Below are 138360 nucleotides of genomic sequence, written 5' to 3'. Positions count from 1 at the left end.
GGGCTGGTGTGGGGGCAGGGCCTGGGGCAGACGGGGGCAGGGGTGTTGAGCGCCGCCCCGGCTAGAGGGAAAGTTGGCACCTATGCTGAGGCAGACCCCTTGCATGGGAAACTTGAGCCCAAACGCTTAAAGTTTGGCAAAGTTATAAGCTACTGAAAACTGTATCTCATCATGGGAAGTATCAGGATAGCTCAGTGGTTTGAGCATTGGCCAGCTAAATGCAGCGATGTGAGCTCAATTCTTGAGGGGTCCATCTAGAGAACTGGGGTAAAAATCTGCTTGGGGATTGGTCCTGCTTTGAGTGGGTGGGGGGACTAGATGACCTTCTCAGGTCCCTTCCAACCCTGAGATTCTATTTTGGGCACTACTGCAATATAGTCAGACACTGAAAACAATAGTAACTCTCAAGCAAATCGCCACTTCCCAATGCTATTCCTATTGCAGCCGTCAGAATCCAATTAAGAACAGCACCGCAATCCTACCAGGTTCCTATCCCCAGTGGTTTGACATAGGCTGACCTATAAAGACAATAACAGCTCAGACGTCTTAGGGCATGAAGATCAAGACCAGAGAATGAGCGTTTTCCTATATAGACCCACACAAAAATAGGAGTGAAACTGCCAGCTGGGAGCGTTTATATTTGGTGAAACAATAGACCAGGCTCTGTGCCAGTTTACTAGAGTTGCTATTTTTGTGCATGTTCAATTTGTTTTACTAAAAGCTCAGTAGTGGTTCCAAGTTCTTTTGAATGTCTTTAGTGTGAGAGACAAGATTGGAGGTCCGATAGCACGTAGATAAGGGGCGATGACATGCTGGTGGCTAGTATACAGTACACTGTGTTGTTAGTTACCATGCATTGGGTTAGTATTTTTTATTATTAGTATTTTCAATCTTTCTTATTCACCCGTTGGTATGTGTGTAGAATCATAGAATCCCAGGGTTGGAAGGGACCTCGGGAGGTATCTAGTTCCACCCCTGCTCAAAGCAGGACCAATCCCAACTAAATCATCCCAGCCAGGGCTTTGTCAAGCCTGACCTTGCAATAGTACTGGGCCATAGCGCGTCAGTTTATCAGCACAAGTCCACACTGACCGCTTTGCTTCAAAGTCCCTGCTTAAAACTGAAAACACTAGAGGTTGTGTTTACATGTGGAAGGACTGGATTTTTATCAGTAAACATCGATTCCACTGTGCACCCCAAAAAGCGATTCACCCCCAAAAAATAATTTCTAGATATAAGAACTGAAATGTACGGAGAGGCGAAGAAAGAAAATGCTACTTGAGAACTTATTACCGTTTGGTTTAAGGATATGTATTGTGTATATTTTGACCTGTGATGTTGACAGTTTGTGGTGGAACGGCTGAAAAGCTTTAACTCTGTGAATCTCAATGCCTACCATCATTAAATACTTATTGGCCGACACCTGCCACCCCCACCCCCACCCCGCCATAATGTCACACAACTGTGAATCAAAAGCTAAAAAAAAACCGCTTAAAAATAAACATCGATGTTATCCACTGAAATTATAAAAAACTAAAAATTGAATTCTACCAAGCTCAGTCACATTGTATTATGCACCTCACGTAATATTTGCAGCACAGATCTAGCCAGTCTCCTCTCTTTCGCAGGAAGGCAGCGTTGTCTAGTGGATAGGACAGTGGAGAGCGAGTCAGGAGACCTGTTTTTACTCCTGGCTGTGGCAATGAGCCGCAATGGGCTAGTCATTTCCCCGTCCCCTCTCACCCGTTGTGTGACTTTTCTATTATATGCTTTTCAGGGCAGGGGCTGCTTCTTACTATGTGTTTGTACAGCACCTAACACAACAGAGCCTGTTGGAGTCTCTCGGTGCTAGCAAAATAATGTAATTAACAATAGGGACTAATGGGGCTCCCCTCCCTACAGTACCTCCGGGGCACTGATAGTGTGATGTCCTGTTGCATAAGAAGTGGGAAGCCGTGTTTCTCTCCACAAGCCTGTGGCTTTGGTTTGGAGGGCAGGTATGAAATCGGAAATGCAGACCGCTGATTTGCAAACCAGATGTTCAGCAAAGCGGGAGTCATTTCAAGTCTCCATGTGCGTTTCCTGATCCCGAGCAGGGCTCTCCCATCCCTGTCCAGAACATCTGCGATAGGAAGTCGCTAACAAGATACAGTGTGGCCCCAGAGGAAACTTCATACAACTTTTCTCTGTATTTCCAGATCCCCTTTCCCTTTCCTTGAGGAGAACGCAGGTTTGGCACGCTGAAGAGAATTGACACTACGGTGTGTGCCGGTTGCTATAATATAACTGCTGGTTTGGGGGGGTTAACGTTTTTCATTTCTGCTCCAGTGCATTTGCATGTATTTCTAAAAGCATTAAATACGTATGCTCCAGAACGGTCATGCTGGCTCTCAAAGACTCTTACATTCATGTGCACGCCATAGCATCTGATGCTATAAACTACCCTGTATGAGGAGGCAGGACAGCGTGTGAAAAGTGGTTGCTCCGAAGCCCACTGGCGCTAATGGGAATCTTTCCGCTGATTTCAATGGGCTTTGGATCAGTCCCAAAGTCCGCCATGTGTCACAGCAGATAATTGAAGGCTTTGGTTAGACTGTGGGTCATGACTGAGGCTGAAAGGTGCATACGAGCTGCAGATATGAGGCCGGAGTCTGCTTGCGTTTGTACCAGTCACTTAGTCCCAATGACTTTAGTTGAGCTGTATCTGATTTACACCTTGGTTGTTTCATAGCGGGTGCACACGCTGTCTGTTTGAAGAGCCAGCGGCTGCTGCTTAGGGGGAGTGAGGGCTGGAAAGTGTGTATCAGATTGACTGGCTAGATCCGAATTCTAACTAACTAGTGGCAGTGGTGGTACTGACATACAGCCTGGGCCCTTTGCGTGGGAGGATATTAGAACGGGCAGGGTGTCTAACCAGTCAGTTTGGGCACTGATTTGAAGCAGGAACAACCACCCTTGGGCCCAGGATTAGACTATGAGGATCAAGGTGCATTGGCAGAGCAGAGGTCGTGCAGATTCAGAGCGTCCTGCATCGGCAGAGCTGTACAGGACATAGCAGGTGTGTAGCGCAGGCTGTTGTAGGTCAGGACTGGGATGGATTTGCAGCGCTATAGGGCAGGAAGGGGCTCAGAATGCAGAAAACCTTCTGCTTCATACCAGCTTCACCTAAGGATTTTAGTGCTTATACTTTCCAGAGCACCAAGGTCAGAAACTAAAAAAGAAATCATGTTAGAGAGGTGAGGGCAGTTGCTGTACAAAGTAACTTAATTAGGCATATATTGTTCCTTTGTATATTAACGAGGACGCGCTGTTCAGCAAGAGGCACCCAGGATGCCTGGGTTCCATTTCACAGCGCTACCACTGATTTCACTGTGTGGTTTTGGGCACATAACTTCACTGTGACACAAGCTAGCCACCTTTAAATCAAGTCTGACCAGTAACAACACAAAAAGAAGGTCGACATGTGGCCATGCCAAGATGCGTCTTGAGAAGACTCAACTAAACAGACAAGCTGGTTTGAGATGATGTTTTAAAGAGAAATGTTAGCCCTGTGGTTAAAGTACTGGCCTGAGACTAAAGGCACATGGGTCTAATTCCTGGCTCTACCACAAAATGTCCTTTATGACCTTGAGCAAGTCACTTAATCCATCAGTGCCTCATTTTCTCCATCTGTAAAATGGGATTAATAATCCCTGCTTTGACTTGTCTCTAGATTGTAAGATCTTTAAGGCAGACGCTGTCTCGTGCTATGTGCCTGGCCTCTAGTCACTACTGCAATACAAGTAATAACAAAGCATCTTCAGTAGCTGTGGCCTGGGAAACCTTCAATGACATGAGTAGTGTCATGATTTCAATGGGACAACCCATGAGTATGCCTCATCAGTGGGAGTGAGGGTCTGCAGGACGTGCCCTTCGTGTGCTGGGAGTGACAATCCCTGCCACTAAGAATCAGCAGACCTCGCCACTGCAAGACCAGCAATTTCACAGCACCCCATCTAGACAAATCTCCCACAGACAGATCAGAGTGCCCAGACACTTCTCACAGAGCTGCAGCCACTCCCTCCTTTAACTGCTAGATTCCCAAGGGATTCCCTTTCCCCATATCAGCAAAACAGAGCGTAAAAATAGAGGCAAGTCTGCACAAAAACAATGGCAAATTGTTCCCCGGAAAGGTCACGGTGGCTTCTTAGAACAACTCTCCATAACTGGCTCTGCAAGAAGCTTAAAAAAAATAAACCCAACAAAAAACCAGCGACAAACTTGAAAACGATTCTATCAAGGCATCTATGTCTGTATTTTCCTTCCCTAAGTCAAAGGGAGCATTATGAACCTTTGGTTACATTTGATAATAAGGTTCCATTTCTAAATGGCTTACAGAGACTTTACAGGCATGAGTAGCCTGTGTCTGCTACTCTGTGGTTGTACTATGCCTCGCACGATGGGGCCGTAATCTGGGCTGGTCGCTAGGCACTACCATAATAAACATGATTAATTGTTACCAATGGTTAGAAGCATATCAGTGCGAGGTGTTAAGGATCATTATACTCTGCGGTCATAAGCAACTGTTGGACTCCATAAGTACCTGTAGCAATTGTTGAACCATTTATCATTATATATTGGGGACAGGGGAATAAGGAAATGAAGGAAGCAGAGGAGACCCGGTGAAGATCCAGGGAGACGGCCCAATCCTGCATTCCAAGCGCAATTTTGAGGGGCTCGAGGAACGTAGACTGTTGGGACCTGAATCAAGAAAACAGCCCAGTCCTGCGTCTCTAATTCATGCAAGAAGGCCCGTCGAGGTCAGGGGGACACTCATGGGAGCCAGAACAAATGAGGTAAAAGTTGTAGGATTGGCCCAGGGTTTTGGCAGTCTCTGTTAGCATTTTGCAGTAGTGTCTACATTAGATCGGTGGTTCTCAACCAGGGGTCCAGGGACCCCTAGGGGACCACGAGCAGGTTTCAGGGAGTCCACCAAGCAGGGCCAGAATTAGACATGCTGGGGCCCAGGGCAGAAAGCTGAAGCCCCACCCAGGGGGGCTGAGCCCTGAGCCCCACCACCCAGGGCTGAAGCCAAAGCCCAAGCAACTTAGCTACACAGGGGCCTGCTTGCTGCCCCCTAATGCCAGCCCTGGCTTGTATATGCAGCAAAACATTTGTGGCACGGGGGGTGGGGGGGGCCGTGGAGTTTTTATAGCATGTTGGGGGAGCCTCAGAAAGAAAAAGGTTGAGAAGCCCTGCATTAGATCATGGGCTTGAGTCTCAGTTAGGGGATGTCTACACAGCAAAGGAAAGGTGCAACTGTAGCACAGATAGGAATACCCATGCCCACTTTAATCTAGCTAGCACCCATCACAATCGTGGTGACAACATGGCCAGAAGCCCACGCTGCCACATCTTACTGCTATTGTTACCCGTGGTAGCTAGATTAAAGCTGGAACATTTCAATCTGCCCATACTACAATCACACCTTGTGACGGGGTGTACAAACCCCACACCAGGCAACAAGGGGTGGAGGGATTGTTCTGGGCTCAGCCAGCCCCGCCCTGCCACACCTGCAGCAAATGCTCCATCTACCAGAGGAATTAAAAGGCAGGGGATTAGCTCATTGGGTGGCAGAGTTGGAAGTGAGCAGACCTGCAGCTCACAGCTCCAGCAGAGCAGAGCAGAGCAGGGCAGGGCAGGGCAGGGCAGGGCAGAGGGCAGCCGGCAGCCGAAGACTCTGACACAGCTGCCCAAGAGGGCCCTCCCTGAGGGAAGGAAGGACCCACGCTGGAGACAACGAGAGCGGGAAGTATCCTGTGGACCTTAGACATTGATAACCCCCTCTTACTTATTGTGGTTTGGGTTTCCCCACCAGGGAAAGGGAGTGGAAGGGCCCGGGCTCCCCTCCCTACAACCTCCCCGGCAGTGAGGAGTTACAGCTGTGACCACTAGGCCATGCTCAGGTGAGGACTGTTACACACTTTCACTTGCAGGGCAGATATACCCTCAGTTATAACCATTTTAACTGAGAATCAATGAGAAAAGGCTCAAAAAATCTTTTTTTTTTAACTTGCATTTCCCTCACCAGCTGCCACATGCCAGTTAGCCATGCTGCAGTTCTTGAATGAGAGCTGATAGGATACTGATCTCTGCTTACTCTGGGCTCATCTAGTAAATACATCTGATATGGCCACTTTTTCTCCCCTGGGTCCAGTTAGTTTGATCCAGCTTTTGTCCTGCAGCAGGAACATTGAGGCAAGGCAGATAACTAGCTGAGCTCTGTCAAGCACATGGGAAAAGGGACATATTGAATCATTTCAGAGAGCAATAAATTACTCGTTCCCATTGCTGATTCTGTATAATAATGAGGAGGTGAAGCTTTCTCATCACTCTCGAGGCTGGGAATGTTTGGATCCTGTGTTTCAGCATATTTTAATTTATGACTGTGGGAATCCCATTAACAATACAGGTACATGAAAAAAGCACTGAATGGCAGTTTAGACTGTCTCGTAACATGCTCATTCCAGAAAGACTGTCTTTTTTTTCTAATTATATGCAGATAATCAAGCTTAAAGATGAAATCTTCAAAAGTCAGGGTGACCTTATTGTGTTTTTGGTTTTCTTTGGTCTGAACTAAGTATATTTACCAGCTTCTCCTTTTTATGTATTTATTTTTTAATCTAATCCCCATCCCAGTTTCTTTGATGGTTGCAAGCACTACATAAGAACAGGCCCTGGGGATTAAATTGACAAAAACAATGGATTGTGAGGAAGGACTTGAAATTACGCTGAGTATTCTGGTGCAACGTGAGATCTTTCTGAAAACGCCCAGCTGGAATTCTATCACTGAGCTTTTAGGGCATTACATGGTAGACACTTGAATGAACAAACAAAAACAGAATGCATTTTTCGTGCCTTTGAATTTTTGGGCTTAGAGTTTATGAAACAAGAGGAGAACCACTGTTTGCCAAGACATTTCCCATGGTGAAAGCATGCCAAAATGCTGATCACCTTTGGAAAGGATGCACGTAGCCAATTAATTTGTCCTGACACTGTTATTTGTGAAGGCTCATCTCACAGCTCTTTTCAGAGAGGTCCCTCCCTCCCCATTGGAAGCATTTACTCTACCAGTTGAAACTCAATGTTTCCACACTGCTGTGTGGTTTATTCCCTTGTAGGAGAAAATGATGCCCTAAGATTCTACCTACACGTCTCTAATCTGTTTCCCGTAAGTAAGCATCAAAAAGAACAGTGATGTACATTGAGCCTGTGAATATATTTCAATTCTCCAAGCCCTGTAGTTCAAAAACCAAACAAATACATCTGGTCAAAAGCTGAATTATTTCCAGTGGGAAATTTTGAAGTATTTGGATGGGGTTTTTTCAGAATTCCCTGTGAAAATGTTTTGCAAAACCCCCCCAAAAACAAACCGGGGAGGGGGGAGAGACACAACACCCTGCACACTTTTTGGTGTTCTAAATATCAAAAAACAACTGGTAAAAAAACATTGGGGATTTTATTTTTCATCAAAATGCAGAAAATTTTGGCCACTATGACCATTTCCCATGAAGGTTTCCATTGAGCTGTTTTGAGTGAAAAATGTCGCCGCTCTCCAACACTAGACAAAGGTTTGTCAGTAGCCAGTGGCTGGAAGTTGAAATGGACAAATTCAAGCTGGCAATAAGGCCTACGTTTCTAGCAGTGAGGCCAATTAATCACTGAAGCCGTTTACCAAGGGTTGTGGTGAATTCTTTATCACTGGCAATGTTTAAATCAAGATTGGATGTTTTTTCTAAAAGATCTGCTGTCGTTCCAACAGGAAATAGGTCAGGGAAGTTTCGATCGCCTGTGTTATATGGGAAGTCAGATAATATGAAACTCATAGGCCAAGCTCACATCTTAGGGACCAGGGTGATCAAAATGGGCAGTTGACAGCAAGCACCTGCACTCACCACAAGCCCCACCTCTGTAGTAAAGATGTGGACAGCTGCAATCTGTTCTTCTTTGTACAAATAATAGGACTGAGCCCGCGTTCTCTGTGCATCCAGATTTCACATGGATTCCCACTGGGAGATCTGGGTGTGTTCAGAATGTCAGACTGGAGGCTTTAGAGCGTTTGGTAAGCAGCCAACCCAGCCCTCCATAAGGGCCTGACCCTTGATTTCAGTGGGCTTTGGATCAGGACCTACGGAACCATTTGGAGGGGCTCACTCATTTTCCACAGGGGTTATTTCCAGCAGAGTGGGCTCTTAAGGCATTCAAGAATGTAGCACCATCAGCCAAGGCCCAGTAAAGTCCTGCTGCCCCAGGGCAGACCTGGCCACCCACTCTGACAATACTCAGTGGTTCTATAAGGCTGAACTCTTCCACTATTGAGTAAACAGCTGCTGGCAGACGATTTGGGCCACCTCTACCTTGCAGGTGATTGGATTAAAGTAAAATCTGAATGATTCCTCAGTGTCCTATTTTTAAACATGGCTTCACTCAGCAATGCCACTCTGAACCACAGCTGGGAAACCATCGCAAATAAGAACATCTTTGATTCTTTTTATAACATGGCACTTGTTTATGAGGAACAGGGATCCAACTTAGATGGGCCTGAACCGGTACCCAGGATTGAAAACTACCCCCCTTCCTTTGGGAAAATTCAGATACAAGCATGGAGCTGAATGTTGCTTCTCTGCCTTTCTCTAGATTTGCGGGGAGGATTTGGACTGGCCCCGTATAAACATTCTGGATCTGAATTTTGCAGCTAGCCTCAATAGAGCTGGAGCCCAATCATCCTCTAGCCTGGATTGGATCCTGTTATTCTAGATTCATAGATTTTAAGGCCAGAAGGAAGCACTAGGCTCATTTAATGTCTCATACTAAGCCGCCTGCATAACACAGGCCACAGAATTTCACGCAGTCCTAAAGTGCGGGGAATTATTCTCCCCTAGTATTTCTTCATTTCTATTCACACTCCAGTCATTGGCTATCAGTGGGCCGGATGTGTCTCCTGGATGCACTCAGGATAAGATTCTGCAGAAGGGCAGCACAGGGTCTATGCAGGCACTACCTAAGCAGACAACTCCCATTAAAGTCCAGGAGAGCCTCATAGGCAGGATTTCTTCCCATATATTTATGTTTCTTCTTTATACACTCATTTTATGCACATATCCTGGCACTCTCTTATTTTCACATGTTCACCTGAGGTAGATACTTGTTCTCTTTAATGCAGTATTGCATCTGTAGCCTGGATGTATATGAATTAAGATCTACTGCACTGGCATTTGTAGATTTGATCCAATCCTTTTTAAGGTCCCAATCCAGCAAAGCACTTAGGCACACACCTAGCTTTAAGCTTGTGAGTAGCTGATTTGAAAAATATCAAACTACTCGCATGCGTAAAGTGAAACACTTTAAAGTGGTATGGGGCTTTTCTGCATCGGGCTCTGTCCTGGTCTGACTATCCCAGAGCACCCTCTCATGGCATGACACAGCATTTCACGTTGCTAATCGTACCAGGAGATCAACATGTCTATGTCCACTGGCCTTCTGATGACATTCGTTGGGTTAGTCAATAACACACCACAGGAGCACCATGTGAATGTTGTTGTCTTGTCCCCATGTCTGAAATCTCGCAAGCCTTTTGGGGGTTAGGCCAGTGCTCTGAACGTGGTCTCATGAAATCCTGACTCACCCTGGAAGGAATTCTGGGAGAAGGCGAATGTCCCAAACATGCACCTGATTGCTGACCCCACAAAACAACATACAGGCTTCACCCTTCCCTGGAAAAACGGTACACACTGAGCCATTTTAGAACATTGCAAGGGGGCCGCTGTCACCTCCCTTGCACCTTTGGAAGATGAGAGACCACGCACAATGGGACTGTGGCTGCCGGTCGCATACTATGGAGCACATTGTAAATCAGTGCCCACTTCGATCGTTTGCCAGAGTTCCAGCAAGCCATGCCCAAAGCTACCCACCAACTCACTGATCTGGACTTCTCTTGCCCTACAAACGAAGGACAGCACATCGAGCCTCTGCCTCCCTCTCTCCAGGACTTCAATGGTCTGCAGGGGTGGTGACTCGGCCCTCCAGCCAGGTCACCCTTTAGTTCCATCCCTTCCAGGGTGTCAATGTCCCAAACAAATAATGGCCCACAAAACAATGGCAAACACCACTTCTTCAATGCCTCCTTTTCAGCCCCACTCTTCTTCCAGAGCAGCAGCTCCCAGGGCTGCCCCTGGAGTCCCTCAGCAACTCTCAAAAAACAGACACAGAAACAAGCTACGCAACTTCCACCTAACCTGGGCTTGACCTTTGAGGCCACCTTAGGTTCTCCCTCCACCCAGGTTCTGTCAAGCCCTTTTCACAGAGCAAGAACTCCAGTGTCCCTGACTCCTGGATCTCCTTCCTTTGCACCCCTCCCTAAGCCTGCAGATGTAAGGCGGTGAGGCCAATTAGAGCTCTAGAGATCTAGTTAATCCCTTCTTGGTTGGTGTGGGTTTTATACATGCCACCACGGGGTGTTCAATTCAGATCCTCACAGGTGGCCAACTCTCATTGATTTCAATGGGAGTTGGGCACCTAAACAACTCGGAGGATCTGGACCTTAGTCTGTTCATGGACTATTTTGTATGGTTTGAACTTAAACTGCTTTGCGAGGGGCTTGATCCCAACCTCAGTGAAATCACTGGGAGTCTTTCCATTGGCATCAGTGGGTTTGGGGTCAGGCCCTTTGTCCCAGTGTTATGATGATGTTTTGCTGGTGCTTTTAATTCCTCCGTCTGATTATTTGCAAAACCAACAGCCCGTTCTCGAGCCCACGCAGAACAGAATGAGCAAAGGAGAGCGGGATTCTGAAGGCAGTTAAGTTTAAAAGAAATACACCGGGGAGGGTGACGTTTTCCTGGCGAGGAAGAGGCATGGGGTGAGGTGTCAGGGAGAGATAAAGGACATGCAAGCTATCAGCTCTGTTCCCCGCCTGGTGTGGGATGACAGTGTCCGAAAGGGCAGGGTGAAAAGCAGCTGTCAGGCAGCGATCAACCAGGCTACCGATAAACACGCAATGGGTGTTTGCACCACATGGCTCACAGGCCAACGTCTGATCCGCAGGCCAGTGGGCTCTCAGAATAAAAAAACCAACAGCTTGGACAACTGTTTAAAGTGAAGAGTAGAACATGAACGATGTCTGACCCTGCTCCTCAGGGTGTTGCCAGCCAATCTCAGACGGGGCAGATCAGCGCATGCAGAGTGCTGTGCTCTGTTTCAGGCCCATCTGTGCCCTATTTTGGAAGCTTAAGTGGTGCATGGACCTCTTGCTGCTAAACGGTGAATTTCACCGAGAGAAACTAAAAGCGGGTGCTTGGGGGTTTTTTTAAATGAACTTTCTCGAAACTCTATACAAATCCAGGGAGCATGTTTAGATAATTTGCTGCAAATGGTTAATAGAAGAATGCTATTTTTATCCAAACAAATTATTATAGGATCACAGAAATTAGAAGTGGGAAAGACATCTAGCTAGTCCAGTCCATGTCGCGGCAAGACTGCACCACGTAATGCATGTGATCCTAGCCCTTATAAAATGAGCTGTGCAGTAAATGCAACAAAAATGATTAGGGGTATGGAGCGGCTTCAATACGAGGAAAGACTGGGACTGTTCAGTTTAAGAAAGAGACACATAAGGGGAATATGATCGAGGTCTACAAAAGTGTGACTGGTGTGGAGAATGTGTATAAGAAAATGTTATTGATCCCTTCCTATAACACAAGAACCAGGGGTCACCCCATGAAATTAATCGGCAGCAGGTTTAAAACAAACAAAAGGAAGTATTTCTTCACACAATGGACAGTCAACCTGTGGAACTCCTCGCCAGGGGATGGTGTGAAGCCAAAAGAATTAGATACGTCCGTGGAGGACAGGTCCATCAGTGGCTATGCTAAGACGGTCAGGGACATAACTCCGTGATCCGGGTGTTCTTAAGTCTCCACCTGCCAGAAGCTGGGACTGGATGACAGAGGTGGATCACTCTAAATTCCCCTGTTCTGTTCATTGCCTGCGAAGCACTGGCCACGCTTAGACAACAGGATACTGGGCTAGAAGGATCATTGATCTGACCCAATATAGCTATTTACACACACACACAGACTCAATAATTGTATGTAACTTAGTTTGTAAGTAAGTGCTGTAGGGTCACTCATTTAAAAAGTATTTTATTTCTACACATCTCTTGATAATGATCTATTTTAAAAAGCAATTACCCTCCTCATGTATTAAAGCATTTCTAAACGTTGACTTTGTTTAAATGGAAGCTCAGCTCATTATGCAAAATAATGCACATTGGAAAACATAATCCCAACTATACATATACAATTATGGGGTCTAAATTAGCTGTTACCACTCAAGAAAGAGACCTTGGAGTCACTGTGGATAGTTCTCTGAAATCATCCACTCAATGTGCAGCGGCAGTCAAAAAGGAGAACAGAAAGTTGGGAATCATTAAGAAAGGAATAGATAATAGGACAGAAAATATCATGTTGCCGCTATCTAAAGCCATACTCCCACACCTTGAATACTGTGTGCAAATGTGGTCACCCCATCTCAAAAAAAGATATATTGGAATTGAAAAAGGTACAGAGAAGGGCAACAAAAATGATTAGGGGTATGGAACAGCTTCCATTTGAGGAGAGATTAATAAGACTGGGACTTTTCAGCTTGGAAAAGAGACGACTGAAGGAGGATATGATTGAGGTCTATAAAATCATGACTGGTGAGGATAAAGTACATAAGGAAATGTTATTTACTCCTTCTCATAACACAAGAACTAGGGGTAACCAAATGAAATTAATAGGCAGCAGGTTTAAAACAAACAAAAGGAAGTATCTTTTCACACAACACACAGTCAGTCTTTGGAACTCCTTGCCAGAGGATGTTGTGAAGGCCAAAACTATAACAGGGTTTAAAAAAGAACTAGATACATTCCTGGAGGATAGGTCCATCAATGGCTATTAGCCAGGATGGCCAGGGATGGTGTCTATTTGCCAGAAGCTGGGAATGGGCGACAGGGGATGGATCACTTGAGGATGACCTGTTCTGTTCATTCCTTCTGGGGCACCTGGAATTAGCCACTGTCGGAAGACAGGATACTGGGCTAGATGGACCTGTGGTCTGACCCAGTATGACCATTCTTATGTTCTCTCCACTGAGCCCTCATCTCAGAGACTTGAGTATAGGATGGCAACACCATTTTCTCCATTGTAAAAATGATGTCAGTTTGTTTCATAAATAAGAAGTGAGGCCAGATGCAAAGGGGGAATTTTTTCCCCCCATGGGAACATTTAGCAGTCAAGCAACACAGCTAATTTGCTCTCGATCACAATGGCCATGTTTGAAATGAGCACATAGGGAGGAGGGCTCCCTTAACACCTTCCCCTTTCCTATTATCTTTATTTCTTTCGCTTTTAATTTAATTCTTTCTCTATGTGTAGGATTTCTCCCCTTCTCTGCTCCTGCTAAGAGACACAAAATATTTATCATTGGAGTTGGCTGAATCATGGAAGTTAGAAATAGTACAATAATACCTACCACTTATATAGCACTTTTCAACTTCAGATATCAAAGCACAGTACAAAGAAAGTCAGTATTATTAGTTCCTGGTGGGGAAACTGAGGCACAAGAGGCACATGACAGAGCTGGGATTGGAACCCAAGTCTCCTCAAGCCCAGATCAGTGTCCGAGTCACTTGTGTCCAGTGTGTTGCACTTAAATGTAGCATGATGACCACCACAACTAATCGCATGAGTCTCCATGTTGCCAACTTTCGTGTGTCTCACGATGTTTGGCATTTTTCTTAAATCCCCAGCTCTTGGAATCAAGAGGCGGCAAGAGAATCTCAGCTTTTATTTTTGAAAATAAGTGAAATTTCTAGCCCTGATGGTTGCAGAGAAGAGTGGGAAAAGGCAGAGAAAAGGAACATGTTTTATTATTGTTAAAAGGATCTCATGATTTTTAAGTCCATCTTGCCTTTTATTTTTTTAAAGCTACACTCATGCTTGAGGTTGGCAATATTGGACTCCCTCCTTCTTGAACTAAAGAGACTGCAGTTGACTCCCACCTTCTGTTATAACACCCACTGACATCCAGTTGCAGTTACAGCTCATGAAAATGGAGGAAAAGAATACTGAATGACAAGCATTAAAAAAAAGAGCAGAGGCTGATTTGTAAAACTTTATTTAGAAATATTCTCGATATATTCATTATATATATATATTTATATATACACACACATTACAACAAATGTGTTTTCTAAATAGCACATCCACAGTAGGTTGCCTAATCGGCTTTACAAAGATAATAAGGGTACCAGGTCTGGTTACTTAACTTCTGCAGAAAAATGCAGAAACCAAAGGAATTTTAAAAAAGAAAAGGAAAGAATTCGTCACAGAGTACAACATTGACTGAAAGTGCTGGGAATGCCTCTACCCAACGATTCCAAACATAAATGGGATGATGTTATATACACCAAGACACAGAGCAGGCAGAAGAAGAGACGGAGAAATAGGAGATGTACCATTCAAATCACAATTAAAGTACAACTATACATACCTCAGATATACTTAAGTTGTATTCTGCTAAGAGGCTACAAATACGTGTGTTTTGTAAAAGGGTTATCAGTTGTACCATTTTTGTCTTCCTTTCAGATACAGAAAAATGGGGGGGGGGGGGGAAGAGGAGATTTCTAACATTTGAAATGACTTGTCTTGGAATAGCCATCCAAAAAGGGGTAAAATGTCATTATTATTTCAATCCCTTAAAAAAAAGTAATAAACCTTCATCTTCGTAACAAAATTTCTCTCCCTTCTCCCCCAGAAACTACTGAGCCCCTGATCTTGCAAAGTGATGAGCGCCCCCTGCAGGAGCTAAGAGTCCTCAGCATCTCTCAGGCTCAGGTTCCAATTTCTGACCCCACTATATAGTTTTCCCCCATCACAGAAAGGGTCCCCGACCAGTGTCTGAGATGAAATCAGTGACAACTCCCTTTGGAGCAAGGTCTGGCCTTTAGATAAGACCAGGCGGTGAAACTGACCCTGACTAATGCCCACGTAATGTAAGTCTCACCTGAGCCCCGTTTGAGGATTTTATATGTGCGATGTACTGGCCCTCTCATAGGGGTGAATTCTGAGACCATTTACGGGATTGGGATCACCCTAAAATATCAGTGGGGAACTCAGAGCATCCTCCTAAATATACCCACACACGACACCAAGAGAACCCAGCTTCGCTCATATTACTTCCAAGATAGTATCGACCCATTTTCATAAACGGGCATTAAACAAAGGAAGTGACTGTACCCTGAACTAAAATTGGGACAACTTGGCTTTCCAATAGGCAAACTAATGGCTCTAAATGCTCACACGTGGAAATATCTGCATCGCTTTGTACCTCAACACCTACGATAAATAAGAGATAGGGTTGTATGAAGTGTACTCATTCTAGTGATTTTCCCTTACGAAGAAGGGGGCTTTCCAGCGTCGTGTGGATTTTTCTGAATCTCTGTCGAGCAAGTGGATAATGAGATTGTTTGTTTCTGGTGTGATTGCTCCGTCGAGCATTAGCAAGTGGGAAAAAGAGAGAGTCCTATGTAGGTTCTGCTGTTCATGGGATATGCAGTGTCTAGCTCCTCAGCCTGTGTAAACTGGCTTAGTATGGGAGTCAATGGAATGATCTTGCACTAGCTGAGAATCTAGGCCACATTTTTTAAGTCCTTCAATGGACGTCTCCAGTTGGAGGATAATTTCTGTTTTAAAGTGATCTGGTTGTATGTGGCCACCAACTTACAGTACATCTGCATGCCTGGGAATTGCTGTATGTGTCACTAATAGCACTGAATATCAGGCTACATCTACACTACCCGCCGGATCAGCGGGTAGCGATCGATCTATTGGGGATCGATTTATTGCATGTAGTGTAGATGTGATAAATCGATCCCCGATCGCTCTCCCGTCGACTGCTGTATTCCAGCTCGGCGAGAGGCAGAAGCAAAGTCGACGGGGGAGCCACAGCTGTCGATCCTGCGCCATGAGGACGGGAGGTAAGTCGAACTAAGATACGTTGACTTCAGCTACGCTATTCTCGTAGCTGAAGTTGCGTATCTTAGGTCGATCCCCCCCTCCAAGTGTAGACCAGGCCTTAGTGTAAATCTACACAGCAAGAACAAATCTGTGGCTGTGAGTCTCAGAGTCCAGGTCAACTGCTTTGCTTCTGAGAACTCTAGAGATGGCCACATCCTTGTGTAGACAAGGCTCCGGTGGAAGTCTTAAGTAGACAAAGTGGCAGGATCAAACCGGGGGACTAATCAACAGACTGTGGGGGAGGGAGGAGAGAGTAAGTGAAATAACCATCCTTTCCAAATGGGTAAAACCCAACAATTCAAAGCACATAATTAAATCGCTTTTATATCCCTTCCACACACACACAATTTGTTATTCCACCCCTGCCTTTGTCTTAAACTAAAATACCAGGATGACAATTGCAAGGAAAATTCCCGCTCACCCATACTGAAATGTGTAATCCTTGGGTGACGTCATGTGCCCACTGAAGCCAATGATGAGATTCCCGTAGACTTCAACAGGGCCAGGATTTCAGCCATTGCGCAATAGTTGGGAGGGGAGAGAGAAGGAAACATCTATGTACCTTTTCTTTCAATGGATACTGCATGACGGTTATTAAACAGAAGTAATTCCACATCATAAATACAACACCTCAAACAATCCAAAGTTAGGCTAAGGTTTGGAGGTTTTTGGGGAAAAAAAAAGTCTCATTCCTTGTAATAGTTCTTTAGTGGGAGGCATTTTTCAGCTCTTTAAAAAGGTAAAGTCAAAAGCTCTTGGACAACAAGAAGGCATTGTCCTAGCTTCCACACCGACAAGTTGCATATACGTCATTAGAATAGTTTGGAGAGATGCTGCAGAACTGTTAGAGATTTTGGTAGTTTCCAAGTGCCACACGCAAATGGAAGGGACATGTAGTTTCCATTGGCAGCAAAAGAGGGAGTTGCTGCCTGTTTCTGAGCCATGATTATTCTTTTTCAAGAGACCATCATCAAATCACTTGATATTGAAGAGGCGTCAGCAATGTTCCCTCCCCCCATCCAGTATTACATCCATGAACAATATGTACAATAAGATGACTTTCGTCTCCGTCCGATCAAGTACCTAAATGTTGAATGTCCACTTGATTTGGTCTTGTTCTCCATCAACTCGCTGTCCTTTTAGTTCAGGGATTGTGACCTTTAGAAATATTCTTTCTGGAGATGTAGAGTTGGGAAAATAGAGTGTAATTCCAAGACCCAGAGACTTAGGGTTTACTTTTCCCCTGTGTGTTTTAGGAGGGATCTGTAAGGTCGTCATCGCTGGGCATTGCCTTCTACAGGAAGAATGGAGTGATGAAGACTCCTCGTATGCTTTGAATCTAATGTTTCATGTTCTTCTGTGAAGCTGTCTGGGCTCCCTGCTCCATCTAAAGAGCTTCCACAGCTAGAATTTGGAGACAACATGTCCTGCAGGAGATCCTCTTGGACTATCCCAGTGTCTTTGTTCACTTTGCCCCTTTGGTTTCCTTCTTCTTCCTGGTCATTAAGCAGTTTGGCCAGGAAGTTGATGTATTTCATAGCCAGACGTAAAATTTCATTCTTGCTCAGTTTTTTGTCAGGTGGGTGGGTCGGAATGAGTTTACGAAGCTCTGCGAATGCACCGTTGACATTCTGTTGTCTCCACCTTTCCCGGCTATTGGTAAAAATACGGCGGACTACTTTTGTATGGGGACCTGAAATTACAATAGTGCATGATTAGGGGAGCCATTAAACAGATTATTTATCATTTCACTTAATGGTCAAAATTTCCCAATGTGACTGACTAACTTTAGGCACCTACTTCCCTAGGTAGGCATCTCAACAGAAGTGGTCTGTTTTTTTAGAATTGCCACAACTTCCGTTCAAGCCAATGGGAACTGAAAATTTTGATACAAACCCAAAGCTGGTAGGGAGCTTAAAGCTGTTACGTGTCCATACGTGAAATGAGTTGCTGGTACTCAGACCAATTCCTTGGGAACAGGTAGCCACATTACAAAACCAGCCTCCCTCCCCCACAAAAAGAAAACCCAACATCAAAGCCAAACAAACTGAAATTAGTGCCTCTGTTGGCATTCTGAATGGAGACCAGGAACCAAATCATCCTGGAACTGCCCTCCCAGTTTTAGAAGCTTTCTCTTCAGGTCAGCATTGTGGAGCATTGGCAAAGCAGCTGGAGCGCCTTACAATGACGCGGTCGCTGACCATGCTTTCCCTGTCCTGTAGATACCCTCAACCTGATTCTATTTTGGTAAAAATACAGAGGACCACTTTGTATGGGGACCTGAAATTACAATAGTGCATGATTAGGGGAGCCATTAAACCGATTATTTATCATTTCACTTAATGGTCAAAATTTCCCAATGTGACTGACTAACTTTAGGCACCTACTTCCCTAGGTAGGCATCTCAACAGAAGTGGTCTGTTTTTTTAGAATTGCCACAACTTCCGTTCAAGCCAATGGGAACTGAAAATTTTGATACAAACCCAAAGCTGGTAGGGAGCTTAAAGCTGTTACGTGTCCATACGTGAAATGAGTTGCTGGTACTCAGATCAATTCCTTGGGAACAGGTAGCCACATTACAAAACCAGCCTCCTCCCCACAAAGATTAAACCCAACACTGCAAATTTGACACCAACCAAACAAAAATTAGTGCCTCTGTTGGTTTTCTGAACTGCTAGAACAGGAACCTCATCCTCCTGATTGAACAACCTCTAAAACTGGTAGGCATTCTGCTTCTTAGGTAAGCATTGCCCTGGAAATTTCCACTACTTGCATCCGAAGAAGTGGGCATTCACCCACGAAAGCTCATGCTGCAAAATGTCTGTTAGTCTATAAGGTGCCACAGGATTCTTTGCTGCTTTTGTAGGAGAGGAAACAACAATAACATACTGCTGTTAATTTAGCCTGGCCAGCAGTGACTCCATTTAAAATTGCTTGTTTTACCCGATGGCCAGTTTTAGAATGAGTGTGTTAACCTAAAACAGTTAACATCCCGGAAGACCCCATAGATAGCAACATTGACTGTGTGTTCTCCTTTCAATGGGTGATCATAACGCCTACTGCCACTGGTAGGGGGTTGTATGCATGGAGGGGAAAGATTTATCAGTGGGTCCTGCCATGCATAAGATCCAGGTTGGAGTGCAGTCTCAGCATCCCATTTCCCTGGACCAGTGGAAGCATGTACAAGTGGGCACTCATTCCAACTACTGGACAGTGCAAATTCTATCCAAATAGTACCCACAGAGTGTATTATTATTACTACGTATTTTGCTTTCCATACATTGTTATTGAAGGGGCCTAGCAGGAGACCCCATGAGCCTCTGGAAGGGTTGCCATGGCAAAAACCACTCTAAAGATGAGAGACATGCCTGAAAAAGCACAACACCAAGGACAAATGTATGTATAATATCTATGGGGGTGACACTGAATGACAGATCACATGACCTTATGCAGCACATGACCGCATGCTATACTCTTGAAATCCCTTGTCTGATTACTGCATCATGGTGGGAATAAGTCACTGACCAATATGCACCTGCCTGTGGTCAGGTGTTTAGACTGCCCAGTGTTCCATCATCACCCAATGCTTGTGCCCACCAGTGGGATGCGTTGGCGCTAGCCATATGCCTACTGCACTGTGCGTGTTTTGGTTGTTAACATGCACTTGGACTCCTGGGGTGGGGAGTTCAGCTATTGCAAATGGATAATAGACCATGTGCTCTGAAGCTCACTTATAATATTGTCGCAACATGCTAGTAAAATGTGGCTGCCTCCTGATAAATCCACCCTCAAGATCCGAGAAGACAGAAATCCCAAACGCTAGGGAATGAAATGCTGGCTGGGGAAAAGAAAACACTGACACATGATGCGTTGCGAGAAAAATCCATTCCATGGGCTTTGCAACTGGAAACACTTCTAAGCAACCGCAGTCATTGCTGCGACGGATTCAAGCTACTGGCCCCTCCAAACCAAATCAGCCACTTATAAGCAAACAGACACATCTCAGTCACATTACCAGGAGCTGCATAGTTGAAATGCACAATAGTCCCTTTCCCCTCCCCACTGTTAAAAATAAATCCACCCAAATAACAACAAGAAAAAGCACAGAAAATGGGAAGGACTGAGGTCCATCACTGCCCACTCCAGATTCCCCCCTCCCCTGCATACACAGGAAATGGGGGGAGGGATAGCTCAGTGGTTTGAGCATTGGCCTGCTACACCCAGGCTTGTGAGTTCAATCCTTGAGGGGGCCACTTAAGGATCTGGGGCAAAAATCAGTATGTGGTCCTGCTAGTGAAGGCAGGGGGCTGGACTTGATGACTTTTCAAGGTTCCTTCCAGTTCTAGGAGATTGGTATATCTCCTATAAAAAAAAAAGAAATTGATCATGTGGGATACACCCCCCTGATCCTAACAGATACTCAATGCTCCAGAGGAAGGTGAAAAAGCCAAGGTGTCTGCCAATGCACCATGGCAGGAAAATGTCCTTCCAAATCTGGTGATCAGTTCAACCCTGTGCATGGGAGCAAGAATCACCGTGATTAAGTAAAAATTTAATTCTGCATCTTTCAAGTTTCCTTACGGGGAATCTAGTTATCTGGGCACTTATTGGGCCTCTATCCCTGTAGCATCTAAGCACTTCACAAGCATGAATGAATTTAGCCTCCTGATTGCCCTGGGAGGTCACAAGCACTCTCATCCCCATTGTACAGATGGGAAGGAGAAGCTCAGAGAGATCAAAGTGACCTGCCCAAGGTCACAATGGAGTTGCTGGCAGAGCCAGGACTAAAACCCACATCTCCACAATCCCAGTCAAGCACCTAAGCCATGAGCAGGGCCAGCTCCAGACCCCAGCACGTCATGCGCGCGCTTGGGGCGGCATTTTGCCGGCAGGGCGGCAGGCAGCTCCGGCGGACCTTCCGCAGTCATGCCTGACAGGTGGACCTGCCGCAGGCATGACTGCGGAGGGTCCGCTCGTCCCACGGCTCCGGTGGACCTCCCGCAGACGTGCCTGCGGAGGGTCCGCTGCTGGTGCGGCTCCGGTGGACGTCCTGCAGGCATGACTGCGGAGGGTCCCCTGGTCCCGCGGCTCTGGTGGACCCGGCATGCTTGGGGCAGCCAAATTCCTAGAGCCGCCCCTGGCCATGAGATCATTCTTCCACTCCCAAAGAGCACCATAACTGAGCATTTAAATGCAGCTGTAAGATCTTAACGACAAGGACTGGTTCTTACTCTGGATTTGTACAGCACCCTGAACACAGGTCCCCAATGCCAGGTGGGGCGTCCAGGCAATACCATGACCCAAATAATAACAATAGTCGGGCTATTTGCACTGCTAGCCTATCATTAAAGATCTATCAGGGTATGTTTATGCTGCACATTAAGCCCAGGGTCTGACCCAGGTTTGAGCCCACGGCCCTTTTCAATCCACATGCAAATCAGTCTGACTCGGGTCAGCAAGCACTCAGGAGCTGTGTCCTCCTAGGACCCTGCTAGGGGGTGGATCAGAGCCCGATTCCTGCTGGGACTCAGGTCCAAGCCTTGTCATTTTGCACTGTGGACACAGCTCAAGCTGCAGACCTTGCAGAATGCGTGTACTGGCAGCACAGCTGTGAGGCCCAGGTCCAGCAATTGCAAACCCAGGTTTACACTGCAGTGTGGACACTCAAGCATGAGCATGAGTGTGGAAACACCAAGTGCAGGTCCCAGAGACCTAGGTTCACAACACAGTGTAGACATAACCTCAGCGTTCCTGTTACAAAGCCCAATTCCAAGACTCAAACAGATTCCCCTGAGCTTAAAAAAATATATCAAGAAACATGGAAATCAGATTCCCATGCAGAGAGGGTTTTTGTTTAATATTACAAAATCTCTTTTGCTGCTTTTGAATTTGAGTGGGAAAATATTAGAGATCACTACCCTAACAAAAAATTTAAAATAACCAAGGGTCCAATCTTGCATGCACAGAATACCCATTGAGTTCGCTGGTGCCCCTAAGGAATTCATTCATAAATTTTTTTAAATGCTGTGATTATCTAAGATGACATCAGGCATAATGCAGACCATAGAATTTCACCCCGATTCCTGCGTTGACATCAGACACAATGCAGGTGTAGAATTTCATCTCCGGATTCCTGCATTGAACCCAGTAACTATGGTTGAACTGAAGCATATCTTTTAGAAAAACAGTCATCCTTTCTTGATTTAAAGATTTTAAGTGATGGATAACACAGGATGCTTTGTGGATAGGTCGTGAAAAACGGAGGTGTTCTTCTAAATGAAATTTGTCCGGTAAGTAATTCGGAAGATTGAATAGGGCTTTCTCCATAATTTATTAAATATAATAAAAATCAAAAGGAAAAGCGGAAGACATTTTTCAAAATCCCAACAGAATTTTTTTGCAAACAGTTTTCAAAACTTTTTGTGAACTTTATGTATTTATTTGTTTTGCAGCTGACTTGGAGAGCGGTCAAAACATTTTAACACTTCGACAAAACGTTTTCACAAAAAGGGATTTTGATTGGAGTTACTTTTGGGGCTTCACAACTCTTCCTCTCTGAAGCAGTTCAGCTTGTGCAGTTCAGGGCTGAGCCCTGTGGGGGTGAACATGAAGGTTGGGAGAAAGCCAGGAAGCCAGGTGGTTTGTTACTCATGATCCAATAAGCTGAGAGGAGCAGGCGCTGCAGGCGGGGGAGCCAGTGAAGACTCTGCCCAGCTGACATCAGGAGCTCTGAGACTCTGCTTGCAATTTGTCTTAGAATCTTCAGACATATTTCTGGGTCAGTGACTGGCCTGTCTGCTATCAGTTTCTTCTAAGTGCAGGTTTTAAACAGGCCAGATTAAGCCACTATCCTGGTTGGCAGAGGAAGCAACTGAAAGGCCTAAAAATGGCCACCATACTCCCATTTCTGTACCTCACTTATGCGCTGTCCAGTCCCCTGCCCCTGTGAATGCCAATTCTCCACCTGCTCATTCTGGTTTGATCATAAATCAAACTGACTTTCAAAGCTTGAGAGCTGCCATTGATCCAAAAACTGAAATTTGCATACCTACATTGCCCCTATTTTAGGAGAAACAGTCCAGGCCTATTTTGCCATTCTATCTCCCAAAGACCGCTCCTAGTGTAATGTCTCTGTTTCTTCCCCCAAATGCCCCATGTTGCAAATCTTGTCAGATATGAAATACTCCTTGACAGACAAACCACAACCGTTCTGAAGACATTACACTTTCTTGTATCAGCTGCAGCCCATTGATGTCAGTGGAAGTTGCATGGTCATGTTTAGGGGCACAATTTTGCCCTATTTACTTGACTTGCTAAATATAAATTTGATCCAAAACCCCTTGGAATCTTTCCACTGACTTCAGTGGGCTTTGGATCAGGCCCTCTGGGCCTGCAAATGCTCACTCATGTAACTTTAAGGTTATTCACATGCATAAGTGTTTGCAGGCTCAGGGTCCCAGTCTGCTCCCTGAGATACACCCCCCAAAATTATCCTAGTTCAAAGGCCTGATCCGGCAAATACTTAATCAACCAATTTGGGATGCACAGGATCAGGCCCAATGATTATACCTAATACATTATCTAGTAAATACATATTCAGTTTTCTTTCAAATACGTTTATATGTGTACTGCTCATCTAAACAGTTATTGAGTGTATTATATATAAGTAAAACTTCACATCTAAGCTAAACTCAGCGGTAAGGTTAAAACTCTTGCTCAGACTCTGATGACATTGATACACACTTGTGTTTTTATTTGTCAGCCTTAATTATTATTTATATAATGGTAGAACCTAAAGACCCCAACCAAGATACGGACCCTATTCTGCTAGGTGCTGTGCAGAAACATGGCGAGAGACAGTACCTGCCCCAACCAGCTTACAATATAAATGGACAAACAGACAGAGGATGGAGGGAAAGGGAATAACATCAATGCAGTGAGCCTGGAGTGATGATTTGCAAGCATTATGTTAGCCTCACAATTTTCTTTTGAAATGTGGAGGACTGGGGTTTTATTTGGATAGGTTAGCTAAAAAGAAAGACAAATGAAGGTAACTGAATTTCCAGGCTTTTATGGATTTCAATGTTTTCTCATTTAAAATGCGTTTTCTTTTTATCTTTCATCTCATTTATATAGACATCTGTCACTGTGGAGAGCTTTAGGCTTTGATTTAAAAACTAAGGACCTTTAACTGGAAACATACACACATAGGAGTGTCAGAGGGGTAGCCGTGTTAGTCTGGTTCTGTAGAAGCAGCAAAGAATCCTGTGGCACCTTATAGACTAACAGACGTTTTGCAGCATGAGCTTTCATGGGTGAATACCCACTTGCATCCGAAGAAGTGGGTATTCACCCACGAAAGCTCATGCTGCAAAACCTCTGTTAGTCTATAAGGTGCCACAGGACACATAGGAGTATTTACTCACATAGCCATTCCCACTGAAACCAATAGGACTGTGCAGGGGCAGGTAGTGAGGTACTATCCTAGGCTTTCTAATTCCTTCTGTACTTTGAAAGATTTTTAAAAATATGTTATGAACTCTGGGCCATCAGTCTGGAAGCAGAACTGGTCAATTTCAAAGGAGAATTCTGCTTGAGAGCTTCTGGCACAAGACAAGCCTCTATATATGGTGACTTGCTGACGTGTCTTTGCAATTACTGCACCTCGGAAGAATGGCCCCAGTTCAGCAAAGCACTCAAGCATGTATACAAGTCTCTCTCACTACAATGGGACTTAGGCCTGGTCTCCCCTTAAACCTTATACTGGCATAGCTATGTCAGTCAGGGAGTGAAAAACCCACATTCCCTAGACAATGTAGCTATGCTGATAAAACACCCCCGTGCGGCTGCAGCTATGCTGACAGAGGACCACTTCGGTCAGCTGTTCAGGGAGGTGGCGTTCCTGCACTGGCAGAAAAACCCCTTCTGTCTTGTACACTTTATCTACACTAGGGGGCTAGGCCAGCATGGGCTCTGTAGACATAGCCTTAAACAAGAGCTAAGTGGTTTGCAGAACAGGGATGGAATTGAACACTTGCTAGAGTGCATTGCTGAACTGGGGCAATATTATTAAGTCCTTCATCATCAGACTGGTTACCAGATGGAGCGGGAAATATTGGCTCCATTATCCAGGAGTCAAGACCAGGGCAGGAGCAAGCTATCAGACAGTAGGAGTGATGCCATCCTCTCCCTCATCCTTTTAGTGCTTTCTATTTTATCCCAACACATGTTGGTCTAAGCAACCTTCCCATGGGAGGGATGGGATAGAATAGGACAGCTCAGTGGTTTGAGCATTAGCCTGCTAAACCCAGGGTTATGAGCCCAATCCTTGGGGAGACCATTTAGGGATCTAGGGCATTAATCTATCCGGGGGTTGGACTAGATAGATGACCTCCTGAGGTCCCTTCCAACCTTGATATTCTATGTCACCAACATTAAGCACCATCTACATCCCTTTGCACTTGATATACACCATCAGGGGCAGAATAAAAGATTCTCACCATCACTGATCTCCACTTCATAAGGAGATGGTCTTCTTTTCATTCTGTTGTTGTTGTTGTACATTGAGAAGCTGTCTGGCTCTCCAAAAAACCCACTGCAAACAAGGTACAAAGAACAAGTCAGAAAAAAAAATGAGGAAAACACACAGACAAAGTTCATGAAGGGTTCTCCCATGTCGCCAGGGTTCTTCGAGATGGACTCTGCACATTTCCACTCATGGGAAGCACCATGGGCATCTGTGCAGCAGCCACTTGAAGAAGAACTATTAGATATTATAGGCCAGATTTTCAGCTGGTGTAAATCAGCATAGCTCCACTGACATCAAAGGGACTTTCAAATCTATCGAGCTATGCCAGTTGAGGATATATGTATGCATGTATGTGTACAGATATATGTACACATACACACATTATACATACACTTACATCTGCAGCATAACAGACATTGTCTTAAGTGACCAGGATAAAAAATTGTAGGTCTTCCAATCAATGTGATAGAATTCTAATACATTTATGTGCTCTTTCTGGCACATCTTTTAAGACAGGAGGGTACCTGATCTCTGGAACAGGTTTCTCTAGATGATATATAACACACATATGCTGAACTACTATTAATTTGTATTGACTGAGAGAAAATGGAATTGAATTGTATTATATAACTGCATTGTAGGGTGTATGCATATTCATTTACACACACTACATACAATGCATATTTCTGAAGCAATCACTTCCCACTATCATGATTATTTGCAGGGTCACACACATCTCACCACCCGGTGCAAAGAGCTGAGAGATTTCTTCAAGGAACCAAAAAAATTGCCCATTAGATAAATATAGCACTGGCTACATTTACACCTTTGCATTTAAAATATTACATTTTAATATGATTTTAACGTATGCAATATATATATTAAAATTATCCTTGTTCCAAGGGCTACAACAGATGTTTTGCTTTGCAAAATTACATACATACAAACTCTCCCACAATTATCCACACACAAATATTGCATGCCCAGATAGAGAAAGGTTCCTTTGCCAGACAACCTCCTGTCCTTATGAACTTCGGGTTTTATGAGATAGATAGATAGATAGATAGATAGATAGATAGACAGACAGACAGACAGACACGTGCAGGACAGGAGGACAGAGAGCGGTTGGAAATACAGAAGAACAGAAACAATCCTTCAGGTTTCCAAAGAAACGGTACTAAAGACTTCATCTCAGGCTAGGACAGGGCGCGGATGCTGCTGTAGGACGCTAGTGGGGAGACAGCCGGAGCGAGGGGCAGCCAGGCAGACAGCCGGAGCGAGGGGCAGGCAGGCAGACAGCCGGAGCGAGGGGCAGACAGACAGCCGGAGCGAGGGGCAGGCAGGCAGACAGCCGGAGCGAGGGGCAGGCAGGCAGACAGCAGGAGCGAGGGGCAGCCAGGCAGGCAGACAGCCGGAGCGAGGGGCAGGCAGACAGCCGGAGCGAGGGGCAGGCAGGCAGACAGACGGAGCGAGGGGCAGACAGGCAGACAGACGGAGCGAGGGGCAGGCAGGCAGACAGCCGGAGCTAGGGGCAGACAGGCAGACAGCCGGAGCGAGGGGCAGGCAGACAGCAGGAGCTAGAGGCAGACAGACAGCCGGAGCGAGGGGCAGGCAGGCAGACCGGACGGACGGACCGGGAGAGCGGGCAGGCACGGACCTGTTGATGGCGGCCAGCGGCTGGCCGATGTTGTAGAGCATGGCTCTGCCGGCCGCCGGCAGGGGAAGCGGCGGGGGGCTGAGCTGCACCATGCGGGCGTCGCAGGCGGCCTCGGCCGGGGCTCTGCACGGCTCGGCGCCCGGCGCTCTCTGCATCGCCTCACCGGGCGCCTCGCGGCCTTTTATGTCCCTGCGCACCAGCTCGATCACCGGCACGGCGGCGGCGGCGGCGGGGGGCCCGGGGGAGGGCCGGCCCGTCTCCTTGGAAACCCCATTGAGCAGCAGCTGGGGCTCTCCTGGGACCTCCATCCCCCCGCGGCTGCTCTCCGGCTCGCTCGTGCCTTCCGCTCCCGGATCGTGCTGCTGGGGGGGCCGGGCATCCCGCGGGTCACTGGGGGGCAGCTCCGCCGGCAGCCGCTCCATCGTCCTGGGGGAGAGAGGAGAGGAGGTGAGGGGGTGGGGGAGCCCAGGACACCCCTGCGAGGCGGACAGACCGCCCCGCCGAGAGGGGGGAGAAAGAAAGAAAGAAAGAAAGAAAGAAAGAAAGAAAGAAAGAAAGAAAGAAAGAAAGAAAGAAAGTGAGGAGGGACGGAGAGAAAGAAAGAAAAAGATTGGGAGAGGGGTGGAAAAAAAGAATAAAAGTGGAAGGGAAAAAGAAAAAGAAAGAAAGGGATAAAAAGAGGGGAAAGGGGGGGAAGGGGGTGAAGGAAAAAAGGAACAGGGAAGAGGTGACGGTGACAGATGTTGCCAGTTTGACAGCAGCGTCCAGGCAAACACACCTCGGCCGCGGAGGAGCCCATTGTTCCGGCCTGGGAGCCAGGCTCCTGCCGCAATGATTTCGTAGCAGGAGAATTAGCCAAACGATTCTTTGGCTCAGAAGACGGGCGCGCTTAGCTCTCTGTACCGAAGCGCTGGGGCAGCTTCTCCGCCAGTGCAGGACGAGAGATGAAATCCCGGCCCCATTCAAGTCAATGGCAAAAGGCCCCTGGACCTCCGTGAGGCCAGGATTTCACCCAGTCCTTAAAAAGATGAGGGTTCACCGGAGCCAGGGGCGGCCAAGAGATGGGCTGGGTGCAATCCCCCAAAGCCCGGGGATCACTATTCCTTCCACCGTTAGCCTTAATATATCTGGGCTGCCTGTTTAAGCCTCACATGTAATCTTTATCTTGAGCCAACATTTGTTGTTGCACTGGCAGGTGACTCAGCCACCGCTGGAATCGGTTTCTTTTCTATTAATTTTTTTGCAGTCCAGAGAGAGAGAGAGAATAAACTCCAGGGTCTGAAGATGTGGACGTGATGGTGTTTAAAGAACAGCACATTTTTTTCGAAGGGTAAACCGAGAGCTTCGGATCTTTCGTTTGATTTCAGTTAATGCTGACAAAAGGACAGGGCTAAATAGGCGTTTGTTGGCGAGATTTCCAATGGAAACCCCGTTTTGCTGCTACCGCAGGTTACACTTTTGAACTCAACCAACCTTCGTGGAAACTATTGATTTGAAGATGGATGTATCGTGGTTACAAGCTCTAAAGAGAATGAAAGAACGTGTCTATTTCTAATTCGAGAACTGTTTAAAGGGGGATTATATTTCTGTCTGGACACATACACACACTGGATAGCAGTATTTACATATATGTGTGTATCCTATATTATATGTTATAGTGTATGTGTGTGTGTATATATATATATATATATATACATACATACACACACACTATAACATGCAGGGCCATTGTGGCGATTATATTGCATCACAATAATTTTATATACAAATATATAGCATTATATTATAATCCTTCGCTATAAACATAGTATTACGTTTGATTGCTTTAACACTGAACCATTGCATTCTAATACACACACACATAATGTATATATTTCTCAGCAAAGTAATTGTGATAATTATGTTGTTATACAGGGAGATATAGTTGAAGTATGAAATTCTACTCATGCAACATAGTGATCACAATGGCTTTGCTGAGAAATATATACGGTGTGTGTATATTTGTATACACACTATCTATATATATAACTATAACTATATATATATAACCATATATATATATATATTATATAATCCCCTCTTATGCGTAAATTGAGCTTGCAATTTGGATATATAAAACTATATATATATATAAAATCTTGCATAAGGAGAATGTAATACTTAATCTGTATACAATGACTTCAATGTTTTGCTGAGAAATATAAGAATGTAGTATTTCCGTAGTAGAATATTATACGATAGATAGATAGATAGTCAGGCTGTATGTGGATTGAAAGATAGACAGACAGACTTCCCATTCATTTCAAACGACTAGCTTTGTCTATAACCAAGACGTGGAGTCTGATCAAATATGACAGCAATGGAAAATAGTTATATGGTTCCAAAACAAATGTCTATTAGGGGCCTATTCTTGAGTAAGAAGAGCAGCATCGGGTTCATTTGATGTTTCCTATTTGGGGGACATATTACACCGTGGATTTTTGTTTTAAGCAGAACGGCCCGTGGCTTTGGGCCGAAAGACTCCAATCCTGCGCCTGTCCTACCTGATCGTATCCAAAATGTGTTAGGTACATTTGAAGTCAAGTTGTTTAAGAAACAATCTATAGGCGCCTTCTCTATCCATTAGCCAAGGCAGGCAGGAGACAGGACCCATCAGCTGGGCAAGGAGCTGATTAGTGGCTCATCTGCCATCAGATAAACACATGGATGTATTGTTACACAAAACGCATTTAACGCTGAGAAATTATTTCCTCCTGAAGTTTGGTTTGTTCATTTCAGGGCTGGGGTGAATAAAGGGGACCCGGTGCTTTGCCGAAAATAGAAGTCTGATCTGATCCCAGACTCGGCCTTTCTAACCTTAATGTCCTTGGCTTCTGCGGGGCTCAGTGAACCAGGTCGTTTGTAGAGAAGACCTGAAAAAATCCCAGGGCGCTGGCCCCTTTCCCAGCCACCTCTCCAGAAAGGGTCTGTGGGGATATGGCATCGTGTGAGCCATGAGGCACATCTGTCCTAGTGAAGTAGGAACCCCTCGAGTGGCCTGTGGCTCAGGGCTGCTTTCTCCCCTCTCACCTCAAGGATACTCACGACTTGACAAGGAGAAAGGGGACCCATATCGGAACAATGCAGCGAATTCCCGGGGGCGGGGGGAGATCTCTTGCCCCAGTTCCTTTAGATCAACTGCACATTAAAACCCTGGAGCCGACGAGATCGACATCAAGATAGCAAACGCCGATAGAAAGGTGTGTGGCTACAGATGCCGGCCGTACACCCACCGTAGCCAATCAGAACTAACGGACTGGGGGACTGGACCCGAATATAACCCCCCCGTTGTGCGTCAATTGGGCTTGGAATTTGGATATCACATTAAAAAATATTTACTTTCAATGTATATAGGGATGTTTATATTATTCATAGGGTATATAGACAGAAGCACACCCTATCTATGCACACTATATTTATTCTCTTTAATTATAATTATATATACACATATATATACATTTATAATTATATATAATTAAAACACGTTTATAAATATTTATTTGTTTTAATTATATATATAACAAATGTATAATACATGTAATATATGTAAATATCTTGTTTTTCATATTCATATATTTCTATTAATAAAGGGGTTTAACATGGATGCAACCCCCTTACTAATATAGACATATAACGTAAAGATTTCTCTCTACATATATCCCATCACACACATAGGTCGAAATAAAACAAACGATGTATTTGTATTACCGGACTAGAGCTGAAAACAGGATGTTTGTCTTCAGCTGGCGTTTCTCAAACCGATGCCTGCAGATTTGCACACAGGCTATTAAAAGTGCAGGGCCTAGAAATTAAACTTAAAAGCCAGTCGGGGATGAATAGGCAGGTTGAAGATTTCTCACTGAAAGTTTGAGATGGGATCCAATCCTGAATATCGGTTATTTTCAGTCCCACCCACACAATAGAAATGTTTCCCTCCTGTCGATTCCTTTAGCATGAAATTAATTATGAATCAGGACGATTTTTTAAAAAATTCGGTATTTGTGCCTGCTTAAGGGATGTAATCCTAAAGGATACATAAACTCCCTGGGTCGATAGCTCTGCCTAATATGTCTGTCTAGTCCACCTCTCTCTCTATAAAATTGCGATGTGGAAATATTTCATTTTGGGATCTCTTTCAACGAGTTAAACCAGAGTACAATAAAACAAGAAAGAATCAGCAATTTTAAACACATCCTTCCTTTTCCCTTCACAACTATACAAGGCGAAATAACAGCGAAACACACAGACAATTACCAACAAGCCATTAGCCAAAGCACTTTCTTTTCTGATCATTTCACAGAGCATTTCCCGAACCTGTTCAAATGCAATAGCACAAAATAATAATCCTTTCATTTTCCGTAGGAAGATAAATAAGTAACCCTTTCCAACCGATTTTCCTCTTTGTCTTCATAATATTTCACACTTTTAAAACATCAGCAGAGAACCGGATTGAATTTGTGTCTTTCGGATCGAATTTGTTACTAGAATAACATGGGGGTGGTGAATCCTATAATTTTAATGTCTTAATTTCCATTTCTCCTACGTAATTTGTGCTGGTCGTAACCCCTGTCCTAGATTCTTTGTTTAGAAGTGTGGATCTGACGGGAAATTTGTACCCATTAATCCAAGTATTCGTTCATTTCCCCTCCAGGAGCAACAATAACAACAAAAATAAAACGAAATAAAACATTTTGGAGTTGCTTCTTGCCAGCTAGATTCGAACAGGGCCTTTCCGACGAACTGGCTCCATAGCAAAACCAGATCCCGATGCAAAGGAACAAAACCGACCCTACCCAAACCTATACACCCATATCTATACGGCTCTTCTGCATCTGACCCGAAGAAAGGGTTGTTAATCCTGCCTTCTCTCTGCAGCATCAAATATCCGGCTGCTTTGGGATCAATTTGCTCAACGAAATTTCCCAAAAAGAAAAAAGATCCGTCCCTTCCCCCCTCGCCTCCACCCATTGAACAACTGAGAATTGTTTTTAATTTTTGTTGCGCATTATTACATATTGCGCAACAAACGTGAAAATGCTCGCTTTCTCTCCAAAAGGAAGCCCTGGAAACAATGCGCAAAATACAACGCTGTCGCCTTTATATATACATAGATCTATATACTCACCATTTGCTTTTCATTGGTAAAAGTGAGTGGAGCCATTTTGTGGCCTATTCATTGCAGCTATATCCCCCCACCCCCCACCCCCCGCTCTTACGGTAGTGCTGGGTGGCTTCACTGGAGCAGGATCTAATTCCACATCACGTCCAGTTTCCTATTTAGTATGGAGAACGGAACACTAGAGCAATGTGGCCAACAGAGATAAAGCCCCAGCAATGGCCCGCCTGCCCTGATAAGCTTCTAAACCCATTATTTATGAAATGATTCATTATTATTTGGCAATTTTATCGAAGGAAAGCGGGAACTTCTTGCAGGGATATGCATAGGAATAACTTAGGACTGCCTGCCTTATAGCTTTTTCTGTGTGTATGCTCAGAGGCTCTTAAAAAGACACCGTAGAAAAAGAGTAATAAAAAATGCACCATGACTGCCCACATTTGAATAGCAATTCTTTATTTTAGTCCTCTTGGAGGTTATTATGCCCCTGCATTTTTTTGATTAAATATGGAACACCTACTCGGTTCTTAATTAAATTTAATGAGCCAAAATAAATTGCTGGAGATATTGAGAGGGGGGAGGGCTGTCTGGGACAATAGGGTAAATAAAGCAAATTGACAGGGAACATTTAAGCAAGATTCGCCCCCCCCATATTTCTTCATTGCAAGCATAAATGGGGGGGCTCTAATTTTAATTTAATCTGATCAGGTTTAGGAGGGGGTGGTAAAAGGCTCCGCAATCCATGTGGGGCTCGGGGATTTAAAGTGGGGCGGGGAGTGTGTGAGAAATAAAAGGTAAATCCTGGGAAATAATCAACTTGGAACTGGGAAAACACAAAAGCATCTCGGATCGTGCTCGGTCAATGTAGCTGGGCTGTGAAACGTGTGGTGGAAGGGATTGGGGGAAGAGAATCTGATTCTTTAAAACAATAAGCCATGGCTGGAAGAGAATGATCTGCCAAGATAGCAAGTTAGTGCCATTTACAAAATAGAAGATCAGGTGGAAAATGATCGCTGTCCTTTAAAGCTGGAGGGCAGCAGGGATTTGGGGGGAATTTCCCCCTAATCTTGAGAAATACGTTGGCTTTTTAAATTCTAAAGCATACAATATGCGCTGTATCAAGGGGATTGTCTGGGGATTGAATAGGTCCTGCTTTGAGCAGGGGGTTGGACTAGATGACCTCCTGAGGTCCCTTCCAACGCTGAGATTCTATGATTAACACAAGGTAAAGAATAAATCTGGATCAGTCGTGTGGGGAAGGGTCCACACTAGCTTTTTACAAACGTGCTAACTACCTCGATTGAAATACCAATCTATTCACTTTCAGTATTAAAGTGTAGCCCACAGGCCTAGGTCCCACATACACGCGAATGAACCCTACTAATCAACTAATCACCATTCCAACACCGAGCGTGACACACAAATTAAAAAAAACCCTATTGTCCCAGACAGCCCTCCCCCCTCTCAATATCTCCAGCAATTTATTTTGGCTCATTAAATAACGAAACCAAATATATGATGCCGCCCTGGTTTGCCCAGGATTAGATCGCGATTTGGTTGCCCATGTGCTGCCTTTTACAATTGCGGAATGGCCAAGCAACCTTCAGGGGAATGATTGCGAAACAGAGCGTGTAGTGCTCGGGCACTAAACCCCCAACGTTGATTTATTCCACCCCCCCCCCCTTCCCGGAACAATGTGGTGGCCGCGTGTATCTCAGCGGTTTTCTGTTTGATCAGCAAAGACACGAGGCAGGGGATAAGTTGACGGCTGTGCTGTGGGTGTCTCTGCGCCGGATCACCATCGGTAGAGGCTGCCTGGGTTTTACCAGCAGTCCTGTGAGGAAAAGACATTTCAGAACAAAGGGTCCGGGGCCACGCAAAGCCACCAGAATCCTGGTCCTTTCACCCCCAGCCCGCAGGCGAGGGGTTTGCCTGGGGTGTCACAGGCGCCTTTGCGGCCAGTTCTCCTTCCACCCAAAGGCCGGTGGCTCCACGCGAGCCAGTTCTGAGCATTTCGCGCTCGGGCAGCGGAGACTCCCCCCAAACCCGCAAACTAGAAAGCGGGGGGACGCCGGGCCGTGCAGGTTAGCGGAACCCGACAACGAACAGCGATTGATTCGTTATTAGCATTACCCCCCCCCAGGCGGGGAAGGGAATGGGCGTGAGGGGGGATGTGATCCCCTCTAAGGGAGCCAGGAATCTGCCAGGAAGCAGGTTCCGTCCCCGAGCTTTTCACTCAGCCTCCTGAGACAGGGGTCTCCCGCTCGGCACGACGCCCCCGGGCTCAACCACAAATCTGCCCCCCCCAATCCTCTGCTCTTGTCTCGGCACTGGAGCTTAACTCCCTGAACCCCCGCTCCGGCTCTTGAGCAAGGGGGCTTGCAGGGTGGCACATCGTAAAACACGCGTGGAGCTAAACCAAAGGCTGGTTGTTTTCCCACCGGCCACCCCCTCTCTGGCTAGATCCAGACCGATCTCTGTCTCCCTGGCCAGGGGAAGGATGAGCAGAAATTATGACTCATCTCCCCTCCCCCCTTCCCTTCATTGCCAACTCCAAGCTGCCCTTTGGGGGCTCCCTGCTTGCACTTGAGCTGCGGTCTCTTCGGAACAGCCCCCCCACGCGTGGAAATGTTTACCCACGTACCCCCCCCATCACACCTGTACCAACTGCTGAGAGGGGAAGGGAAAAGGGCCCTTTTCCCTTCCCCTCCTTCGTTTCAACTTCCCTGCAGCGGCTTTTCGAGGCCCCCGTGGGAGAGACGTCCCAGGGCGGGCTGGATTGATGGGTTTCCTGCCCTGCGTTTGATGTGGAGTGTGAATGGGGCGGGGTGGGGGGAGGGAGATATGGGGCAGTCACGACTAGCGGAGTCTTTGCTGTGCGTGTTTCCAGCTACGTCCAGGAAGCACGATCAGTTTCAGCCCGGCTCCTCTCAGCAACAGGAAGCGTTAAAGATAGAACAGGCTGGGCTGGGGAGGGGAGATGAGGAAGTCAAGCCTTGTGTGTGCCTCCCGATCCATACAGCCATGGCCCCACTCTCTATCACACACACTGTGTAGATCAACAGGGGTATCCATCGCCTTACCCCACCTTCACCAGCCCCGTGCCGTGCGAATAGGATCTGCCTTGGAGAGGTTCATACCAACGCCCCTTTTACTTTAGTTATAATGAAGGTATTCTCTGCAGGGATAGACACCGACGGTGAAAACAAGGTGGGCTAATGGGAAAGGACCCACATTTAACAGACCGGGCCTGTATTCTCTATTCTGCCCCAGAGCCAAAGCCCACTGAACTCACTGCGAGCGTTTCCCCTGACTTATAATGGCCCGTGTTCTAGAGACCAGGGCAATTATTTAATCTATCTCCCCCCCTTCCCCTTTTAATACATCTGGCCTCTTTAGAAAATAATCTAAGTGGGGAAAGGACTGTCACTGTGTGTGTCTAGTTAACTTTAGGACATCAGAGTGCTGATCTCAGGGGAGATGCCAAGTGGCTACTGCAGCAGAGAGCAATATTAACACCTCCTACCTTCACCCCATGTAGCACCAGTCTGGATGGATAAAACGATTCCTCACCTCCTTGTAACTCTTGTTCTGAGATGCGTTGTTCATGTCCATTCCAATCAGGTGTGCAGGTGCTGCGTGCATGGCAGCCAGAAGGTTTTGCCCCTAGCAGGATCTGTAGGGTCAGCCTAGGTGTCCCCTGGAGTTGTGCCCTCATGGTGCTCAATGTAGTGCCCTGCCAACCTGACACCCCTTCAGTTCCTTCGTGCTGGCTACTACAACAGGGGTATTGGAATGGACATGAACAACACATCTCACAGAAGAAGTTACAAGAAGGTAAGTAACCGTTTTTTCTTCTTTGAGTGGTTGAAAATGACATGATCAGGTTCCTTATTCAGGGTCCTGTCAACCCCTGCTTCAAGATTGTGGTCTAGCAGTTGAGCTTTTGTTTTAAAAATTACCTTTCTAGAGATCTTAAAAAAAAAAAAGTCTTCAGCATGTTGACAGTCTAAACCAATGCACTTGGCATCTTCTTGAGTTTCCAATGGGAAATACTGAACAAAAAAAAAATAGCTCAGAGGTATGAATGGCCTCATCAATGTTCGTGAGATGTTAACTCTGAAATCGAGTAATGACAGCTTTAGAACATTGCTCAAATAATAAAATGATTTAAACACATCCAAATAGCTAGTGGGCTTATACCTGATTATGAGAGGTTTGTACCGTCAAACATATTCTGAAGGGGCTTCAAAATATGTAGACAATAGGGGAAAAGGGCCTAAGAAGAGCCAACAAATATTCTTGTTGATCATTAAACAATCCACTTTGACAAGATACAACCGGTCATAACATGGACAGAAATATATAGGTTAAAGACCACTGGAGTCTAGATGATGCCATTAAATATTTTGCTTTAAACAGCCAATACCTTACCAATATTTTTATTCTTCCATTAGCACCACTTGGGAGTATAACGGAAGACAAGATTGTAGTTTTATTATAACAAATTGCACAAAAATAACCCTGCTAGCTCTAAAAAATACCAACCACATCCAGCAGGGCCAAAGGTCATGAGATAGGCACTTACCTCTAGAGGACAGAGGCAGAAGGCTACAATTGGAAAGTGCATCTGATCTCTTGGCTGCACACAAGCAGAAATTGAGATAAAACCCATGAGGCCATCTATTCACTGCCCTAGGGCACAATGTAGGACTCATTACAGCATATTCTCAGTACTGTCTCCAGTTCTAATTATCACAGGGTCCCAGAACTTGGGCTCCAGCCAGAGCCCAGAAGTCTACACAGCAATGAAACAGCTCGAGCCAGCTGGCACAGGCCAGATGCAGCTGTCTAGTTGTAGTGTAGATATACCCTCAGTGACAGCTTGATGTTAACAAGCAGACATACTAACCTGTTGAAAGACAGCCCACTCCCACCTACCACCCCAATTCCCCCTTCCTCCCCCCAGCTCTTAGGTTGAGGAAAGTTGGGCTCTGCTGAGAAAGGGACTGGTATTGCAGAGAAATCAGAATGTTCCACTACAGATAGATAAATACTTGGAGAGTAAGTGTGGGGAGGTGTCCAATTCCCTCATTCCAATCACCCTTTCAATTATTTATGCACAGTGGAACAGCTTCAACAGGAGAAAGATCCACACATCTGAATATCCCTTAACTCAGTGGCTAGAGCATGTTCTTGAGAGGTGGGACACTGCTGTCAAATCCTGTCCCCGCTTCTACCAGAGGTGGCAATTTGAAGCTGGTTTGCCACATCTCAGGTGAGTGCTCTAACCACTGGGCTAAAAGTTACAAGGTGGGCACCTCCTCCAGCTCTTTTGTGTAGATCAAGACAGGCACCCAACTTATTCCGGCAAAAAACTGTAGGCTCCTAAGCCCTGGTCTACACACACAGGTTGGTTCGAACTAGAGCGCGCGAATTCAGCTCTCGAATATACGTGGCTGAATTGAGCTACTAGTTTCGATGACCGATCAGGCGCGGCGCGCGAAAGCCCACCTCGCCAACTCCGACTCTCTCAACTCTCCTGTGGGCTGCGAGTTACGGAGTTCGCTTAGTCGCTTCGAGTTAACGCGTCGCGAACTAGCGTCAGCATTGAACTCGTTGAACTCAGAACGTCGACCGGCGGCCGCGCGTCGACCGGCCTAAGATGTCCAACTCCGGGGAGCTGGTTTCTGTTCACAGACCGCTAGCAGTGATAGATGCCTATCTGTGAGAGGAGGCAGGACTTAGCCCACCCCCTTCGAATCAGCATCTCCCATTGGCTAGCTTAGGCAGCTACCCAACTAGCAAGCTGGATCTCATTCTTAGGCATCTAACTCGGCTTTGTGGATCATAGTATTGTTCTTGGATTTTCTAGGCACCATGATGCTCAGTGTTGCAATGCCTAAGTCCTCTGTATGGATCCCACCACTAGTACCTGGCTTCTGTTCTAAAGTATGAGCTTACAATTCTTAAGAATTTTTATTCTAGTTATTGTAACAGAAGATATATTTACTGCCCTGGATTCCAGTTGGGCCAAGTAGAGAGCCAGACTTCCAGAGACGGTTCACATCACATTCAGAGAGGAAGGAGTAAGATTATCTTCTTTACACACTGCAAAAACTTCCAGTGCAAGTGGTGTTGACAAAGCCTGCTCTCCACAACCCCTAGCCAACCCTTGTAGTGCTACTCTGTTCTGTAAAGTCTTTGAGGTCACAGTGGAAGCACAGTGGCAGGGACAAAGCTTGCTGCTTCTACTGTAGCGCCTTTTCACCGCATTAAATCCCTGCTCAGAGTTCAGAGGTAAAGCAATGGCTTGCTTGGTGGTTTAAAGTGAAAGGAGTTCTAGGAAGCAATTTTTTTTGCTCCCTAATTTAGCAGTTGGGAAAGAAGGTAGGGGTTCTTTGCTCCTGAAGCAAGGTGAAATCTGGGTTGATCAACTGCCATACACAGCCTGTCATTGATCCATCTTGCATTAGAACATAAGAATGGACGTACTTGGTCAGACCAAAGGTCCATCGAGCCCCATATCCTGTCTACTGACAGTGGCCGATGCCAGGTTCCCTAGAGGGAGTGAACCTAACAGGTAATGAACAAGTGATCTCTAGGGACACCATTCCTTACCCATCCTGGCTAACAGCCATTAATGGACTTAACATCCATTGAAACAAGTTGTAACTAAATGCTGATTTAGCATAAATATGCTGATTTATCAGCAAGACACTAGATGGCTCTAGTTCCATTAGGGAGGAGTTTATTTTCCCATTTATGACTCACTCCAACTTCCCCTGAATTCAATGGCACTGGACTTCAGCGGGAGCTGGATCAGGCGCTTGGTTCCTATTGACTATGACAATTGATTGCTGTTCTTGGAGTCCTGAGCAGAAGCTAGGCTGCAGGTCAGAATTAACAGAGCTCAGGAAGAATTGTTTTTAACATGGCTGGAGAGCACCTGATAAAAAGTAGGTAGAGAGGGTACCATTAAAGTCAGTACATGAAATGCCATTTTCAGTTATATTTAAGATTGTAAATAACTTAAGTGAAGCTAGTGACAACAGCCAAAATATTGAACCAAAAAAAATCTAAAAGCTCATTACAGAAATGGACCAGTTAAAGTAAGAATGAATAATTTATTAGATTCATGAACTCAACAAATGTAATACATCTTATAGGATTACCAAAAAAAAAGAAAAGGCTATTTCAGTAATGCACTCCAGAGTGTTGCTGACAGGTTAATTTACATATTAACAGAGAAAAACAAAGTAAACCAATTAGTTTGCTTGTCTTTCTTGAACTCAGTTGTTAAAAAGTTTGAAAATCATGTGAAACAGCATACTTGCAATTTTACTTAAGGTTAGTCACTCGTTTAACAGTTAACTGTGATTGCTATATTGTAAGTGTTTTAACAAGGATTAAACACCACATCAAACATAAATAAGCAACAGATCAATAGTTCAGTTTTGTATCATATGGATTTACTTGGCCTTTTATGATTAATGTGTACTTTTCAAATAAATAGACACTCATTCAGTAGAAAAAAACACAAAAAAAGGTATAAACATTAAGTGCTAATTTTACTGACCTTCTTGGGTTTTCATGATAGATTTAATGTCTATTATATGTGCAATTGTGGCTGAACTTTAAATAATTTTATACTAATTAAAGTCAAGGTTATGCTTTTCCACATACAGTAACCCTGCCATATGCTTGGGTGGACTTTCAGTGCGTTCATTCTATTTGAGTTTAAACTCCCACCTACACATTATACCCTATAGCTCAATGTTGGCACAAATGTATAAAAATGTTAATGATGCTTTAAAAAAATGCAATAATTGAAAAGTTAAGAAACAGGCATCATTAAAAATATATCGGACCACAGCTTATGTCCAGACTATTCTGAATTGATTGACCTTTTGGATATTAAAGATGTATCCAAATTGTAAACAAAAGTACATATGTATTTTAAAAATCTGACAGCCAAATCCTTGTCAGCCGAGCATCTGGTGGACCAGCACTGTATGACATACTCAGTTTTGTTAGTCCTTTGTTGCCAAGAAAGCTAAGTAACCTATAAAGGCAACGTAATCATTGGCTTCTTCTAATCTTGTTCAACCTTCAGAAGGCATCAAATCCAAGAAATGCTGGTTGCCAGTCCCCCCCCCCAAAGGAAAAAAAAAGTTCAGAACAATTTTGGCAACTGTCTGAGGTGTTTTACATCGAGAAAGGTACCAACTGAACTCATGCTGTCCGCCTGATTTAATGTCTCAAGGGTGGGAGTTTCTAGATTTTCAGAGAAGATCTGAACATTTCCTAGGTTCTCCCGGTCAGGTTGCTGAGTGAACTCTACTTTCCCAGCTACAAGTTTGGTTTTTGGCTTTAAGTCCTTCAGAATCTGCTGTGAATTCTCATGTGGCTGATGTAGTATTTTTGGAGGAAAGATCTCATTTGTAATATTTCTCAATACAGGACCATTGGATTCTGACAGAGAATAACTTCCAGTTGACTCCTTGTAAGGTTTCAGGTTAATGGATAATCTTTCACAAACTCCTTCAGAAGATTCTTTCCAGAAGTTAAAGCCCTCCAACATGGGCTTAAAGTTACTCTCTAACACATCTTCACTCTTGCTAGTACTAGAGATGCTGCAGTTCTGAGTTTGCAGCTCCTCTTCATCTTCACTATTGTCACTGCTTTGTAGGAGCCCATATCTTTTCATGTACTTCTTGGTTGCAAAGGACATATTGTTTGGTGAAATTAAGCTAAGACTCAACATGCTCTTGTCCATATTTGCATGTAATGGGTTTTGGAAAGATGAATCTTCAGGGTTTTTTTCACTTGTGTGACTGAGAGAAAGCTGCATCAGTTGACTTTCACTTAGATACTTGAGTGCTATTGCATTTGCCTCCATACTCAGATCAACTCCATTGGGAGTTAACCCACTCATGCCGACATTAACAAATGACATGTAGTTTAATCCAGGGACCACTGCTTCAGGATTTATGCAGGCCAATACGCTAAAACACAAAGCACCAAAAATTAAGTTAATTTAGCTTTATACTGTGTGAATGTCATTTCAGAATACCAACACCGTGAAGTGCATTTCCCCCCTCCTAAACTCGCTGAAATATCTGGCTTTTAAGTAGGCTATTTGTTCACATAAATTAACACACACACACACACACACACACACACACACACACACACACACACACACACACACAGTAAAATTGTGTGTCTTACCTAATGGTATCTACATTACAGAAAAAGATCCACTAGTGCAGTGTTTCCCAAACTTGGGATGCCGCTTGTGTAGGGAAAGCCCCCGGCGGGCCAGGCCTGTTTGTTTACCTGCCATGCCTGCAGGTCCGGCCAATCACAGCTCCCACTGGCTGACGTTCGCTGCTCCAGGCCAATGGGGGCTTCTGGAAGCGGCGTGGGCCGAGGGGTGTACTGGCCACCTCTTCCAGCAGCCCCCATTGGCCTGGAGCAGCGAAACGCGGCCAGTGGGAACCCTACACAAGCAGCATCCCAAGTTTGGGAAACACTGCACTAGGGGACTGAGAATAATCATCCCTAATCCAATGCTGATCACAGCTTCAATAGTGTAACATGGTGACAGGAAGCCTTAGGCAGGCTTTAGGGCTTTGTAAGTTAAGACCAACAGTTCAATATGCCACCCAGAAACTAATTAATAGTTAGTTGATCGCTACCGAGAGATGCAATGTGTCCTAGTGGTTAGAGCACTGGCCTGGGACTCGGAAGACCTCGGTTCTATTCCCAGCTTGGTCACTAACCTGCTGGGTGACCTTGGACAAGTTACAGCACTTCTGTCTCAGTTTCCCCACCTATAAAAATGGGAATCATATTGGACTCTTTCGTGATTGCTTTGAGATCTGCTGGTGAAAAGCGCTAATGTGAGAGCTGGCTATTGTTTATATACTGCAATGTAGCCCAATATTTTTATCCAGATGGAAGACAGCCTCTGCTGTAAACCAGTAACTGGTTAAGGATTGCTTTTTTGTCTCTATGGCAAAAAAATGCCAGGACATCTAGAGATTTTTCCAATATACCCATTTCCAAAAGCCTGAAAAGGGAAGTTAAGAGACTTTTATTGTTACTGGGAAGGATATAGTTTTTCAAGAGCTCTTTCAGTATGTGAAGGAAGTTCACTCTTCCCTGTCCTTGCTCCACTAAACTCTTGTAATGTCTAATCCTAAAAATACATGATGAAGACAAGCTCCAAGATACTGGTGCTCATTACTTCATCTATTACAGGCTATGTGCTTCAGATTAATAAATCCAGTTTCCCCAATATAAAAAAATTGAAGGCATCTATGTACTCCAGTGGTATGTGCAGAAAGATGGACTTGTGAGAACAAAAAATAGACCACCAAAAAATAAGCAGGAGCTTGTTCTCAGCTTGTTCCCTACTGTGATGGAGACAATTGTGAAAGAAGATCTCAATCAGCCACGAAGGTGACAGAAGGAGGGAGGTGTTTTTTTTGTTTGTTTGTTTGTTTTTTAAAAAGAGGGATATCAAGAAAAGAGACCTCTAGTTTGTTTGATAGTTTCACACCTATTAGCATGTTAATGGAACTTATTAACAGAATACAAGCTTCAGCGTGATTGTGGGGAAAGTTTGATACAGCCAGTAATACAGGCTGTCTTAAAACTTTGGTAAAAGCACCCGCTGCAATGCAAGTTAGAACAATTCTCAATTTTTTTCCTACTGGGGAGAAGTTCTTGAGACAGACATCTCCCCCCTGCCTGCCTGCCACTATACTTTCTTTGCAGCAGCCAGAACTCTTAGTTTACATGAATAAAGAAACACGGTCACATTAAGGATGCATAAAGATGAAAACAAAGCTTGCTTTAATGCAGCTGGGTTGGCTCCTTGGTAACCTTTATCTGTCCTCTCCATGGGTTCCGGCCTGTACCTCTTCTCATTGACTCCAGTTCCCCACTGCTCTAAGCTCTCCATATTACTTTATTGATTGGTTCTGTCCTCATCTCATGTGTTTGCTGTCCCTCCAGTTTTGGTCTCATGCACAAGTTTGACGACAACTAAAACTTACACCGGTGAAATACAAGACAAGGGAGTGCTTGAAACAGCCACACAGCATACAGAGATTCTTGATTTTACTTTAAAAGTTTCGTTGGTTAAGAAAGCCTCTGGCAATCCTCAGAGTTTTGTACTGGGATATATCTAGCATCAAACACCACTCCTTAAAGAATAATGTGGTCTTTTAACCTGTGATAGCAGGAACACTGTGGCTATGCACTGCCCAACCCAAGTTTGAGAACTACTATTTTTTCTTTTTTTAAAAGAAAAATTAAGGGGCTATCCTGTATCTAGTGCCTGTGTAAATATCTGGATGTCCAGCTTTTCCCACCATTCTCTTCCAACAGCTTTAGTAGTGCCTAGCATGAACTAGGCTGAAAAGGTCAGACTAAGCTTGTGTTCCCTGTACACGAGTATCAAAAACATGGTCCTGGAGGTAATGCATTAGGCCTTTTCTGCATCACTACTTGCTTGCTGGGGCCTCTTGGTCCCTATTTGTCTCTCTCTCTAAAGAGAACGAACAGTGAAGGCTAACACTTTACCTGGCATTCTCTACTTTGTGTGCATTTTTCTTCATTTTGTCAGGTGATTCAATTTTTACGCCAAGGTTCCTTAATTGCTTAAGGGTTGCACTAATCACGCTATCTTTATCCGTCAGGCCTGGATCAGATACTGAACTCCTTTCCTTTGGGTCATTAATATTCCGACATGTGGTACCTTCATTGTCTACCATTGTTTGTTTTGTAGATGGAGGATCACTTTCTTCAGAGGATGACTTTAAGAAGTGGTTTACTTGACCCTACATAGGGGAAAAAGCATAAGCACATGTGGACCAACTAGTCAAGGGCACAGGAACATGACAAAGGAGTTTACTACAGAATCCTGTTTTGTGTTATTTATGGCATATTTACTTCAAATCAAACTACCATACAGCTAGATCTGAAAATAATGTGACTTGTTTGTCAGAATAAGTTAAGTATTGGTATCACTAAATGTTGTGTACTAAGTGGTATGCAAAAATAAAATACAACATTTATGCATAGAAGGGAGCGAAGGGCAGAATGAGTATTTCAATCTCCAAGAAAAGCAATTCACAAGCTTGCCTCTCTTTTGCACTGCAGAAAACATGGAGAAGAGGTGAGATGCATGTGACAACCATACACAGTTTCAGCCATGTGAAAGCCACAGTAGTGTATTGCATGGAGCCTATTCTGGTTATGAGAACACACCATGAAGGACAAGAGGTAAATAATTTTAAGATATGAAAGACTGCCAGATATTAAAGGGTTTGTGTTAAAATACTCTTACCAATATATCCTGGTAAAACTTTTGATCATTGGATGGGTGTCTAGGTAGTGATGGACCAGCATGCTCAGCTTGTGGTTCATTTGGTGCCACCATGTGGTAGTTAGCTCCCTCCGTGGGTCCTGACTGTAAACACATGCTAACACTTTCTTCCAACAGTGAATTCGGAGCACATGATGGGGAAACTAGCTCATTTCTGAAGGAGACAGAACAATGAGTTAATACACCATTGATTTTTTACTTTGTTTGAAAGTAACTTATGAATCTAAATCTTGGAAAATTATCTCTCTCAATTTCTCTTACTGTTCTCCAAGATGTTGAAAAGACTGTAGTGGGTGCAGCAAAGAGCTACAAAAATGATTTAAGGGCTGGAAAAAAAGTGCTTTACTGAGAGGCTGAAGGAGCTCTGATTAACTTATCAAAAAGAAGATCAAGCGTTGACTTGATTACAGTATACAAGTACCTTCATGGGGAGGATATACTGGTTACTAATCTACCAAAAGGAAGGGCACAAGAACCAACAGCTGCATTTTTCTGCAGGGAAGCAAAGTAGTCTGTGGAGGACAAGAATTCTGCGCACGTGCAGTGATGCAGAATTCACCCCAGCAGTAAGTCTTCAAAGCAAGACTGAATGTTTGTCTGATAGATATACTTTCATCATGACGACACTGTGTTGCCTGTGTTACATAGGAGATCAGACTAGATGAACTAATAATCCTCCCTCTGCCTTAATCTGTTTCACCTGCTGCATCCAAGTTTTCAAAATGTCAGCACTTTATTGCTTCTTCAAGCCCATAAGACTCTTTTGTTTGTTTTGCTTTTTAGTTCAAAGTCACTTTAACACAAATATTAGTGACAAGTATTGTTACTGTGTTTCACTGTAAACACACACCGATATTTTCACATACTTTAGTTTTAGAGAAAATATCAACCTGGCTGAAAGGATGGTATGTTCACAGTGCTACGCACCCAATTGGTTTCTACAATAACATAAGTGAAGTCCAGATGAAAAATTTCACTGTTACTGACATGAATAGGAGCTTCAGGGAAGAATCTGATTCCAAGTCTTCACACATCAGAAAGGCAGATATGCCACAGTGAACTATTAGAGGGCATGGGGAAACCACTGTATCTGGGTGTTATCTACAAATGTGCAACAGTTGATGCCAGAAGGAATGATAATGCTGGGGTCCCAGACAGATCTCTGGGTGACCCCCAGAAACAAACATGAACGATAGCGGAAATATCGGAACCCAAACCAATCAACAGTGCATGTTGAAAGAGATAAGATTTAAATCATGTGCTGTGCCAGATAGTCAATGCAGGTTATCAATTACTGTAAGGAGAAGCAATTCATTATCCCCAGCAAAAACAAACAGGTAAAACCCAATGCTACTGTGCATTCTTCCTATGAAGAAATCAAAATACTTCACATGTGTATAAAGCCAAGTTAGAAAACAGTGCTCGAGAGAGTTCTCTCTAAAACCAGCCATGTTAGAAAAGGACTGATTGAGCCAATGCTCACATTAACTAAAACTACATGTGTATGCTTCTTCCCCAATTCTAATTCAGAGCCCCAAGTTAGTTAGCAATCCATAATTTATCAGTTTAATGACTAACCTTTTTCCAGTATGACTATTTTTAGACATCTAATTTAATCTGACCGTAATGGTATGTCTTCACTTAGCTTTTTACACCTGTGAAATGTACTGGATCAGGATTTTATATTTATGTAGCTTCTGAAAATAAAAACACTTGATTCTTTATCACGGGAAAAGATTGAGAATCTCTATGCATGGAAAACTCTAATCTCATTCTAATACCGGAAGTGCTTTGAGTAAAATTTTCTTAACATCATTGTAAAATTATGACTGGAGGTTTAAAAGTAATCAAAATGGCTTATTCTAGTGCCACATTAATAGATTCTATATTTTGACTTAGTACAGTGAGAACACAAGGGGAAAAAAAAGTCAGCGATTAGGTGTGAAACACAGAAGAATCCAGGGAGATAACCAAGTCATATGACCTCCAACCCTCTAGTCCTGGGGATAAATCAGCCCGAGAACCTTAGGCAATTTTAACACTGGCAGTGGAGAACTCATGTAGGAAAATGCTAAGTATAGCAGCGTTTCCCCTTGTGATTTAAGGGGAGGATGAGAATATTGCTTGGAAGATCATTGCATTTAAAAAAAAAAAAAAAAAAGTTACCTAGGGGGGTTTTGCTGCCATCAGCTACAGCTGCCACCAAAGGTGCCTGACTGCCATAGACAACTATATTTGGTACATCTGCACAAGTGATTTCAGAGATGGGATTAAAGGCAAAAGGAATTATACAGAACATTTAGTTAAATCAGATGCCAACCAATGATGTTCTGTAAAAAAAGTCAGTTGCTTCTACATGACATTACTTAAACGGCGAGTGAACTAAACAGTGAACGAGTACTATCAACCCACAAACAAGATTTTTCAAATCAAATATTTACCCGAGTCCATCCTGGTTAGTTCCTTCTTCTGCAACATGGCAACTTTCTACAAAGCTGGGTATGTCAACAGCCTTTAATGAGGAGGCAATACTTGTATTACTTGTATCTTGCTCAGTGTTAATAGAAATGCTTATATCTTCTTTAGATATTTCAGTGTCGTCTTGTTTAACTGGACACACAGAATCTTCTTGCTTTTCACATGGTGCATTCCAAAATAAGCTAGCACCTAGCAGAGGAAAATTAATGCAGTTTGTGATTTTAAGTTTCAAAAAGGTCACTTGTTTTCCAATAAATTTATTCTCTACAGCAGGAGTCAGCAACCTTTCAGAAGTGGTGTGCCGAGTCTTAAATTTATTCACTCTAATTTAACGTTTTGCGTGCCAGTAATACATTTTAACGTTTTTAGAAGGTCTCTTTCTATAAGTCTATAATATACAACTAAACTATTGTTGTATGTAAAGTAAATAAGATTTTTAAAATGTTGAAGAAGCTTCATTTAAAATTAAATTAAAATCCAGAGCCCCCTGGACTAATGGCCAGGACCAGGGCAGTGTGAGTACCACTGAAAAATCAGCTTGCATGCAGCCTTCAGCACGCATGCCATAGGTTGCCTACCCCTACTCTACAGTTATACAGAAATAAAAGCCATTGCTGTGTTTGGTTTTATTTTCACTAGTTTTTTGTTTTTAAATTGACAAGTTGGGGGGAGGGATAGCTCAGTGGTTTGAGCATTGGCCTGCTAAACCCAGGGTTGTGAGTTCAATCCTTGAGGGGACCATTTAGGGATTTGGGGATTGGTCCTGCTTTGAGCAGGGGGTTGGACTAGATGATCTCCTGAGGTCCCTTCCAATCATAATAATCTATGATTCTAAGTCCTAAAACACCATTCAGGGAAAAAAAAATCTGAGGAAGTTGCCCTTTAGTTAATGAAATAATTGCAAAAATTAACATTGTTCTTCAATTTAAAATGTAAAAGCAACAAAGAATCCTGTGGCACCTTTATGAAACAACAGGCGTTTTGCAGCATGCTTTTTGGGTGGGTGAATACCCACTTCTTAATGCAGAGGAAGAGAAAAAGTTTCACCTCAAGCTCATCTGTCTGTTAGTCTATTTGTAATTTAAAAGAAGATTTGTTTTGATGCAGAACAACAACTACTACGGCTCTGATAATTTAAAATGTGTTACTTTATGTACAATAGCAAATAAATGCTGCATTTTATTTAACAAATGAAACGACTAGATAGGAATACAATTAGTTTTGTACCCCTCTAAATTCACTTTTTAAGAACAGGATGTGCCAATCTGTAAGATTGTGGAGTTATCTCCCCATCCAAACCAGCCACAAGCTTGTGAAAAAAGGTTATTAGGACCAGATACATTAGTTCATGGCCTACTGGCTTCAGTTGTGTGACTCACTGACATTCCCCCTGAAGAAGGATATGATATCAATACCTAACATATAGTATTGGGAAAAAATGGAGAACTTTAATGTTGTCCTGGATAAATATTTGATAGTATGCCATAGAGGATTAGAACTATTACACCTAAAGCAAGAATATGTACATCATTTTGCATATAAAGAAAGGGACCAAAAAGTTATTGTGACTGAGTCATGGGTTGAATGCAAAGCCTTCATCTCCTTGTCAAAAAGAACTCCTGTTTGACCTTGCATGACAATTCCCAAAAGACAGGCCTGATTTTCTGAGGTGCTTAGCCCCTAACAATGGACTGAGTATGACTAGAGGGGTAAGTGCTCAGCACTTCTGAAAATCAGGCACAAGTCGAAGCAATATTAAGAACCGGTTTATATCATTATCATTCTGAAAAGGAATAAAAAAAAAGTGTTACCTGTGCTTACAGCAATGCTCACACTTTTTCTCATGTGTAAACCTTGGGAAGATTGTGTTTCCATGGCAACAAATCCCAACTGCTTCTCAGACTGTAGGGCATTGTTACCTATAGTAGTTTTAGTAGAACAAGGTTGAAGAGTTTGTGCTTCCAACAAACGCTGGATCTGGAACAGTTATCAGGAGAGTATCACTTGTACTGCAAGTATAATAAATTCAGGAAGCTAGCTGACAGCAAGTTACCATACCAGACGTTCATTACTGAAGATCTGAATTCAAATTCTGATTATGTTGTAATACAAGACAAGTTTAACGGTATTTTAGTTACCGTCAGAGAGTTTGGCATGATTTATAGGGTCTATTTTCAGCTTGGAATAGCAGGCAAATGAAGGTCATGCTGGCAGAACTACACCAAAAAGCTTTTATGTACCTATTTGCACTATGCCTGTTAGAAGCCCCCCATCTTCCCAACATGTTAAAAAACTTTGTTTAGGTTGCAAAGCTAAGTACATGAAAGCTTGGAAAAGTCAGATTTACTCCTTCTGCATCCATCCTGTTCACTAACGGAGGCTGGGGTACTGTGGAAAAACAGTACATGATCATGTAATTAAATACTGTGTCATAATGCATATGCATAAGGGGGCAGACTTAAGGTTTCACGTGCAACCAAAAATCTAGCATCAACCTTGGAGTGCTTATCTTTGCAACCTAAATAATATTCTTTCAATGTCATTTCCTAGTTTCTTTAAAAAAAAAAACAAAACAAAACAGATAAGTTCTGTTATTACTACAGTCCCTCCACTTTCCTCTTGCATCATCCACTGGGTTTGAACCCTGAACCTTCAACTTGACACTTGAATTACACTAGCTTGCAGAAGGAGAAGGCTATCATCCTGGGGGCCAGGCTGAGGAAGAGAATAGGCCATTGGTACCTCATGCTAAGTCCATGGTGGAGGAAGGGGAGGAAGGGAGTCTGGCTTGGCTCCACCTCCTGTTGCTATAGTTGCTCTGGAAGCAGCCTGGCTCTTTAGAATGTTCTTGTTCACCTACCATTTTGGCAGGCTGACAATTTTCCAGAGGAATGCAAGTGATAAATTAAGTTGCCATTTTTCTTCTATCCTGAATGGAATTCCATGGGACAACCAAAAGAAAAGCATACTTCCAACCCCCGTGCTTTGATCCTGCTCAATTTCAACAGCATGTTGCAAACAATGGAGGGATTTGTGCTTCTCAAAAAAGGTCACACAAGTCTGTTATAAGCTATTAAGTTGCAAATTTGGTTATGGGGGAAGAAACCACATTAGAATGCACTGTGCTTTCACCATATATTAATATTAATTCCAAACTAGTTCATGGCTCATTAAACTGTGCAGCTTACTTTCTGGACGGGTAGAGACAGCTATCTCCTAGTAATACAAAACAGTCGACTGAAAGCAGAGCAAATATTTACCTGTGTTACTTGATTGCAATTCCAAAATAATCTAATTAGAAAAATCAAATGAATTTGCTTTCAATTTGCTTTAACAGAGACCAATCATTAGTAGAGCTGCCTACTGAGACAGTTGGGTCCCAATTTGACAGGATCCCTTATTCCAACCAAAAAAAGATAGCTATAACCAAGTTATTTTCGTTAGTGTTATTTTCAGAACACATTTACCAGAGTGTATCTATGAGTAAGAGGGCAGAGGAGAAAACCTCCCAAACAAACCTGAGCTTGAAGTAATTTCAGCTGCCTGTCTTGTTCTGTAAGAATCCTGTAAGCATCTGGAGATAATCCCATCATTCCATTATCTGACCCCATTTTGGGGACAGGTGCATGTGTGCATTCCGAATGTGCTGCACAAGATTGGAGATGGCAAGGGCTTGGATGTGAAGAAAGTCTTGACCCAGGTGATAAGCTACTACCAAGGGGAGAACAATTCCCCATTTTCCCATTGTACCCATGCGTTACAGAACTACTTGGGGTATGTATTGGACTACAACAAATATTTGGACAAGTGACATTTTGATGGAAAACTGAATATGCGCTCTCTTGAGGAACATCAGATTGTATTTCTGCATGACTGGTGCCCATTTTAACCAGTCCTTGCCAACTATTTGTTGAACTGTATTGGATATGTCCATGAAGTGGACAGCTACATACACTGGCTGGACAGCAAGATGGCACTTGAGGGACAGGCATCTGCAGTTCTGTTGGTCTTCTTGAGTTCTGATGTGAAAAAGCAAAGTTGTACTGGAGAGGCTGTGTGGCACCAGGAGGCTGCTTAGAATTAGATGTTGAGGGTCTCGTTGCTGGAGGTTGCCCTTTTCTTTGTGTGGCTCTATCAGGATTTGATACAAGTCTTTCAGATGGCATCCTGGGTTGATGCACAGATGTATCAGGAGAGGGCCCACTGCGAGGTGTTGAAGGAGAAGGGGATGATGAAGAGGAAGACGACCCAGAACTCTTTCTTGTTTGAAGGCCAACTCTCCTACAATTAGGCTGTTGCTGTAGTGGCAGCTGCTTTCCTCTGCAAGGTTTTAAAGTTGGAGTTATCTGGTTTAATTGGCTCGGTAACCTTCTCAATGAAGAAGGTCTAGCATGGGTGCTGAAACTTTGTTTATTGTTATCAAAGCATTGATTTTGGTATAATGGTCCTGTTGAATAGGTCTTTTTATTAGGCTGAGGTACCAACAGCGGTTGATTTTTGTTATTCATGGTCTCCATATGCTGAGACATTGATTTTGGTTCCATGAAGCTGCCATCAAAGACAAGGGAGAGTTCAGGAACTGAAGGATGGATCTTAGTAACCTGGATAGGAGACAGTTGTAAGAGTGAAGTGAAGCTAGTTTGGAAACCATCATGTCACCTTATCTGATCTACGTTTTTAAAAGCACAACTTCTCTGCAACTCCTAGCCAAAATAAATACGGGACAGATAAAAATGTTGCTTCAGGTCATTAAGCCTTCTTCCCCACACGCTCAAGGGAACAGGGAGCCAAGAGTGGGAAGATAGGAATTCTGTAGAAGCCCTGTTCTGAGGCAAAATTCCTGCCACTAAGGAGGCCCGGATGTTGTGTCTAACAGAGTCAATGTGTTACTCTGGGGGATGGGTGTTTGGGAGAGAAACAGCTGCAAGACTGCTCGAGTAGCGTGGTCCTTCCCTTTCAGGATGGAGTGTGCCCTTCACAGTACTCCCAGCCCAGGCAGCTAAAAAATCCCTAGCGTTGGGATTTTAAGTTAGTGTACTTAAGTCTAGAATGACTAGGTATTTACTGATTTCTGGGTATTTAAGTTTATAAAATGCACCCATTCAAAAGCTTTCGGAGCACAGAATAGAATTTAGAGGGAAAAAAAAACCAACAAAAAAAACAACAGGTGTTCCTGGTAGACTGGGGACCTTCACATCTTCCCACCCAGAAATGTACTGTTTAGTCAGTTTTTCTGCTGCCTCTCCCCTTGCCAAAAGGGAGAAGATACTGCTGTTCCCTAACAACTCTAGTGCAAGTATGGTTCAGCTGGCTTTACCCTGCAGGTTCAAGTCTAACACCAGAGTTTCTATTCACAAGTGCTAATGCACTTTACAGCTTTTCATCAAAGGGAACTATATTACCAGCAATAAGGAACAGACTGAACTTGGAGTCAAGATTCTTGGGTCCTCCAGTTCTGCTGCCAAGTAAATAGCTTAGAAAAGTCATGTCTACCTCCCCCAAGGTGTGGTGAAACTTTGTCGGTCAAAGCACTTTGAGGGTATGTCTACACTACGGGATTATTCCAATTTTACAGAAACCGGTTTTTTAAAACAGATTGTATAAAGTCAAGTGCACGCGGCCACACTAAGCACATTAATTCGGCGGTGTGCGTCTATGTACCGAGGCTAGTGTTGATTTCCGGAGCATTGCACTGTGGGTAGCTATCCCATAGTTCCCGCAGTCTCCCCCGCCCACTGGAATTCTGGGTTGAGATCCGAATGCATGATGGGGCCAAAACAGTGTCATGGGTGATACTGGGTAAATGTCGTCACTCAATCCTTCCTCCGTGAAAGCAACAGCAGACAATCATTTCGTACCCTTTTTCCCTGGATTGCCCTGGCAGATGCCATAGCATGGCAACCATGGAGTCTGTTTAGCTTTTTGTCACTGTCACCGTATGTGTACTGGATGCTGCTGACAGACGCGGTACTACAGTGCTACACAGCAGCATTCATTTGCCTTTGCAAAGTAGCAGAGACGGTTACCAACCCTATATCACCGTCTGCAATTGGAAAATGGTGATGACGGTTATCAATCCTTTTGTACCGTCTGCTGCTGTCATGGGTGCTCCTGGCTGGCCTCGCTGAGGTTGGCCAGGGGCGCATGGACAAAAATGGGAATGTCTCCCCAGGTCATTCCCTTCTTTATGTTTTGTCTAAAAATAGAGTCAGTCCTGCCTAGAATATGGGGCAAGTCTACTAGAGAACCAGAGAGCACAGCCGCTCCGGGTCAGAGCCCCAGATATCCCGCAGAAATGATGATTGCATGCCATTCTAGGGGGTGCTCTGCAACAACCCCATCCGTTGCTTCCCTCCTGCCACACCCCTCCTGGGCTACCGTGGCAGTGTCCCCCCATTTGCGTGAAGTAATAAAGAATGCAGGAATAAGAAACACTGACTTTTTAGTGAGATAAAATGAGGGGAAGGAAGCCTCCAGCTGCTATGATAGTCCAGGCAGTACAGAATCTTCATTAGACATGAGGCGGGTGGGAGGGAAAAAAAGAGAGTGAGTAGCTCAGCCCCCAGTTGCTATGAGGAGGACGGTTTTCAATCCTTTTGCACCATCTGCCGGGAATGACCAGGTGTCATTCCCATTTTTGCCCAGGTGCCCCCAGCCGACCTCACCGAGGCCAGCCAGGAGCACTCATGGGATGATGAGGACGGTTTCCAAGCCTTTTGTACCGTCTACCATCAGGAAAGGAAGGGAACAGGATGCTGCTGTTCAGCACCGCATCTACCAGCAGCACGCAGTAAAAATACGGTGACATTGAAAAACGGTGAGAAACGATTTGTTTCCCTTTTCTTTCACGGGGGGGTGGGGGGGGAGATCAGATACCAAGGGCAGCAGGTATCATTGCGATCACCTAGTCCAGGGGTAGGCAACCTATGGCACACATGCCAAAGTCGGCACACTAGCTGATTTTCAGTGGTCCTCACACTGCCCGGGTCCTGGCTAACGGTCTGAGGGGCTCTGCATTTTAATTTAAATTTTAAATGAAGCTTCCTAAACATTTTAAAAACCTTATTTACTTTACATACAACAATTTAGTTATATATTATAGACTTATAGAAAGAGACCTTTTAAAAACATTAAAATGTATTACTGGCACGCAAAACCTTAAATCAGAGTGAATAAATTTAAGACTCGGCACACCACTTCTGAAAGGTTGCCGACCCCTGACCTAGTCTAATATGTATAACAGGCGATAAAACTTCCCCAAAATAATTCCTAGAGCACATCTGTTTACCCTTTTAAAAAATGGGTACAACATTCACTTTCCTCCAGAACTTCCCCAGTGCTCCAAGACTTATTGAAAAATTAACATTAATGATCCAGTGAGCTCCTCAATTTGCCTCCAACAGTTTTAAAAGAGCGAGTTATCTGGACTTGCTGATTTAAAATATCTAACTTTTGTTTCTTTAGCCTCCACAGATCCTATTGGAATGGAAAGTGTGTTACTACAATACGATGAGACTATATCATCCGTTTTTCCCCCCAAACACAGAACAGAAAGATTTATTGAACACTTCTGCCTTTTTTGCATTGTTATTGATAATTCTACCATTTCTATCTAGTAATGGACCAAATACCATTGTTGGGATTCTTTTTGTTCTGGATATATTAAAAAATAAAAACAAAAAAAAATCCCCACAACCAACCAACACCAACCACCAAACAAAACCACCAACAAAAAAACCTCATTCTTACTATTCTTAACTCTGCTGGCCATAAATTTCTCATCTCCCTTTGCTTCCCTTATTTTCTACAATTCCTAACTTCTGATTTATATTGATAACTATCAACTTCTCCTTCCGTCCATCTTTTTTAGTTATCTTCATTTCTCCTCTAAACCAGGTAGGTTTTTTAAAACAGCATGGTCTTCTTCCTCATTTGTGTGATTGTGGCTTGTAAGATGTTCTTACATGATTCCCAATTATTATTTACATTTTTCTGATTAAGTTATGAGCCAGATCAGCTGGGAAAAATAATTGTTTTCAGCTTTGTGAAACTGTCTCTAGTAAAGTACCAAGTTTATATATCATTGGTCTGGACTTGATAGCATTTGTATTGTACAAACAGAATAAAGTCATGATCACTTAAACCCAAGCTACCATTAATTTTTAGTTCTCAGATCACTTCCTCTTCATCTGTTAGATATATAATATATCGGTCAAATATAAAATTCCTGTGTGTTCCCTGCCACACTTTTTGAGTTAGGAAATAGTCATCTATAATGTTTAGAAATGCCCAGAATCCCTGGAAAAGAGGCAGTATAGAAAAACTGAAGTTACCTGTTGACTCACTGGATGAGGACTTGGAATGGGTCTTGGAGATAAATCTTCATCTTCCACACCTGAGTCATGATCACTTACTGACAATTTGCTGGGGGAAGAGCCTTGAGGAGGACTAAAAAAATTAAAAAAGACCTTTGTGTAACTTCTATTTTAAAGAAGATAGGATTGACAGAGTGCATGAATCCTGACATTATCTATTTCTCACTTGTGGTCCATACCAGGAGATCTACAGAGCAGTACTGTTACCAGTTTGGAAGAACCACTGATAAACATCACTCCTCTGACTGGCTAGGAAGTGTGAGATGGCAAAGAGAGATCTAAGGATCACAAAAAATGTGGAAAAAATAAATATCCCTTTCTGGATTATCATCCAGTTTTTAGTCAAAGAATCTTTGACAGATACAAGTATTTCAGATGACATTTAAAGCCAAGGCACTGATTTATCAGCCCACTGTAAGACACCGATAGGGAAGGAAGAGTTGAGGAAAAAAATATATAATATGGCTTTAAGCAGAATAAAGGCCATCTTATTGTTAGCTACAAGCTTTGATGGCAAGGTAGATTTATAAAAACCAAGATTCCTGCTATGCACATCTCACAGCTTTGACAAATAAGAAGGAAAAAGGCATTTTACGAATACAAGCAGTTCTCTGTTACAGATTCCTCCTTGGACAACTGGAACTCACCAACACTCAGCACACTAGATGAGAGCCATATGTTAGGAAACATCCACTTAAGTGTGTAAAAGCCTTTAATGCCAATAATATATCTAGTATAGGTACATGCAGGAGTTTCTCTAGAAACATATGGTCAACTTGTAGACCTTATTTCATGAAAAGCCATTAAGTTAAGTAAGGTGCAAGTGATCCATAATTAATAGACTTTATGGACAGATAAGACCATTTTATTACCATCTAGCCTGAAATGCATAACACAGGTTAAAGAACTTCACCCAATAACAGATGTTGGAAATAGACTATGTGTAAATATGACAGGAGAGAGATTCTTCACCTTCTAATAGAAAGATTCATGGAAACTTTGCTGAAGAACTCAGTTTCTGCATTTTGTTTTTCTGCATTCAGCTCAAATTGAATAGGGTGCTTGTCTGAAGGTTCAACATTCTGAAATTAAATAATGTGTTGCATTAATGAAATTTGAAGCAAGACAGTGGCATCCAACCGGCTGCCCTGACATGCTATATAATGGCTAACAGAAGAAAGTTTGTATTTGGTTACCAATTAAAAGACAGATTCCCTGTAAAATGCCCTGCAAATCTGCCACTCAGGTGTATGAATCAGGCTCATCACTACAGGGAGTCAGGCTGTGGCTACACTTAGCACTTCAAAGCTGCCGCGTAGCGCGCAGAAGCGCTGTAGTCAGCACCAGGCAGCTGGAGAGCCCTCAGCGCTGTCCCTCCCACACCTCCCTCCGGGGGCGCTGCGGGACAGCGCTGCGGCAGCTGGGCTGGCTGGGCTCTTCTGGCGCTGCACGCGCCTGGCGCCAGCGCTGGAGAGGCTGTGAGTGTGTGTTTTCACACCACTGCGCACTGCAAGCTGTAGCCAAGCCCTCAGTAACGATGCCTCCCACCTGTCTCTCATTGCTTCCCCGGCAGCTCTAGAAGCAGATCTGGTGTGAACCATGAATAGTGAGCAGAGGCTGTCCCTTCCTTGTTGTAGCTGCTCAGCAATTCCCCTCCTGGCAGCCTTCAGCATTGCGGGAGACAGTAACTCAGACTGTTCCTCTACCTACTTCCCTGCCAGGATGTAGGAGCCCTACTTTGAGAAGGCCAGGAGCTTGACTGGCTCTGCCTGAGCCCAGGGAAGAGTTAAGGTATTGACTGTGGCCCCTTAACCTTTCTGGACCTCAGGCTGAAAAGGCTGGATACTACTGATGCAATTTAAATTTCTTTGAAAATAGTACAATGAAGATATACTTATATTGTTGTATGCAGTGTGGGTCCCAGGATATTAGAGAGACAAGGTGGGCGAGGCAATATCTGATTGGATCAGCTTCTGGACCGACCTCAAAAGCTTGTCTCTCTCATTAACAGAAGTTGTCCAACAGAAGATATTAATGCACCCACCTTGTCTCTCATGTACTTATATAGCAGTTGCACTCTTAAAAACAGCAAGAAAGCCACAAACCAGTTATTATTCCTGACATTTTCCCCTTTTTGCTCAGTTCCTAGAAAATGGAAAGGGGTGGGACAACACAATTTACTACTCCTTCCAGAACTATCATGCAGCAGCCAGGATTGTTCTTCCACCTACACAGTGTACATGGGACACACAAACTAGTGGCATAACACTGCTCATATTTCTTCTAAATCTGTTACGTCCCAGAGTTTTGTTGACCATACATAAGGAGGGGCTGTGCCATGACAAGTTTAACTTCTTGGTGTTTGTCCATATGCAGAATGCTTTTTAGCACTTGCTAAGATTAGATAGTTACAAACAATTGCTGACTTTGGAAGACACCTTGGGTTTTAAGTCTCTCATAATTTAGGAAATTAGAATAATTACGGTAATAAACCTAGATTTAGAGCTACACTAACACTATATTTGTGCAAGTCACATTAGTAAATTTCTAACTTTATGCTACAATGTAGCTTTTAATTATCAAAATACAATGTAACCTTGAAGATGTATTAGTCAACCAAGCCACTTACTTTGAAGAGATGTAATGTTTCTTTACTTGTTAGTAGCTGAAATCCTAGTTCAGTTTGCCCACTGTAAGGAAGGCACTCATAAAACTCTGGTTCCTTGTGGGTCAGCGAATAGAGAACAATAAGGAAACTTCCAGACTCTGAAAGAACCCTAGATACAAGAAAAATCATTCATTTAAATTTTTTTTACGTATTTACAAACAGGAAAAATCCACTTGGCCAACTAAACTTCCTGTATGGTTCACTGAAAAATGAGGAACATCTGGCTAATCAAGATGAAACACGTCAATACTAATTTTTAGCTGAGTTCTATGGAACTGCATACAAAAATAGCTAGACCTTTTACTGATGCTTTATATGGAGAGAACAGTAAGGAGACTGTGGGCTTTTTCTTTTTTTTTAAACTATTCTAGATCAAGTATCAGAGGGGTAGCCGTGTTAGTCTGCATCTGTAAAAGCAGCAAAGAGTCCTGTGGCACCTTACAGACTAACAGACGTATTGGAACATGAGCTTTCGTGGGTGAATACTCACTTCGTCGGATCACTTAGCATCCAAAAATGGAGGAACTCATTCACAGAGCAGATGTCAAGACAGAACTGCTGCGCTTTGAGGTCCAATGTTGTAGCATCTTAACTAATCGCTAGGTTGCTTCTAAAAGTTCAAGCAGTGAATCTCCATTTTAAATAAAGTATTTCAATTGTTTCTACACACTCAGTAGAGCTCTTCTATTGAACATACGGAATGAGTGTTTGCGGAGGATGCTAACTTAATCCTAGAATATACTAATATTTTCTACAGCTGAAGAACACTGGATGTGTAAGTCCAGTTCAGCATTTGAAACGAAGAAACCCAAGATCAAGAACAAATGAAAAAGTAATGTAGATTGAAGATAATGGTACAGTTTATTCATAAATTAGTTTTCAAATATTGTGAAAATAATTTAATTTGCAGGTTGCCGATTTCTTTATGTTTGTGAGAAGTGAACAAAGACTATCAAGAGGGAAAGTCAAAAAATTTTGATGTGGCTAATTTCAGAATTCCATTAAGTGATATAGCATCCTTAAACTAGTACATCCTGATTAAAAACAAAAAACAAAAAAGTTATTTTTCTCCCCCATTGAATGTATAAAGGTCTTTTTAGTTAGACAGTTTACCCCCTTGCTAACTTGACTATACAGAGAAAGAATGCACTATATGAAGTGCAGTCAAATACAGAGAAATAGCAAAATCTTCCTCTAAATTTTCAGTTTAAGTAATTATAGATATTACTGTTACAAGTAACACTTGTCATAAATCTGAACTGTCTGAAATGTTGTACCTATTTGTAAGTTGACTGTCCCTTCAGGAGCAGATAATGGCAAACCATCAATTTTAGGGCCAACAACAAATTCTAATTTTAATGAATGGTACAAACAGGTCACAGAACTACATTCTTAGCATTTAATTATGAAGTGCAGTGCATTTTTTAACCCACTGGAACAGAGTGGCACTCTGTCCCATGAGGATTGGGAAAAAAACACTACCAGTGACAAATAGCTAACAGGTATGTATTGCTAGTGTTAAGACTCCAAAACAAGCATTGACTTCTAGTGCTGAAAGTTCTTGGAAGGATTATACGAACAGGAAAGGACAAGATGAGTAAAAAAAAAAAAAGTTAGACAACAGGGGAAGATAAACCAAAAACTGGTACACAAGAAAAGAGTACTAGGAACTGTTAAAATAATGTTTGTTTGCGGAGGGGAGTGGAAATGAGAAGAGATCAGCTGCCTTAAGAGTCAGGAAAATAAGAACTGGGAGGTGTAGTCCTCCATTTTAAAAACTAACACCTATTTTCCCCCCTCCCAAAAGTAATTAGATAGATACTGATCCAACTTGCCAATTTTCTGAAATTAATATTCAGGTACATTAGTAATTTATTTTTATATTAACAGATTTTAAGGCCAAAAGGGACCATTACATCATCTTCTAGTCAGACTTCCTTACTAGCATAAGCCACACAATTTCACCCAGTTACACTTATATAGAGCCAACATTCCATCAAGGGGTGCACACGATCAAACCAAAAGCAAGTTTTCCATAGCATCTGATGTTAAGTAGCTCAAAGAAGACTTTCAAATAAAGTTAAGTCATTTACCTTTCTTGAATTGAAGAACTGAACAAATAACGCAGGCAGCAGGCCCAGACTTGTGGATTGTAGATATGAGTGATGCCGCTCAACCAACTAAAGGGAAAAGGAAAAACCTGCCATTAGAAATGGATTTGTTATATCCTTCACTAAACATTCATCCAAGAAAATGACAAAACTATACTAGTATCAGGAAAAGGCATTATACAAAACTAGCCAAATACTTACATTCCAACCAATGGCAAAGCATAAGCTTTGGGATCAGATTCCAGCACCAGAAGTAGTTTTCGAGTTTGGTCCATTGTAAGGTATCTGGAACATAAACAGGCTAAGTGTTTGTTCTAGGACCGAGGAAGTCCAGAACAACATTTAAAGTAAAAAGAAAATCCTGTGCTGGAAGCGTGTTTTCAGAAGATGCTGTATGAAGGCTTCGGGTGGCAAAAGTACTCATATCTTGGGAAAGAATGGATATTCTCAAGCTTATTTCCTAGCTATCAGCAACTCACCAAGCTGTTACTGAAGCCACTACAGTCAGCTTAATATATTGGTTGCTCTGATGAACCCAGAAAAGAAGTAAGATGTGTCAAATTTTAAGTTATAAAAGAAGGAGGTTGGGGGGAAAAATGTCTACATTTTGAATGGTCAAGGAACCAGGACAAAAATCCTGACAGCACTGAAGGCTCAAAACTACTTTATTTTTGGATGTAGATCATAAATGAAGTTCCCAGTGCACCCTATTAACAATAGAACAATAAGACAAAAATGAAGATTCTCTAATGTTATCTTATTGTGAGTACTTACAAATGCGTTCAAGATTGGTGAGCTTTGACTGAAATGGCCTGATCTTCACTTCTGGGTCTAGCACTGATATTGATACGATAATCTAAACAAAAAAAAATCTACAGACTGTTTTTAAAGCTAATAAAACTATAATTGTTTTTCTTTTTTCCTCCTGTAGACTGATCTTTCCCCTACTAAAGTCAAAAGCAAGAGCTCCAGTTGAATAGAATGGTGCAGAATGTCCCAATTCCTGGTCCAAGAGGACTAGCTTCCTGTGCTCACTGTGTAAGCTTTCTTATTCAAGATACTGAAAGCTAAATCAGAAATAATATTCTTTATACCCTCCTGCTTCCTCCTCATAATGACAGCTGAAGGCTAAGCTACTGACACTAATGGGAGATAATTTCCCTGCACCACCTAACTGATCCTAGGACATTCAACTGACCAGTACTTCATGCCTGAAAGTTTTAACATTGAACTTACCCACATTTATAAGTCCCCTGAATCTGTGCAATATTCATATGACTGCTCAAGTTTCTTGCCAGGGCTGTAGGAATAATTGGGACAGATTTTACAGGAGTGTATTCTAAAGTATTTGTTATAGTAACAGCTGCCCAGTGAAAATCAAAGTTTAGATTGTCCATGTTCTCTGTTGAAGCAATGTGAACTCTTACGGGGAGCAGTTTGGAAAGATCCAAAGAGTCTCTACTGCACAAACTGTGTTGAAGTCCCTAGGAGAGGCAAAAAGTGGTGAGATTAGTCTTTATACACCTCATTTATACATAATAGGTATATTACAGTAATGCCTAGGTGCCTGTGTCATGAATCAGGGCCAACATTGTGCCAGGCATTGTTTAAACACAAAGGATCAGCCCCTTCTTCAAACAGCTCATAACTGTATTGAACATAGTAAATAGTAATATGAAACGCATCCATTATATATATGAAAATGCATAGTTAGCTACGTTAAATTGGAACACACACAAAATCCACAAGGGCAAACGGAGGGTTCAAAAATTAGTTTATCAAAAACCTAGCAATAGGACAATTGCTCGCATCCAAGAAACCCTCATAACACAAATGGATGTGCAATCACAAGGAAATTATTCACTAGAACATAGACTGCTTTTTCAAGATACGAAGAGCCACCCCATAAGTACAGTCACAAGGCAAGGGTAGCAGGAAAAAAAATGTTTAGCTGCCCGAGATTCTCTGCTTCCTTGAACAGCAGCTATACTTGCTGAAGTATCCCCTTTGGGGAAAAACAAATATCCTTCTCTCCCAGAAGAGTTGGCAAGGAAAAGGTTTACTTAAGCTAGGCTTAAAATATTTAAAGATGTACAGCTCCCATTTATACAACTTGTAGAAAAGGAAATTAGTTCAGCTGTTAAGCCTACTAGATTTACATTTGTTATCCTGTTTACACACACACTCTTGATAGTTGACCACATTACTTCACAAGTTATCTATGTAACTTATCTTTTGTTTATGTACCATATCTGTAGTTATTGGTATACTGTTTCTACACACTAACACGTTAAATGTTTTTCATAGTCTAGATAATACACAAAGTATTGAGAGAGTTAAGGGCTGCACAAACAGTACAAGGTGCAACATGCCCTACCAAAGCATTCCTGACATTTGTGTTCTAAATTAACTGGGTCCTAAACCAATCATACAAACTTGTCTTGGGGTCTGATCTTATAAAGACTTAAGCACATGTTCAACTTCAAGCACAGGAATAGTATAATTGATTATTTCTTTCTTTAAAGATGAACATCAGAGAAACTTTTATTACTTATGCCTTTTGATGCAAAAAAGAATGAGGTATTTTTCTGCTTTATTTTTTAACTGAGGGGGTGGAGGGGGGGGGGAAAATCATCATCATCACGGCTTGAAGGACCAACTGGAGAACTAGAGAAGGATAAAAAAAATCCTAACAGATTGAAACCTAAAATTAGCTCTCTGACTTCCGTTGAAATCAGAGTTTGAAATAAAATTCTCAAAACAGCAAAACTAACCAGTGTAACTAGATATCCTGTCCTATTGTAACAGAAGGTTTGGAAAGCTGCAGCTTATCTTGCTGTTTCTTGTGATGTAATTATTTCAGTTTCTCCAGCAACAAAGCGTATGCCTACATGGCAATGAAAAACCCACGGCTGGTCTGTGGCAGCTGACTCAGGCTGCGGGGCTGCTACGTTACAGTGTAGTCTTGAGGGTTCTAGGATCCTGGCAAGGTAGGAGGATACCGGAACTCAGAAGTCTACACTGCAATGAAACAGTCCTGCAGCCTGAATTGGCTGGCAAGGGCCAACCACAGGTGTCTAGCTGCTGTTTAGACATACCCAAAGAGGATTCTTTACTTCTCTGTGGCTTTTGGGGGTCAGGGCTAAAGAACTGATGTTCCTTTTATATAAACAAAAAAATCCACCCAAAATCATGCATTACTTTCTATATACACTGTAAATCAACCAATAAAGAGGGTTTAAGGTTTGGTTTTTTGGCTTTTTTTTCTTTTTTTGCACTTTGCAGATCTTTAGTGTTGAATATTGCCTTGCAGACGGAAATAGTTATTCACAAAAATGATTTGGCACCATCAATAGAGCGAGCTCTTCCCATATTATCCCACCATTCTGGGAGAGAGAGTTTCAGCTAGGAACAAAAAGGAGTTTTGTCTTCATGCTCATCTTATCTTAGGAATTTCTACTGAGACTGCCAAAAAAAGAAGCTTACTGGTGACAATCATGATGTGAACTGAGAACAGCTCTCTTCACATTGGCCATTAAATGGTAACCTTCTGGCCTTTGCTCTTCTAGTTTGGATTTAGATGAATGGCAGGGAGGTGAAAGATACCGAAAGCCATCTAGTCTCCTCTCTGTGTCACTGTTTTAAGAGATCAGAAAGTTGCTAGGAGTGGCTTACCTTAAAAGCTAAGTTGAAATCTTCAGAATTGTGCACTATAATATCTCCAGAGGAAGATCCCCAAGCATTAATTGTACATGGAATCAAAAAGTCTCCAGGAAGAGGTGCTGTGGGGACTTTCCCTGAACCATCAGTTACTTCTCGACCGGGATCAAATCTGTCTATTGTCAGTGATACACCTTCATCGTCTGGGAGGGGAAAAATATGGTAAAAAAGAGTGGATGTGGAGAAGTATACTGCATCTTGCATACCAAACCCACCAAGTTCAGTTCACTGACTGAGGCTTGCTCAATCACCAGAAATGCAGAAAGAAGCAAGCCATTGACAAACGATTTAATAAAACATTCATGTAGGTTAAAAAAAAAAAAAAAAAAAGTTACCTTCATCCACTGCAAGAGTCCCAAGCAAAAAACAGGAAAAGAACTTTCTTTCACTCTGCTTAGCGTGGCGATAGGCAAGACGAAGAGCCTTCTCCATCATCAATAGTTTGGGATTTCTGGGGGGGGAAGGGGAGGGGCACAGGAGGGGGGGAAGGAGAGATAATGAATGTGTTTAATACCAACATTAACAATGGATTTCTATGTATATTATATAAACAAGAATATTTTTGGTATAGTTAGGAAGTTTTAATATATAAAATTTTTGACCTGAATAAACTACTTCAAAGAATAAACCAATATTTTACTACAATGAAACAATCCTATGCCCTAAACAGGAACAGATTTGGATATTAGAGTAACAGGAAGAATAGTAGAATCTAGGTGCAATAAGCCTCTTAGAAATTTTTTAGCTTGAAGCTACATGTCTAGTTTTGATTGTGAGCTGTCTGTGAAGAACATAAGGTCGAGAGATGACTGTAGACTGAAGCGGTCTGTCAGAAAGCTATAATGCGTGGCCCAAATCCTACCTGGTCATGGTTAGGAAAGAGTTAAAATGTAAGTCTTTAACATATTTTTAAACTAATGAATGTCTATTTTAGAACTACCTTGTAAAGGGTTCAGGAATACTGTGAGAAAAAAAAAAATCCATAAACGGCAGAGGTGTAACAAAAGTACAGCCTGCTCAACTGAAAAGGAACATGTCTGAACTACTGCAATGCCCCCTGTACACTATGCCTCACTTTGTTCAACCCTTAATTTCACAGAAGATTTTGTACAAATCTGATTAATCCTCCATTAAAAGCAAAAATTTCTGTCATTGACAGGCAATTATCTAGATTTATTTTTTTGGTGACGCTCCCATAGCATCTCTAGGCTGCCCAGAAGGCAGACATGTTGTCTTCAACTAGTACTCACCCCGGCTGGTAAAAGAGTATTCTCTCTGCTGTTGCACTGCTGTGTTGCAGGATTTTGAATAACCAAACTTTTGACACCCTCTTTACCATCTGACCCTCTTAACTCATGAGGGTCACAGCTTTTATTCTCAAGGGCATGCCAGTGCAAACAGGTTTTCCCACCTCCCCTCCCCCCATCCCAGGTCTGACACATACTGCCCTAGGAACTGATGAAGGCCAGGATTTGCCTTCTGACTTATTTTAAAGAGTATTTGTCAAAACTTTTGACATGTTAACAGGACTGTAAACATTTTACTTAATTAGGATTTCCAGGTGAGTTTTAACTTAGTTCAGCATTTTGGAGTTTGCTTTTATCAGGATCACTCTTTCCTGCAGACATGTAGCGGCAGAGGACAACTGGCCCATAGAAACAAGAGGTTTGCCATTATCATTATACTTTATAGTTTCCTTCCACTTTCTCCCTTGAGGGGCAGGTATTTTTCACAGGGGCTTCTCAATCCTGTTGATTGTGCTGATCCACAAGGAAGGGACTCCCCAATCCTTCAGAAGGAAGAAACCCTCTAGCTAGATATTTATACTGTGCTCACTGTGATTTCCTCCCCATTGGTTTTCTGCCTCCCTGGGAGGACAGTTCCTACTAAAAACATGGAAGCAAAGCAGTGTTAAGCAAACCCCTTTTCTCTCCCCAGAAGCGCTGGCAAAGACGACAAGTATTTACTGCTTCTGACAAAACTAACGAACATGGATATTTGCCATTGGAGAAAGAGATGCTGCCGACAGCTCTTCCTCGCAGTCCCACCCTGAGATGCTGTAGAGTTCCAGCACAGAGTTGCTTTTGCAGGGTGGGGTTGGGGAAATCAAAATCCCATCTGTGGAGGTGTAAGGGATGAATAGATCCCTACAAAGGTTAATCTTCCTCAGCACAGTACAACTCAATAAAGCTTTACAGTACACACGTGATGAACTGATACTGGAATAGTCTTTAACAAGGTTGAAAGAGGAATACACGATATCCAGGATGTAACTTGTAGAACAGTGTTCTGCACATACTCAGAAGAGCCCCTTCTAATTTAATTATTTGTATCTTGAAGAGGAACAAGTCTTACTTATACCTGTAATAACTGATGTGTGCACCAATAACATCTCCCACAGGTGTTGGATCCCAGAGTGCACATTTTGATAGAGGAAAACTGAATGGTACCATCCTGCTTGAAGCAATTCTGCAAAAACAAAAAATAATCAGAAATATACTAAGCCCAATCTTTTAAGCTGCACTTTATTCGGTTTGGGTCGGGGGCCAGAAGATGAAGGAAGAAAAAAAAACAAAAAAACAAAAAAAAACACAAAAACCCACCAACATCTCGTAAGAACGTCAAAATGGCTGAAGAAAAAACTTTTCCTATGAAACGGACAAGGAAGATAATGAAATTTCATTTATTTTGCCATTTTAAATGGCTAATTACTACAGTTCCGTCATATGGTCTTAGGTGTGAATGCCAAGGCACTAATTATTTTTAGATAAAGCTTAGGAAATGAAGCTGTTCTAGATAAAACATTGGAAAGAATAAAACATACCAGGAAATAAGTGATTTTCAGCTCACTTTAAATTCAGATTAAGAAAAAACTTGCCAAAAGCTCATCTTTCCAGTTTCCTTGATAGTATTTGCTCCATTAAAGAGCAGCATATTTTGAAGAATATTTAAAGAAACATAATTATATCTGAAGTCAAACAGCATATTACACAGAAAGAGTATTACTGAGAGCGTTGTGACCACAGAACTCCAAGTTCACAGCCAAACAGGACAAAACGATGTTCAGAAGCTAACATTTGACTAAAGACCAACTCAAGACTCCTTCATTAAAATATTTTACATCATCAAAACAATACATGTAAATCCCCCTCACGCTCTTTTAGCTGCCATAAAGATTTCCTCTATTCTGATGCCCTACCTGAGTCCACTCACTTGTCTCACATGCTGGTTATGATGGAGGATTGGTTCTCATTAAAAGAATGCTGTCAGTCAATTTAAGTCTGCATTTTAGATTCTTTTTTTAAAAAGGTGCAAAGCCCAACAAGCTCATAGAAATTTTTTTTTTTAATTTAACAAAGTCTTGTTGAATTAAGGACCAATACTTCCCTGTATTGTTTACAGCTCAAACACTGCACTTCAGAAAGTGTGTTAGACACATAAGCACCCAGTTTATATTTGCTCACTTTATATTTTTTTTTTTATCACAAATATTTGCACTGTAAAAAACAAAAGAAATAGTATTTTTCGAGTACTGTAAGCAATCTCTTCATCATGAAGTTGAACTTACAAATGTAGAATTATGTACAAAAAATAACTGCATTTAGAGCCTACAAATCCACTCAGTCCTATTTCTTGGTCAGCAAATCAAGCCAATCAAGTTTGGTTACATTTGCAGGAGATAATGCTGCCCACTTCTTGTTCACAATGTCACCTGAAAGTGAGAACAGGCATCTGCATGGCACTTTTGTAGATGGTGTCGCAAGATATTTACGTGCCAGATGCTTTAAAGATTAATATGTTCCTTCATGCTTCAATCGCCATTCCAGAGGACATGCATCCATGCTGATGACACATTCTGCTCAATAACAATCCAAAGCAGTGCAGACAGATGCATGTTCATTTTCATCCTCTGAGTCAGATGCCACCAGGAGAAGGTTGATTTTCTTTTTTGGTGGTTTGGGTTCGGTAGTTTCCGCATTGGAATTTCGCTCTTTTAAGACTTCTGAAAGCATGCTCCACACCTCATCCCTCTCAAATTTTGGAAGTACTTCAGATTCTAAAACCTTGGGTCAAGTGCTGTAGCTATCTTTAGAAATTTCACATTGGTACCTTCTTTGCATTTTGTGAAATCTGCAGCTAAAGTATTCTTAACATGAACATGTGCTGAATCATCATCGGACTACTATAACACAAAACTACTATAACACGAAATATATGGCAGAATTATATATATATATTGGCTGAACAAGAGGTAGGACTGAGTGGACTTGTAGGCTCTAAAGTTTTGCTTTGTTTCATTTGAGTGCAGTTATGTAACAAAGCACCAAAAAAATTACATTTATAATTTGCTTTTTTACGATAGAGATTGCATTACAGTACTTGTATGAGGTGAACTGAAAAATACTATTTTATCATTTTTACAGTTCAAATATTGGTAATAAAAAATATAAAGTGAGCAGTGTACACTTTGTATTCTGTGTTGTAATAGAAATCAATATATTTGAAAATGTAGAGAAACATCCAAAAATATCTAATCAATTGGTATTCTACTGTTTAACAGTGCAATTAAAACTGATCAATTGCGATTTTTTTAAGTTAATCACGTGAGTTAACTGCAATTAATTGACAACCAATTTTTATCCACCCTGACTCGAGCTTAAAGTAAAGCCCGCACATGGATCTTTGCAGAAGTAGGGCTCAATTGTGGAACGTAGGTAGTGTTTTTGATTTAGGGTTTTTGGCAACTACTGAGCCAGATAGAAGTTGGAGCATGCCACAATTAAAAAAAAATTTTAAGTGTAAAATGTACTTCACACTGTACAAGACATAAAATTTAGACATTCCCTAAGCCAAAGAGTTATATGAAGGTAGGATGCACTGGGAAGCCCAGAAGAATTAATAACTGATTTTTAATTATTGTATATATTTTTTGTTAGCTTACAGACCCTGCAGAGATTAATTTTGTCCATAACCATCTGGAATAACATGATTGTGGATTGCTCAACCAATATAGGGAGAACGTTCCATACATAGCAAGAGGTGGAAAAAGAGACAGAAATAGGACAGGCGCCATCCTGGTGAAAGGCAATAGATTGAGACCTCTGGAGACTGAGGTCCTACATTCACCAAAGTAGCAGCACACCACTGCAAAATTCCTTCACCAATGTTTCCCATTGTTTATTTAGAGGTGCTACTTCTACTGGAGGCCACTCACTAACAGCAACTTTAAAATCTTAATGTTTTTTCTTTAGTGGCCCTCTGTAGTATTGAATTATGTTTGTCCAAGTAGTGTCATTTGTCATCTCATCTCCATGTCTTCTCTCCCCTTCTGCCCATTACCTGTCACTATGTATGGAAAGCTTATGCTCAAATAAATTTGTTAATCTCTAAGGTGCCACAAGTACTCCTGTTCTTTTTATGCATGGAAAGTTCTCCCCCCATCTTGGTTTGTCAAGCTCCCAGCCTCTCCACATTCAAGTCTCACTACTTCCATAGCAATCAGAAATAAGCAAACATTTATAACTATAATAAAAAAAATCAGTTTAAACCTTTATTGAATATTTGCTTCACTGTTTAGATGGCTACTAGGATTTCAGTCATGATGGTTTCTATAACATGCACACCTCCATACACAGCTTTCAATGAGTATTTAATAATGGTGGAGCCCAATTCTCCAACTAAGTATTTGTTTAAAAAAAATAAGTTAGTTAGGGGACCAGGCAGTTAAAAAAAAAATGTACACTGTGTGTGTGTGTGAGAGAGAGAGAGTGTGCAGGATGGTTCAGGCACACACCCCCTTCCCCACTCTCTTCATACACTGTTACTAATAGGTCCTGGTCTTTAAGGGCAAAGATAATGGGTCACCAAACTCAGTCATTTTAAACATAAGAACTCTCACTAGTTACAATATTTAGGGCCTGATCGTGAAAGCTGATTTGTAAGGATGAGGCTCTGTGGAGGCACAGGAACCCACCTGCATAGATCAGACTGCAGAACAGGGCATTAAATAGTAACATCGTCAGAAAAAGAGACTACCATTTAAAGTCTATTTGTGCAGCACTCTGTACAAGGGGGCCCCAGTCGTGATTAGGGTCACCGGGCATTACTGCAATACAAATAATGCATGATGGCATATCGTTCATTGCAGAGATAATAAACTGGTGTTATTTGTAGTCCAAAGAAGCACAAATCTCTTGATTTCTTTGAACTCCTTGTAAGGAAAAATATTAAAATCAAAAGCTTTCCGCAAAGTAAAGTAAATTCTCTACAGAGGAGCGGATACCTAGGATCTGTTTGGTGATCTGAAACAGCATAAATAGCCTCCATGACCGCAGCCTTCAATCCCCTGCAAGGAAAACAGAAGAAAGAACATTAAAGTACGGGGCCCTGGCCCATGACTAGGGCTCCTAGGCACTACAGTAACACAAGTCACATCTTCTCAAGTGACTGATTTACATCGGAGCCGATAACCAGCCAGAGGATGTTTGTTGCAAGGTAACTGGTAAGGTTACTAGGGCTGACCACAGCCCGCACCCGCACCCCGCGCGCGGCCCCCACGCAGGACCAGGAGGAGCCAGGCCGGGGGAGAGGACCCCGGACCGGGAGCTAGCTACGGGTGGCGGGTTGGCATCCCCTCACCCCAGCCCGGCGGGAGGCCAGCAGACCCGCAGACCCAGACCCCAGCGCCTGGCGGGAGGAGCCCTCGCGGTCCCCAACCACCAGCCCATCCCCCTCTAGGCGGGGCGCCCCAGCCTCACCCCCGAACGGGGCCCTCTCCCCACTGCCGCCGCAAGCCGGGGCAATGCCGCCGGTCAAGGTGGGGAGCTCAGTAACTGACTCACCTGGGCAGGCCCCTTCCGGGCCCTTCAGCCTGTGGCGGCTCCAACGGCGGCACCGCCAGCCTCCCGCCCCCACGACGCCCTCCAAACAATGAGCGTCCCGCCCCGCCCGGCCCTCTTGGCCAATCAGGAGGCACAGCCTGCGTTCCGCCCACTTCCTTTTTGCGGTCGCTCAATCAGCACGCCGTTTCGACTCGCCCGCTCAACCAATCCGGTGACACCCCGGGCAACCAACCGCCCGGCGCGCGCAAGCGAAGGGGGATTTAAAAAACACTACTGCTTTAAACGGTCACCCAGAGAGCAAGCGCTACTGCGCAGGCGCACTGGTTGGGGACGGGGAGGGAGGCGTGGTTTGGATGCCACAGCAACAGGCGAGTTGGCTGAGGTTAGAGTTTTAAAGAGACACACCCCGAATTATTTTATAAGAAATCCAAACATTCCCATGGCGTTTACATGGGACCCCTCTCATCATAGGAAGGCTACAGTGTGGGGATATTGAGTAGGTGTGCAGGGCAGGACTGGGAGCAGAATGGATTTGGGGGGAAGATACCACTCCGGAACCCATACGGGATGAAGAACAGAAGTAGTTGTGGCACCTTAGAGACTAACAAATTTATTTCAGCATAAGCTTTGGTGAGCTACAGCTCACTTCTTCGGATGCATAGAATGGAACACACAGACAGGGGATATTTATACATACAGAGACCATGAAAAGGTATACATACCCAGAAGCCTCCTACTGCAAGGTCAAGCCCTAAATCTGCCATTATATCATTCTTCCTTTAGATTCCCTGGCACTTATACAGAACTTGTACTGTACTATTATGCAACACCGCTCAGACTTGAAATTCCTGTTAGTTGGGTGCGCCGGAACAGGTGCTCACTGAACAGCCCCCCCCCCCCCCCATTTTTCACACTTGCTGTCTGGTCACCCTACCTCAAAAAAGGGACAATGCTGGCTGGGAACACCTGGGTTGCATGGGGGGGAACCCCCACGTTTCCCTTCTGTGCAGGCAGACTGAACTCCCAGCCTCTGGGGCCCTCGCTCCTTCAGTGCAACGCTGGGGAAATGGGTAGACCAGCAGCCAGACAGCTTGGACTTTCACAGGGGTTCAGGGCGCAGCGGTCCGAGAGCAGGGAAGGGAGCAAGACACCACCCCACCCCCAGTTCAGCAGCGGGCTCCCCGCCCCCCCCGCTCTTGTCTGAACACCCACCAGGATTGGCCTCGCGCCTCCCCCCCGCCTCTGAACGGGCCGCGCTCTCAGCAGGGTGCTGCTGCACTTGGCAGAGCCCCTGCGCCGGCCGCCAGCCAGGTGTCACGTCATCACTTCCCCGCCCCACCCCAGCAGCAGAGAGCGGCCCGCGCGCCTCCGCACCCGGAAGCACTTTCCCTCACACGTCAGCAGCCGGCGTGTGACAGCCGGTGGCGGTTTGGCTGCCTGGGCCTCTCTCCCGGCCCCGCTCCCTCTCCCCCCTCCCGTGCATGTTCTATCGCTCCCTGCTGGTGGTAGCGGCTCGCCTCAGCCCTCGCGCTCGCTGCCTGCGGACCGCCGCCGCTCCTCGCCGCTGCCTCCTCCTCCTCATGAAGCCGCTGGTTGTGTTCGTCCTGGGCGGGCCCGGAGCTGGCAAGGGGACCCAGTGCGCCCGCATCGTGGAGGTGAGAAGCGCAGCGGGGAGGGTCTCAGTGACCCCAGGGAACACCGCCCCCTCCGTGCCACATCCTCAGAGCGCGAGCGGACTACACCTCCCAGCATGCAACGCGGCGAGGGGCTCTTGGTATCTTCCCTGCGAGGCGGCGCGGAGCATGACGGGACGGGTAGTCTTGTGGCTCAGTCTGCGTGGGGTCTCGTTTCCATGGCCCTGCAGGGTTGAGTGGGGGCTTGGACATGGGGACCCCAGGGATGGGGGTGGGAGGCGGCCCGTTATAATTGTCTCCCTGCGGTTCGGTTTCTGTTTCTAGGCGGTTAGGGAAGTTCTAGCTCTCAGTCTTGCTTAAAGGTGCAAGAGGCTGTTTTTGGTGTATTTTAAAAGAAACTCACTTGTTTCTCCAAGTGCACGTTGGAGCCCCCACATTTCCCTTCTGTGCACCCAGACTGAACTCCCAGCCTCTAGGGCCCTCGCTCCTTCAGTGCAAAGCTGGGGAAATGGGCCATCTCTGCAAGGGTTGTGTGTGGTAGAGGCACAGAGGTGCAAACTAGACAGGTCACACACTCTTGTTGTGTATGTAGGCCAAGTTCTGATTGCATGTTATCCACAGTACCCTGGGCAGAGGTAAGATTGGGGGTGCGGGAAGATGTTCATGATTAATATCAATCACAGCCCTAGTTAGAGCTGATGGGTGTGCTTGCCAGAGTCCTGTGTGTCCCATTTCCCCTTACCTTTCTGCCAGGGCCTCTTTGGATACATTTACACTGCAAAACCCACAGCATTGACTCCCAGAGCCTGGGTCAGTTGAGGCCTGGTCTACACTAGGAAATTAGGTCAATATAACTACATGGCTCAAGGGTGTGAAAAACTCTACACCCCTGAGTGATGCAATTAAACTAATCCCTCATCCCCCAGGCATGGACACTGTTAAATCAGTGGGAGAATTCTCCTGTCACCCTAGCTACTGCCTTTCAGGGAGGTGAAGTCCCTACTTCAATGGGAGAACCCCTCCCACTGGAGTAGGTGTCTTCAATGACACACTACAGTGGTGTAGCTGCACTGCTGCAATTTTTTCAGTGTAGACAAGCCCTGACTTGAATTTCAGGGTTAAAATTGCAGTGTGTAGACATTTGGGCCCAGGCTCTGAGACCCATCCCCCTTGCAGGGTTTCAGAGCCCAGGCTTTAGCCCTAGCCCAAGCTCAAGTATCTATATTGCAACTTTTAGTCCCATGAGCCTGAGTCAGCTAACCCAGGCCAGCTGTGGCCATGCTGCAGGTCTTTTATTGCAGTGTAGGCATGCCTTCTGTGTCCCCTGTTTCTTACCCCTTTCCTCAAGGTATCTTTTGTACAGAACCTAACACAACTGTGGTCCCCTCAATGACTTGCCTTAATTACCCCCTACTGTTTGTATTTCCTGGAAAAGTTGTTGATAACCCCTCATCGTGGAGTGGAACACAATCATACATAAACCATTCATAAATTTAAGAGAATGTCCTGCAAAGATACTGCAGGGTGGTTGCAATAGAAGGTACAATTGGTTTATTATTTCAGAGGTATATGATGCGTTCATCATCATCATCATATTCCTATTACACCTCTGGTGTTTAGGGCAGTGATGAAGCTCCTCCACTCCTGTCTGTTTCTAGCAAGTCTTTCAATGGTTCCCCACCTGTGCCCCAGGTTTTTCAGCTCGGCTTCCACAGTTCTTCGCCATGTTGTTTTCGGGCAGCCTCATTTTTGCTTGCCTTCAGGTGTCCATCTTATTGCTACTCTGGTGGTGGAATCAGTTTCCATCCGAAGCACATGACTGATCCATCTCCAACGCCTCCTAGCAATGATGGTGCTCAGATCCTCTTGGCTGCACTGTGTCAATAGATCTTGGTTTGAGATTGTTATCAGAGTTGCGTACTTTCAACACTACTTTATAGTGCAGAATACTGGGGAATGAGAAAGTATGATATGTCTAAACTGTCTTCATTCCATACAACCTGCCTTAGAAAAATCCTCTGTATCTTTTGGCCCAGAACAATCTTAAACCGAATCTGGTGCTTTACAGTAGTTTAAATACACAAATTGTCAGCCAAAGATCCAAGCCCATGTTCCAAAGAGTTTATGATCTAAACATACAACCAGGGAGTTGATCATTCTGAGGGCAGATAATTTCCTCTGTGCCACTGTAAATTGTGAAAGTCAAATTATATTATAAGCAAAAATAGAAGTGAAATTTTGCTCCGCAGCTGAATGTGATGGAGGTCAGAAGTTATGCAGAGTGACGCTTTATGTGTGTCCTGTGTTAAGTTAATCCTTGTCTTTTCTGCCATCAAAGATTTTCAAACTGGCATTAAGCAATTACATGATTTAATTATAGAATGTCACACAACTTTTCTAAATATTTAGAATTTGTTTTAGTTTAACAGTACTTTAAGGTGGAAAAGATGTTTAGAAGAGTGGGGGGAATAGCTGATGATTAATAGCTGACAATTATTTACATACTGAAGCAGACCTCTTTAAAAATCAGGATGATGAAATTCTGTTCTGTTGGATAGTTATGGTGTATTTAAGGCTAAATGTCTCCAAATAGAGCCTTTTAAAATGGAGTAAACGTGGATATTTTATGCATGATGAGTGCCATAAATGATGGATGTTTGTCCACACCCACATGAAAGCAATGACTAAGAACCATAACAACGCCCATATTACTTAAACTACAGAAGGAGAAACCGCAAGTCCTGGCACTAGCATTTGTTTGTTTTCTAGTGATGCATGGTAGAGTACTGTTATAGTTTCTCCACTGTGCCATTATACCCTAGTTCTCTATACTGTATAACTTGGTTATAAAAATTTGGTCCAGACTGAAAACTGACATTTAAGATTTTATAAAGTGGTGGTGTAGCTGTGTTGGTCTTGGGATATTAGAGACCGAGAGAGAAAAGGATACTGTCTCTCTAATTTAAGATTTTAGCCACAAAAGAGTTTTCACCATAAGTTATGAACTCTTAACTCAAGACAGGTTTTTAAAAAAAAAAAAATTAAGTTGTGAGATGTAAGGCTTGTAACTTTCAAAAAGCCTTTTTGTTACTTTGGGTCAAATCCTGTCCATGGTACACAACAAACAAATAAGCGTCAACCATAGGGAAGTTTTGTAGAGCTGGAGGGAATATAATTACAAGCCATTAATGCAGCCTCAGGGACGAAGTAGCTTATGTGGCTGCTGCCCCATACTTAGAAATGTAAATCATTTTGGTTTGGTATCCTAAAGTAATTGGATAAAGACCACTTGAAGAGGAGGGAGTCAAATGAGTCACTGCTGCTTGAATTGTATACGCTACCAGAAAAGTATTACATGTTAACTTTGCTAGTATTAAACCTAGGAAGGGGAAATCCTTAGGAGTAAGCAGAGATGAAAGTAAGCCAGTACGGGCCTGTACGGCGTACTGGTAAGAAAGTGGTCATTGGTACGGGCTGGTACACAGCTGATGTTAAAGCGTTGCTGCGGCAGCGCTTTAAGGACCGTACCGGCAGGGCTGCTGACAGGGGTGAGGGGCAAAAGGGGCAGCTGCTCCGTGGCCTTTTAAATCGCAGCCGGAGCCCCGGGTGGCACGGGCCAGGCAGTGCTGAAGGGCTGGCTAGGGGAGTCTGGCCCCAGCCCTGCCCCTTTCGCCTGAGGCCCCGCCTCTTCCAGGGGCCCAGAGCGCGCGCGCGCTCTCTCTCTCTCACATGCACGCGCACCCAGGAGCCCGGCCGCCCTGCATACAGGTAAGTCCTTTCACCCCTGGGAGTAAGAGACATAACAAATAGAGCTAAGGCTATGTCTACACTGGCAAATGAATGACAAAAAACTTGTACCCCCAACGAGCAGTGTTAGCTTTATTGACAGGAGAGCCTAACTTTTGTTTTTCAGAGGTGTTAAAAAACACACCCACACCCCTGAAAGACAAAAGTTTTGCCAAAGACATCTCCTTTCTTGGCTTCTGGGAGAGAAAATACATCTCTTTAGCTCCAGTTCATTTTCTAAATACTTGCCTTGCATGACACAAGAGGGAGCACTCCTCTTGAGAGTCATAAAGAGATAGCTTCATGAAGACAGGCAGCAACCCGTTGAAGTATCACTTCTCAGCAGTTTTCCATTTAAAGATTGGAAATCAAGACTCTGCCACATTTATTTACAAGATTTAAAACTGTTTCCTTTGGATTTTGTTCTCATCAAAGACAACAAATGGATGTTTTGCCATTGAGTTACTATCATTTATTATTTGCATTACCATAGCACCTACGTGCCTCAATCATGGATCAAGACCCCATGGATGTGCTAGGTGCTGTACAAATAGAACAACAAGATGGTCCCTGCTCCAACTAGATTACAGTCTAAGTATAAGACAATAGACAACAGATGGAAACAGTGAAACAGGGAGATACAATAAAACAATGGGACAGTACTGGTCAGCATCATAGACAGTGGTGTCAGCAGACTTATAAGTTTTCCATAGACATCTCAGTGAAGGAGAGTTAGAAGAAAGATAATGAGGTAGCTTTATGGATGTTTACAGGGAGCTCCTCCCAAGCATGAGAGGCAGCATGGGAGAAGGCTGGAAAGTGTTTGAAAATTTAACAAGTTCTGGAGGAGCAGGCTGTCTGTTATGTAGCCCAACTAATCCATTCTGAAAAGCATTCCAGATTAGAATTTAATGTAATTAGAAACATCCCTGTTTAACAAGCTCACTTTAAAATACTTCTGTCTTGCTCTTTCCTGTTCAACTATTTAAAACTATTTTGGTTTGCTGTTGTAAAGAGAATTCCAACGATTGAGTCAATATTTCTTCTTGCATGAAAAGAAAAAGTGCTGAGGAAAATTAAATGGTGCTGTAATCCCATGAAACCAAGGAGATTATTTTTTTCTTCCTCTTTTCTCCTTAATGTTTAACTTAATGTTAAAAATATCATAATTCTTTAATTGTAGCAAGAAGAGCTACATGTTAATTTTGGTTCTGGACAGTAAAACTTCTTGTTTATAAAAAGCTTTACTCTGGTTTATGGCTTCTGCAGTTCATAGTTAATATGTAAATAAGCATATCTAAATGCAACGCCCGTTTGAATAAAAATACAGTAAAGTAATAGAGAACATAGCTAGAGTTTCTCTTCATGGTCATTTAGGGAAAAATCTTGCATGCTTTATTTTTCTCTCCAGCTGTCTGCAGTTTTTTGGGGGATTTAAGTAATTATATAGTTTCTTAAATTGTGATTATAGCAAAACTGCCTTTCCAGGCTTCTGTGGGTAGAGTTGGAAAGCAACTAAATGTTTTTAAGCTTGCTTGGTGAGTTGTGTAATGTATCTACTGTATTTATTTAGTAGCCAAGTTTTTAAATCCCAAGATCACAGCCATAAAAGGGAAGTATGCACATTATTATTTTGCCCAGGCTCCTTTTTTGAAATTTGCTGTGACTATCACTGCAGCCAAGCGGATAACTTTAAAATCTGTTTGGTTTTTTTTGTTCTGTACTAAAACTTAGAGTAAAGATATACATTCGTACTCTATTTTGTATTCTTAGAATTGTAATTTACTTTGGTATGTTCCTAGGTTATGTCTCTAATACCTGTTTTATAGAACTAACTATGTGTAATCTTGTTAAAGTTTTATGTAATATTAAAAACTTACTTTTAAAAAAGATGTTATGTACTTGACATTTCTGTAGTTAACTGACACTAGTACAACTATCAAAACTCTCCTTTTTTAACTTTTTTCTGCTGGGATTTATCATTCTGAACTCTGAAATCTGTTCTCTGTACAGTATGATCACACGTATTTTACTTCTGGTGTCTAGATTCTGTGGTGATGGGTGCCTTAGAAAAGCATAGGTCTAGCACATGCTTTTCGGTGAGGTTTTATGTTAGAGCATTTTAATGTTTTTTAAATGCCTTAATTGACCACAAAATAAAAGGGTGATAGCAGTATTTAGTCTAAACATCTATCTGTATGATATGTGTGCGTATGGACTCCCTGCTGTATTGCTTTCTATACAGTATATTGAGAGATTTCTAATAGCATCAGTCTAGCTGCTTAGCCTGGACTGCCACATCAGCACTAGGGGAAGACACTAGCTTCTCTTGTGGATTACCAGTGTCGCATCCTGACACTCTCCCTCTCCTTGGAGACTGCCACCTGGCTCAACATATATGCTGAGTTTCCTGGTTTCAATGTAAGCATATAACTGAAATGCATACAAAACAGGGATTTAAAAAAAAAATAAGAATAAAGAAACCAGGACAACTTCATCAAAACTACCTAATATACATATAGTTCCTACTACTTAGTATGTTACATCCCCAAAGCATTAGCAAACATTAACTCATTCTCACAACGCTGTTAGGCATTTGGTTAGTAATGTTATCCCCATGTAGCAAATAGGGAAACTGGAGTACAGCTGGGTGAAATTTTTTGACCAAAACATTTTTTGGCAAATATGGAAGTTGGATGACACCAAAACATTTTGCCAATTCACCTCGATTTTGCCAGATTGTTTTGGTCAACAACAACAAAAAAACCCACCCCTAACTAAAAATCAAAACATTTTGTTATGACATTTTGTAAATGAAACGTTTCCAATTTTTTATCAGAGGGGGTAGGCCTCTTAGTCTGTATCCACAAAAACAATGAGGAATTCGGTGGCACCTTAAAGACTAACAGATTTATTTGGGCATAAACTTTTGTGGGTAAAAAAACACTTCTTCAGATGTATGGAGTGAAAATTACAGATACAAGCATACACCACCGACTGCCTGAGAAAACTACAATGCATTGGTGATTTTCCTGAAATCACCATGCTGGCCACCATGGACGTAGAAGCTCTTTACACCAATAGTCCACGTGAGGATGGACTACAAGCTGTCAGGAACATTATCCCTGATGAGGCCACGGCACACCTGGTGGCTGAGCTTTGTAACTTTGTCCTCACCCACAACCGTTTCAGATTTGGGGACAACTTATACCTTCAAGTCAGCGGCACTGCTATGGGTACCCACATGGCCCCACAGTAAGCCAACATTTTTATGACTGACTAAGAACAACGCTTCCTCAGCTCTCGTTCCCTAGCGCCCCTCCTCTACTTGCGCTACATTGATAACATCTTCATCATATGGACCCACGTGAAGGAGGCCCTTGAAGAATTCCACCTGGATTTCAACAATTTCCACGCCACCATCAATCTCAGCCTGGACCAGTCCACACAAGAGATTCACTTCCTGGACACGACAATGCAAATAAGTGATGGTCACATAAACACCACCCAATACTGGAAACTTACTGACTGCTATTCTTACCTACATGCCTCTAGCTTCCATCCAGGACACATCACACAATCCATTTTCTACAGCCAAGCCCTAAGGCTGTGGCTACACTTGCATTTCAAAGCGCTGCCGCGGCAGCGCTTTGAAGCGCTAAGTGTAGTCAAAGCGCCAGCGCTGGGAGAAAACTCTCCCAGCGCTGTCCGTACTCCACATCCCTGTGGGGAATAACGGACAGCGCTGGGAGCGCGGCTCCCAGCGCTGGGGCTTTGACTACACTGGCGCTTTGTAGCGCCGCAATTTGCAGCGCTGCAGAGGGTGTGTTTTCACACCCTGCTGCAGCGCTGCAAATTTGTAAGTGTAGCCAAGCCCTAAAATACAACCGCATTTGCTCCAATCCCTCAGACAAAGACAAACACCTACAAGATCTTTATCAAGAATTCTTAAAACTACAATATTCACCTGGGGAAGTGAGGAAACAGATTAACAGAGCGAGACGGGTACCCAGAAGTCACGTACTACAGGACAGGCTTAACAAGGAAAATAACAGAACTCCACTGGCCATCACATACAGCCCCCAACTAAAACCTCTCCAGCACATCATCAACGATCTACAACCTATCCTGGAAAACGATCCCTCACTCTCTCAGACCTTGGGAGGCAGGCCAGTCCTCGCTTATGGATAGCACCCCAACCTGAAGCAAATACTCATCAGCAACTACACACCACACCACAGAAACACTAACCCAGGAACCAATCTCTGTAACAAACCCTATTGCCTATTCTGTCTCCATATCTACTCTAGCGACACCATCATAGGATCCAATTACATCAGCCACACCATTAGGGGCTCATTCACCTACACATCTACTAATGGGGTATATGCCATCATGTGCCAGCAATGCCCCTCTGCCATGTACATTGGCCAAATCGGAGAGTCTCTACGTAAAATAATAAATGGACACAAATCAGGCATCAGGAATGGTAACATACAAAAGCCAGTAGGAGAACACTTCAATCTCCCTGGACATTCAATAACAGATTTAAAAGTAGCCATCCTTCAACAAAAAAACCTTCAAAAACAGACTTCAGAGAGAAACTGCAGAGCTACCATTCATATGCAAATTTAACACTATCAATTTGGGCCTGAATAGGGACTGGGAGTGGCAGGCTCACTGCAAACGCAATTTTCCCTCTCTTGGTATTGACACCTCCTCCTCATCAATTATTGGGAGTTGACCACATCCACGCTAACTGAATTGGCCTAGTTATCACTGATTCTCCCTTCTCTTTATGTGCCAGTATATTTATGCTTGTATCTATAATTTTCAATCCATGCATCTGGAAGAAGTGGGTTCTTTACCCACGAAAGCTCATGCCCAAATAAATCTGTTAGTCTTTAAGGTGCCACGGGACTCTTCCAATTTTTTATTTGACAACTTTTCACTTTGAAATTTCTTTTCTTTTTATTTTAAAAAGAACTAAAAATGTAAAAAATGCTCAAATGAAATGAAACATTTTGTTTGGTTCTTTTAAAAAAAAAGAATGATGCAGACTAACACGGCTACCACTCTGAAAACTATTTTTAGCAGTTTCTCGGAATTGCCAACAGACCAAAAAATCCATTATTCACACAGCTTTTACAGCGGAGTATAAGTGATTTGTCCAAGGCCACAGAAGGCGTCATAGTCAGAAGGAGAAAGCAGGTCTTTCTGGCTTCCAGCACTGTGCTTGGAGCATGCTGCCTTTCTAAAAAAAGAACTCTAGTCAAAATATATAGTAGTCCCATATCTGCAGCAAAGGTAGGTAGTTATTTTAAAATACAAGCCTGCCTTTAAGCTTACCAAGTAAAGCAGTTGTTTTGACTCCTTTTCACTTGCTAAATTAAAATTTAATCTACTGGCTAACATTGCCAGTGAATATCTAAATAGCCATGTATTTTGGGTGGGACTGCAACATGTATCTTTTAGTCTTTTGGTTTACAAGAAGCCCTCGAGGAATTCCACCGTGATTTTAACAATTTCCATCCCACCATCAACCTCAGCCTAGACCAATCCACACAAGCGGTCCATTTCCTAGACACTACTGTGCTAATAAGCGATGGTCACATAAACACCACCCTATACCGGAAACCCACTGACCGCTATACTTACCTACATGCCTCCAGCTTCCATCCAGGACACACCACACGATCCATTGTCTACAGCCAAGCTCTAAGATACAACTGTATTTGCCCCAATCCCTCAGACAGAGATAAACACCTACAAGATCTCTATCAAGCATTCTTAAAACTACAATACCCACCTGCTGAAGTGAAAAAACAGATTGACAGAGCCAGAAGAGTACCCAGAAGCCACCTACTACAGGACAGGTCCAAGAAAGAAAATAACAGAACGCCACTAGCCATCACCTACAGCTCCCAACTAAAACCTCTCCAGCGCATCATCAAAGATCTACAACCTATACTTAAAGATGACCCCTCACTCTCACAGATCTTGGGAGACAGGCCAGTCCTCGCTTATAGACAGCCTCCCAACCTGAAGCAAATACTCACCAGCAACCGCACACCATACAACATAAACACTAACCTAGGAACCTATTCTTGCAACAAAGCCCGATGCCAGCTCTGTCCACATATCTATTCAAGTGACACCATCATAGGACCTAATCACATCAGCCACACCATCAGGGGCTCATTCACCTGCACATCTACCAACGTGATATATGCCATCATGTGCCAGCAATGCCCCTCTGCCATGTACATTGGCCAAACCGGACAGTCTCTACGCAAAAGAATAAATGGACACAAATCTGACATCAGGAATCATAACATTCAAAAACCAGTGGGAGAACACTTCAACCTCTCTAACCACTCAGTGACAGACTTGAAGGATGTCAATTTTGCAACAAAAAAACTTCAAAAACAGACTCCAAAGAGAGACTGCTGAACTTGAATTAATATGCAAATTAGACACGATTAACTCAGGCCTAAACAGAGACTAGGAATGGTTGGGTCATTACACTAATTGAATCTATTTCCCTATGTTAAGTTCTCCTCACACCTTCTGTGGGTCATCTTAATTATCACTTCAAAAGTTTTTTTTCTCCTGCTGATGATAGCTCATCTCAATTGATTAGACTCTTCCTGTTGGTATGCATACTTCCACCTTTTCATGTTCTCTGTATGTATAAATATCTCCTGTCTGTGTGTTCCATTCTATGCATCCGAAGAAGTGAGCTGTAGCTCATGAAAGCTCATGCTGAAATAAATTTGTTAGTCTCTAAGGTGCCACAAGTACTCCTGTTCTTTTTAAACATCTAATTCATTACAAGGGGTAAAATTTTCAAAGGTGTCTAAGTGACTAAGGGCTTGTCTACACTTAAAACACTACAGCAGCACAGTGTAGACACTACCTACACCCACGGGAGGGATTCTCCTGTTAAAGATAATCCTGCTTCACAGGGAGGTGGAACTTCAATCTAGTGCTGGCTACATGGGGACTTAGGTCAGTTTAACTGTGCCACTTGGGGTGTGTGGATTTTGCACACCCTTGACCAACGTAGTTAAACCAACCTAAGTTTTTAGTGTTGACCAGGCCTAAGGAGCCTATGTCTCATTTTCAAAAGTCATGTAGGCATTTTTTAAAATTTTTACCCAAGGTCCTACGGTCTGCCAGGCTTCCTGCACATATTGGATGTACCGTGAATCATGACAAGAGACTGAAAATAGAATGCTTTTTACCAAACTGACTATTATTGGCTGTAAGCTTGCCTTTTTATTAATAGGATAATGTAATTAATTTTAACAGCTAGGTTAATTTAGTATATGTACTTACTCAGAGGAGTCTTCATCTGCTTAACACTATTGTTATATGTATTTCAGAAATATGGGTACACTCACCTTTCTGCAGGCGATCTCCTTCGAGATGAACGAAAAAGACCAGGCTCTCAGTATGGAGAACTAATTGAAAAATATATTAAAGAGGGAGCAATCGTACCAGTTGAGATTACTATCAGCTTGTTGAAGAGGGTAAGAAAAGTGAATGTTCTTGTCTTGATGGTTCACCTTTCCAAGCAAACAAGGTAGCGAGTGTAGCCTGAGAAAACATTTCCCTCCCTTTGAAGTGAGCAAGAGGAAAATGATAGGCAATGGGTGCATGTTGTATACCTTGCTTCTCCTTAAAATCACATATGGCTATGTTATGGTTCTTACAGAAGGCAAGAGGTAATGCCTTTCATTACATAAAGCACAAAGAGGGCACTTGATACATTTTATTATTTTTATGATGTTTTCTCTGAAGTTTTTAACTGAATAACTCAAAACCAAGTACATTCAGGGCACGTTGTATTTTGTGAGTACATTTCAGCATCTTGTAGAATATAAAAATAACTTCCCCAACCAGATTTGTGCACAGCATAAGATTGTTGAGATCTTGCTTGACAAGCTGGAGGCCGGAGTAAACTCTTACATCCTTTGAAATTGTAAAACAATGAATCGTGAGGTTTATATCAATAATATTACTGCTAAAGCTGTTGTGGCAAATGGCTGCGGCTATTGTAGGTGGGTCCTGCACTTTTCTTTGGTGTGATGGGTCAGGGTGCTACCCCTTGCCCCCATTCTTGGGAGTTGACAGCTCTGCTAGTGCCCTAGTGGGGGAGAAAAGGGGAGCAGAGAAGGGACCTGGGTCTGCCCCCTACTCCGGGTCCCAACCCCTTCATCTTCGCAGGCTTCTTACTCTCTTTCCCCTTGGGCAGGGTTTCTTTTGGTCCTCTGTGCTGGGGGATCCCTCTGCTCTGCTTGGGCAGGGTTTCCCTTCCCCTGGTACTCTGATCCTCTGGTCAATAACAGTACTCAGCTCTCCTTACCTTTGGCTATCTGACTGAAGCAGGGGTTTTTATTAGGTCTCTGGCAAGGCATTAATTGGCTCCAGTACTCTAATTAACCTGTAGTAACCTTTCCTCAGTCCGCAGGGAATAAGGCCCTGATCATCCTGGGGCTTATGTACCTCCCATCTATCACTATCCTGCTACCCTCTGGCCCTGGCGTATCCCACTATGAAGCAGTGAAATAATGAGGATGCCTTTAAGACAGTAGAGGAGTACATTCTGTAGATACGTGACTGACCAAATTATGTTGATTAGTACCCCCCACAGTACACCTTTCAAGATCCATGGGTCCTACACATGCCTGTCATAACCTGTGGTGTATCTCATCCAGTGCACCAAAAGCCCCAATGACAACTCTGAGTGAAATAAAACAATCACTATGCTCTGAAATGAACTCAGACAGAAAAATTATAAAAGAAAATCACCATATCATCCATGGGCAAACATTTTTCGCAAAGTGATCACCCCGTATCTGACCACTCAGTCCTTATTTTCAAAGGAAGTCTGCACAACACCATCAAAAGATGAGCCGGGGAGCTTAAATTCATAGCTTTGCTAGACACTAAATATCATGGACTTAATAAAGACACTCGGACAGGTGACATGTGTGAGGGACACCGGGGGGACACCAGCTAAAGAGGGAGCACGTGACCCCCCACATGACTCCTCGCCCCCAGCCTGGGGGCCCCCGCACTCTCACCATCCCCTCACCATCCCACGTTACCTGAGAGGGGTGGGGAGAGGTCTGTCCTCCCGCTGCGCCAGCTCCCCCTGGCATATGGAGCCACTCCCAGATGCTGCCCAGTGCAGCGCAGCAGTTGCCTGGGAGAGTGCAGCTGCCTGGGAGCATGCAGCCACTGTGCTGCACCAGGCAGCGTCCCAGGCAGTGTGGCCGGAAGAGGAGAGGCTCTGGCCCCACCTCTTCCCTTCTGGCTCTGGCCCCGCCCCTTCAGCTCCCTGGCTGCTGGCCTCTCCCCTCCCCTCCCCTGACATTTGGGCAGGAGCATGTCACCATTTGGGCCCCTCCTGCTCTTCTCTCTTTTTTTTGTTGGATGACTGCAGAGGTGTTAACTGGCCACTTCATCTTGAATGGTCTCTTACAATGTGTGTTAACCCCTTATGCTAAACAATCTGTTCCACCTTGTATTCAGCTGTGAAAGTCTGGGTACCTCACTTTTCCCATACCTGAAGAGTTCTGTGTCAGCTCCAAAGCTTGTCTCTTTCACTAACAGATGTTGGTCCAATAAAACTATCAAGTTAAAAGTTTGTAAATCATGTCAACATCTGACCAAAATTTAAGAGACAAATATATTATTTTATGTGTAAGAAGTTCTTGAACTGAACTCTGCTATCTATTAGGCTATGGATCAAACAATGGCTGCCAATGTCGAAAAGTACAAATTCTTGATTGATGGATTCCCCAGAAATGAAGACAATCTTCAAGGCTGGAATAAGACTATGGATGGAAAGGCAGATGTGTCTTTTGTTCTGTTTTTCGACTGTGACAACGAGGTATTGAAATATCATTGCGGTGTACTTTTCTCACGTGTTGTATGATGAGAGGCAGACAGCGAGAACAATAAAACTGTGTTGGAGGTACTGAATTTTCCAATATGTATGAGCATTAGCAACATGAGAAGGAAGTTCTGTACTATGACTACTGAGGATTTTTGGCAGTTCACTTGGCAGCTATAAAACTTCTTGTGTAAAATGGGGTTAATAATCTGACCTCCTTTGTAGAATGGTTTTAGATCTAAGTATTGCTGTTATTGTGTTCTTCAGAATATCAAGTGTTCAGTTGCGAAAAGAAATTATATTGAACAACAATACTGAACAATTTCGTTTTTCCTTAAGAACCCTTTGAAATCAAAAGGATTATGTCACATAAGAATACACAAGATGCTCCTGTGAAGTTAGGAAAACTTTCCACCTACAGTGTGTATAGCCTGAAGCCATAGCTGAGAGCAGAATCAGTTTGCTAGCATCTTCCTCTGATCACTTCTAAGGTGCTGGCAGAATGATTCAAAATTTTTCATAGTTGGTGAATTTTACTAGGACGCTGAGTAATCAAAACAACTTTTCTAAATGAGTATCTAGACTACAATGAAAAGAACAAGGAGACTAACACGGCTACCACTCTGAAACCTAGATTACAATGGTATTCTGACAATGATGTATTAAATTAAAATAACAAATGCCATGATATACGCTATACTATGCCATTGCCCTTGAGATGTAAGCATTAGAGCTACCCAGAAACTGAAAGTTTTAAAATGTTAGATAGATTAACCTTCTGTGGAACTTTTTATTATTATTTTTTTTAATTTTAAAAATCTACTTTTCTTTTTTTTTTAAATTTCAAAATAGCAAATTTTCAATTTTGGAAAAAAATCCCATAGTTAAACTGATCAGTCAAACTTGGGAATTCAAAAGATGACAAGCTGAAAAAAACATGCCAAAGAACAAGCAACAGGCTAAATTTTTCCATCAGAAATGTCTATCAATCAGATAAATTTGAGGTGGGGGGGGGGGGGGAAACCTAAACGAAAACTTTCATTTTTGAAAAAAGATAATTTCTTCCCCTCCCCAAAAGTTCTTGTTCAATTTCTTTTTACTAGCTCTAGTAATCTACAATAATAACTGAATGGTCTTTTACTTTATTTAAGTTAAATCAGGGATGTATTCCATATGAAAAATTGTTTTAAAAGATTCCACTCTTGCATCTTGACATATATCAAAAATTGTTTGCCATATATTATCAAGATTATTCATTTAACATTAAAATGTAACCATAACTTTATATGTATTCAGTAACTATTAATCATAGTTATACTTTATTCACAATATATATTACAGATCAGAATAATTTAATAAATACAGTGATATTGACTGAACAAAAATTAAGACGCTTGTCATTCAGTCCTAGTAAGTTAACATGTAGTATGTGTATCTTAAATATTATAAAAATAACAAGATGTCCGGAGGCATCTTAAAGACTAACAGATTTATTTGGGCATAAGCTTTTGTGGGTTAAAAACCACTTCTTCAGAAGTGGCATCTGAAGAAGTGGTTTTTTACCCATGAAAGCTTATGCCCAAATAAATCTGTTAGTCTTTAAGGTGCCACCAGACTCTTTGTTGTTTTTGTGGATACAGACTAACACAGCTACCCCCTGATACTTAAATATTATAGGCTTGCATTTTCAAAAGAGACTAATGATTTTTTTTGATGTATTCATTTTTAGTGGCCAAACGTAACACTTAAAGAGTCTGATTTTCAGACAGTGCTGAGCATCTGCTGTCTGAAAGTTAGGTATTCAATCTTAGTGTCTCAGATTGGGCACCCAAAATCATGAGTCGCTTTTGAAACTGTAAACCATCACCTTTCCACACCCCCCCTTTCCCAAGCCACAATTAAAAAGGCAGGTGAATCAAAAACTAATTCATATTACTGTCTAGATCTAGCTAATCTCTTGTAAAATATATGCACTGAACCATGTGTGCGCATGCTCAGTCGCCCTCAAATCTGTTTTGCACGGTATTGAACTAGGCCTATTGAACAAAGGTTTGTTATTAAGTCTGTCTTCAGATATGGAAAGATAATGGTCACATGCTTTTAAGAGTTCATTCTGTGTTTGTTGGTAGATATGTATTGACCGTTGCCTTGAAAGAGGAAAGAGCAGTGGTAGGAGTGATGATAACCGAGAGAGTCTAGAAAAGAGGTACTGTACCCAGAACTTTTCATAGTTATGTTTCTTGTTTTCTTTGTATGATGTGATACATGGTTTTTCTGTCTTATAGACTTCACACATACCTGCAGTCAACTAAGCCCATAATAGACCAATATGAGAAAATGGGAAAAGTCAGAAAAGTGGATGCCTCTAAATCTGTTGATGAAGTAAGTTTCAAGGACAAATAAATTTTTGGGCTTACAATAACATGGTATATATTTTTGAATCCCTTCTTCTGAGATGTAGAGTCAGTGATATCCCTTCTTTCCATTCCTTACATAAAGTCTTCCTCTTTTTGGTCTTTCTATGAAATGTCAAATACTGTACAACAAATTTTTTTTTTTTTCGGTGCTGGGTTCTTACAAGAGTTCCCCATTTTATCACCTTTAATCACCTCCTTTTCCTGCTCCTCAAAAACTGCCTTCTTACAAGAAAGCTAGAGAGGGCTCCATGTAGTAAGTCAACTGCGGTTGTGATGTGCTTCCTGTTCACCCCAGGGCTGAATACATTGCATCACAATGCTATTAGCCTTTGTGCGTTCAGGACCAAGGCACCAAGCTCTAGTTCTTAACACTGAGACCAGGTGAAACAAGGTATTATGCAATCCCAGACCAGTCATCAGGCTGGATCATAATATAGATTTTTTCCATCTACTCTTCCAAGGCCTGTTCTACACTGGCGGGGAGTATCAGTCTAAGTTACGCAACTTCAGCTATGTGAATAACGTAGATGAAGTCGACGTACTTAGATCTACTTACCGCAGTGTCTTCACCGCAGTGAGTCGACTGCTGCCACTCCCCCGTTTCGCAGCAGTGGAGTACAGGAGTAAACGAGAGAGCGCTCAGGGGTTGATTTATCACGTCTAGACTAGATGCAATAAATCGACCGTCGCTGGATCGATCGCTGCCCGGATATAGTGTAGACATACCAGAAGAGAGTTCTGGGGAGCAAAGGTGGATCAGGATTCACTTACCTAAAGTTCAAGGATGATTGAAAGCTGGGTGTTTGTTTGGGTACATCTGTGATTGAAATGGACTCTGTCTAGTCAAATTTGGCCCAGTATTTAGAATTTGTTACAATTTATTGTTATGAAATCTAAAACCAAATGAAATGTGTTAAGAACTGATGTAAATAGCATCTGAAAGATGCCATTTGCAGTGCACACAACTGGAAGTTTTATTGCATCTACAAAACTCAGGAACTATGCTTCATATTCATAAGCTCTGTCTACTGCCACCTTGACTATTAACTAATTATTTACATATATACAGATAGAGCAGACCTGTAACAAATTGTTTCGATAAATTGAATTTTTTTCCTCCTCAACTGGGAGCCAGTTTTGTTTCAAACAAATATACCCGTACAATCCAAATACTGCAGTTTTTATACCAGCACATGGAAATATGAAAATGAAGTAAAATAGAAACTAACTAAAAACAAAAATGAAATTTATTAGCCTCTTTTCATTATTGAAGCTGAATGAAATGCAAAAACTAAACATTATAAGTAGAAAAAAGTTTTGGTTTTACTAATCATGGGTGTTACCCTCATATCAAAGGTTGGGAAATTGGGCCTCCATCTTGCAATTAGTTCAGTACATACAGACCACTTGTAGTCAAGCCACAAGGGTTCACCTACCTGGATCTGCTTGTGGCAGAGGCCTGTTTTTGTTTAAAATTGTGTTTTTGTTATTTAGATTTTGTTTTTTAATTTAATATTCCTTTTGAAGAGTTTTCTGCTATAGACGGTTTGCTCTCATGCTGCCACACACAAAAAAATGTAATAATGTTGATAACCTAAAAAAAATAGATGGAAATGAGGGATTAAATAGGATTTGGCGCCAGATTCCCTCCCCTCTATTCTGATATGCACATCTTTTTAAAAAAATCAACTATGTATTGTACATTTTAAAAAACATTGATTTACCATCAATAACTGTGTGGGGTGGTCTAACTTTAAATTGCTGAATATTTAACGTTCCATAATTTTAATTAAATGTTTCTCTCTTTCAGGTTTTTGGTAAGGTTATGAAGATTTTTGACAAAGAAGGCTAGTTCCATTCTTGAAAGTTCCCTTGAAATTGTGCTTGAATCTTGGTTTAATAGCTGCTACTAAATTCAACACTTTTGTAATCATTTTAAAGGTTTTTTTAAATGTTTCTTGTATTCATGGATAGTTGGAAAAGTAATTAATTGAAAATTAAATTGTTTTTAAATAGGAATGGATTCATTTATTGTGGCTATAGTAGACAATACATTTCAGGATTCTTCTCTAACTTAGTTCAATTCCTTACAAAATAAAGATAGTAGTCAAAATCAATGTGGAGAGACTATCAATCCTTTTACAGTTTGTGCCATTCATGGGCACCCCATCTTATTTCTTATTGCCATAAATCTGTTTTTAAGAGTCCAGTAAATAGCAATGTTAAGCGGCAGGGCCTACGTATCTTTTTATTTTTTTTATTTTTTATTTTTAAACAAAACTCTCTGCCTGTTTTTGGACCAAACTTAGGAAACTTTTTCCAAGTAAAATTGTATGCACCGATTGTTCTTTTATCCCACAGCTGAATTCTGTAAACAGAACTGTAAAATTAGCATGTGCATTTGTTTTAGAACTTCTTGTCTAACTAATTTAATACAGTGTGAAGCTGTTAAGCAATAGATGTACAGAGTGCTTTGGTAAAGTGGTACTCTCTTATGACTCTGGGTGCATACCATGTGTAGTAACTTATTGAGTACTTAGAGAAAATGTACCCCCTTTGTGTAGTCCTCATATGCAAGGGGTTAAGAATAGAATTGCAGAGTCAGTTTAGTGTCTATGCACTCACTTTGTGATGGTAATTATGCTCTTAAGTAAATGAAGTCCTTCGACAGTGACAAACCTCCAAGCAGATGTGTAGTAAAACTATTCTTTTAAGAGTTCTGTTTTTGTAACAAATGAAAGGCCATTTCTGTATTATTGAATATTGTGTTGTTGAATACGTTAAGGTTTGTTTTATAGGGAAAGAGATTTTTATGGTTAAACTTGTAGTTTCCCTAAAATTGTATAATTTTAATAGTTTGTTTTAAAAAGTTTTTTTAATTATTGCACTTAGTTTGACCAGTTTGAATTTTTTTAAAAAAAGTTTCATTCCCTTAAATAAATTAGTTCATGCTTTATTGCATTATCTTGAATTAGTGCAGTTGTCAACAGTAATAATCGGAATAAACAAGTGACTGTTTGGAACAAGCCAATATGCATTTAAATATTGTACAGTTGTGATATAGTTATGACTTTTTTTTGCTAAATACCATTTTTTGCACAAGCGTTAATGTTCATAGCCATATATGGGTCCAATCCTGCATTTCTCACGCACACAAAACTTTCATTAAAGGACATCCAGAAACCTGAGGATGAGTATTTTAACCATTTTTTTTTCTCCCCGTTATCCATTAAGGTTATTTTTGCTACATCAGCTGCTGCTATAATTGGATGTGATACTCTAACAGACGTTGTGATGTATAGGGGGAAATGGTTTTGAATTTTTGGGCTTCAGCTCATCATTAAATCCTACTTGGGGAAGTCACAAGTGAGTTAATGGTAGTTTTGATTTTCAATTACAAATACTTTGGTCCTGATCCTGCACTTGGATCTGCTCAGGCCAACTCTTGCATGAGGCTCTGTTTACTTTACTGAGTCTTATAAGACTGCGAGTTCAGAGTTTTTAATATGCAATGGAACATAGCCACTGCTAAAAGAGATTTTTTTCCCCCAACACATTGGATGTTTAAAGTCAGACTATTGAGCACAAATAGTATAAAGTTTAGTAATACAGAAAATATGCACCATGCCTTGTTCCTGAGAATTTGGAAGAGTTTCACAAAATCCTTTAAATGCGTTCACCTGATTAATTCTCCCCCACACCTTTTCAAAACTACTGAACTCTGTTTTCCGTGTCTAAATGTGCTGACCTAAGACAGGATGAAATGGAACTACAGTTCTGATATAAAAGCTAAAATCAAGACTCAAACACTTTTGTAGGCAGATTGAAGAAATTCTCTGAATATATAAATATTTATTTTGGTGTTATTTTAATAATATTGGCTTTTAAGAGTTCTGCTAAGAATAGATACTCTATTTCCTCTCATCATATACCTTACTATGTATTTAAGAGCTGAAGCCAAATAAGTATCAGTTACTTAGGAATAAGTTTAAAAAAAAAACTGTTTTAAAAACAAAAAATGTTGGCAATACTGAATTTGGAGTAAATTGTGCATTTTGTCCTTTGAATAATTTTGTCCTTCTGTTTATTGAAGATGCGTTAATGTGGCACTTGGGTTTATTCAAGATGAGACATAACTGAAATTAAATTAAATAAAAAAATAGAAGTAATATATCAATGTGTCTTTTCCAAGTAGCGGCATACTGTATAAAGAATTTGAGTAGTTTGACCAATACATTTTCCTCTGTGGCTTCATCCAAGTTCCTGGCTTACATTTATGATCTGCCATGAAAAATGACAAATTAAGGATATATTCCTGTACTTAAACACACAGGTTCCACGGTCAGAAAATGAGGCCCCAGAGACCCTACTCAACCCAAGTTAAGACCTGGAAGCATACAGTATTTGAATATAAGGCTTTGCTCCTTCTCTCTGATATGTATATAATGTTATCTAATCATGTAGTGATAATTCATCTGATCCATCTGTAAAAGAAAGAGGACCCATCAGTGTTGGGACATGGATCAAAAAAGCAGTTTCTGGTCTACAACTGCGTTCAAAAGGATCATATTTCTTTCCCTTCCGCCCCCGACCCCCCAGAGCTTTATTCAACCATCAGCTGCTCTCTTTGGTGCCAAGGCACTGCAAGCTCCTGTAGCCATCTCTGTGCTCTCAAGGGAACTTTTCACCTTTGAGCAGGTATGGATGTCCTTTCGCTGTCTGAGTTCCCCCATATTTTTTTTCAATGGCACTTGGTCTTCTCTAAGTGTGTCAGCCCCATGTACAGCCTGTTGAGTCTTAGATGCCCCATAAATCTGGCTTTCTCAATAGAACCCCATTATTGGCTCTAGATGAGACATTTGTGATTCATTTTTCCACTTAAGAGTTGTATTTTTCTCTTTGTAGCTTTAAAGGCACTATTTCAGATGCAGCAAGGCTGATGAACTTGCCTTTAGGTTTAGTCCCCAACTGCTCCAGTGGGCATGAATGACAAAACCTCATTGATGTCAGCGAGAGTAAGATTGGTTCGTTGGGCCCCCAACTTCCCCCCCTCAAATGGGGTCTGCTTGGAGGTCTTAATTCTTGATGTCAGGAACTGCCAAAGCTCTGGTTTAGATGTTCAATTGCTGAAACCCCTTCTTGAGTTGAGATTCAATGCTAAAAGTTTCCAGCTTTAAAGTGAAGAAATCATCAGAGGATAATGTAAACAGAGTTGGTTATTGGTTACTTTACTGCATATTCCCAACAGCAGTGTTTGTCATGAACCTAAAAAGAGAGGTCATGAGTGTAACACTGAGTTACTCTGCAAAGTATTTTGATTTATGCTGCTGTGTAAACTTGTTCACAGCTAACCAGGAGGAACTGAGTTGAGTGAGGAGAGTTTTAATTATTTGCATGGAAAACCGTAGCTCAAACTGCAGCAGTCAGCCATGAATATTTTATTCAGCTGGAAAGGTGACATTCTAGGAGTAGATTTCTACTTCAAACATGACTTGAAGTCCTTGCTGAAATGAATTTTATATCAGTGCTGTCTTTATATGATGCCAGTAGGTTCAAAAGGGCTGCCTAGAACAGAGTTGGCAGTCTGTGCTCAGAGGAAGCCAGTACCTGGTCCCTCACCTAGACCAGGTTGTTTCTCCAGGACACAGATTTATAGTGCTGTAGCACTTAGGGGCCAACCAGGTTGGGGCTGTATTGTGCTAAGTGCTGTACAAACACACAATCACAGTCCCTGCCTCTAAGAGTTTATATCCTAAAACACAAGATATAACAGGTGGGTATGATAACCAAGCAAGTAAGAGTGAAGGGTACAGGAGACAAAGCAACAAAAAATAATAGAATGTGTACCTTCTCTTAGCCAATCAATGACTGTAGATTGCCCTAGCCAAGCAGCTATGGGGATTCACTCAGTTTCCTTGCAGTACTTTGTCTATAAATTTTAACAGGGTTCAGGACCTCGCTTGCTGCTGCCTGATGGCCCCCCCCCCCTCCTTTAACCTTCACAATTTACAATTCTTTGGTGGTGGGAAGGATATACCTGGGAAAAGAGGACAGGAGAGGTATTCAAATAAATTCTAGTACTGTCGATCAGTGTCTTCAGAGCACACTCGTTTTCACTGACACAAGTGAGGGAGATCCACTGTCCCATATCAAGCTGTTGTAGAGTTTATTATATTAGTATTTAGTTGATACTTCTAATTATATAATATAAAGTCTCCTGTTTATAAATGTTACTCTGTGTTTTCTCCAGTGCAAATGAGATCAGAAATGCCCCTCTGAGCCTGTTGCAGCTTTAAATTGACACATAGCAGACATTACATGGGTGTACATCAGTGTTCCCTGTATGTTTAGCGAGCCACAATCCATTGTGCTTGGACTGAAGTGAATGAGAGTAAGAGAACCAAAAGGCAGCCCAGGATCTGAGCATTACAATGGAAAGCCTCATAAAGCCCATAAATCCTACATCATAAATAGGATTTAAGCTTTCCTGGAAGCTTAGTTTTCAGATGTTTACCTGTTAGGCTAAAGGCAAATAGACAGTGTCTATCACTTCTTTTCCAGCATATATTGTGCCAGAGAACCTTCTGTGCATAAAAATGAAGAACCGGAAGGCACACAATTCACCCCATGTCTTCACTCATCATCCCAGTCCCTTTGAAATCCAACAAGCTACCATGGCAAATTCGACTTCGGGCTGAGGCTGTAATACCTGGACTGAATGAGATGAAGACAGACAGACAGGCACTCTTGATGAAGGAATAACCCCTGTGGATTTATTAACCAGGAGTAGCAATTCCAGCCTATTTTTAAATCCAGGTTTATTATTGTAGTTATTGGCAATAGCAGAATTTTTCTCTTCCCCTTTGACACATGATAGAAAGAGGGATGTGCTCAAAAGTTTGCTTTTATCTGGAACATTCTTTAAACACAGTTAACCATTTAACCCTAAAGCAAATACTGATTTGGGCTGCTCATAACATACGCACAGACATACACAGTTGTTTGTATAGTTTTGTTTTTTGTAATAAGGACTGAAGGAAGACAGCTCTTGGAAAATATGGTGGAGCCAGCACAAATGATTTGTGCCCGTCTCTTGAGTGGCTATTTTGAAGAATGAAAATGTTTGCTCTTTTTCAGGAAATGGAAAAGACAGGTGGGTTTCTCTGCAAGTAGCACAGAAAATGTGACACTCAAATAGTGTGTCAAAAAAAATCTGCTGAATGGTTCAATGAAGTTAGCTTAATCCATGAGTATGAAAAAGCATGAAAGTATACAGCGGAGTCCCTTGGGCTCAAAGCTAACAACCTTTGTTAGACTCCATAAGTGGTGGCTTCAGCCATCTCGTTGTGCTGGAACCATGTCAGATCTCAGATGTGAAGCTGTATCTGTCTAAGGCCTTGGCTATACTGAAAAGGTTTGCCAATATAGTTCTACTGATGAGCTTTCCCAGGATAGATGCAGTTTATACTGGCAAAAAAGTCCTTTTTGCTGGTATAGCTTATGCGTGTTTCCTTAAGCAAAATAAGCTATGTTGGCAAAAAAAACTATAGCTATGCCGGCAAACCTGAGTGTATAGCAGACCTCAAAGCCCCTCAGGGAGCACGTGAGTACTGCAGGAAGGGGGTATTGGTGGTTCATTAAGAGGTGATCTGCTTGTCTGATTCAATGCAGAATCAATACCTCAGATTGGTAGGAGGTCTTCTAGAGACACAGTTGAGGTCATGACCACTCCTGAAATAGCCTGTAATATTTATCTCACATTCATACAAGTGCCAATGCTGAGGCCCATTCTAAATTCCAACACAGGTAATTACATCCTTCCAACCTAAATTTCCTCTGCAATTTCATTTAGATATGATTGTATTCTATGATGCCTTCCTAAAGTATGATGTATTGATACCATATACAGTTAATTGCAGTCTTCCTCACTTTACATATAGAGACTCCCTAGTAGTGGGATGATACTTATTTTCATCACAAAATTAAGCAGTCATTGAAAAGTGATTTGGAAGTTAAATACATGGCACATATTTAAAATTTTTGGTAAAATTCTACGTTACTTTAGGCCTAATCCCTCTTCTGGCCGTTCATTGTAGCCAGTGTTAAAATTCTACTAGGCTTTCATTTAGATTGTAGGCTGCTTTGGGCTCAGATTGTCTTTCTTCTGTGTGCAGCTCTGAGCACAGTCATTGCTGCTTAAATAATGGTGGTAAAAAGTCTCGAGGCCTAAACTCTTTCTGTGCTAATCTGGCCTATATCCGGAATAATTCTGTTGAATTCAGTCAAGTCAGTGTTCAATGAAATTCACATCCGTGCGGAGAACCAAGTGAAGCCCTCTGTATTACATAAGATTCTAAAATAAGATTTGAAGCAATATCTAAGCCTCGTGTTGGCACTTTGCATAGGGGTGAATTTCACTCTGGTTGAAGAAGTTGAGATAGTTAAGTCCAAAGCTGCTTCAGAAGAGGGATCTCACAAAACTCAGTGACTGGACAACTAAATGACAGATGAAATTAAATGTCGAGACGTGCCAAGCAATGAACACTGGAAAACATAATCCAAGATATACATACAAAATGTTGGGGTCTAAATTATCTGTTACCACTCAAAAAATATCTTGGAGTCATCATGGAGAGTTCTCTGAAAACATCTCAATGTGCAGCGGCAGTCAAAAGAGCTAACAATATTAGGAACCAGGAGGAAAGGGATAGATAATAAGATTGAAAATATTGTAATACTACTATCTAAATTTGAAACAGTCACACCTTGGAAACTGTGTGCAGTTCTGGTTGCCCCATCTCAAAAAAGATGTACTAAAATTGGAAAAGGTACAGAGAAGGGTAACAAAAATGATTAAGGGGTATGGAACAGCTTTCATATGAGGAGAGATTAAAATGATGGTCTGTTCATCTTGGAAAAGAAATGACTAAGGGGGGATATGCAAGAGGTCTTTAAAATCATGACTGGTGGGGAGAAAGTGAATAAGGAAGTGTTATTTGCCTCTTCACATAACTCAAGAACCAGGGGTCACCCAATAAAGTTAAATAGCAGTTAAAACAAACCTAAGGAAGTACTTCATGCAACATGTTGGCAGGGGGTGTTGTGAAGGCCAAAAGTATAACTGGGTTCAAAAAAATTAGATAAATTCCTGGAGGATAGGTCCATCAATGGCTATTAGCCAAGATGGTTAGGGTTGCAATTCCATGCTGTGTGTGTCTCTAAATCTCCAACTTCCAGAAGCTGGGACTGGACAAGGGATGGATCACTCATTAATTGCCTTGTTCTGTTCTTTCTCTTTAAAACATCTGGCACTGGCCACTGTTGGAAGACAAGTTACTGGGCTAGATGGACCATTGGTCTGACCCAGGATGGCTGATCTAATGAGTCACTGCCAAAGCTTGGATAAGACACTTGTTTGCTCCTGATTTTCTACACTATGCTCAGATCACACCTTTCAATCACAGGAGCACATAAAGCATAGCTCAGTTGGGCATGCATTAGCCTGAAGATTTTATGGTCTCTGGTTCAGTGCTGGGCTTTGGTAGCTCCTCAGCCTCCTTTAGGTCACATTAGATGATTGTGAGGTCCCTTCTGGCCTTAAACTCTGTGACAAAGCTGGAATGAACAGAAGCCTTAATTGTGTTCTGGTCTAACCAAGCAGAACTTGTATTTTGCAGTATTCTTCATATAGCAGTTTTCCTGCACTATTTGTTTTTTGCTCACCTCTGATTTCCCCACCCCATATTTTTCTCTCTTGGATAAGTCCCCTTTGTTGAAGCAAAACAAGCAACTGTTAAAGCTAGGCCAAAATTTACAACCTAGGATTCTTGAAGTTAGGCACCTAAACCAACGGAGCCTGGTTTTCAGAGGCATTGAGCGTCTACAGCCCCCCCAGGGTGTCCTCTGGATCTGTGAGAGCTGGGAAACCCCTGAGAATCGGACCATTCAATTTGCAGGTGCCTAAATTTACTTTGTAAATAGCTGCTCTCATGCTATATGTTCACCCACTTTTCTACAGGACATCTTTCCCACTCCATGTATTGGTGTAGAATTTCCTTAGTTATGATTAGGTGGACAGAAGGTGGTCCTCCTTTAGCCACGTTGGCATGCATTCAATGGATCACATGGTAAGGTTTACCAGGTTGCCACTTGGCCAACATCCTTCCCAAAGACCAAGCCACCTTACTTCTTTGGGATGGTTACACGTCTCTAATACGGGCATTAGACTCCCATGAACTCCCACCTGTTCTCTGGCCATCATTCTAGTTTGCTTTCCTTATACTAGGGTGGAATTTTCCATTGAAAAGCCTTTGCAACAAAAAAACGGGTTTTCAGCTCAATGTAAAATTTGGATTTTTTTCACTGAAATCAGCTGAGTGCCCACCATTGAAAAAGTTCCATTTGGAAATGATGCCGCAGTGCATCATGAGAGATGTAGGGCCGGTGCCTCATATTTCCCCGGTCTGCGCATAGAACGGGATGGACTAAACCTTCCATGATAGGCCATCGCCAGGGTCTCCCATGATGCACCACCCTCACCCAAAGGGGGACAACCAATCGAAGGAGGCCAGACCATAGGAGAAAATGAGACCATGAGGCACTGTGGGAGTATTTTCAAATCAAAACTTCTTGAATTTTGGCTGAAATGTTTTGACATTTGAATTTCTGTTGAAAAAAGCCACAATTTCCCTGCAAGATGTAGCAAAACTCTCCCCCCACTCCTCCCCCGCCCCGGTTTCACTGAAATTTTCCATGGAAAGAAAGAAACTGATTTTAACTACCTCCCTGTAATGCTGATGTGAGGGCTTCAAATGTTATTCAGAAAGAAGGCCACCCTTTTTGCCTATAGTATGTGACTTCTTGTAAAGGGTCCATGAATCTGGGATGCTGCTTTTGCCAGGGGTAGGAGGCAGCACCCAGCAATAAACATCTCACAAAATTATGAATGTTCTTCAAGAGAAGTACCAGGACTTTCTGCTAATTGCAAAAATACATAATGGATGCCTACAGCATGTGTTATATATTCTAGAACAAGGTTTCATCCATAAGTAAACTCTGAACAAACAGTAAGATTATGTAAAAGCGGCAAAGAGTCCTGTGGCACTTTATAGACTAACAGACTAAGATTATGTAATTGTAAGTGTTCCAATGTGTCTGTCACCCATGTGCCCAACAGTTTAATTTTATTTAAAAAATACACATATATTTACCTTGCAGTGGGGGAAGAGTGTTGTTTATCGTGCTAGCGTGTGAAAATCCACTACCTGGAAAAGTCCTGACTGCTAGTTTTTTAGCTGTGCCTCTGGAAGCAAGAACCATTCAGTCTCTGGAGGTATGTTATCTCATTGCAACTGTTCAAATTCGCCACCAGAGGGGGTGCTGGGTTCATAAAGAAGGGACACGAGAGGTAATACTGTGTATCATAGTGTATACTAAAAATGTTTCCTATGTGCCGGTATATAAGTGTATGATTTTTATGTTTGAGCCCATGTGAGCATATTTGTTCCCAAGAAACAGGAATGACAACTGATGTATTTTCAATGCAGAGAGAAATCTGCTGTATTTCTAAAATGGCAATAGTTAGTATTTGAATGTATTTTTGACAGTTTATTACTTTTAATAGCAGCAATTAGTGAATGCCAATTTCTTTTTAGAGGGTTTGGTGCCACTACCACCACAATGTAGCTTCTGTTGTAAATCTGTTAGCCACCTGTCTTAGATTAATAAACTAGGGTGAAATCTACCTCTGGGTGAAGGACACTGCACAAAATCTACCCACATTGTGCAAATGCCATGATAAGGCTGCATGGACCAAAGGGGTCAATGAAGCCTATGGGGCCTGGGAGGTGGGCTTTGTGTTGGATGTGAATAGGGTTCTAAAGAGGGGAGTACGGGGCATGAGACTACTTGGCACTGCTGATCAGGAAATGGTGGGGGGTCCCGTCCCCCAAGAATTTTTTTTAGAAAAAGGAAATAAATTGGCAAATCAAAAACTTGTTTTGCCTTTCAGCAACTGAAAATTATTTTTTTTTTCACAATCCCATCTTCCTCCCCGCCAACGGGCAGTTTCCATTTTGATGAGAAAGCCATTTTGATGGAAAATTTACAAATAGTTCTAATCCTAGAGCCATGTCTGCCTGGATCCATCGATTGGGAATCCCCACATGAGTGCCCCCCTCCCCGCCATGCCAGCTGTAGTAGAGGCGCTGCTGCAACCTCCCATAGCTACAATCCCATCCCATTCTAGAAATGATCAGAACCCTTTTTTTTAAATTATTGCAACATCAGCATGTCTGCTAGGTAGTTAAAATATCCCCATTTTACAGATGGGGAAATGGAGACCTGGAGAGGGGAAGTGACTTGCCCACAGTCATGTTTACTGCTGTTTCACCCATTGCAGCATCTCTGTAGATGTCCCGGTGCTGCACTTTGCAGCTGGGCCAAGACAACTGCCTTGTCTGTCTCCCTCCCTAAGGAGTGATCCTGCTCAGCCAGGTGCTAGTGTTTACTTGATGCAACAATTCAGTTATTCCTTTACTCAAGCAACTGCTGCTAATCCAGAGCCCTGCCTTCCACCATGGAAATGACCTTTGGTCTCTGCAGCCACACCCTGGGAAGAGCTGATGTGTAGACCTCTACAACGGAAGCCATTTGCAGTGCACAATACCACTGTATTGCCAACCCCAACCATTCAAAAATCATGAGGTTTTTTTTAAACGATACATTTGGGGTTCTTTCTGAGCCTTTACAATGTGGTAAGGCCATGTTTTCTAGTTTTTTTCCACAACCAGGGCTAGAAACGTACTTTTTTATAAAGGAAAGCTGAGAATCTCTGGTAATCACCTGACTCCAGGAGCTGGGGATTTAAGCAAAACACCAAATATTGCAAGTTTCACAATAAAATTGCAAGAGGTGACAAGAATGCAATAAGTTTTATTGGTTGGACAAAACCCAGGAATTATGTTACATTTTCTTGAGTGCCAGCTTCTGGTGGCTTGTCTATTAGCTAATTGTACATCTATAAAGCTAGAGCTCTCTTGCAGTATGTCCCACCTCCTTACAAAACAACGACAGCTGCTCCATGCAGTACCTATCCTCATATCTCGCCGCTCAAACTTTCCACATGTATCCTCATCATTTGCCAGAAATTAAGCCACCTGCAGCTAAAATCAGAGACCAGAATTTGAAAATAACCAATCTACAAATAGGCACTGTCATAGCTCTAAGGCTTTATCATAAGTATTTTACTGGATACAGGAATTAGCAGCTAGGTCTCAGTCTACCTTCTCAGAACCCCTATGCTTTTTAATTTTCTCAGCCTTGTTTTAATACAACTCCTGCAATGCTCTGTATGTGGATATTTATCCCCTTTGTGGAAGAACATTAAATATAAGGTAAAGGGCTGGGACTAGCCATCTGGCTTGAGGATATCACTTAGTTCACATTGGGCGAGGGGAATTTGAAGCATAAAATTGGGACCAAAATACAGGGTAAGAATTGGAGCTGTCTGGAAAATGGAAATCCCCTTCCTTCAAAAACTTTTGCATTTTTGAAAAAAAAAAAAAACCATCCCAAATCAGGAGGAAAAGTACAGAAACAAAACCCCACAATTTTTGGCAGGAAGGGATTTCCAGAAAAATAATCAATTTTGGAAGACCTGAAATAGTATTTTTCAGCTTCCCAGCTGCCAGTTGTGTCAATTTTTCTCTTTCTCCCTGCGGGCAGAAAGTATAATTGATTAAGGGCCTTCCCCACTTTCCTTCAGTTGCCTGAAATTGACAAGCGCTTTTCAGGCAGGGAGCCTTCATTTCATTTCCCACCCCCCGGAGAATCAATTTTGATTTGCATAATTGAAATTTTCCCACAGAAAATTTTGAATTTTGCAAAAATGGCATTTTTCACAGAAAAACCATCCTGATGGAAAATTCCCAACCAGCTCTAGTAAGAGCAATATTCTGCACTTACATAACTCCTTCCATTTGATTCTTTATTACTGTGACAACATTTAAAGACTTCAGCCAGGAATCAGGGCCCCATTGTACTGTGTAGTGTAAAACAAATAACACAAAGATAGTCCCTGGCCCGGGAGCTCCCAACCTAGGATTTTAACACCATGCAACAGGTGAATAAACTCGCATCTGGGATGTATGGGGGAGGAAAGTAACAGTAGAGACAAGTGTGTTAGCCTAAAAATAAGCAATGTAGAGTGCTTAACCAAGGTATGTTGCGTTATCTCCCTATTACAGGTGGGGAAACTGAGGCACAGAGCGATTCAGAAACTTGGCCCCCGTCACAGCCTGAGCCGGTAGTTAAGAGAGAAATAAATCCAGTCTACACACACAAATGGCACTGAATCGGTTTCTAAATCGATGTAGTTAAATGGATGAAGCTCCATTGAACATACTTACATCATCTTAAGACAGCCTTATATTGCTGTAGCTTAATTCATTCAAAATGGTTTAAGGGTTAGTTACGGCAGTTAAACAACAGCGATGCAGGAAACAGATATTGGTAAATTGCTGCAATTTCTGTGTAGACAAGACCACAAATTGGATTAGATTAGCAAAGGGTGAATCACCCCAGGTTTGGTTTGTGCTGAATAAACATCCAGAAACTCTGATTTTTGTCCAAAGTGGAGAAATTTAGCTGGGAAACTCACCAAAGCAGGCTCTCTGGTGAGATTGCCTGTGTCAGGAGAGAGATACCTTGAGAACAGATTAATGGGAGTTACATTCATAGGCTGAGAACAGAAGTAAGACCCCCTCCACACCCCTAAAAAAACCCTTATCTCCTCACCTTGCCTGACCCACACCAACCAAATGTTCATCCCCACTGAGGAATGAAAGACTAGATAATTACACTTCAGATTACATGTATTTTAAAGTGAGTAAGGACGTCATTTAATTAAACCGATAAGGCCCAAGTGACCTTAATAAAAAATTGGGAGATAACCTCAGTCTTCAAAATGAGGTAAAAAGTGACTGAGTGAGAACTGCAGCTGACCTTCTGATAGAGATTATTACAGGTGATAGTGAATGCCTGTAGGTTGGGACAGTAGGTTAATTTCTGCCACATGTGTAGGGGGTCACCATTGCTGTTAACAGTAGTAGACAGAAGGCATATTAAGGTGCACAATTAACTTGGTTGTCATTCTTCTATCAAGAGTGATTAATTAACTGGTGTCTTATCTTGTCTGCAATTCTCTTCTGGACTGGCCAGCTCTGCAATAAGGTGGGATATGAAAAAAATTATAATAAAGCCTAGGTGGGGAGGGGAGGGGATTCTATCAAGGAACCTGAGCCTGTCAACTTTATGTAACTTACCAGTGACTGGGTTGTGTCCCCCTCTCTGTGCTTTTCCCACAGAGGATAAGAGTTTGTTGCTAAGCAAGCTTTGCTCTTTAGCTCAAGAGGTAGCACTTTGTGCTTTCAGCTCTGAAGGGCCCTGGCTCAATCCCTGATGTGTTAGCCAAGACGATGACCAAGCCGGTTTGTGTAATGAACTAAGCATAGGGGGGTAGAGTCACAAAATGACTTAGGTGCCTAAATCCCAGAATCCAATGGAATTCACAAAACTGCTGTTCAACTGCCCCCAAAGCTTTGCTTGGGGCCTACATTTTTGCAGTAAAAATTCCTTAGGTACCTGTGTTTCTGCCTCTGAGCATGAGCACTGCAGCCCCACGCAAGGCATCTGGATGCCTAAGCCCTCATGCAATGCAGGGAGAGGAGGAAGATATCTGTTCCTCCACCTAACTTGCCTGCGGGCATGGACGGTGAGTGAGCCGCCTGTTTGGGGAGGGTAGACCCCGGCCCTGCCCCTTCTGCCTGAGGTCCCTCCCCTTCCCTCCCCTCCCACTGGAGTCTCATCCCCCTACTGCTCCCCCCACAGCTGCAGGCACCCAGAGTGCCCCCAGTCCCAGAGGACAGAGTGGTGTGGCCCCAACACCCCCAGCTCCAGCTCCAGAGCGCTGGGTGACCCAAGCACCAGCCCCAACCGCCCCAAGTCCTGGGCCGCAGGCCAGCCCACCCTAGCCCCAGCCCCAGCCTGGGCCATGGGGGAAGAATGGGAAGGAGGAGGGGGCCTTGGGGAAGAGCATGGGTGGGGCCACACCTGGCTGTTTGGGGAGGCTCAGCCTCCTCTGGCCTGCCATACCCACCACCCATGACTGCGGGACCTGTTCTGGTAAGTGTGCTCAAACCTTGCCTACTGGATCGGGTCCCTACTGGGGGCTGGCGGGAGACGAACCTACTGTATTAATGCAGATGGACTTTATGGGCCCGAAGAATCAAAGGTGTTTGATGTGACTCTGAAACAGTCCAACATTAAACACGGTTCGGAATGTGGTGTTCAGAGACCTAAGCCTGCAAAGTAGGGCAAACACACCATTACAAAACGTTTAAACCTTTTACTAAAGATACAAGAGCGGAGAAAAAACAGCTGATGTATTTGAAATATAAAGTATTATGTAAGGCTTCCAGTTTAACAATGTTGCTTGTTTCCTCTCCTTTTAGCTGGAGAGAGTTTTTAGAGAGGATTAAGGAGGTGATCATGGCAAATACAGGCCAGTGAGCCTAACTTCAGTACCAGGCAAATTGGTGCCAACGATCATAAAGAACAGCATGATCTTGATAAGAACAGCAAGAACATTGATAAACTTGATATGTTGGTGAAGAATCAACACGGCTTTTGTAAAGGGAAAACACGCCTCACCAGTCTATTAGAATTCTTTGGGGGTTCCAACAAGCATGTACAAAAGGATGATTCCATGGGTATAGTGTACTTGGATTTTCAGAAAACCTCTAACAAGGTCCCTCAGCAAAGACTATTATGGAAACAAAGCAGTCATGGGATAAGAGGGAAGGCCTCTCATGGATCAGTAACTAGTTAAAGGATACGAAACAAAAGATAAGAATAGTATCAGAGGGGTAGCTGTGTTAGTCTGGATCTGTAAAAGCAGCAAAGCGTCCTGTGGCACCTTATAGACTAACAGACGTATTGGAGCATGAGCTTTCGTGGGTGAATACCCACTTCATTGGATGCATGTAAGGTAGGAATAAATAGTCAGTTTGTACAATGGAGAGGGGTAAATAGCTGGGTCCCCCAAAGATCTGTACTGGGACCTGTGCTGTTCAGCATGTCCATTAATGATCTGGAAAAGGGAGTAAACAGTGAAGTGGCAAAGTTTGCAGATGATACAAAATTATTCAAGACAGTTAAGGCCAAAAGCTGGCTGGAAGAGTTACAAAGGGATCTCACAAAACTGGGCAACAAAATGGCAGATGAGATTTGACACTCATGAATGCAAAATAATACACACTGGAAACATAATCCCAACTACACATATATAACGATTCCAAATTAGCTGTTACCAAGATCTGTTTCCTGTTTGGAGTCACTGTGGATAGTTCTCTGCAAACTTCTGCCTAGTGTGCAGCAGCAGTCAAAAAGGCTAAGAGAATGTTAGGAATGATTAGGAACAGGATAGAAAATAAGATAAAAAATTATAATGCTGCTTTATAAATCGCTGGTGCCCCAACACCTTGAATATTGTGTCCAGTGCGGATCACCCCATCTCAAAAAGGAGATAGTGGAACTGGGTTCAGAGAAGGGCAACGGAGATGATCAAGGATCTGGAACAGCTTCCATACAAGGTAAGACTATAAAAAGATTAGGGCAGTTCAGCGTAGACAAGAGATGACAGGGATGGGGGGATATGAAGGAGATCTATAAAATCACGAATGGTGTGGAAAAAATGAACGGGGAAGTGTTACATACTCATTCCCATAATACAAAAACCAGGGTCATCTGGTGAAATTAAGACAGCAGGTTTAATACAAACAAAAGGAAGTTCATTTTTACTCAACACACAACTAACGTGTGTAACTCATTGCCATGGGATGTTGTGATGACCGAAAGAATAGCTCATAACTTCATGGAGGAGACATCTATCAGTGGCTATTAGCCAAGATGGTCAGGGCTGCAACCCCATGCTCGGGGCAAGCCTAACCCTCTGACTGCCAGAAGCTGGGAGCGGGAAGCCAGAGATAGATTACTCTGTAATTGCCCGGTGGTGCATTCTCCCCTGAAGCTCCAGTATGGGTCACTGTCAGAGACAGGATACTGTGCATTGGCAGTGTGTGATGACTCCTTTTGGGGAGGCTGGGTGTGCCCGGACTGTGGCCCCACTCTGAGGCCCCTCCCTGCTTGGTCCCACCCATACTCCACCTCTGGCCCTGCTCAGCCCCCTCCCCCACCACTCGTGCCTCTTTGCCTCCTCCCCTGGCCCCGCCCACCTGCTGGTGGGCTAGCTGCTCACCGCTTGAGAGGCCCCCATGTGGGCGGAGCGAAGGCAGGAAGAGGTGGAGGGAGGGCGGGGCCTCTGGGGGAAGAGGACAAGCATGAACGAGGCCGTAGCCAGGGCACCCACCCTTTCGGCAGTGGCGTGCTCCAAAGGCGGTGGACTGGCTGTTTGGGGAGGCTTAGCCTCCCCTGGCCTCTTATGCCTGCCGCCTATGATACTGTGCTATGGTCTGACCTAGTGTGGCAGCTCTTGTGTTCCAACATGTGACCAGACCTACTGAAGTCAGTGTGACTACCCACCTGCTTAAAGTGGAGGTGTTTGCAGGACTGGGACCTAAATAGTCAAGACAAAAAAAATATTATCCCCGTTCCACAGGTGTGGGAGGGATTGCCAAATACAGACATGCTGTGTAAACACGGAATAGTCCCTGAAATGACACTCAGGTGACATCTCTGGGAGTGGAAGATGCCACCAATAAACAGTGGAAATAACTTTTTTTTTTGGAAGGCTAATAAAGCCAAAAGCTTTTTATTATTTTAAGGGAGCCTCTCCAGGCCTCTGACCTTTAAGTACATATTGAAGACTAGCTGCCATGAAGATTTAGTCTGGATCCAAATCCCGTCACCTCTTGCCTTTCTTCCCTAGAATGGGAGCTGTCATCACACTGCTGAAGCTTTTAAGTCGGCTTGAATGCTGGTTGTCTCTAATGCTTAATAAAAAAAAGACAAAAAAAGACCAGAGACGGTGCATGAGGTCATCGTTCTATTTTAAGGTGGCTTTTCGTATTTACCTGGTCTCCACCTCCTTGTGATTCAGGCGAACAAAAGTTCCTGATGAAAGGCTCATCTGACTGAAAGGCAAAAGCAAAGCTTGTATCTTCCTCAATAGAGCCGTTGTTCCCGACGCCGAGGCCTCCCGAGGCGAATGTCATTTGGGGGAGTGGGGGAATGGTTTGTTGTAAATTCTTTGGCTCCTGTGTGAGCCCCCTCAGTCCAGGTCTGGTTTCAGAAGGAGCCTTTGACCAATGCCTGCCTCGCAGAGGAATAGATTGCAGAGCCGTGGCAAGTAGCGAGTGTTTTCCTCTCTTCTGCGGTTGACAGAGGTCCTGCAGTCGACGGTGCACCAGCCAGAAATCCTTCATTCGCAGCTCCGGGATGAAAAACATTCCCACGGAAACTGTTGGAAAATATTATTTAACACATCCTAGATAATAAAAAGCAGTCACCAGTGAATAAGAAATTCTCACTGACAAAGCAGCTGATGATTTGGCCTTGATCTCTTCATCACCAGACACTACCAGGAGTGCAACTGGTCTGGCTCAAGCTATAACAGGATGTGGAACTGGCTACAGCAACAGCTATTGCAGCATGGACATCTGGTAATAATTCCACTGCTCCAGCCACCAGACCGTCTCTTTCAATCGCCATAATCAGTTGAATGGACAGACAGGAATTAAGGCACTGGGCTGGCACTCGGGAGAACTGGTTTCAAATCTTGCTCTGCCACGGGCTCCCTGTATGACCACAGGCAAGTGTAGTGGGTAGTTACCCACTCCTGCCCTGAGGGGTTTAAAACAGCCCTGGAGGAGGGCTGTGGAAGGGCAAGATGCCTGGGCTGATTGGGGAGGAAGCAGGCTCAGCTGGGGCCACGCCGGCCCTATAAAGGCTTGAGTCAGGAGCTCAAGCAGACAGTCTGTTTCTGTGTTCAGAGAGAGAAGGGCCTGGCTCCGGGGAGCTTAGCCTGGTATCTGGAGTGGAGCAGGGCTGGGGAAAGGCTAAGGGAGCTGGGGAGCTCTGGCCTAGGAAAGCCCCAGGCTGCAGGCCTGGTATGTCCCCTTCCCCAGGGAGGGGAGACCCTGAGACTGAGGGGTGTATGGCCAGGGGGCTGCACCTCAGATAACAGGGCACTGGGTCTGGGAAGGACACAGGGGCCAAGCGACAGCGGGACACCAGCCTGCAGAGGGCGCTCCGAAGGCTGGATGAGCTAATTCCCCAAGACAACCAGTAGGAGGCGCTGCGGTGGTGAGTCCCAGTCTTGAACCACAGACAGACTAAGTGACTTGCTGTGACATTTGCCCTGCTACAAAAAAAAAAAGAGGTAATAATACCGACCTTGTCTGTTTAGACTGCAAGCTCGTTGGGACAGGGACTTTCTCGTGCTGTGCATATGTGTAGCGCCCAGCACAATGGGGTCCTGACCTCGCCTGGGGCCCCTAGGCCCTACTCATACAGATAACAAGGAACAATATTCCTGAATACAAGGAAACCCCATTCAATAAATGACTGCTCTGCATTTTTGATCCTTCTAGCCAAAGATCTCAAAGCATTTTTGCAAACATGCTAATTAATTTAACATGGGAAGGGGGAAAAATTCTCCTCTTTGCCGATGGTAAAGTGAGGCACAAAACAGCATTATTTTTACCCATTAGGGCATAGTGAGGCATAGAACCCAGATCTTTTGATTCCCACTTCTGATCCTTAGTCACAAACCATTTACTTAGAATGCAAGCCTCTTGGGGCAGGGAACTACCTTTCTGTTCAGTGTTTGTACAGCCCCTAGCACAATGGCATCCTGGTAAGGCTCTTAGGTGCAGTGGTAATACAAATAATAAATCGTAATAATCCTTCCTTTTCAGGTACCTCTTGCTGTTGCATACCTATGCCAACATTATAGACATGGCAATGCCAGGTATATAATCCTTTATAAAATTCGTGGCACCTGATCAGCCCGTGCTATTATTGATCAGATGGAATCAGATTTAGATCACTGCGCCATTTCATATAGGCCATTAAACCCAGGCCTACAGATCAATTCTGGCTACTTACTTTGCTGACATAGGCTAAATCTGAATCTGGTCCCGGAGGTGAAAAGTTGTGTGCAAATGGACACCACAAAAAAACAAAGTGGGGTTAAAACAGGAATCAACCAAACATGCACTGTGTATTTGCAAAAGAAAATATTGATGGCTTAGTGGGTGTATTTTTCTTGAAAATTACCAAATTAGCTGATTAGGTAATTAGGCATCCCTAGTGGGCTCTGGCATATATGTGGCTGTCCAATGAAATCATTCGCAGGTAGAGGGACAGCACAGTCCAGTTTATATGGGCACTCAGGAAACCTGGCTTCTGTTCCAGACCCTGCTGGGTAACCTTGGTCAAATCACAGAGGAATCTCTGTGACTCTAATCTCCTTCCACGCTTCGTCAGTCTTGTCTGTTTAGTCCTTACTCAAAGAACTGATGATCAATCTCTTAATGTGTTTATACTTTGGCTAGCATGTCGGGAGCTCTCTAATATCAATCCATACCTGTTGCTCTATAACAGGAGGGCCCAACCCTAGAATCTAAGCAGCCCTGAAATTTGCAGGGAGAAAGAGGTTGAAATTTGAGGGAAAAGGGTTTCCATTTGGAGCAAGTCTGAGTTTTGCAGCTTGGCATGATCTCTATCATAAACCCACTTTTAGACTTCTGGTTCTTCAAAATCATTTAACCAATCCACTGGATGACAATGCAAATAGTGAAATGCAAACAGGAAATGTTAACAGTAGGCTAAGTTTCCAAGCACCCTTATGTCAAGAATCCATTAAATGAATGGCTTGACAGTGAAATGAGGATTGCTTAACTGAAAATGAAAATAAAAGGTCATCTGAGCTCCGAACAGGACCTGGCTGGCAGCTTGGACAAAAGGCAAGATCTTGCTGCCTTTCGTGTGTCAGGCTAATGAGAGGTGATCTCGCCAGGTCATTCAGAAAATCGGGTTTGCTGTAGAGGAAGAACAGAACGACATTGAACTGATGTTATTGTGGTGTCTGTGTGGGCAGTGGAGGAGGTAATTTATCAAGAGAGAAATCAGATGCTGGATTCGAGGGATTTGGGGCCTGTCCTGAAACACGGAGAAACTGCATCCTTCAGTCACTATTTGGGGAGTACAAAATGCATCTGCCCTGAACCACAGTTTAGTGCGAATCCGTCGCCGCAGGGCCAGATCTGTGTCCTGCATGTGCTTAAGTCTCTTGCTGGACTGGGGCCAGCATGCTCAGTATCATGTAGGACAGAACCCCATGGGAAAGGAAGAGTAATAATGGGCCCCAACACTGCAGGGGCTATTTAGATCCACACCTTGTTTTCATATACATGTGAATAATAAAACATCTGTTCATGTTAGGCTTTGTAACCCACACCCCCCCTTTTTTTTAAAAAAAAAATGTTTTTTGTTTTGGTATGTATAGCTTGAGCTCCATCTCCATATGGCCCATAAATCAATTTTCTTTTTTTCCTTTTCTTTTCAATCAAGCAATCAATCCTAGTATTTTTTAAATTTTTTTAAACCATATGGACCTGAGCTTAGGTAGCCACATGACCCTCATTACTGTGGTAGCTGAGCATCTCCCACCCACTCTGTAATGTATTTACTGAGATTGCAGAGAATATTTCATTTTTTTTTTCAAGATTTTTTTTTTTTTTTTTTTTGTTTTTTCATTTGATCAAAATGAAAAATTAAATTTTGAAATCTCTGGAATAAAAAAAAAAACGTTTTTGTGTTGGGTCGATCCAAATGTTTTATTTAGATGAAATTGAAATGCTTCGTGTCAGCATTTACGTCTTCTAATGTGTCGTATAAAACCACATAGAAAAATCCCTGAAACAAAAAGTGATTTTGAAAGGGAAAAATAGAACCGTTTTATTATTCTAAGACCTTTTTATTTTTTATTTTTTTCCCTCCCAAAACAAAATTTCAGCCAAATTGATTTGAGATTTCAACAAAACTGACTGTGGAAGATTTTCCAACCAGCCCGTACCCTCTCAACAGCAGGGGAGGTGCTGTTAACCCATTTTACAGATGGGGAACTGAAAGACAGAGTCAAAATGACTTGCCCAAGTTTTCACAGATAGCCTGCTCTAGAGCAGGGAATTGTACATAGGTCTAGCCAAGTTCCAGATTAGTGCTCTCACCACTGGATCGTTCTTAAACGTATGTAGATTAGATGAAATGTGAAGAAAACCTGGCCCACTGCAAGTATGAATGAATGAAAAATTGATGCTCAGTATGTGTCTGTATCTGGTGGATTTAAATGACATTTTCCCATAACTATAACTTATTGCTTTGTTATTAAATGATATACTCATTTTTTTAAAAAGAAGCAATTGCATGAGTGGAATGAACATTCTGAAGGCGCTTGCCTTTTGTTAAGCAGATGTTTGTTAAATATGGGATTGTGTTGTACAAAGCAGGGGAGGGAGGATCCCTGAACAGTAAAAGCAGCATGATTAATATGCTGCCTTTTTATACAGTAATCTGGAAATAAAATCTGATTTGGTATTCTGTGTTCAGTTTAATTATTTCATATGAACTCGCTCTCTGTTTCTATGCAGCCCCATCAATTCCACATGTTTCCACTCCACTTCTTGCCAATAAAACTGTTTGAGTCATCAACTAGATAAATAATTGGCATCTTACAAGAGCAGACCTCCTAAATCTTCATAAGCCCCAGTTGCTGGTAGTCCTGGCATAGCTTGGCTGCTGATGGCTGTTTATAAACTGTAATTCTTAAACCCTAGTAATTTGCACCAACCTCATGGGACAAAGAAAAGTTAGACTGTGCCTCATTGAAACCATGTCTTGGCTTATCTAGTAGAAGAATTTAACACATTGCTCTGGAATATATTAGTATTTATCTATCAGGCTTTATAGCATCATAGTACTTAACATATATTTAGCCTCACAGCACACCACTGAGGTTGGGAAGTACAACCATCCCCCTTGTACAGGTGGAACTGGGGCACAGAGACACTAAGTGACTTGCCCAGGTCACACAGGAAGTCTGTAGTGGAACAGGCTGATGAACCTCTGGCTAATGCTCTAATCACTGGAGCATCCTTCCTCCCTGAAATTATTATATTGCCTAGTGGACCTAAGCAAGATCAGGACCCCATTGTAAACACCAAGACCATGTCTACACTATAAGAACGACAGAAGCACAGCTGTAGCACTGTAGTGTAGACACTACTTCTGGCAGTGGGTGGGGTTCTGCCACTGATGTAGCTAACGAGAGGTGGTAGCTCGGTTTTTGAAAGAATTCTTCCATCAGCTGAGTGCTGCCTATGCTGGGGGTTAGGTCTGTGTAGATTTCCTCTGAGAGATATAGCTATGCCAATGTACCGGTACATTCCCAATGAAGACTAGCCTTAAATCTATGCCCTCGAGCAGCAGTAGCTAGGTTGACAGAAGAATTCTTTCCTTGATCTAGTGGTGTCTATGCCATGGCTTAGGTTGCATTAACTACATCTGTCAGGTGTATTAAGTCAACCTAAGTTTTAGGTATAGAGACAGTCCCTACCCCACAGAGCTCACAGTATAAATTGAAGATACAGACAAGGGAAGGACCATCCTCTCTCTTTTACAGACAGGGATCTTGGTCACAGAGAGTTTAAGAAACTTGTCGCACAAGAAGTCTATACCAGATCAAGGCCTTAACCGTAGATTTCATGAGTCCCAAGCCACATGTCTACACACGAGACTTGCTCTCCTCCCATGGAAATGGCTTATAAACATGGATCATAGACGCTATGGAAAATCCTAAGTCAGACCAGTCAGTGAAATTAAAATGGGAAATAGATTCAACCATTTTTTGCAAACTCCCAAAGTTCTGGGTCAAATGTCAAGTGACAGTGGTGGGGAGGGAGGCTCTGTTTTATTCAGCTAGCTCATCCCTCACTTCTCACCTACCTGAACTCTTCAGCCACATTCTGCCCTCTTCGCCATCGCATTCAGTACTGACAATCGCCCAGCCTTCGGTGGCCTGCCCAGTTTTCCTCGGCTTTGTTGTAAGGGGCTGGGAACCAGCCATCACCTGTGAACTGGAAGTACATCTGAGCCGTTGGAATGATTAATGTGTAATTTTAATTACATATGCACATACTATGAATTGGATGAGATGAAATATTGAACTATGGTGGCTTAGCAGGTTTGTATTGCCATTACTTCTGCTTCTCCAGAGACGCTCTTCTGTTTGATGTGAGATAACCTGATGACAGGAAGGTGCACATGGACCTATAACCAAAGGGAAAGGAAGGAAGGTCCAGTGGGTGGTTAGAGCACTAGCCTGAGCCACAGGGATCGCAGGGTCAATGGACTGCTCTGCTACAGACTTTCTGTGTGACTTTGAGCAAGGCACTTAGTCTCGCTGTGCCTCAGTTCCCCCATCTGTACACTGGGGATAACAGTGCTCCCCTCTGCCTCACAGCAGTGTTGTGAGGATAAATACATTTAAAGATTGTGAGGCACCCAGAGACTATGGTGACAGAGCCATATAAGACCCTAACAGAAAGAGGGCAAACCTTATATCACATGCTTATTCTAGTCTATTTAGGTTCTTCTATCTCCAGTAGTGGCTCCAAGCACCAGCACTCCAAGTGCGTGCCTGGGGCGGCGAGCCACAGGGGGCGCCCTGCCGGTCCCTGTGAGGGCGGCAGTCAGGCTGCCTTCAGAGGCTTGCCTGCAGGAGGTCCGCCGGTCCCATGGATTCGGTGGCAATTCGGCGGCGGGTACGCTGAAGCCGTGGGACCGTCGGACCTCCCACAGGCATGCCGCCGAATCCACGGGACCGGGGACCTCTCGCAGGCACGTTGCCGAAGGCAACCTGCCTGCCGTGCTTGGGGTGGCAAAAAAGCTGTCTGTCTGTTTTTCAGAAATCTTCCATGTTACAGCTTTCTCCGAAGTGTTGCTGGCCAGTTTCACCCCCTCCGAACGTGTGCTCTCGTGCCAGCCTCCCGGCTCCGGCGTGTGATCAGCCCGTGAATAGATGAATGACTAGGTGCAAGCAGCGGGAGGAAGAGCGAAGCGTAGAATTGGCGTTGTGTGTGCCCAGGCATTAGGGGGATTCAGAGGAGTTGAAGGAATTCCCGAGTTTTTCAGTCTGTCTTTGCTAGGGGAATGCAAGTGGGACGCCTCCCCCGGCCGACTGATGGGCTGGAGGAGGCCACCCACTACAACGGGGATATAATGTCAGTCCCATGGTTAACTCCAGCAGGTATCCATAGGCTTTCAAGCGCTGAGCCTGGCACAGAATCTGGCCCTTTGATGTTGCTTGACTGAGGACTCAGGACAGCTGCAGAATCTTTCTCGGCTGGTGTCTTTCCATCAAAGGCTGATGTTAGGAGTGCGTCCGTGAAGAGCAAGTCAAGGTCTTCTGCATCTGGCCCAAACCGGACGTCCAGATCTTGGACTCTCCCCACCCAAAAGTTTAGGGGTGGCTCTGAATCAGCTTATTTATAGAGACAGGCCCTCAGCAGAAGGCGTGTTGAGCTACAGCCTGCGCTGACCCAGTGCGGAGTTCTAGGGAACACTTCCTCAGGCGCCCTCAGATACAATAGCTTCCCACCCAGCTAACCAGCTCCACTGGCCCGTGCACTGAATGAGAGAGAACCATGGTCCTGCGACCCCTCCCCTTTGGGGTGAGAGTCTCCTTTACTTCCTCTCACTGCACTGTGTGGCCACAACAGAGCCTGAAATGTTGGCCTGGATTTTGAAAGCCGCCCTGCAGTTTGCGGGTGCACAGAGCAGGAGTTCCAGTTTGGTACCAGCTCTGCTTAACTCTCTTGTATTCCTCGATTGCAAGGCCAGAAGGGGCCATCATTTTCCCCTAGCCCAAGCTCCTGCATCACACAGACCATAGAAGTCCAGTCAGTTACTATTAAAAAGGGGTTGGGTTTTTTTTTTTTTGGAGAAGGCTGAGGACATGTTCCCAGAGACAACGGCTGGAAAGCAGCTTTTTAGTAGCTAATTCAGCTGGCTGGTTGTGTTGAGTTAATTTGTTCCTATTTGACTGTTTATTTGTAATGCTTCTGGGTCTACTGTGCTGTTTTAAGATTGTCCAAAGGGCTGCGTAGCGCAGTCTGAGTTTAATATTACTTAAGTCTAAGTAAATACAATATACAGATCATTAACAATGCTTTCCTTTAAATTAAAAGTGAAGCAAGCATCCAAAATCATCCTTATTCTTCAGGAAGCAACATCTGTAAAGGGTTTGAGTTTGGGGGCACAGGGGAGCGGAGATGTATAACCCCCACTGAAATATCGAAACAATTTTATTTCTCAGCGACGTAGCTTTGCTTGAAACATTTTTGTTCCCTATTTAAATCACTCCACTAACATTTTCACTGCCATGTTTCATAGTTTTTGGCCGTCTCTGAATGCAGGAGAAGAAGATGCTTTCTTAAGAGTGAAAAAACCACATTTGTGTAGCGTGATTTCTTTTTGGCAAAACTAGACAAACCCAGTAATAAACAGCTCCACGGGCCAGGGCCTAGGAATGCTCCTCAACAGAATGCAGGCTGTGCACAGGAAAATATCCCGTTCAAAGGACAGATCTTGCAGACCGTGGACAAGTCTGCTGTTTGACACCAGAGTAAATCAGCAGTAACTCTATTGCCTCCAGGGCAGAATGAATCTTTAAGCAGTGGAGACATCTGAACAAAGATGAAGAGTGAAATATACATAGCTTGGCTAAGGAATGATTCAGGAAGGGGGTTGTGTGGAGGACACCTCTAACAGCTCTCATATAATTGAAGGGGAGAAACACCAAGGAGAGAATGGAATTATTTAGGATAGTAAAAATGTGGTAGAACGAGAAGTAATGGGATGACATTATGAAACAGATGTAGGCTGCATATGAGGAGCTACTTCCTGATCTGTGGAACAATCTCCCTAGGGATATGGTGAAAGCCCCATTCCTAGGCACACTTAAAATTAGGATGGAAACTGCAGCACATTAAATGTACTGCAGGGAACAGCCCTGCACTGCCAGCTATAAGAAGTGTCAGGGACCCACAGCTGACCCCAGCCCATTTCCCTGAGCTAACAAACCTGGCCTCTTGATTGGCCAGAAGGCCTGGCATCCTGGCTGGTCAATAGTGCTCTATGCCCATAACTGTGGTTCTCACCCTGCTCTCAACTCCCTTCTTGTTCCTGGTTCCACTCCTTGTTTTCTGCTCCTGGTTCCTGCTCACGCCTGGCTCCTGCCCCTACTCCCTGGACTTGGTATTTGTGTTCTGACCACGGCTCTGACCCTTGGCTCCTTGTCTCCAGCTCAACCCCCACTTGATAATTCAGCTCCTGATCTGGTCACTAAGCCTGGCTACCTCTCTTCCAACCATTAAGCCAGCCTCCCCCCGACCATTAGGCAAGGGTGCCCACAGCCCGGTTGTTACAATAAGCCCTTTCCACTGCTAGATTCCATGACTTTGGGGAGCCATCTGTAAACCCACTCCACGATGTTACATCTCAAACAGTTGAAATACCAAATCTGTGGTTTGGATGAAGTCTCAACCCACCCTTTTCCCTCCATCCATGCTGCCCAGCCTTGGCAGAAAGAGTATCTAACTCTATTTTCACTGAAGTCACAGTTATAATGCTATTGACTTCTCTGGTACAGGACTGGGCTGATTGTGAATTGAAACCAATGCCATGCCCTCACTTATATCCCCAGACCATTGTTTCATGTTTATAGTGCATTCCCTTCCTTGTTGTGAACAAACGATGAACTGTTACCAGTGGAAATAAGGGGGGAAAAAAGATGAAAATAGCTTGCAGGAAAAGTGGGTGTGGTGGAAATCTTGTGAATTTGCAGTTCTTGGTTCAGTTCCTAGAGCATAAGAGGCAGATCCTCAGCTGATAGACGTCAGAGGTGCCACAGCAGATGAGGATCTGGCGATATGTATACCACATTTTGGTTTGGATACTGTATGTGAATGAGGATCTGCCCAACAGTCAGGGATTAGATCAAAATCTTAACCCAGAATTTTGACTTTGATGGCATCAGGAACTAGTTCTGAACACCAGTGGGGCACCCGATCCAAATTTTCTTATGAATGCTATCAGATAGTTCTACTTTTTGGTTACTTCATTTCAAAAGTAGGCCTGTGTATTGATAGACCAGACCTACCCCCAGTAGGATCATGTCACAAGCAAATAGAGACCTCGATACATGAACATTTAGCTGCAGATCTCCCTTGCAGCACCCCAGTTTCCTGAGCACAGTGTGTCCCTGTTCGTCTGATGTGGAGTTTGGAGTCTAAAATCTTGCACTAAAGCCCTATATCAAGATCAGAAGTAGGATAAAATGTCCTTGAAACACAGTCACATGACCACATGCAACCAACAAGCCATGTCACAGGATTCATGCTCCAAAATGTCATTCCAACCCACTGCCATGGAGAAAATGTCTCATGGTGCAGCCCTGATTGTAACATACCATCAAGTTTGGCGCATTTTAATTTTTGCATGAGTTTGGGTTTGGTTACAATAGGGTGATCAGATGTCCCAATTTTATAGGGACAGTCCCAATTTTGGGGTCTTTTTCCTATATAGGGTCCTATTACCCCCACTCCATCCCGATTTTTCACACTTGTTGTCTGGTCGCCCTAGGTTACAATATGGATGAAAGATGGTGTCATCTTTACTTCCTCTAAATATCCCACTGCAAGGCCAATTTGTGCCAGTCTTGACTCCCTCCCGAACAGTGTTTCTCAACCATTTTTTGATTATAGGGATTGGCGTGCTGCCTTCCTAAACTGTGGCAGGGAGATCTCAGGGACTGGCACCAGTCCACGGACCGGTTGTTGAGAAACATTGCTCTAGAAGGCCCTTGTAGCTGAGAGAACCACTGCTAATGTGTGCGTTATGTCTGTATTCATAAGAGTAAAGCAAAACAACCGCTCGCCAGCAAAAACTGTCCTGTTGTTTGTACGAATTATGTGCCAGTGAAGGTGCTGCATTGATAGCCCTGGAGACTAAGAGTATGTCTACATTAGGAGTGTACCCATGTCTTGACTTGTGTGCATTCATCCAGGCGTCTGCTAAGCCGATCACCAGAGTCCACACTGCAGAGCTGCATGCGCGCCATATCCGATGTAGTTGCATCCACACTGATGCTGCAGCTACATGTTGTTCTGTGCCTGCATTTGTAGGTGCATAGCCCTTAGCATCCTCACCCCATGGAGCTGCTCTAAAGCTAGAGTTTATCTGTCCTTCCCCACCCTCACTGTGGAAGTGCTTTCAGCCCACCACATCTGGCTGTACAACCTGTTCAACTTCTGTCCATTCCAGCCCAGGGACTAGCCGCGGCTCCACCTCATCAGCTGCTCCTCTTTGCGAGTGAATGGTTTATCAGTGGGGTAGATGTTTGGGGAGACACTGGGTGGCATTTCAGGAACAGTTTAGGAGATGAAGAAGGCAGAGGGATTCTGAGGGTTGCCGCAGCTTACTTTCCATGTGTGGAGCGGCATGGAGTGACATCCCTTGTGCAGGATAACTAGCACAGCATGGGAGGACCACAGCGTCCTGCAAACCTGAGAGGACCAGCAGAAGATCCAGAACTTTCACATGAGGAAACAGACCTTCCTGGAACTGTATAAGGAGTTTGCTCTGACCCTCCAGCACCAGAACACTTAATTGATGGAGGTCATTCCAGTGCAGACACTGGTTGCAATTGCTCCCTGGAAGCTGGCTATTCCATACTGCTCTAGGTCCCTGGCTAATCACTTTGCTGTGGGCAAGTCTACTGTGGGGGTTGTGATGGTGGAGGCTTGCCAGGCAGTTGTTACTGTGATGTATCCACATGTTGTTGGCTTTTAGAAATGTGCTAGAAAAAAAGAGCTGGATTTCAGAGAATGGGGTTCCCCAACTGCTCTGGGGCTACTGATGGCCCAGAATTTGCCTGCCACAAGGAGCAAGTGAATATGTTAACTGCAAAAGGTACTACACCATCATTCTTCTGGCCTTGATGGACCACCAAGGCAGGTTCATAAACACCAATGGGGGTAGCGCTGGCAAGGCACACATCGTGATGGTTTTCAGGAGATCTGGACTGTACCTGTCTGGAGAAGGTGGGACCTTATTTCCTCCTCATAGCATTGTCATCAAGAGGGGGCTTTGGTGCCAACTACTATTTTGGGGAACCCTGTGTGCTTGCTTCTAACGTGGCTCATGAAACCATGCCAACAGGCCAACAACTGGCCAGAGATGGTTCCGTTACATGCTCAGCGGTTGCAGGATGGTTGAGGAGTGTGCCTTTGGCAGACTGAAGGCAGGATGGTGCAGCTTCCAGATCTATTTGGAAGCCACTGTGGCTGCCACTGTCCATCCCATCGTGGCCTGCTGCACCCTCCACAGCACCTGCGAGGCTAAAGGCGACGTTTTCATATGAAGTGCCCAGAAGACCCCACCCCACCACTTTGCAGGCCAGGTACACGCAACCAGAAAACACACTGGCCTGGTCCTCTCTGGGTCTGCTTCCTCACATGGAAGTGAAGTGAGGGATGCCCTCTGTGCCCAAATTTTTTGCCGTCAGGATGAAGTTAATGAAATCTGATGATGTCCCGTTGTCTCTACACCATGTGGACCGTTAACAAATGTTACTTCTGTTGCCAGTTTGTCAGTCACCAATCTGTCCATTGCTTTGTAGGGTGCCGGGGGGAGGGCCCCTTAATGCTGGGCGCCATTGCTGCATGCACCACGACCTATGTGTGTTTGGGACCCTGGATGGTGAATTACTGTAGCTTGTGCTCCCCCTGTCAGTTATTAACCTCTGCATGGGTGGCGGTGGGACGATGACACCATAATGCGGTGCCATTACCACCCCAGCACGCACCATGGGTCCCCTTGTGGGGTGACTGAATCCCAATATGCAGCCTCTTGATGGGGAGTGGATTGAGGGGTCCTCCACCCTGAAAGTAAATGGTGATGGATGCAGGTGCCACACAAGGCTGGATAGGTGTCCCATAACCCTTTTGTTATGATCCTTGCGATCGCCCACCATCCATTGCGGAAAAAAGGCTAAGTCTCCAATGGATTCCATTAGTGCAGGATAAAAACTCTTGTTGCAACATACCAGCAGGAGTCAAGGAAAGACATCGCTGGGGTGCATTACAGCATATGCCCAACAGAACCCAACCACCCCGCCTCCCCTCCCAGCACTACAAAACAAGAAATAATAAATAATTCCATGGCATAGATTTGGAACACGGCACTACAAAGTCTGCAGCTGTGGAAGACAAGGAAAAGTAGAGTAGGATGGATGACGGTGCCGTTAAGCTTCAGTGCACTGTACTAAAGAAAAGGAGGGGGGAAGTCTGCAAACTTGCTTTGCACATCAAAGCCTGTTCAGGCCTATGAAAGGTGTGTGGGGGAGAACCCCAGAAAACAAAACTGTGCAGCAAAGCACAAGTGCCACTGAAGTTACTTCTATTAGTTTAGAAATGCCGGGCGAGCGTTTTTTCCCCCCCAATGGTAGCGCAGGGATTAGCTGGAATGAACTGTGGGTTCAATCCACTCACACAAAAGTGGAGGGTTGAACGCTGCTCAAGGGAATGTAAATATAAGGTAACTTCAGAGGCAGGACTAGCCCACTGGGGGCCCTAAACAGGAATATTTTTTTAGGCCCCTCCCCCCCGCTACATATTAAAAAAGCAGATGGGGGGGCCCCTTAGCAATTGCTTAGTCTTCTTATGCCTAGTGCTGGCTCTGAACGTCCAGTCCGTGGGGAAAGTGGGAGGGAAGGGAAGTGAGGAGGCTGAAAGGCGGGAAGATACAGCCCAGGGAATTGTGGGAGTGACCGCGGAGAGCTACATAGACTAAAGGGCAGTTCACCTCATCATTGCTACAGCCGCATCACAAAGTGGGTGTCAGGGAAATGGGGTATCGGTGGTCTTGCCTAGTGGTCACTGCTGGGCGGGGTCTGTGTGGCAGGGATGGTAGTTGTTGAATACGAGTTGGAGGAATTGCAAGAGCCAGGTTCAGTAAGCAAGAGTCAGGATTACAGTCAGGCTCGGACAGACACCAGGGATCAGGAGACAAGGCAAAGTCTGGAGTCACAGCAGGCTGAAGTCTGATGGTTGCCCAGACAACGTTCTGGGGTAACCCCCAGGGTTAAATAGGGTGCTTGGCCAATCAGGGGGCCTCAGGGTACTGTCACTCTGGTATGGAGGGTAGGGACAAAAATCCATGGCCAACCTGGGAGCAGTATTGCAGTCTCTATTCTGTCCTTGGTGTCTCTGCTGAGACCGCCTACAATTTGTGGTTTTGTGTTAGTCTCTAGGCCCTGGGCTGATTCTGCCAAATCTGTTTCCCACAGGCCACCAACTGGTGCTAACTTTTAGTGACCTGGGCTGCGTGTCAACCAGAGAGAACAGGCTCTGCTCTTGCTAAACCCCTGAGCTATCTAGTCTCTCAGAAGTAACCAGAGGTGAGTTACAGAGAGTCCTTTCAACCCCACCTTAGACTTCCAGCTATGCTTGAGCAAGAACAACTCCGTGACGCTGCTAGTTTGACAGCTGTCCAGCTCGACCATCAGGATGAAGATCCCGAATGGTGACTGTGTGCTGTACTTTATATTGACAAAGTATCCAAGACCCCATCACTGAGGAGGAAGATGCTTCAGTGCTTAGAGCCATATTTCTCTCTCTGCTTTGGAAATGGTTCACTGCGTTGCGAATTATACCTTTAGGATACGCACAGTTTGTTTCTAGGCTGAGGCACACGAATTCAAGACACTCAGAGTGTTTTAAAAGAGACCAAAGTTTTATTGTGCAATTTGTTATAACGTTCGAATGTGGTGGGCCCCTGCTAGTCGGGAGCCGACCCAGACTATAGGTTTTGAGGAACCTATATACCTTTTAGCAATGCATGCATCCATCATGCACAGTACCCCCTAGCCAATAAGCAAATTATTTATTTATCTTTAACCTATTACACTTAACTATGCCCTGCATCATAGCTAACAAGCAAATAGCTATTTACCATATTGGGACTTTTCCTTATTTGGTTGTCGTTAACCGTTATGCCTTTTCCTGTTTTGGTGGTTTTACCCTTCTGTCTCAACACTGCCCTTGTGATCTTCCTGATATATGATGTGTTTGCCTTTAGCTAATGGCGGAACCATGCCTTGCAGAATGGGGGAACTTACAAGATGGAGTCACTCAGGCTAACCACCCCTAACAGTCCCCCCTTTTCTTTTGTACGTCAGTGAGCTATATTGGGGCAGAATAGCCGCGATGCAAAGTCAAAACCTGCCGACAGCACATACTACAGCATTGTAAGCATACAGACATAAGTACAAAACCGGACACAACACAGAGTATTAAATACAGAATGCGCCGGCCCCACACACCCAAGTCCGGAAACCACCAAGTCAACCAGCTCCAAGCCTCTTGGAATTCCGTCCAGGTGTCGTCCAGGCTGACACAGTGAAACTGGGCTGCTTGCTTTCGGATGATATGGATGTCTGTTTCCAGCTGGCGGTGTTGGTTCACGAATACACAGCAACTGGAGTTTACCAAGGCACAAACCCCACCTTGATTAGCGAGAAGGTAATCTAGGGCTAAACGATTCTGGACAGTTATTTTAGATAATCGGGTTATTTTAGTTTGTAGGGTGGATAACGCATCAGCTGTAGCATTGGCCATGATTTCTATAGCCGCAGAAATATTAACTATAGCCTTTTCCACTTCACTAACCCCCAGCCATGGCAGGAATCACCGGACAAAGGAGTGAAATCCAGTGGGCCGGTCGGCAAGGGGATTACTAGGGGTGCTTTGCCGATTTCTTCTTCCTAAATTCCGGACGTCCTCTGGGGCTAAGGCCTGGTGGACTGTTACTGCAGGGACTATGGACCCCAAGGTGCAGGTTCCCCACCAATTGCTCGGGAGGGCTTAATAAGCCGTGTGGTTGCACAACCAATACCACCCTAGCCCTCCCGGGATGGGCCATGGAGTCCATTTGGAAGCCCCAGAGTGGCTGTAAGCAGAATTGTCATACGGGCACGTAATATTACACTGTGTAAAGTTACCCATGAACCTGGTACAATTGGCAGACGGGGGCCTGGAGATACAGTAAGCATACTTTCCCTCTGAGGGTACCACAACCCCCCAAGGCCAGGTAGAAGCATGAAGGAAATTATATGAGCCTCTGGCAATAAGTTGAGCCAACCTCCAATCGGGCACTGGGAGAGGTACTCCCATTAGGGGAATCCCCTGGTCCACGGATAAGGGAGAATGCACGCAAATCCAGGACTGGGTGCGGTTTACACTTACCAGAACGGCCCGAGTCAAATTCAAGAAACTGTTATCCTTCCACCCCCATACTGGACTCGGGAATATGGGGAGACCCAGGACAAGCCATACCAACAAGGCCATTGCCTTTTGTACCCTATCAGGAACAAACCCACAATTCCAAGCCCAAAAAGCGATAGGATCAGGAACCCAGGTGGGGTATCAAGATTGTAGTAGTTAGATGGTATAGTCCATGGATGGGTGGTATCGTTCATTCACGTAGGTGATCCTGTTGACGCTTCCTCAGGTGGGGGAGCCTGTTCGGCATGGCTATGATGGATCCACGAGGTCTTGCCCGCCCCCTTTAAAGCAGAATAAGTACACAATAAAACCCGATATGGCCCGTCTCACCAGGGCTCTAGGGGATTAGTACGGGGAATCTTTTTCACCAATACCCAATCTCCTATCTTAAAAGAGTGAACCTGTAACCCCAGCGGTGCAGCCTGGAACAACTGAGCCTCTGACTGATTATCAGTCAGTTCCTTCTGCAATCCCGCGACATACCTGGCCAGTGTTTCATCTCCATCCAAGAGGCTAGTGTGTGCAGGAACGTAGGTTCCTGGGACCAAGGTAGGTCTGCCAAACAATATTTCAAATGGGGACAGACCCTGGGGCATGCGTGGGGTCCACCTTATGTGCCACAGGACTATAGGCAGTACATTTGGCCATTTGAGTCCTGTTTCCTTACAGAACTTTGCCGTCATTGGTTTTATAGTCCGGTTCATACGCTTCACCTGTCCTGCAGATTGGGGATGATTCGGGGTGTGTAATTGTCTACTGATTCCTAGGCATCGGTATAGTTCCTTCAAAATCTTTGCGGTAAAGTGTGAACCACGCTCAGAGTCAATAACCTCAGGGACACCAAACCGAGGCACAATGCCCTTCATTAGAAATTTTACCACGGATCTTGCATCTGCTTTCCTAGTTGGTATTGCTTCAGGCCACCCAGAAAGCTGGTCCACTACTACCAGGAGGTGGTGAAACCCTGAGCTCTTAGGCATCTCAGCGTAGTCCATTTGCAGGCGTTGAAACGGGAAGTCAACCACCCCTAACAACTGCAGCTTGCGAGGAGCTGTGTTGCAAAAGGGAGAAATCACCTTGTCAGATAAAGCAGGCAAAGCAAGAGGGTGAAATACGCTGCTGTTACTCATCAGCCTCATTTCACCGGAGCACAAGTCTCTTTAGATGATCTGCTCTTTGTATGGGAGTTTGAGGATTTCTTCTCCAGGAGGCCAGTTTAGTTTTGTCTTTTTTAGTTGGCTGGGGTATCCCTCTGATTGCACATGCATTAAAAAGACCTAAACACTAGATTCAGACTCTCTTAGGTTCTTAAATGCATTCCCAGTAGCTTTTCTGCCCTGATCACTTTGGGCACTATTTGCTCAGAAAGGTTCCTGCTTCAGAGGAGTGAGGGGAAATAGACAAATGCAGGCAGAAGCGATGAATATTTGATATGGATTAAACAAGCCGGATATCAGCCAGTTTAAAATGCAATGACTGCCACCCACACTGCTGGGTTTTTTGTGATATGGACATTTGTCCAGTAAGAACTGAACTTCGGACCATTCATTTCAGGCAGGCATTTGATGTGAGCAACTTTTGGTCACGACAGACCTGGGCTGGCTTTGAAATAGTGATTTAGAGCAAATGGGATGATTTTAAAAGGTGTTTTATCAGGATTTGAGCAGCGCTGAAAGTGGACCAGGTACTCACCAGTCAAACATGGAGACAGAGCCTCATTCCCCTGTCTCTTCCAAAGGTTTTACACCACATAACCCCAATGACTGTACCAGGTTTATTCCTGATTTACTGGAGTCCTTATCCCAAAGACCATAACATCTGAGAAGAAGGCCGGCCTTGGTGTAAAGGCATTGGACTCAAGAGATCTGTACTACAATAATATGCCAGGGCAATAGCAAAACTCAGACATCCCTTTCCCTCAGGCTCAACACCCGCTAACGGATGCCACGTTTCAGAGAAATGCTGCCAGCAGTAATACATGGGTATAGTTTTAAATGTTGCCGCAGTAGCCAGAGAGCTGGAATTGTTATGTCATTAATGACTGATTCTCTTCTGTTCTAACTAGTTTACGATGCTGCACCCCTCACCATGCTACCCGAACACCTACATATACCCATAGTGTCCTTTCCCACTGCTCTTTCTGTAAGGTCAGTCTCTGTAGGTTTCCTTTTATGCACAGAGCAGTCCCCATCATGCCCCCACCCCATTATCGATCATGTGTCACCAGGGCCGGCTCTACCATTTTTGCTGCCCCAAGCAAAAAAAAACCCACAAACCTCTGACTGTGCCGCCCCAAGAATAGCTGGAATGTCGCCCCTGAGCATATGTTGCCCCAGGCATGTGCTTCCTCCGCTGGTGCCTAGAGCTGGCTCTGGGTGTCACTTACATTACGGTAGCACTTAGAGGCTCCAACCAAGACCCGGGGTGTTATTCTGTTCTGTATAGGTTCTTAACCCCTTTCGTCGCTGTAATATCTGAGCACCGTCATGTCATGCATTAAGTGACCTGACTAACATCTGTCACATGTGGTTTGTTCGTTCTCTTATACCTTAGGGGATAACTGAGTGTGCAATATAGGGTTTGGTTTTTTAATACGAACATGCAGTTTTAGTGTTCTAGATTCTGTACAAGCCTGCTAAACCCAGGGTTGTGAGTTCAATCCCTGAGGGGGCCATTTAGGGATTTGGGGATTTAGTTGGGGGTTGGTCCTGCTTTGAGCAGGGGGTTGGACTAGATGACCTCCTGAGGCCCCTTCCAACCCTGATATTCTATGATAGGAAGAGACAATCCCTGTCTCAAAGCAGTTACAATCTAAATAGACAAAACAAAGGGTGGAAGAGGAAACAGAGGTACGGAAAGGTGAAGTGACTTGCCCAAGGTCACACAGCAGGTCGTTGGCCAAGCTAGAAGTAGGATCCAGGTCTTCTGCATCCCACGTATTGCCTTATCCTGTAGGCCATGCTGCTTCTTCACGTGACTCAATCAACGCGACTTAGCCTTGACCCGGAGAAATCACCTCTGAGTCTCCGTTGTCCATTCATCCTTTGCTGTGGACAGTGGGAATTAGAGGGCGACCGCCACCATTTTTCCGCCTCTGCATATGCCACCAAAGAGCCATCCAATGCTAACGGCTTTTGGTCACCATTGACCCAGGAGAGCTTCAAACCAGCAATCTAGGGGTGAAGGGCAATGTGTTTCCCTGGCATCAGACCTTTTTATGGATGTCTGTCCTACCTGCTCCCAATCCTGACTGACAGATGTTGCTAAATGCCTTCAGGTTCTTTTGTGCTGGGAAATGCGACATGCAGTGTGGGAAGGTCAGTTCTGTAAATGCTGTTTTCTTTGCAACTGTCAACTGCAGTTTGGCTGTACGAGGCGCTTGGTATTCAATGGGGGCATTACATAATCCTATGCAGTGGGGAGATTTTTTTGTTTATTATTATTATTTTAAGAATAATATTATGTAGCTGACAGTTAATCCGAAATTGTGGATACCTGACATTGAAATGAGAAAACAAAGCAGCACTTAAAATGAGTGACATGCCAAACTCAGCCTTCAGGACTCATTTGACCTTGTAATCAGACCTCCTAGACTGACTGACAGCCTTTTATGGCCAAATTAGAGCTTAGCTGACCTTGTTTATCCTGAGATCCACCTGAGAGACTGCAGACATTCCCAGGTATATTAAGTCGCAAGCTGAAAATGTTTGCTCAGGTATTACTGACAGAGTTAATTTAGACCCCAGATCCTCGATGTGGCACCAGCGACTGTTCTAAGGACCAATGTTTGGAGGGGCCAATGTCAGTTGTTTTGGACTCTCTTTAGAAATTGGTGTTGTTTTAAAGGAGAGTTGGACAAAGTTTGGATTCAGTTCTGAACTTTTTCAAAGTTCAGAGGTTGGGTGGGCCCCTGGCTTTTGTTAGCGATGGTTCTGCGCTAGGGTATAGGCTCTGAACAGGCTGCCCCCCCTGGCCCTTCTGTCATTAAAGCAAGGCGAGCGTGTGTTCAACGGTTATGATTCTTTTATTCTTGCCGTGTGAAACATCTAACACACACATGACCCTGCCTGCTGCTGCATCCTGCAGCAATCTGTTCTGCTCAGCAGCCACTGAGCCCTTCCTGCCAACATACAGGGTGGCCTTTTATAAGCTCATCGGCTACTTCCCACATCCTTACATGGTGACACCAGCTACTCCCCACTTGGGGGGGGGGCGGGAAGTACCACCTGTTGTGCCCTGACATCGTCTCATGGGTAGGTCTTTTCCCTGCTAGTGCCCGGAAAGGAACCAGGGTGGGGTAAGGTGAATCATAGAATATCAGGGTTGGAAGGGACCTCAGGAGCTCATCTAGTCCAACCCCCTGCTTGAAGCAGGACCAATCCTCAGTCAGATTTTTGCCCCAGATCTCTAAATGGCCCCCTCAAGGATTGAACTCTCAACACTGGGTTGAGTAGGCCAATGCTCAAACCACTGAGCTATCCCTCCCCGCTGTGAAACCAAGGCCCAGAGACAGTACAGCAGAGGATGTAAGCATGGTGCCAGTGTGTGCTACCAGAGATCCCCTGCAGGAGTCAGCCAGGCTTTCTCTGAGGAGTCCGGCTGCTGTGAAGCACCCTCTGTCCCGTCAGTGCCATGCTTGTATTAATGTAACTTTAAAAGCCTAACTCCGCCTACCACAGAGCCCCTGTTTATAGCAAATCCCCCCCGCCCACACAGCAAGCTGCCTAAAGACCATACGATTCTCTCATTTCCTTGCTGTGCATCTAGAATCTCATATTCGCTGCCTGCGGGAGTCCTGCAGGGACAGGGAGAAGCAGGGCGTCAAGATCTGCCATGTGGGTCCAAGAGCAGCATTTTATCCCCTAACTCAGCTGCCAAGGTTTGCACCAGAACTGCAGCTTGTGCCCAGCAACCGGGAAGCGATTAGGGGCTTTTACCTGGATTCATGGTGAGTGGAGTTGAATTCTATCCCCGTGTGTCGTAAGCAGCTGCCTCTCTCTATACAGAGATCGCTTGTGTTTTTGACTCCAGACGCCTCAGCCAACTTGGCGTGCAGAATTTCTGAATATTTTATTTTTGGGGAAAGCAGCAAGAGACGAGAAGGAGCCTTTACTGAGACTCTTGGACACAGACAGATCCTGTGATTCTCTCTGGCTCCCTAGCTAGCTGCCACCTCAGTGGGTCTCTCGAAGTCCTGGCCTGGATTTAGCACTCACGGAAGAGGCTGAGTAGCTGCTTAGCAGTTTCAGGAAAAGTGTTGGCCAACATTTTGGGCCCTAACCGTTTACACCGGATTTTATTCTGGTATGTGTAGTTAGCTGTCTATCAGCAACTGACTCCACTTCCACAATGCTGCCTCTCCTACTTTAATGGACTCCGCTGCCTTTTAATTCAAAACAATTTGGGCGTCCCAGGGATCTCTTGTAAACGGCTTTGTGCTAAACGCACCCGGCAGAGGTCACATCTGAAGATGGTTATTGCCATAAAAGCCACAAGGAAGTGATTATTACACTTTAGGCTTAGAGGAGGGAACAATCAACCAATACAGAATGAAAAGGGAGGGTGGGAAATGTAGCCACAGCTGTTATAGTCAAAACATTATAAACCACACACGCGGCTTTCCCTGAGGGTCCTTAAAGCTCTGACTATGGACCAGCCCCTTCTTCATTTGTTTTTAACTGTTTGCAGTCATCTATCGCCCCCTCCCCTTTCTTTCGAAAAGCCAAGTTTCCATCTCTGAAACCCCAACCGCTATTCCTGATCTCCCAGTGTGGCGGTTTCTGTAAAGGGAAGGAAGGGCCGTATTAAGTGTTTTTGGCAGCAAACTCTCAGCGACCTTGATTGGCACTAGGAAGGATCTGACACAAAGACGCTTCTTGCTGCATTGTTTTGAATTTTTAAGGCCTGGCTTGACAAAGCCCTGGCTGGGATGATTTAGTTGGGGATTGGTCCTGCTTTGAGCAGGGGGTTGGACTAGATGACCTCCCGAGGTCCCTTCCAACCCTGATATTCTATAATTCTGTGAATTGGGCTCCTGGGAGCTGGAATCACGATGAGGGAGAAGGATGGCTTTGGGATTAAGATACAGGACTAGAGCGCTGGGTTCTCTGAATATTTTAGTGTTGGGGGAAGCAGTTTCGGAGTGGAAGGGAAGAGAAGGAGCCTTTACTGAGACCCCTGGACACAGGCAGATCCTGTGGTTCCCTCTGGCTCCCTAGCTAGCTGCCACCTCACTGGCCCTCTCCAAGTCCTGGATTTAGCACTCGTGGAAGAGGCTGAGTAGCCGCGTAGCATCTTCAGGAAGAGTGTTGGCCAACACTGTGGGCCCTACTAACCATTTCCACTGGGTCTTATTCTGGCATGTGCAGTTAGTGCTGAATACCGCTGGGTGTCTACCAGCAACTGACTCTGCTTCCATAATGCCGCTTTTAATGGGCTCACTGCCTTTTACGTCAAAACAATTTTGGCATCCCAGAAATCCTGATTTCAGCAGAGGCTGCCGCAGTGTGACAGCCCTCACAGAGAGAACACGTTTCCTGATATTGAACCTACATTTCCCTTTTGTTAATTTCATCCGACTTCTCCTTCTACTTCTATTGCCCCAAATATTTCCTCTTCTAGATTCCACCTTACAGAGACTCTGTAGGTTGGTTGAAAGAGCTCAGATAACTGTGTTCTCCTGCCTCTGCATGGAGCCAAAATAGAAGGCCAAAATGCCCAGATGCTACAAAAGAGTTATGGGTCTGTTATGGGATCCCCTGAAGAAACAGGAAGTGCCAGGAATCTCATGAAGAAGCATTTCCTTGGAGTTCTCTAAGTCTGGAGAAACATCTCCATCTGTAGCTTTGCCAGTTCACCTGAAACGTGAGATCCCCACTAGGTTTCTTCACCTCGCTAGTTGAGTTCTCAGCCCATTCATAAGTCCAATTATTTGTTGTGCGTGAGTCCTCTAGCTTTTGGGAGCCCAAAACATTTCTTTGAAGAGCTCCGTATCCATCTCTAAATGTGTGCTATGCTCCGGTAAATAAGGAGACTTCAATGGGAGGCAGTTTGTCCTGGATCCCAAAATTCAAGTGCATCCCAGTGTTAGGAGCTTTATGATATGGCAAATAAGGACTAGAGAACTGGACCATTGATGAACAGTAAGAAGATAAAAATGGCCATATTGGGTCAGACCAATGGTCCATCTATCCTGTCTTGTGATACTGGCCAGTTCCAGAAGCTCCAGAGGAAATGAACAGAACACGGACATTTTGAGTGATCCATACCCTATTAGCCAGTCCCAGATTCTGGCAGCTGGAGGTTTAGGGATACCCTAGAGCATGAGTCTCCATCCTTGCCCATCTTGGCTAATAGCCATTGATGGACCTTTCCTCCGTGCAATTATCTAATTCTTTTTTTAACCCAGGTGAACTTTTGGGCTTCACAAGTTCCAGAGGTTGATGGTGAGTTGTGTGAAGAAGTACTGTACTTCTGTTTTTAACCTGCTGCCTGTTAATTTCATGGGATGATCCCTAGGTCTTGTGTTATTACAAGGAGTAAATAACACTCTTTCTCCACACTATTCATAATTGTATAGGCCTCTGTTGTATTCCCCCCTTATATTGAGTTCTGTCCTTCTGCTCCTGGGGTTTGAACACACCAGGGACTGAACTGTGAACCTCCAGAGCTCAGAGTATGAGCTGAAGCTCTCTGTAGCTAGGGTTGTAACTGACTCAGCTCCTCTGTGGACTGGATACAGGAGGTGACCTATAACTTTCCCTCACCAGTGCATTCTGTACTTCCTCTGGTCAAAGGAACAAGTAGGTAAAGAGTGGGAGTATTATTGTCCCCTGGAAATTAATTGAAGACCCATTGTTATGGTAGTTTAATATTGCACTGGACAAAGTCTATGGGACTAGACTATGGGGAACAATTTTTCTTTAGCTGGGTGGCAGAGAAGACCAATCCACAAATGTTTTTCTTCTCTACTGTCCATGATCTTCCAGTGCCCAAAATGAGACAATACAATGGGAAAACTACCCCTAAAAAAAGGACTAGGCTTTGGGTTTTCCAATGGACCTATGTGGGTGAGATGGTCAGCTCCCATTGGCTTTTCACCTTAACTCTGCTAAAACCTCGTAAAAAAACCCAGCTTAGAGCTGTGAAATGACTAAATCCATTCTCTCTCTTTGCATTGAATCAAACATTCAGGAAGTGGCAGAGCCCTCTCAAGGGCTACCCTGTGAAACCTTCGCTCGCACTGAGTAGCAAAACCAATGGGATTACTTGCAGAGTAGGGTAAATCTGCTAAAGAATACTGTACATCTGGTCTCAATTTATGCCCCACTTCTGCACTGGGGCCACGTGTACAAAACCCCACTGACTTCTACCAAATGGAATCAGAAGTTTTATTGGTTGGAAAAAGAGCTCAGGAGATATGGTGGCCCATCCTGTCCATTCATAACTAGATCATCAGGGTTTCCACCTTTTTCCAAGTGGACTTTTAAGCAAGGTATATAGGGTCTGCTCCTGTTGAAGTCAATGGGAATGTTGCCATTAACTAGAGCTAGTCAGAAATGGTGTGTATGTGGGGGAGAACTGAGTTTTCATTGAAAAATTGAAATCTGAAAATATTTAAATTTTGAAATGCTGCCTCAGGGGAGTTGTAGTTTGGATGCTTCATGCTCCCATTCTCCTCTTCAGGCCAGCTCCTTGGTAAGACTTCTCCCACAATGCATCACAAGTCTCACCTCTTGGTGAGGGAAGGCAGTGCATCATGGGAGATGAAGTCCAGCTTATAGAGGAGAATGGGAGTACAAGGCACCTGAACTGTAACTCCCCTGAAGCACCGCACCAGCATTTCAGAATCAAAACAGCTGTTTTCTGGCATTGAGGGTTTTTTTTTCCCTCTAGAAAATTGAAATTTTCCATGAAAAACAGGTTTGTTTTTGTGAAAGACCTTTTGTTGAAAACACTGTTTTTTGTTAAACAGTTTTAATGGAAATTTTTCAGGCAGCGCTACCACTGACTTCAGAATCAGGCCTCAAAATAGCTTGTGCCTCCATTTTCCTACCAATACAATGGTTCTAGTATCCTAGGGATTGTGTTGGATTGAATTAATTTATATTTGCAAAGCACTATGAGATCTTGGCTCACGGGTGCTATATATGTGTAAATTATTATTATTCGTTATTGTTAGTGGTGCCCAGGCCGCTGGCAGGGTATGAGCCAGGTTCTGATGCCTGGCGTGGTGATCGGGAGCAGTAGAGGAAAGGCATGGATCTTGTACTTTAACGAAGAATGGCCGTACTGGGTCAGACCAAAGGTCCATCTAGCCCAGTATCCTGTCTGCCGACAGTGGCCAGTGCCATTGCTACTTTACCTCGCTCAAACTGGAAGGAGTTTATGATGAAGAATAGTGCAGAAAGTCAGTGTGGCCTAGTGGCTAGGAAACTGCATTGTAAGTCAGGACGTTTGGCTTCTGTTCCTGGCTCTACGTCATAACCATGGGAAAGTTGCTTCACCTTCCTCTGTCTGTTTCCTCTGCCACGGGCAGGGACTGTCTCTCATTCTGTGACTGCGCACCACCTAACACAACGGGGTCTTGCTCTTGCCTGAGGTTACCGTATTGCCTATGAGAAGTAGTAAGGAAACAGAGTTAGGGGCATAGAGTGTTTTCTCTTTTAGGGCTGGAAATTGGTTATCCCAGCCTGAAACCCATTTCTGGCTCTCGAAGTGCCAGTGTGGAGGTTAGCCGCCTGCCATTGCACTATTGGTTTAAGAAAATAAATATTATCATTTCAGGCGTTGGGGACGTTGGGAGAATACTCCAGTGTGGCAGAAATGTGTTTTCAACCCACTGCCCTCCACTTAAATGTTGTTTTCCTTCACCGTCAGGCAATTAAATTTTAAGAAAACTCTGGTCCCCCGGGTTTGTCATCACTCGGGTGAGCAATAACCCTCCGTGCACAATTCCAAAGAGGGAGCAAGCTCTGGGAGCTGCCACTTCAGGGCATTGCAGTGACAGACGGAGTGCATTGCTCAGAGCCGCATGGTCTGCCCTCTTATCTGTTTCCGAAGCAAAGGACGCCGGGGTAAAAACTCGCGGAGGTTCCTTTCAGCCTTGTGTTTGTGGAGGTGGGAGTTGGAAGGATGCTATTATAGGCAAGCTAGAGGTTTATGACGCCTGCTGAATCTGACATGTGCTATCAGCAGAGCCCCCAATTAGTTACAGGTTCTGTTAATCTTTAAAGGCTCCAAGTCGTTACCCGAAGCACTGACCTACCCCAATGTGTCCCAAATCTGCTTCTATAGAAGTCAGTGGAAAAACTCCCTTAAATCTGATTCTGCTCTCACTTTCACCCCGTCCCCAGCACCACCACGGTGTTCAGAGACTGGATCTGGCCCTTGATAGCTAGTTACTTAAATCAGCCATTCTGATGCTGATCATTTGCAAACCTGCAAAGCACTGAGCAACCTCAATCTTCAAGAAGCAGCTGAGTGTGACTCAGCATCTCCCAGGGCTGGGTTTAATATCACTCACCATCTGGGAGGCAGGAAACGCAAATGTAATTTGCGCCCTGGGTGTCTGAGCGACCCCTAGAGCTGTGAAGTAGCAGCGCAGCCACCAATGGTTCTACTACAGAGCCTGTTGAAGCTAGTGGAAAGATTCTCATCCACTTCATTGGGCTTTTGGGTCAGGTGTATTGTCCCTTTAAGAAAATAAGAAGATGAGGTTACCTAGCATCTAGATTTGTACCCAGAGCTGTGCATGTCATCTGATGCTGTCATGGGGGTCGGAAAATTGTGGGACAATTCTGAAGTCTTTAGCAGCAGTGGGAACAAAGGTATCCAAAGATTTCAGTGTGCCCAAACTGACAGAAAGAGGCCGAGAGCTAGGAAAAATATCACATCAGCAGCTTCCTTTGCCCCAGGGCTATTTGGAAAATTACAGTAAAGATAGGGGATGAACCTGTTTCAAAGGCTAGATCTCGGCCCTTTGAGCACTCTGTTCTGTGCCAACCGCATAGGGATTATGACACAGAGTTGAGCAGTTTGGGTTCCATCCAGCAGAGGGCAGTGATGCATATGCGCACTAGCTTGTTGGTTGCACTGTATTACAAAACAGTTAACATAATTGCCACAGGTAGCCTCACTTTGATATTTGCATCGCATTATGTCCTGCGTGGTGGTCCACAATCTGTGAGGACTCGGGTATGGGCAGTGAGGCCTAGTGGTTGGAGTCAGGAGCCAGGACACCGGAGCTTGTGGTCAGAGTGGGAGCCAGAGTCAGAATTCAAAGCAATGGTCAGAGTTGGACTCAAGGGACAAGCCAGAGTTGCAGTTAGGGGTAAGGTAGAGGAGCAGGAATCTGGAGCAAGGCAGGAAATCAGGAACAGGGAGCAGAGGAGGACCTGGGATCAGGAGGGCAGGGACAGGTACAAAGACAGGGCTCATGAGTCAGGCAAAGAGGCAGGGACCAAAGTGCTGGCAGCCAGCCAGGGATTCACCTAATTACTCGGACAATTTTCTGTGTCTCCTTCTGGCTGAAATAGTGCGTCCGAGCCAATTGGTGAGGCTGGACAGCTCCGCCAACTAGGAACTTTGTGGGCAGACCTGTTGGTGAGCTAGACCTTTGTTAGTCCCCTTCTCCAGTGATTGCAGTGCTCGAAATACTGCCTGGGACTCTACAGGCCAGAGTTCAAGACCCCTGACTTCCTGCAAACACTTAAGCATGTACTTAACTTTGAATATGTGAGTGGTCCTATTGAAGTTAGGCAGATGAGATACTCTCATCATATGGTGATAACACTCTTTCCACTCAGCTAATGTCTCTGGAGGACATTAGAGAGAAGCTACTGAAGTTTTTAAATCTGCAGGTCCAGATAACTTGCATCCAAGAGTTTTAAAAGAGCTGGCTGAGGAGAGTACTGGACTGTTTATGTTGATTTTCAATAAGTCTTGGAGCACTGGGGAAGTTCCAGGAGACTTGAAGAAAGCCAATGTTATGCCAATTTTTAAAAAGGGTAAATGGAATGACATGTTAATTATAGACATGTTAGTCTGACATTGATCCCAGGCAAGATAATGGAGTGACTGATACGGGACTCGATTAATAAGGAATTAAAAGAAGATAATGTAATGTAATTAATGCAGGTCAACCTGAGTTAAGGTAAAATAGATCCTGTCAAACTAACTTGATTTCTTTCTATGAGATTACAGGTTTGGTTGATAATGGTAAATAGTGTTGACATAATATACTTAGACTTCTGTAAGACGTTTGACTTGGTACTGCACAACATTTTGATTAAATAGCGAGAATGATATAAACTTAATGTGCTACACATTCAATGGATTAAAAAACTGGCTAACTGATAGGTCTCAAAATGTAACTGTAAATGGGAAATCATTATCAAACAAGTGTGTTCCCACTGGGGTCCTCCAGGAATCAGTTCTTGGCCTTATGCTATTTAACATTTTCATCAATGACCTGGAAGAAAACATAAAATCATCACTGATAAACTTTGGAGATGACCCAAAAATTGGAGAAGTGGTAAATAATGAAAAGGACAGATCATTGATTCAGAGCAATCAGGATTGCAGGAGCACTTTGGTGCAAACAAAGAATATGCATTTTAATATGGCTAAATGTTAATGGGTACGTCTAAGAACAAAGAATGTAGGCCATACTTACGTGATGGGGCACTCTATCCTGGGAAGTAGTGACTCTGAAAAAGGTTTTGGGGGCGTGATGGATAATCAGCTGAAACCTAGTGTGATCCTGGGATGCATAAACAGGGGGATCTTGAGTACAAGTAGAGAGGTTTTTTAACCTCTGTATTTGGCACTGGTGCAATCGCTGTTGGAATCCTGTGTCTAGTTCTGGTGCCCACAATTCAAGATGAATGTTGATTAAATTGGAGAGAGTTCAGAGAAGAGCCACGAGAATGATCAAAGGATTACAGAACATGCCATATAGTGACAGACTGAGCTCTTTGTATCTATTTCGCTTAACAAAGGGAAGGATAAGGGTGACATAAGTCCCTACGTGGGGAACAAATATTTAATAATGGGCTCTTCAGCCTAGCCGAGAAAGGTACAACATGATCCAAAGGCTGGAAGTTGAAGCTAGACAAATTCAGACTGGAAATAAGGTGTAAATTTGTAACCGTGAGAGAAATTAACCATTGGAACAATGTACCAAGCATTGTGGTGGATTCTCCATCACTGACAATTTTTCCATCAAGGTTGGATGGATTTTTCTCAGAGATCAGCTCTGGGGATTTTGGGGGGGAAGTTCTATAGTCTGTTATACAGGACGTCGGACTAGATGATCACAGTGGGCCTTGGAATCTATGAATAAGCTATTCACAAATGTTTGCAGAATCAGGCCTTGGCTAGTAACTTCGCACCAGAACACAGACCAAAAGGCTTTGCCTTCCAGGAGACAGTGGGTCAGGTTTGCAGGACTCACTGTGTTCTCTCAGTCAGCTGCAGAGTCCAGGATGACTGAAAAGTTGGAGAGGGAGAAGGACTCGCTGCAGACATGACTAGCCAATGGCGCTGGAATACTTTTTATAGTGGGGGCACAGTGCCCCCCCTTACCCCGTCCATGCCACTCCCTAGAGCTGGGGCTGGGAGCAGAGCTGGGGCTCGTGGAGGGGGAGGACATGGACATGGGTAAGGGAGCCAAAGTTGGGGCCACATTTGGGGGTGGGGGCAGAGCTCCGGGCACAGGGCCAGGAGCAGAGCCCCGTGTAAAACTTGGGGGCGCACCCCCCACACCTCTAGTTCCTGCACCTATGTGACTAGCAGGTGACAACAAGTCTGATTCTACATTGTTTGCACTTCCAAAACTTCTAGGTGATAAAGCTTTTACGCAGATGTCACTAAACTGCATGCTGGCTAGAAATGACAGCTGGCTTTAGGATTCTATTGAAGACGATTTTCAACCAACAACAGCTTTGGCAAAAGAGCTGGTATTTTAAAAGTAGATACTGTGAAAAATAAAAGCAGTTTCTAGTGTAAAAATTAATTCTGCTCCAAGTTAAGAGCATTGTAATTAAGTGGGGTTTTTAATATGCCTCCAAAGTCTTAGATTAGTTATCCATCAGTGCCCACTTAGGTTAGTTTGGGCATTCGTATTCATTCTAGAGCAGGGTGAATGCTGCAA

General features: G+C 43.6%; 3 protein-coding genes across 14 annotated transcripts; 1 reads left to right on the top strand and 2 right to left on the bottom strand.

Moving 5' to 3' along the window:
* Positions 1-16808: 16808 nt before the first annotated feature.
* Positions 16809-32569, bottom strand: TAL1 (TAL bHLH transcription factor 1, erythroid differentiation factor). 8 transcript variants are annotated; one of them, XM_039486288.1, is made up of 5 exons: positions 32448-32569; positions 29827-29967; positions 27284-27709; positions 25598-25692; positions 16809-17790 (listed from the first exon to the last, which is right to left on the bottom strand). In XM_039486288.1, exons 3-5 carry the CDS (start codon positions 27703-27705, stop codon positions 17372-17374), a joined length of 936 nt encoding a protein of 311 aa, XP_039342222.1. In that variant the 5' UTR covers positions 27706-27709; positions 29827-29967; positions 32448-32569; the 3' UTR covers positions 16809-17371. The 8 variants fall into 8 exon arrangements, with proteins under 8 accessions (XP_039342222.1, XP_039342221.1, XP_039342226.1 ...); XM_039486287.1 differs by lacking the exon at positions 29827-29967; XM_039486292.1 differs by lacking the exon at positions 29827-29967 and having other exon boundaries at positions 32539-32555.
* Positions 32570-39992: 7423 nt separating this feature from the next.
* On the bottom strand, positions 39993-72265 carry STIL (STIL centriolar assembly protein). Of its 5 annotated transcripts, none has more exons than XM_039484808.1 (17): positions 72248-72265; positions 70477-70539; positions 66555-66662; positions 64529-64644; positions 64149-64336; positions 61710-61957; positions 60675-60758; positions 60456-60542; positions 58324-58471; positions 56667-56776; positions 55653-55767; positions 50838-51920; positions 49131-49296; positions 47283-47508; positions 44803-44995; positions 44037-44293; positions 39993-41446 (listed from the first exon to the last, which is right to left on the bottom strand). In XM_039484808.1, exons 2-17 carry the CDS (start codon positions 70518-70520, stop codon positions 40615-40617), a joined length of 4005 nt encoding a protein of 1334 aa, XP_039340742.1. In that variant the 5' UTR covers positions 70521-70539; positions 72248-72265; the 3' UTR covers positions 39993-40614. The 5 variants fall into 5 exon arrangements, with proteins under 5 accessions (XP_039340742.1, XP_039340739.1, XP_039340743.1 ...); XM_039484805.1 differs by lacking the exon at positions 72248-72265 and adding an exon at positions 71970-72142; XM_039484809.1 differs by lacking the exon at positions 72248-72265 and adding an exon at positions 71036-71169.
* A 124-nt stretch (positions 72266-72389) lies between these two features.
* CMPK1 (cytidine/uridine monophosphate kinase 1) lies at positions 72390-90896 on the top strand. Its single transcript, XM_039484811.1, has 6 exons — positions 72390-72690; positions 83844-83990; positions 86207-86359; positions 88492-88568; positions 88648-88744; positions 90590-90896. Exons 1-6 carry the CDS (start codon positions 72517-72519, stop codon positions 90629-90631), a joined length of 690 nt encoding a protein of 229 aa, XP_039340745.1. The 5' UTR covers positions 72390-72516; the 3' UTR covers positions 90632-90896.
* The last annotated feature ends 47464 nt before the right edge of the window (positions 90897-138360 follow it).

This window comes from Mauremys reevesii, linkage group 8 (assembly GCF_016161935.1).
Source record: "Mauremys reevesii isolate NIE-2019 linkage group 8, ASM1616193v1, whole genome shotgun sequence".
NCBI lineage: Eukaryota > Metazoa > Chordata > Testudines > Geoemydidae > Mauremys > Mauremys reevesii.
This window is presented reverse-complemented; position numbering and strand designations above follow the sequence as displayed.

Bases quoted from the DNA above. Each gene is read 5' to 3' on its own strand.
- TAL1 (XM_039486287.1), bottom strand. The intron at 25,693-27,283 runs GTCCGTGCCTGC...CCTTGTTTGCAG, and splicing joins CCGCTGGCCGCCATCAACAG to TGGGTTTTTTGGAGAGCCAG. The intron at 17,791-25,597 runs GTGAGAATCTTT...TTGTAATTTCAG, and splicing joins TGAAGTGGAGATCAGTGATG to GTCCCCATACAAAAGTAGTC.
- STIL (XM_039484808.1), bottom strand. From the start codon at position 70,520: ATGGAGGCTATTTATGCTGTTTCAGATCACCAAACAGATCCTAG. The intron at 61,958-64,148 runs GTAAGCCACTCC...TGCCTCTCCTAG, and splicing joins ATTTCAACTTAGCTTTTAAG to GGACTTCAACACAGTTTGTG. The intron at 47,509-49,130 runs GTAACACTTTTT...TTCCTCTGCTAG, and splicing joins GAGCATTGCTGTAAGCACAG to GTGCTAGCTTATTTTGGAAT.
- CMPK1 (XM_039484811.1), top strand. From the start codon at position 72,517: ATGTTCTATCGCTCCCTGCTGGTGGTAGCGGCTCGCCTCAGCCCTCGC. The intron at 83,991-86,206 runs GTAAGAAAAGTG...GCTATCTATTAG, and splicing joins CTATCAGCTTGTTGAAGAGG to GCTATGGATCAAACAATGGC. The intron at 88,745-90,589 runs GTAAGTTTCAAG...TCTCTCTTTCAG, and splicing joins CCTCTAAATCTGTTGATGAA to GTTTTTGGTAAGGTTATGAA.